General features: G+C 40.0%; 1 protein-coding gene and 1 pseudogene across 9 annotated transcripts; both read right to left on the bottom strand.

Annotated features, from left to right (window-relative positions):
* Nucleotides 1–34,296: 34,296 nt before the first annotated feature.
* Nucleotides 34,297–129,321, bottom strand: MELK (maternal embryonic leucine zipper kinase). 9 transcript variants are annotated; one of them, XM_049116269.1, is made up of 19 exons: nucleotides 129,168–129,321; nucleotides 122,855–122,950; nucleotides 120,190–120,275; nucleotides 119,492–119,608; nucleotides 119,329–119,373; nucleotides 110,682–110,825; nucleotides 108,957–109,025; nucleotides 106,898–106,990; nucleotides 100,331–100,429; nucleotides 78,599–78,667; nucleotides 76,849–76,947; nucleotides 66,974–67,060; nucleotides 59,758–59,889; nucleotides 55,186–55,308; nucleotides 50,671–50,902; nucleotides 46,291–46,387; nucleotides 45,101–45,269; nucleotides 37,167–37,270; nucleotides 34,297–34,796 (listed from the first exon to the last, which is right to left on the bottom strand). In XM_049116269.1, the coding sequence occupies exons 2-19, from the start codon at nucleotides 122,910–122,912 to the stop codon at nucleotides 34,619–34,621; spliced, it is 2,001 nt and encodes a 666-aa protein (XP_048972226.1). In that variant the 5' UTR covers nucleotides 122,913–122,950; nucleotides 129,168–129,321; the 3' UTR covers nucleotides 34,297–34,618. The 9 variants fall into 9 exon arrangements, with proteins under 9 accessions (XP_048972226.1, XP_048972225.1, XP_048972227.1 ...); XM_049116268.1 differs by having other exon boundaries at nucleotides 128,878–129,317; XM_049116270.1 differs by having other exon boundaries at nucleotides 129,024–129,317.
* LOC112650317 (interleukin-1 receptor-associated kinase 1-binding protein 1-like) lies at nucleotides 109,259–109,879 on the bottom strand (annotated as a pseudogene).
* Nucleotides 129,322–144,179: the final 14,858 nt, after the last annotated feature.

Raw genomic sequence — 144,179 nt, 5'->3', positions numbered from 1 at the left:
ATCCCAGGGTGGTGACACTGAACCCTGTGTTGGGCTGCGCACTCAGCAGGGAGTCTGCTTGAGATTCTCTCCCTCCCCCTCTACTCCTCCCCCTGCTCACACTCTCTCTCTCTCAAATAAATCTTTTTTTTAAAAAAGGAGTGTAGTTTTAATTTAATCAAATGTTTAAAATTAAAAACTTCAGCTTTATTGAAATGATTTTGATCTAAATTTTTAATATTTACTGGTTATAATTGGAATTTTGCCTTTTCATCCTAATAATTTTGCATAGTTTAGAATCACAATAACTCTTTTATTTCTTTTTTTTAAGATTTTATTTGTTTATTTGAGAGAGACAGCACAAGCAAGGAGCAGGGACAGAGGGAGAAGCAGGTTCCCTGCTGAGCAGGGAGCCAGACATGGGGCTCAATGCCAGGACCCTGGGACCATGACCTGAGCCGAAGGTAGATGCTTAACTGACTGAGCCACCCAGGTACCCTGAAAATAACTCTTAGGAAATGATCTTGAAATCAATATTTAAACATGTGGTATGTGGGATACCAATAGTATTCTTGCCCTGGGCTCCTCAAATGTATGGGTTAGGCCTGTGTTTAGAAAAAGATCCTGACAGAAAATACACCAGGATTTTGAATTAGATTATGGGGTTGCAGATTTTTATTTTATTCTTTTATTTTTTCCTTTGTATTTTTCCCAGATTTTCTATAGTAAACACAGAACACAACAAAACATCAGGAAAAAACCCACAGTTAAGTGTATATTTTGAAGCACTGCATGTTTATCTGGGCAGCTCTCCAACCCCACCCCAACTTGAAGGACTTTCCACCTGCAACCAGGATCCCAGGTTTCTAATTCTGTCTGTCTGCTCCCAGAACCATCCCAGACTTTCAGCAGGAGAGACCCAAGGGGGGCTCCACTCTCAGCCCACCCTGAGCACTTCCCCCCTTTGCCGGCAGTGGTGTTTGTTAACGAGACTATGTAAAGCTGCCCCTGAATGCCTCCGGAGCCCCACACTTCTAGAAAACAGCATTCTCAGCTTGGGGTTTCCCCCACCCCGCAAAGCATTTAACTCAGAGCTACTAGGTGGAAACCCAGTGCCCTCCCTGGCATCTCCCTCCGGACAGGGCCAAACGCCCCACCATCTGACCTTCCAGGAGCTTCCTCTGGAAGATGATCAAGCACATAACGGGGAGAGGGGGTGCCGTTACAGTTCTACAGATCAGTTCTTGAGACTGGGCAGGTGTCATTTCCCCCATAAAGAGAACAGACAATGAAGGAAAACATCTGCATTTCTCCAGAGACAATCACAGTGGGAACAGAGAGATGGAGAAGGCAGGAGGATCTCACTGGCTCCCATCCAATCCCAGGGGAGCTCTGACACCTGTTGCTGCCCACCCAGTCTGGCAGCTGGGAGTGAATGCGGGCTGCACACCCCAGCCAGGTGGTCTCCCAGGTAGAAAGCACTTCCTGGAATTGGGAAGGAGGCTGTTGTCACCCTGTACCCTATAGGATCCCCAAAGGGCAAAGCCAGGAGGGCCTCATGAGGCTTCTCTCCACCCCCCACCCCATACACCACATAGCCTGAAGCCTTGCCTCCCACTGTGATGTTTTAAATTGAGCATAGGACTGGCCACATTCTTCAGAGACATACTTCAGGGTGGCTTTTGTTGTGGTTGTTTAGAAAGTATCTCCACCTGAAAGCTGCCACTGGGAAGTGCTTCTATGGGGGGCCCCAACCTGGGGCTCTCATTACAATGCAGACTCCTGGGCCCTGGCCCAAACTTGATAAACCAACCTCTAGGGATGGAGCCCAGACGTCTGCATCTGAAATAAACTACCCCCGTGCTGTGCTCCTGATACTAAGTTTGCTAAAAGTTACCAACCACAGCTGAGGACAGGTACAGAAAATCTCATGGCCCTGCTTCATGACACCTCCCACCATGTGCTCCTGCAGCAGGGCCCCCATTCAGCTGGGTCCAGACTCCTAGTGCCCCAAGCAGTGGGACCCTTGACCCCAGCTCTTTCTTCCTGAGTCTAACACCGCTTTCTGTGATTGGACAGGAGCATTAAATAGCTCCATTCCCCCTGGGAAGCCTGCAGCCACAGTTAAAAGTACTCAGGGCCACAGCTACCCAGAGCTGAGCACTACTTTACTTATGACAGGTGGGCATCTTTGGTGCTCTCTCCCACCAGCATCACTGGGACCCGGGCTCCCCACCCACTCTGCCCCACAGCCACACCTGCCTCTGCCTACTGTGCTCTCCCCTCCCCTCTCCTGACTTGGTACATTCCCCGGGCTCCCCGAAGGGCATCGTGGACTCTGCAGTCCTGGTAAATTTGACATGAGTAATGAATATATTGATATATGTCACCCTATCCTGAGCCCAACTCCATAAACACAAGGATGGGGCCTTGTGGGGATGGGGTTCACCCTCTACTATCTCCTGAACATTCAGTACAGAGTCTGGCACATTGTGGGAACCTAATAAATAATCGAATACATGGATATATGAACAGATCCCCACATTAACCTATGAAGCAAGAACTATTATCCTCACTTTTCTGCTGAGGTCCTGAGACAAGGTCAAGGAATGTACTCATACTGTCTAGCTACTAATCAGCAGAACAGCCCTGGACCCCACTTTTCCAGCCCCAAACCTTCAAGCTCTACCTCGGCCTCAGGGAGGCTTCAGGAGCAGCCGGGCCTGGGGTGCCTTTGGGAACTGGTTTGCGGTCTGGACTGAGACCTGGGAGTGTCTTCACTTAAAAATTCTGTCTTGCTCTTGCTCCCAGAGGTCCATTTCTGCCTCTCCTTTTCTCTTCTCTCCCTTTTCTTCCTTCTCAGGCCTCCCTAGCACACCGTCTAGCACAGCCTCAGAGAGTTGCAAAGCCCCAGTGAGCCCTCAATGGGAAACTTCTCAAAATAAAAGCAGAGTAGTGCTGGAGACAGAAAAAAAGAAGCCCACCATCACATCCAGGTGATTTGCTAGCCCTGCTGAGTCAGGGCAATAGAGGCACAGAAATATTGAAAAGAATTAGTGCCTTTTTCGTTTAAAGTCTTTCTTCAGGATAAAAGAAAAATAAATTTAAAAAAAATTAAAAAACAGCTCCTGAAGATAAAGCAAAGTATATTTGGAAAACTTGGAGAAACAGATATAATAATGATAATTGGAAACTAGCTTCCACCCTTTATAGCAAATCCTGATGAGATGCATCCTAAAGTGTAAACAGATTTGAACAATAAACTTATTGAACCATATACAATTATTTCTGGAGAGAAATGGATGAGCGGTTGGTTAGACAAATGGAAGAGGTGTGAATGATTCTTAACACTCTGATCTGGCAAAATGGTCCTTGGAAATTAATGGAACAAAAAATTATACCGGGGAAGAGAAGCATCATCAGGAGAAAGCACTAAACATAGGAACCATGAAATGAAAACGCATTCTTATGAATAAGAGAATTAATGAAATGAATTTAAGAAAAGGTCAAGTTGGGGAGAATATCAGATGGGCTGCAGCTCCACAAAGCCCCTAAATTTACTATGGCATTTGAAGCACAGGGCTCTGGAAGTACAAAGTCCCTGAGAAATCATCCATTCCGTGCTCTTTTTCTATAGTTGAAGTATCTCAGGTCCAGAGAGGGTGAGTGACTTGCCCAGGGCCACACAGTAAAGTGGGTACCGGTCTTTAGGCTGAATTCATGCCACATGTGGATCTAGTTGTGGCTCCATCTACTTTGAGCTGTGTTTAGTGACAGATGCTCTATCTTAGAGGCAGGAGACAAGCTCAAAGGAGCTAGCTCAAGAGAGACTCCATATAGAAAACACACTCGCTGGAATTAGTCACTTTTTTAGAGTCAAATTCTCACCTACCACTTACGAGCTGTGATCTTGTAAGGCACTCCATCTTTCTGAGCTTCAGTCTCCTGGTTTGTAAAATGAGGCCAACGTTGCCTACTTTGCAAAATGAAATGAGATATCCCAGGAAGAGCACCTCATACTCAGTAGGATCTCAATAAATGGCATTATTGTCATAGGCAGGACCAGCATTCACTGCCCTAAAATTCTACAGTTATCCAGAAAGAAAAGAAAAATTTAATGGCAACAAAAGGAAAAACAAAACTAGAAGTTTGACAGGAAGAAATTAGGAATGAATGTGGTCCCACACTGTGTCTTTCCTCAGAGAAGTCAACCCCAGATTGCAGAAAAAACATCCTCACACAGTGGGTGCTGCCTGAGGAAGTGCCAGCAGCTCTTTCCCGGCCAGCTTCCTGGGATGATACTCCTGAGGACTATTACCTCCCTCCCTCAGGTGTTGGCCACCAGGGTCGGTCCACAGCATGTGGCCCCTGTTACTGGCCATGCCCACTTGGCAGGGGAGTGGGATTCACTTGTCTGGGTGCGGTTCGGGGGTCAAGAGCAAGAAGCACCCTGGGGAGGAGGCTCCACTTCCCAGCGGTCCTGGAGGGGCAGTCTGGCTAGGGCACAGGATTTTGTGGAGGTCAGGTGAGGTCATACACGTGGGGCTCCTGAGGTCTCCAGGGAAATGAGGAGAGAAGCCTAGTTAGCAACTAATTCTTGTCCTATTCCTGGGAGAAGTCAAAGTGTATTTAGCCGGAATTATTCTCACAAGATAATACCATGAAGAGCTTACTGGTGTACTGAGCTATGATGCTCAGCGCTCTGCACAGACACGAGCTAAGACAGTCTGCACACCAGGTAGGCTCAGGCTCTCCGTGTGGCCACAACCCCCTCAACTCTTCAGGATCTAGATTCTTCAGACCGAGTCGCCTATTTTGAGTGAATCAACTAGACAGCAGCAATACGTTCCAGCTCAAGTTCCGCCACGTTCATACAACCTTCCCGACGCCCTCATCACAGTCAACTCCCTCCTCCACCGCCTGCAACCCCATGATGATCACTGTCTTCACGGAATTTAAGATGAGCGGGTGTCAAGTGGCAACAAGTGAGGTCAGAGAGCCCCTTTCCCTTCGTGCCCGGTGCCTTTAGCAGCATCTAGCTGGGTACCTGGCATGTGGCCAGGGTTCAGAAGCGTTCTCAGAATTAAATTAAATTAAATAATCGTGGGAAATGTGGGGCTGGGCCAGATGGACTCAGAGGTCAAATATTTTTTCTTTTAGATTTTATTTATTCATTATTTAGATTTTATTCATTTATTCATTATTTATTTATTTATTCAAATTTTTAAAGATTTTATTTATTTATTATTTCATTTGTTTATTCACAGAGAGAGGCAGAGACACAGGCAGAGGGAGAAGCAGGCTCCATGCAGGGATCCCGATGTGGGACTCGATCCCGGGACCCCGGGATCACACCCTGAGCCAAGGCAGATGCTCAACCGCTGAGCCACCCAGGAGTCCCCAGAGGTCAAATTTTCTAAGAGTGATTTTTATTATTTTTCTCTCTCTTCTCCTTTGTAGGGAAATCCAAGGTAGTTCGCCCCAAGGAGCTTACCGTAAAGGTAATGGACTCTGTCCAGTCATGGGCTTGGCAGTGGCTGGAGAGCTGGATCCCAGCCCAGGAAGCTGCCTCCGGGAAGGGACAGAGGCTATCCTTTTGGCGATGGATAGACCCAGGGTCAAACTCCAGCTTTCCTGCTTATTACCTTGGGTTCTCATCTTCCTCATCTGCGACAAAAAGATAATACTATTTCCCTCGCAGGATGGTAGAGAGATTTAAACATGATAACGTGCAAAGCACCCGGCTCATAGTAGGCTCCTAAGTACAGCAGTTCCATTCTCCTTTCGTGTTTTGAAGGGACATGGTGGGATAGAAAAAGGCTCAGGCTTCAGAACTCCGGTGACCTGGACTAGATCTGAAAGCTCCCTCCTCGGCATGTATGTGTGTGACTTTGAGCAAGTTATTTCATATAAATCAAGCCTCTGTTCTCTTGTCTGTAGAGTAAAAATAATTGAATTTACTTTATTGGGTTTGAGGGGAGATTAAATGAGATTGGTAAAATGCAGAGAACACTGCCTGGAATTTATTCAATTCTAAAGAAGTGGGTACTATTAGGAATGTGTGAGGCATCTACGAGGCCCACAGACAGGGCTGGGCTCAGTGGATTTGGGGATCCTGGCTGAGAGGGCCTGCCAAGAGCTAGGAGCAGAGGATGCGCTAGGCAGAAAGCCTCCAGTCTGGTCGGCACCACAAAGAGCTCTGAGGTACCAGGGGCTGGACCATGGCGATCCTCCAGAGGTTCACAGCCCCTGGGATATAAAAACTTTCCAGGGCATACCCAGCACAGGTAACTTTCCTGGCTCCCAACTTCCATGTGAATTCTTTCCTAAAACTGACCTGCCTTTGGTGGAAGCATCATCCCAGTTTTCCATCCCCATCCTCCCTTCTATAATCCTTTTACTGTACAAACAGACTCATGTTATCATTTCACCTGAATCTTACTATGGCTGCATTGTCCAGTTGAGTCAGAAATTCTGGTGCATCAAATAAAGGGACAATTCTACAAATCGTGTTCTCAAGTTACCTTTAATCAAGGCACTTTAACCATCACTGTCCAAATCCAGGCGCCCCACATACAGTTGTCCGGGTTGTTCACTGCATTATTTCAGGGATTGCCATCTAAATCATAGTCTAGTGAATCATAGTGAATGGCTCTCCTTGGAGTTTTGTAGTGCACAGACAACATGGCTATATGCCCCCATCTATCTCATGAAGAGAAGTTTTTCCAATAATTTTTAACTATTTAATAATTATCAAAGTTTGCAGTACATTCCTGTTATTTTTATCGGGTTTGTATTACTGATAGTTGAAATGATAACTCAATCCAGAAGAATTTTCTTTAATTCTTAAAGGCTTATGGTCACAGGAAATAAAAAAATTCAATTTATATACATTTTTTTGTTGCAGAGAAGTATGATAGGAAAATCAATAAAAGACTTTCAAGCATAAAAATACATTACATTCGAATAAAATTCTGTGGGGGAAGTGGATTGGAAATACAATTTCCTACTGTTAAGTAAGAGCTCATTCGTGTATTTTTTAAAAGGATGGTAGTGGGTATCAAATTGCTATATGTGTATTTTATTGGACATATTTAAATAGCAATGTGAGAGTTTTATGTCACAATTTATATATTTATACCAGACATTATATCCTTTGTAATTATTTAAAACTGTTTATTTAAAATTATTTAAAATTGTTTATGATATTCTAGATGTCAACATTAAACTGTTCAAGAAGGGACATAGATTTTCAAAATTATTTTAGGGAGCAGAGCACTGAGCAAATTTAACCCCACTAATGCCGACCCCATTTTAGTTTATTTTCTTTTTTTTTAAAGATTTTATTTATTTATTTGAGAGAGAGAGCACAAGTAGTGGGAGGGGAAGAGGGAGGAGAAGCAGTCTCCTTGCTGAGCACAGAGCCCCACGCAGGGCTTGATCCCAGGACCCCAAGATCATGACCTGAGCAAAAGTCAGATGCTCAACCAACAGAGCCACCCAGATGTCCATTTTAGATGCCAGCCTGCTCCAGCAAATGGATGCATCCTCTCCACAGCAGAATATATATCACCTTTTGGGAGGGTGAAGATGAAGGAATTCAATCAGGCCTCATCCCACACAGACCCTCAGAACTCAGGTGGTAGCTTAGAACTCTGGTTTCTCCTCCACCAAGGGCCCCTCACTGTGTGCCTGACACCATGCCTGGCACACCGTAGGCCTAAAATAAGTATGCCTACCCATGTGACAACCCCAAGTATAGGGAGATCTGCCTTTTTGCCAACAGAAAGTTCCAAAATAAAGCTTTGACCAACTTGCATGTATCAACTGTAAGGCATATAGATGGAATAGTCAAAGGTTTACGTATTTAACAAATTTAAAAATTTAGTTTCACATACAGTAATTTATATAAAATAAATTAATATACCAATGTAGTAATTATAAGTCCATATGTTAATTGAAACTTAACTTACTAATGTAAAGTCTTATATTAATTGGAAGGATATTTAGGGGCACTGCTTTTGTTCATGCTCACATTTAACACATGAAACAATTATATTCATTCTCTTCACATACCTCTTTGACATTAGTATCTTCATCACCACTAGAGCCACTTCTCGAGTCACCTAACACCACTTTCCAGAGCACATCATCGTCACTTCCATCCCTATCATTTAAGATACAAGATGTTTTGCATCCATGAATGATGCTGTCACTGGAAATTACACTCCTAGCCCCTAGTACCCATTCTCTATTCATGAGCTCTGCAAAGTAAACATTAGTGTATTGTTTTTTAAAGCAATCTTTAAAAGGCTTGTTTATAACATCCAACACTTGCAATTATAAGGAAAAATGACTAAATCTGTGGCTTAGTGTTTCTGTCTCCACTTTTGCTCTAGGAAGTGACCTCTATAAGCACTGGAAGCATAGCACTGATTGAAGTTATTGGGGATGAATATGTCATCCCCAAATGGTGCTTTTGGGTCAAATTAAATGAGAGCAAGTCCCATAACATGAGAAACTTAGTAAGGACTTGGACACTAGGTAAATCTCACTTTTCTGAGAGATGATAATGGGTGAGTGGCTGGGTGGATGGATAGTTCGGTACTGGAGTCTTTAGAATTCAAGACACCACCACTCCAAGTTTGGGGCTTAATACAGGCTACCCTCCAGGTCCCTAGTTTTCTTCATCGGAATCTCCTCCAACTAACCCACCAGCATGATGGGTTCCAGTTTGTTCCAGAGGGACACTGGTGCCAGGGCTTTAGTAATTCAAACCAGAGAAAGGAAGTCATGTTAACCACGTCCTTCCTCTGCACACACAGAGCACCGGAGCCTTCTCCAACATCCTACTGTCTCCCAGCAAGGTTGTGAGGTGAGTGCTTACCAACATTTAGCCAATAGAACACAGGAGCTCTAGGCTTGTTTCAACTGCATTTACAGAGACACCGAAACTTGGCCAATAATTAATCTCCCAAGTAGTTACAAATGTATGCCCAGTGGCCCAGAGCTAGAAATCCCAGGTTGAAACCTTTGTTCCTCCACTTAAAAGACATATGACAAGTAGTGATTCGTTTAATCTTCCGGGCTTACTTTTCTCACCTCTAAAATGGGGGCAATAATATCTACCTCATAGAGTTATCATGAAGATTAAAATAATGGTACCTAGCCCAGAATCTGGGACACCATAAGCTCTGCCCATAAGAACCTGGAGTTATACTCAGGCTCTGAGGGTAGAAAATGTAATACAAAAAGAGAACCAGTTGCTCCTGGGAAGGACATAGCTTTCCCTGGACAGCAAGCGGCCACAATGTTTATCTCCATGCATGTGAAATGCAAGAAAGATAGTACCCTGGGCCCTCACCCAGACACAGCACCAGAGATTCTAGCATGGATCTTGGAGTGTGACAAGCATCTTAAAAAAAACACGTTTGTGGCTTGTTTCTCTTATTACAAAAATGATACAGTTCATTATACAGTGGAGCAAAAAGAAAATTACAATCAACTCTAATTCCCAGAAATAACATCAGTTAGTATTTCAGTATACATCCTCTCAATTCTTTTTTGTTTGTTGGTTGGTTGTTTGTTTGCTCTTCCTCTTCTAATTGCAAACAAAGGAGCATACTCTCCATGTCATTTTGTCACTTGCTTTTCTCACCCTGTGGACATCTTTCTACACATTAACTATTATTTTACAACATTTTAATGATTACATAATGCTCTTCTAAGTGATTTTGCCATGCCTTTCTTTCCAATCCCCTTTCTTTGGGGGTTTTTGAGTTGTTTCTAAAGTTTTTCATTGCAAACTGAAGCCTGTTTGAATTCTATGGTGTATAAAGCACTTGCTTCATCACTTTGGATCTTCTCACTCACTTGGAAAGAGGGGAATGGGGATCATCCCTCTCTCCATTTGACAGGTGAGAAAACTGAGGCTGGGGAACAAAAAAATGGCTTGCTCAAGGTCACTCAGTAACTAGCAGAGCAGCTCCCAATCTGGGTCTTCTGAGCCTCTAGCTAGGCCAACTTCCTGACCTTCCTTTCCCCACTGCTGGCCTCAGGGAGTTACGAATCCTCCAAAGGATGCTCGTGTCTTGTCTGCCTCTTCTTTCCCAGGAGTATCTGGCTTAGAGGGACCATTTAACCCAAACCAGAAACTCAGAGCTCCCAATCCGAGTAGGTCCTCAAACACTCTTTAACCTATCATCCAGTTTTATTTTGATCATTGTAGTTATCATGATTTGTTACCTTCTTATTTATTTACTTGTCTTTTATATAGTCCAGTGATTCTCAGTGGGGCAGAACCAACCCCTAGTGATCAGGAGGCAAGGCATGGGCTTGTCTCACGAACTTACAATGCCCAATTTTTAACCAGACATCTGTGTGGGTCAAAAAACATGTATTTTTCTCTAAATCTAGACTCAAACTCCATATTACACATGAGCACAAAGGATAGTATGCTTGGTTTAATTTACACTGACTTTCCCAGGAATGCAACCACCATGGAAATGAACATTATTTTACTTTCTTCAATTTGGAGTTTCCTCCTTTCAGAAAATGACATCACCCATGGGGGCACCCTTCATGGGATCTGAGTCTTGTATCAATCTGTACTTGTAGTTTTCACACTCAAAGCAATTCTAAGGATATTGACCAATATCTTTTTTTTTTAACCCTTATTTCAAATTGTCAATGAGAAAAAGTCATCAACATTCAGTGGGATATTATCTCTTTTTTTCTTAAATTCAAACATTCATTATAAGTATAAGCATCCGAACATCTCATGATGTTTTCTAGTGTACTTATGATCAAACATTTGAATAATGGAATAACATTATTTTATTACGATTACTTTCATTTTTCCATTAAACTACAGTGAAAATGCTATACTGTTTTTTTATTATGCAAATAAGTGTAATGTATTGTCTGTGAATTTAATTTCAGGATGATAAAGGAGCCATTCAAAAGATCTGAGTGACAAAGGGACCTTTGGGTCTGATTGTATTGAGAGCCACTGGTGTGGTCTGTCTCCTCCACTGACAGATCAGCTCCATGAAGGCAGGGCCTGGTCTGACTGAGTCCCCACTGTCCCCCAGCATCCAGACCAGTTGAGTAAAGGAATGATAGAGGCATTATAGGCATTGTAAAAAAATTTGGGTGGGGGAGATATTTATGGGCAGAGTTCAGTCTTCAACAAGTTGATTAGGTAATATTTCTGAGATTCCATTTCTCTAAGTACCAATTGGGGTAGGAACCTTGACCTGCCCGGATACTAAGAAGTTTCAAAGAGATCAACGATTCAGACTCCTGACACAGTGCCTGGCATAGGGGAGGGCTGAGTAGTTGATTGCTGTTGTTGTTTTTGTTGTCCTTAGATTTCTCAGGCAGTAAACCATAACTCTCTATTGTCAGCTACCTGGCTCTCTTCTCTCTTCAAAATCTGGCAGTTGTTATTAATACATTTTCCTAAAAATCTCCTATTCCCATTGATTTCCTCTCACCTCCCCCACCCCAGACCTGAGCTACCTTCAATAATCTCACTCTAATTGGAATTGGGACTGTCAGGGTGACTTTCCTGTCCCCTCCCCAATTCTCACCTTGGTCTTGTCTGCCAGATGCAACCATCCCCACAGCTCCAAGCAGAAGCCACAGACCAGGAGGGTGCCGTGCTGGCCAGACTCCCCACGGGCGCTGTGGCGGGGCAGGTCCAATGCTCCAGACTTCATCTGCCACGCGGGCAGTGGACCTGGCACCCCTGCCAATTCTCCATGATGAAATGCTGCCGCCCCGGGGGAGCCATCGCCAGCCTTCCACGGTGGCTCGGCGGCAGGTTTATCACACTCGCTGAGAGAAGACATAATCAATTCCCCAGCTGGCACTTTGCGCTGAATACCCACTTTTTCAGCTTGATAGCAGGACTAAATTAGTTATTTAGCAACTAGGCCCTAATTTAGAGCGAGCGAGAGCCTTGACAAGGATCATTGTTCAAGGCCATCCCCCCTTTGCCTTCAGATAGGAGGCCCACAAATCCCCAGAAGGTGATAAATAGACAATTAGAAAATAGATATATTTGGTTAGATCTACAAGGCTCCCCGGCGCTGTCAGGCTCACAATGAAGGGGGCCGGGGTAAATTGGTGGCCAATGAACGCCAGCTGCACGGCCATCCGTCCTGCAGACACTCAGCCATATGTGGCCATTTACAGGCCGTCCTGAAGAATAGATCGGACCAATAAGACCAGAGGGAACTAAAAATACTTGACAAAGTTGGCTGCTCTTCATTTAACAAGAATAAAATATCTAATGGGGTGTAATGGAGGCCATCAATCACCTACTGCCAGACCCAGCGTAATACCACACTTTTAACTATTAATGCAACTTTCTTTTCTCTAATAAGTGGGACAGGCACATCCGCTTTGTACACAGGGTGGATGTTTGGGGAGTGGAGATGAATGGGAGATGGTCCAGGCAGAGGATAAATTTCAGTTTAAAAATAGAAAAGGATGATGGGAATGTAAAATGGGGCAGCCATGAGGGAAACAGTATGGCAGGTCCTCAGAAAGTTAAAGAGAATTACCACACAATCCAGCAATTCCACTCCTATGTATATACCCAAAAGAATTGAAAGCAGGGACTCATATAGTATGTACACATATTCACAGTAGCATTATTCACAATAGCCAAAAGATGGAAGCAACCCAAGAGTCCATCAATAGCTGAATGGATACACGAAATGTGGCGTACACCTACAATGGAATATTATTCAGCCTTAAAAAGGAAGGATATCTTGATATATGCTACAACATGGATGAACCTTGAGAAGAACATTATGCTAAGTGAAATAAGCCAGACACAAAAAGACAAATATTGTATAATTCCTCTTATGTGAGGTACCTAGAATAAGCAAATTCATAGAAAAAGAAAGTAGAATGATGGTTGTCAGGAGCTGAGGGGAGGGGAGGTTGGAGAGTTAATGTTTATTGTACAGAGTTTCTGTGTAGGATGACAAAAAAAAGTTCTAGAATTAGATAAAGTGATGGTTGTACAACATTGTGAGTGTACTTAATGCTACTGAATCATAAACTTAAAAATGGTTAAGATGATAAATTTTATTGTTTTTATTTTAAATGGGAATGAGAGAATAGGCAAAACATTCCAGTTTGCCTTAGGAACAGAAAAATATTGTGAATTTGGTTAATCTGAGAACATTAAAAAATAAGTCACCCCAGGAGATCTTCTCTTGGGCAAGTCATGCTTTCTTGGGGTCCCAGTTTCCCTGTCAATAGATGATAGATGACAACCCTTGACCCCTCTACCTCCCAGAATATTTGTGAGACCCCAATGAAATGAATGGGAGGGACATGGGCATCCTTTGTAAACCATTAAGCACTGTTTTCTCATTTGTCAGTCTATACCTATTTCCAGCACAGCTAATAAACATTTCAGGAAACCTACTAAAGGAGACTCATCCATATGGACGGAGCCATCAATCTGAAAGACCCCATGGATAGGAAAGTCGAGTCTCCACAGATGGAGACCAGACTCTGTCCTCAACCCACCACCCACTTGGGGAGGCTCCCCCTTGGCCACTGCTGGTTTCATGCATTATTCAGTCACCAGAGTCACCCTACAGTGGCCCTGATGGTGTCCTTCACACAGTCTGAGAGTGTCTCCAGGTAGAGCAGGCAAGGAACAAGAAGCAGAATGACTTTGAACACACCTGCAGAGTGCAGATGAGCCAGGTGCTGTGGCAGCGTGGGGCTGAGCGCTCTTTGTGGAGAAGGCAGGAGAGGTCTGGGCATTCGAAGGGATGATGACGGCTGCAGAATGATGACCATCAGGTTTCATGGTAATGCCTGTGGTTTGAGTTCTTTGTAGGCTTTCACCTTTCCCCATGCCCAACTGCATATTTTGGGCTTATTAAAAAGATTCCTTCTACTTCAGTTTTTAAAGCACATATATGCCTCCTGACTCATTTGATCCTCAAAACCACCTTGAAGATAAATAGATGGAATATTTCCTTCTCCTGAATTTGGCATGCTTTCCTTGCCCTACTTCACCAAGTTTGAATTCGATTCAGTTCCCTCTGCTCACTGTTTTATATAAACCCATGAACCCAAATGCCCTTTATCTCCTTTCTTTTTCCATGCTCAATTATTAATTCACTTAGCAAATTATACTAGTTAGGATTCACGAGAAGCAAAAAACTAACTCAAATAAGCTTAAGCAAAAATGGGGAAGGATTAAAGGAGGCTCTCATGAATCCCAAGAATGAGAATGTGGCAGGGTTCTAGGTGCAAATCCTAGAACCCCAGCCCTGTTCAGCATAGTCTTCATCTCCCAAATTTGGCTGGGCATCTATGACTTTTCTCTTTGTCTCTCTTTATCTATCTATCTATCTATCTATCTATCTATCTATCTATCTACCTACCTACCTGTTTTCCCTGATCAGCCTTCTCTAGTTCAAAGAGAGGATATATGGTGGTCAAAAGTTCCTGAGTTTTAACCACTTATGTTTTTAACCACTGGAAAGAAATAAATCTGGCCCTTCCTCTGTTCTAAATTTTAGAAGCACCAAGAGGGGATTTACTGGCCCAGGTACATACCTCCTGGGCCAGTCACCAGTGGGAACAACCATACAGATGGAATGGAGTGGGAGGCAGCAATCCTAAAAGAAAATGGTTGGGGCATCAGTGCTGGGAAACAAAACATAAGGTGTCCATTACACAAATACATCCATACCCACCGTCTGTGAGGCATTTGTTCAAAAATATGTATTGAGCACCTACTATGTTGAGCCACTAAGGCACTGGAGACAAGGCAATAAACAAGACACTACACCTGCCCTCAGGGAGCTTACAGTAAGCTTACAGCTTACAGGGAGCTACCAGCAAGAGAGATCATACATACTCATAATAACAAATCACAAGTTTTTGTAATTGAGGTGTCCATAAAGAAGGAAGATAGGACATATGTCAAAATAGGCCAGGAAATATACATGTGTATCTTCTGACCTAGTTTCGATGGATGAGATGTCTTCCCTGAAGAAGTGAGGTTAAAGCTTTGATTAAAGGATGAGGAGTGGGTATCTGGAAACTGCTGAGTACTCTGAGAAATTTAAAGTTGAAGACCCCATCTTTAAGAAACTTCAATCTAACAGGGCAGTGTTTCCTGGAGAGTTCCACAGAATACTGGATGCACAAGTGACTGGTTTATATAAAAGGTTCGGTGGTCAAATACATTTTGGGAACACTGTGTTGGATAAACTATTCTCTTTGCTGCAGAACTTGTTAGCAATTTTTATATGCCAAGGTGCCCTGGCAATCTCCAAAGACATTCTCTTTTCCGATCAAGACAGACCTTCATAAATAACACCTTAAAATGCAAGCAGAAGTGCTTTGTCAGAAAACCCTATCAATTTATGGAGGGTAAGAGACCTGTCCAAGGACACACAGCTCATTAATGATAAAATCTGGACTTTATTGACCTTCCCACTGGCCCTTCCTCTCCCCCATCTTCTCTGCATGATGGAGGTTGTGGATGCAAGATAACCATTCTCCCAGCCTCCTTTATAGCTATGGATGGCCATATAACCCATTTCTGTTAATGAGATGTTAGAATTCCTCTTAAAAGCTTGTGAGAAGGACTTTGTTCTTAATATAAAGAGAGACTGAATATGATGAGTTCTCCCAGTGTGCTCCCTTCCTACTTCTGGACTCTGTTGACAGAAGGCATGGTATCTGGGCTGCTGCAGTCATCTTGTGACTATGAGGAAAGACATCACCAACACCATGAGTTGAATAAAGCATCAAGTAGGTGGGAATAGCCATGGCCCTTGATTACAACATTAAATTGCTGGACCAAGTCTGTGACCATCCACCTATGGACTTCTTGCCACAAATACCCACTTTAATGAGGGAGGGTATTATGTTACTTGCAGCCAAAAAAGATCCTTACTAATTCAATTCTCAACCCTGGTTATCCACCTTTAAAAACCCTGGTTTTTAAATGCATTTTTATTTTTATTTTTTTAAAAGGTTTTATTTATTTGAGAGAGAGAAAGTGGGTTGGGGCAGAAGGAGAAGAAGAAAGAATCTGAAGCAGACCCCACACTGAATCAGAGCCTGAAGCAGGGTTCAGTCACACAACTGTAAGATCATGACCTGAGCCAAAACCAAAAGTTGGACATTAAACCAACTAAGCCACCCAGATGCCCCTAAATGCATTTTTAAATAGAATGTCTCCCTGTTATTCCTGCTAGAACACCCCTCAGGATAGGAATGAGCACATATCAAAAATATGTATCTTTCAAAATAATATTTAAGCCAATATTCATAAAGGAAAAAAACTTTTTTAATTCATTAAAAAATTTATCCCCAAAACTCATTGTGACATTATGTTTGAGAAAAGCCTCAAGTTTCTTCTAACTATAACTGGTAGACCATCAGAAACACAAAAAATTATGAACAGTGAATCAGGAAACAATAAAAAGGAAGTGTGTCTCAGCTGGGGCTGGTCCTAAAAGAAGCTTTGTCACACTGCACAAATGACCGTTAAAAACCTATGTATCATTTAATGACAGGAAGGAATGTTGTAAGCCTTTTTACATCCTAATGTGATCATTTCTAACTTAAATTTATAAAGAAATTTGACTGTTTCAGTAAAATTTAGTTGAAGGATTTGGGTGGCATATAACACATTGAAATATCTTCCTATTTAAAATAAAAATTGGCTCCCAGCTAGCATGTGTATGCAAAGTGACTTTTCAGGAATGAATTACTCAAAGTACAGATGTCTGTAATTTTATGTGGCAGGAAAACTGGATTTGAATTGTTTTAGAAATGCCTTCACTGAACTACAAATCAATACTCCTCTTGTATTAAGAATCAATATGATAATTGGTTGTATAAAGAGTTTCTGCATCTTCTGCTGAACAGCGATTAGTCATTTATTCTCCGTAAGGTTCTACACCACTAACCCACAAGTCTGGCTGTGCATCAAACCCACCTGAGGAGCTTTTTAAAAAAATATTGATGCACATGTCCCATCGTAGACAAATTAAACAGAATCTCTAGAGGCCAGATGATTCTTAAGTGTCCTCAAGTTTGAGAACTACTGCTCTAAACAACAAATTCCTCCAAGAACTTAGGAACAGGAAAATATTGATATGACAACAAGATTTATGAAACCTATCAATTTCCTTTTTACCCTGGCTATCCAGAAGCTCAACCAAACTTAGTTATAGTAACTCTCTTGCACCTGGTTCTTACTTTGGTTAACTCTCTCCATTATCCAGATGTCCAGATGCCACTTCTTTTATCTATAATTCACTTGTATCACAATAAAATCCCAAATCTTCTGTGTTCTATCATCAGACCTTCCACCAACTGACCAACCATTCTAGCATATATGACCACACACATGACCACACACACACACACCAGGATTTAGCTACTCCAGGAAGCTGTATCTCCTAATTTTGACTTGAATCTTTTTTCCCCCCTCCAGAAGTTTTTGATTGCCTTTAACATGTTCTACAGTGGTTAAAACCTTGACTAATCCAATTTCATATGAATCAAGGCTATCAAATATTAATATCAACCTACTTTCTGTGGCTAAATTTTTTTTTTTAACTTTGGGAACAAAATATGTGGCTTCATTTATGCCTGAGTTCATCAACCAGTTAAAATTTTTTGTGTTGTTCTTTTCATCAGCTCTGACAAAGTGATATGGAATTAGACACCCTGTGAACTGTTTCTTTGGTCTAATGTGTGAGCTGCGCTTCACTAGAGGGAATAAAATAATCCACTGTCATTTCTGTTTTTATCATATTCATTTTTGGCAGTGAATTTATTCACTCTTCACTATATAGTTATTTATGTGCTACAATCTCGCATTTTTGCATTCCCCAGAGAACGCACCATTAAAACTCTTAATGTGACACCTCATATTTTTAGTAGACTAGAAAATAGTTACAATTTTAATTTAAATTGAAATGACTATGTAATAGCTGGACAAATCAGTTTGAGATCCCCAGAGCTCTTAATTGTAATTCTCCATTGTTTTCCATGCATAAATTTCTTTTCCAAAGTGCTCATTCTGAAATACTCACTCATTTTTTTTCAGCTGTTCCATGCTCATTCCAAACTCACTTATTTAATAATTTTCAATGGTTAACAACTTCATGATTAAACTTTAATGTTAAATATAAATGGTTGAAATAATAAGCATATTAGAGTGTTTTAAAAAGAAAGAGGATTGGACATTTAAGGAATGATGAATAAGTATCATGTAAAAGAGGAGGAGAGAGATTTGGTCTGGCCAAGAATAAAGCAGAGACCCAGATTTTGATAGTTTCAATAGACATATATTTGAAATACCTGTGGTAGACATGAACGTCCAATTCTGCTCCAAGCAATGGCAGAGGAGACTCAACATGATGGAACTCAGGGCTAGACACAGCTATGAAGATATCTAATCTAGCCTTCTCACTCTACAAATAAGAACACAAAGTTCGGAAAAGGGGAAATTTTCTCAAAATAAAATGATTTATTTGCCAAGAGCAAGCTAAGAGAAGAACTGGAGGTGAACCAAAAGAAGGGGGAAAGACTCTAGAGAAGGCAGGCAGACAGCCTCTTTTTCAGAATCCCCATGTCCACCAACAAAGTGTCAGATCAAGCAGTAAATGATTTGATAGCTTCCCATTACCCGCCTACTGTGGCTATGTTTCACAGCATTTGATTCTGAGTTTAAAAACAAAAACAAAAGACACCACCTGAGCTACTGTCAGATCAGATTTTATTTTAACCTGGTCTGGCAATGTTAAGAAGGTGAAAATGTCTCCAATAGAAAAGTGGTATAATGTCTCTCAAATAAGCCTTGACGGGTCTCCCCAGCTCCTTTGAACACTTTTGGAAGCAAGAATATTCTATTCTTCCCCTCCGTGCCACACACACACACACACACACACACACAGAGGGTCTAATGAAGGCAGACTGTTGAGCTGTCCCTCTACTTAATGAAGAAGATTTAAAACATCTAGAAAAGAGCCTTTGATAGGTCCTGGTAGTCCTGGAGTCCAGTACTGACCCTGCCGCTAACTAATCATATGACTTTGGTCAAGTCCATTCACCACTCTGGGCCTTAATTTCCTTATCTATGAAATGAAAAGAAAGGGCCCAGCCTTTCCAGCTCTAATATTCTATGGACTCTAATTCCATCCCTTAACTCCATCTTCATGTCCTTTCCTTGACATTTATTGAGCAGGCCAGGTTCTGTGCTTGGCACTGGAATATCAAAGTGGATAAGGTGCTGTCCCCGCTATCCAGGGGCTCAATCTACTGGAATAAGACAAAAAATACAGAATTGGGAGTTCAGCAAGTAGGGGTTTAAGATAAATATGAAGTTTCTGGCACCAGCATTTAAGTGACTGGTCATGTCATTGTCCAAAATGGATAAAGTGACCTTATAATGTATCATTCAAACAGAAACATTTCTGAGGAGAAAAGAGGGATTATTAATAATTATGCTGGGACAATAGGCTTACACTGAGAATATTTCAGCAACCTGGGATGTATGGTCACCCTAAAGAAAGGGACAGTGGGGAAAAAATAGAGTGGGGGGATAAGTTTGGGCCTAGAAATGATGCCTTTTGGGTTCCTATGGAACATCCAAATGGAGCTGTACAGTGAAGGTGGACTGGGTAGGACTTGAAGCTGATAAGAGAGGTCTGGGCCAGAGATGCAGATTCTGGAGCCATCACAAGGCACAGGAAAGATGAGAATATCTAGAGAAATATGAAGAGCAGGAAGAGAAGTGGCCAGAGTCAGAAGCCTGGAATTAACATCTAAGAGGCAGATAGGCGACAAGGTTGAGGCATGGTTGGAAAACCAGAAAGGAATAAAATCAAAAGCAGAGAGAATTCCAAAAGAAGGAAATGGGTAATAGTGTCAGGAGCCAGGTAGAGCTAATGTGGTCACTGAGTTCAGCTACAAGCACAACAGTGGTACCCTCAGAGACCTGACCTCTGGGCGCTTCTCTCCACAGCCATGCTCCAATAGCCCCTGTAAACCAAAGGATTTCTCACCTTCTATTTAAACCTAGTCCCATCTGTATGGAGTCTATTTGTGGATCTGAGAAACAGATGCCTTTTCTCCCTTTCCCTCTCTCCCTCTCCCCTACCCAACATCCTTTCTGCTTCCAACATCAGCGATTTCTCATCTTGCATCCCCTTTCCCTTCTGCCTTCAACCTTCATCTTCATAGGTCTTACCTATCTAGCCTCCATCCCACCACTCTTGCAGCCAAGTCCATGAGCATGGGACCTGAACCTCTTGCCTCTACTTCTCAGCAATTCTCTTGCATTCCTGAGGTCAATTTTCTGCCCTAGCACATTCGTGAACCTATCCCTGATTCCTGCTTGACAGATCCAATGTCTCCTCATGCCTTGTCCTCCTGGTTCTCTCAGCAGCCTCCAGGACTGCTGTCTCTGCCTCCTTCAAAGGCCTCTCCTCTTAACTTTGATGACTTATTGTTTCCTCTCCTGTCTCTTCAACTCCTCCACCTATTCCTCAGATGTGCAGTTGACAGTGGCAGCAGTTTGCCTGGGGCTTAGACCCACTCATATAACCCTGAGGCCAGAGATGATGCTGGGCCATTGGAAAAGTCTCCCTTTCCTAGAGTCAGATCTTAGACTTGGGCTTTCAACCAAGAAACCCCTGGGATTCCCACTCTACAATGTAGAAATGGGATCAAGGATTCTCATATCAAGAACCTCATAGAATTATTGCCCTTTGAGGTGAGAAAAGAGCCTCAAGTGATTCATTTCAGACATCACCTAATCTTTACACCCCCTCCCCAACAGTGCCAGTTGGGGGACTACCCTGCTGCTGCTGGAGCACTCCAGGGACGGGACTGGCCACTTTCTGGACGAGCATGTTTTCTTCTTAGATAGCTAAGAAGAAAGACCTACCTCATACCAAACCAAATCCAGCTTATTATACCCATGCATTTGGTCTTCTTTATACTTGACAGGTCTACCCAGAAAAGTTCAAATCCCTCTTCCACGTATCTTCAGATTTGTGAAGATGCCTGTCACATCTCCTCCTCAGTCTGATCTCCATAAAGCCTCGACACCTCCATTCCTCCTGCCGTCCCTCATATCACACAGCTTCCAATCTCCTCATGACCCTGACTCACTTATTCAAGTGTAACCATATCCAACAGTGAAGTGTGTGTGTGTATGTGTGTGTGTGTGTGTGTGTGTGTGTATAAGTGAACAAAGGGAATTTCTTCTGGTTTTCCTTTAAGTAGTTCATTTTTGCAAACATCAGGGAACAATTTCCGAGAGGCAGCATGACATATGATGACATAGGAACAAGGTTACCCAGAGCCCAGCACATCAGACAGTCTGGAAAACCCTTAAGTGAAGAATGCTTGTCTCCATGAAACCTTGATAATTTAAAAGGGACAATGACTCTCTGAAGCAGTCAAGGTCTCCGTTAAATCCAGCAAAGCTAGGAGACTGGAAGGGGGGGCTTCTCATGCAAGGGGACCCTTTGGTCTTTAGCGACATCATTATCTGCAGGTTATTATCATTACTACAAATACTAATACACTTTTATTAAGCACTGGCAATGACCCAGGGCAAGTGAGTTTAAGTTCATATTATATCCATTTTCATTATCGAGAGAAAAGAGGAGAATGAACAAAGGACTATAATGTGAAATTCTAAAGTAGGAAAAATGAAAAAAGGTTAATTAAAAAAAAACCCACATAGTAAAGAGAAAGGCTCCAACTGTTCGTGGTCAGGAGCCATGATGGATGGTGGATCTTGTCACCCTAGACTTGTCCCCTATGATTTCTTTCTGTCTCTCTCTCTAAAAAAAGATCCTCCTCTCAGCTAAGGACATGGCAGGGACAGGGTAGGGTGGAGAGAAGGGCAGTAGACTTTTATTTCAAGGGCCGTTTCCAGCTCTGAAATTGTAAAAATCAATATTTCCTCATTCTAATATCCAGCCCAAAACAGAATCAAGTTTAACATTAAAAACATTAAAATATAAAAATAAAAATGTTAAATCCTGAGAGATACCCCTTTCCCCAGAGGTCATTTTTTGTACCTCTGACACTAAAATATCAAAGTGTATCACTCTCACCTCTGAGTATACCCTTCCCTTCTAGATGGTTTTGGTCTCTTAGGACAAATGCAAGAAATTTCCCATTAACCACCAAACTTCGTTGAAAGTCTCCCTTGAAATTAAATCTTTCTGCTCTATAACTCTGTGCTTGGTAATTCTAAATATTTTCCTGTGCAAGTTATTTCTCTCCATAAAGTGAATGCCTGAGGCTTCTCAAAGTGTATAAAGCAGACTGGGAATTCAGAACACCAAAAAGATCAACAGAATGAACACCTAAACCTAGAGGAAGTGTGCTGTCCAAGCCAGAGTGTCCTTTTTAAGGAGTGTTGTATTTTGAGTATATACTTAAGTCACATGGTAAGGTGTCTGTAGCTACTCTGTTGGAGCTACTTATCTTAGTCAAAACTTGAAACCATCACTCCTTTAAAAAAAAAAAAAAAAAGAGAGACACACACAGAGAGGCAGAGACATAGGCAGAGGGAGAAGCAGGCTCCTTGAAGGGAGCCTGATGTGGGACTCAATCCCTGGACCTGGGATCACACCCTGTGCTGAAGGCAGACGCTCAACTGCTGAACCACCCAGGTGTCCCTGAAACCATCACTCTTAATTACACATCAAACTTCAATGCCATTTGTGGTATTAGCTAGGAGAGACCCTTAAAAGAGGTTTGTACCTGTTTGCGTGTGTGTCATGTTTATAGGAACAAATCCAGAGATGGTCAGTAACTTACCCAAGGTCATAAGCAGAATCAGCTCTAGAGTCCAAAGGCCTGAGTCCCAGAATCCAGCATTCTTCCTGCTAAAGTGCAGTCTTGTAGATAGTGATACAAAAAGACACAGCTAGTCTTAAAGAAGCTTTCATAATGCCTTAAGGTAGGAATAAGAGGTCATACCCTGGATCTTTCTTCTCATATGCTATGAGAAACAGGTGCCTCTTGGAAAGTTGGCATAGAGGATCATGTGGAAAGGTTACCCCAAAACCCCAGGTGGGAACTTCAATGCATCTTGTTGCTGCTCAATTGGTTTCTCATTGAGACTCTAAGCAACCCGATGGCAGGATAATACATGTATTCTTTCCCATATCTCACCTAGCACCAATATGAAGTTTAAATTCAACAAATGGTGACTGAGCAACTGAACTAAATGAAATTAAAAGTGAGTCAAGAGGGACGCCTGGGTGGCTCAGTGGTTGAGCGACTGCCTTCAGCTGAGGGTGTGATCCTGGAGTTCTGGGATCGAGTTCCACCCTGGGCTCCCTGCATGGAGCCTGCTTCTCCCTCTGTCTAAGTCTCTGCCTCTCTCCTTCTGTGTCTCTCGTGAATAAATAAATAAAATCTTTAAAAAAAATGAGTAAAGAACGAATACATATTCAACAAATGGCATCAACTGGCTAATCATTTGGGGGCATTAGATTTAGTACTGGAGGGCACATGGGTAGCTCAGTGGTTGAGTGTCTGCCTTTGGCTCAGGTTGTGGTCCTGGGGTCCTGGGATTGAGTCCCACATTGGGCTTCTTGCAGGGAGCCTGCTTTTCCCTCCCTCTGCCTCTCTCATGAATAAATAAATAATATCTTTTAAAAAATAATAAAAAAGATTTAGTACTGGAAGGCCTGGGAGCAAGCATAAAATACCAGATTTTTGTTTTGACAACACCACTCCACATAGAGTCCAGTTAGAAGGATACTATAAAGCTCATCCTCTGGGCTTACTTAGGACAGACCCTGTATCATGAGCACACACATATTCTGACAGTTCTTACAACTGCCCTCCCCAGAAGAGGGTACTATTTTTTCTGTTTAATAGCTGAGAACCTGAAGCTTTCAGAGGCCAAGCAAGTGCCCAAAGTCCTTCTGCTCAGACATAACAGAGCTTTCACAATAACTGCCATTTCAAACACCTTAAATTTTTAAAAATCTGCCAACAATCTCCACTTAATAACATATTCCTATCAATGTGAGTGTTGCTGCTATTAGCACTACCTTACTTTCGGGCATTGTGTTTCAGACTCATCTTGCATATTTCCTACCCCAGTCCTAGATAGAATCAGCCATTTCTCCAAGGAGTCCTGGTTCCTTTTGTTGGAGAATGGTATTAGAAACAAGATCTGGGTACGAGGCCTACTTGTTGCTACCAGAGTATCTTTCAGAACTTCTCAGCTGACAAAGAAATATAAGTGCTAACACTAAGCTGTGTGTGTGTATGTATGTATGTGTATATATATATATAATCTTTATTTTTTTTTAATATTTTATTTATTTATTCATGAGAGACACACAGAGAGAGAGAGAGGCAGAGGGAGAAGCAGGTCCCATGCAGGGAGCCCAATGCAGGACTCGATATCAGGACTCCAGGATCACGGCCTGGGCTGAAGGCAGCTGCTAAACCGCTGAGCCACCCAGGTGTCCCAAATAAAATCTTTAAAAACGAAACAAAAAAAACAGAATTGTTAACTTGTACTCTCATGGGAAACAATTTTATTATCTAGAATACAATGCTTATGTGTGATTCCTTTTGTCTTGAGTCTTACATACTCTGCCCACTTCCAGAGTTACTCAGGTCAGTAGCCTCCCCTCACCCCCTTCAGTGAAGTAATTGCATACATTTTTTTAATAACTAGATTTCTCTTGTCACAGTATACATTCTTCCCCAAGATATCCCAACTTCTTAAATGATTTAATTTACATACAATGATACTGCTGATGGAAAGTCTGTCTGCCCTCTACCCCCAATTCATATGTTGAAATCTAATCTCCGGTGTCATGGTATTTGGCAGTGGGGTTTTGGGAGGTGATTGGGTGGAGGGATAGAACCCTCATGCATGGGATTTGTGCCCTTATAAAAGAAACCCGAGAGCTCCCTCACTTTTTCTACCATGTTAAGTCACAGAAAGAAGACCACTTCCTGAACCACGAAGCAGGCACCTGCCAGTACCCTGATCCTGGGGAGTTCCCAGACTCCAGAACTGTGAAATCTAAATGCTATGTAAGACACCCAGTCTGTGGTACTTTGTGGTACTATAGCAGCCTGAAGAGAATCAGACTACCAGAGTTTACTCTTTGTGCTGTAGAGTTTTATAGGTTTTCACAAATGCAGAATATTATGTACCCACCATTACCGTATCGTACAGAATAGATTCACTACCCTAAAAATTCCAGTGCTTCATTCATTCAACACTCCTTCCTATCCTACAGGCAACCACTGATTTTTTCAATGTCTCTTTAGTTTTGCCCTTTACAGAATGCCATATAATTATAATCGTACAGGGGGTTGTCTCTTCAGACTGGCTTCTCTCACTTAGTAATATGCATTTAATGTTCCTCCAGGTCTTTTCATGGCTGGATAGCTCATTTCTTTCTTTTTTTAAAAAAATTCTATTTATTTATTCATGAGACACACAGAAAGAGAGAGGCAAAAACATAGATAGAGGGAGAAGCAGGCTCCATGCAGGGAGCCCAATGTGGGACTTGATCCCGGGACCCCCCAGGATCATGCCCTGAACCAAAGGCAGATGCTCAACCGCTGAGCCACCTAAGCGTCCTTAGCTCATTTCTTTTTATTGTTGAAAAATATTCAATTGTATGGATGTACCACAGTTTATCCATTCACATATTGAAGAATATTTTTGTTGCTTCCAATTTTTTTTTAATTTTTATTTATTTATGATAGTCACAGAGAGAGAGAGAGAGAGAGGCAGAGACACAGGCAGAGGGAGAAGCAGGCTCCATGCACCGGGAGCCCGATGTGGGACTCGATCCCGGGTCTCCAGGATCACACCCTGGGCCAAAGGCAGGCGCCAAACCGCTGCGCCACCCAGGGATCCCTTGATAATTATGAATAAACATTAACCTATGCGTTTGTGTTGACCTAAGTTTTCAAATCCATTGGGCAAAGACCTAGGAACACAATTACTGAATTATATAGTGACATTATGTTTAGCTTTGTAAGAAACTATCAAACTGTCATCCAAAGTGGATGTGCTGGGGTGACTGGGTGGCTCAGTTAGTTAAGTGTCTGCCTTTGGCTCAGATCACGATCCTGGGGTCCTGGGATCAAGCCTCACATTGGACTCCCTGCTCAGTGGGGAGTTTGCTTGTCCCTCTGCCCCTCCCGCTGCTTGTGCTCGCTCTCCCTCTCTCAAATAAATACAAATTTTAACACCTCCCCCCAAAAAACCAAGAAATCCAAAGCAGATGTGCTATTTTGCATTTTTACCAGCAATGAATGAGTTCCTGTTGCACTACATCCTTGTCAGCATTTGATATTATCAGTTTCTTGGATTTTAGCCATCCTAATAGGTGTATAGTGGTATCTTGTTTTGATTTGAAATTCTCTAATGAGAAGTGATGTTGAGCATCTTGTCATACATTTATTTGCCATCTGTGTATCATCTTTGGTGAAGTAATGTGTTCAGATCTTTTGCCCATTTTTTAAAATTGTGCTGTTATCTTGTGGTTGAGTTTTAAGAATTCTTTTATATTTTGGATACAAGTCTTTTTTTTTACCAGATGTATTTAGCAAATATTTTCTCCCATTCTGTAGGCTCTTTCCTTTCTTTCTTTCTTTCTTCCTTTCTTTCTTTCTTTCTTTCTTTCTTTCTTTCTTTCTTTCTTTCTTTCTTTCTTTCTTTTTTTTTGATGGTGTCCTCTGAAGCACAAAAGTTTTTTAACTTTGGTAAAGTCCAATGTATCTATTTTCCCACTTGTTGCTTATGCTTTTCATGCCATGTGTAAGTAACCATTGCCTAATCCAAGATCATATTTACTCCACACTTTTTTCTATGAATTTTTATCATTTTATCCTTTATATTTAGGTTCTGATCCATTTTAAGTTAATTTTTTAGATGTTGTGTGGGACAGGTCCAACTTCATTTTTTGCATGTGGACATCCAATTATCTAACATCATTTGATTTTTATTTTGTTTTGTTTTAAATTTTTTATTGGAATTCAATTTGCCAACATATAGCAATAACACCCAGTGCTCATCCTGCCAAGTGCCCCCCTCAGTGCCCATCACCCAGTCACCCCAACCCCAACCCACTACCCCTTCCACTACCCCTTGTTCATTTCCCAGAGTTAGGTGTCTCATGTTTTGTCACCCTCACTGATATTCTCACTCATTTTCTCTCCTTTCCTTTTATTCCCTTTCACTAATTTTTATATTCCCCAAATGAATGAGACCATATAATGTTTGTCCTTTTACGATTGACTTATTTCATTCAGCATAATACCCTCCAGGTCCCTCCATGTCGAAGCAAATGGTGGGTATTTGTCGTTTCTAAGCAGGCTCCATACACATACATACATATTATGCTCCATACATAATATTCCATTGTATACATAAACCACATCTTCTTTATCCATTCATCTTTCGATGGACACTGAGGCTCCTTCCACAGTTTGGCTATTGTGGACATTGCTGCTATAAACATTGGGATGCAGGTGTCCCGGCATTTCACCACATCTGTATCTTTGGGGTAAATCCCCAGCAGTGCAATTGCTGGGTCATAGGGCAGGTCTATTTTTAACTCTTTGAGGAACCTCCACACAGTTTTCCACAGTGGCTGCACCAGTTCACATTCCCACCAACAGTGCAAGAGGGTTCCCTTTTCTCCACATCCTCTCCAACATTTGTTGCTTCCTGCTTGTTAATTTTTCCCATTCTCACTGGTGTGAGGTGGTATCTCATTGTGGTTTTGATTTGTATTTCCCTGATGGCCAGTGATGCAGAGCATTTTCTCATGTGCATGTTGGCCATGTCTATGTCTTCCTCTGTGAGATTTCTGTTCATGTCTTTTGCCCATTTCATGATTGGATTGTTTGTTTCTTTGCTGTTGAGTTTAAGAAGTTCTTTATAGATCTTGGATACTAGCCCTTTATCTGATAGGTCATTTGCAAATATCTTCTCCCATTCTGTAGGTTGTTTTTTAGTTTTATTGACCGTTTCTTTTGCTGTGCAGAAGCTTTTTATCTTGATGAAGTCCCAATAATTCATTTTTGCTTTTGCTTCTCTTGCCTTTGTGAATGTATCTTGCAAGAAGTTGCTGTGGCTAAGTTCAAAAAGGGTGTTGCCTGTGTTCTCCTCTAGGATTTTTTTTTTAATTTTTTTTTTATTTATTTATGATAGTCACACAGAGAGAGAGAGAGGCAGAGACACAGGCAGAGGGAGAAGCAGGCTCCATACACCGGGAGTCTGACGTGGGATTCGATCCCGGGTCTCCAGGATCGCACCCTGGGCCAAAGGCAGGCACCAAACCACTGCGCCACCAAGGGATCCCCTCCTCTAGGATTTTGATGGAATCTTGTCTCACATTTAGATCTTTCATCCATTTTGAGTTTATCTTTGTGTGTGGTGTAAGAGAGTGGTCTAGTTTCATTCTTCTGCACGTGGATGTCCAATTTTCCAAGCACCATTTATTGAAGAGACTGTCTTTTTTCCAGTGGATAGTCTTTCCTGCTTTGTCGAATATTAGTTGACCATAAAGTTGAGGGTCCACTTCTGGATTTTGTTTTTGTTCTTTTAAGATTTTATTTTTAAGAGACACCTGGGTGGCTCAGCAGTTGAGTGTCTGCCTTCGGCCCAGGGCATGATCCCAGGATCTGGAATTGTGTCCCATGTTGAGCTCCTTGCGGGAAGCCTGCTTCTCCATATGCCTATGTCTCTGCACCCCCCCCCCCTGTGTCTCTCATGAATAAATAAAATATTTTTTAAATTTATTTTTAAGTAATCTCCACACCCAAGGTGGGGCTCAAATTTACAACTCTGAGATCAAGAGTTGCATGCTTGGGATGCCTGGGTGGCTCAGCGGTTGGGTGTCCACCTTTGGCTCAGGGTGTGATCCCAGGGTTAGGGATTGAGTCCCACATTGGGCTCCTTGCAGGGAGCCTGCTTCTCCCTCTCCTCATGTCTCTGTCTCTCTCTCCATGTCTCTCATGAATAAATAAATAAAATCTTAAAAAAATAAAAAAATAAAATAAAAAGAGTTGCATTCTCTGTCAACTGAGCCGGCCAGGGACACCATTTGAACACCATTTGTTGAAAAGCCTATTCTTTACCCCACTGCACTTGTCCTGGTATCTTTGTCAAAAATCAGTTGACCACTGTGACGAGAAGAATGCCCCCACACTGGAGACATTACATCCTAATTCCTGGATCTATGAAAATGATATGTTACATGTGAAAGGAGAAGTAAGCTTATAGATGGAATTAAGGTTGCCAAACAGCTAACTCTAAGACAAAGAAATACTCCTGCATGACATGGGCCCAATGTAATCATTACAGTCTATAGAAGCAGAAGAGGGAAGAAGAATAGTTCAGAGTCAGAGGGAAATGCAACTGTGGAAAGAGTAATACAATGTGAAAAAAGTAATACGATACTCAACTTGCCTTTGTGTGAAGATGGAGGAAGAGAGCCATAAACTGAGAAATGTGGGCAGTCTCCAGAAATTAGAAAAGGCAAGGGAATGGATCCTAACCCAGAGCCTACAGAAAGGCTTTTAAATATATAATCCTATAGGCCTATATTCCATAATAATCATAATCATAAAAATAAGCTCTTTAAAATGCATAAAATCACTGTGGAATCAAGCTGAAAGTCTTTCAATTCTTATTTCCTTAGTAGACTATATTCTTAGCAAAGAAAGACACTTTGAATTTCTTACTTTCACTAAGAATCACATAACAAACTCAATTGTAGTAAATTACACCGTAATAAGGTCTGAATTAGTGAAGTTTTCCTACATCTTAACCAGTTTGTGTAAGATTGCTGCTTTCAAAAAAGCAATCTTTTGATAAGTATAATATATAATCATGCTTTCCTATATGGTACAATTTCAGGAGAGAGGTATTACACCTATTTCTAGTATAGGAAAGAACATAGACTTTGGAGTCTGTCATGCCTGATTCAAATCCAATATGCTTACAAGTTTTATGACCTTGAGAGAGTTATTACTTTGCCTCTCTGATACCCAGCTTTCTCCTATGTAAAAAGGGATACCACCAACCTTGCAGAGTTAAAGACTAAATGAGTTAACATGCATGATTTGAAAACATTTATTTAAATCCGGGGTCAGCAAACTTTTTCTGTAAATACTTTATGATGGTAAATACTTGATAATAGTAAATACTTTATGCTTTTCAGATCATATAGTCTCTGTCAAATTTCCTCCATTCTGCCACTAACACAAAAGCAGTCATAGATAATATGTGTACAGCTGTGTTTCAATAAAACTACCAAGAAAGAGTACAGGGCTTCAGCGGTGGCCCCCAGGCCATAGTCTGCTGATGCTTGATATAAATCATCCAGTGTAGTGTGTGGCACATAGTGGGTGTTTAATACTGGGCAGTTACTATGATTATTACTTTATTTCTCCCTATCTCAGTCAACAAACACAATCTACTATTGCTCCCACAACTCATTCACCATTCTATCATTCCCAATTTGCAAAATATTTAAAATTACCTGAAATGCTGCTGCCAGAACTTCCACGGTCACCTACTCCCAATAACCAAACAATTGATTCATTTTCTTCCACACTGTTACTGGACCATAGATACTACAGCAGAGAGGAGCTTTAGGGCTACTGGTTTCAGTTCAATACTTAAATCCCTTCTGTGACCTTTCCTATGAAAGGCTGTCCAACATGTCTGCCTCCAATGACAGGGAAACCACTATATTCCTAGGCGCCCTCTCGTCACATAGCTTGGGAGTTCTTCTGAAAGCTCTTTACCGTGAGCTTAACTTCAATGTGGTTCAACTTTGTAAGTATACACTAAGTCCCTGCTGTATTCCAGGCATTACTAAATGCTGGAAACACAAAGAGGAATAAGATAGGACCTTTACCTCCAACTTCTCACTGGACTTTCCTTGCCTGTTACTATCACCAAAACAAGTTTCCTATTCTCCCCTCATGATAGACTTCAGGTATTCAAGGGTTAATGCCCTAAGTGTTCTCGAGGTTTCAAACTCCCAATTCCTTCAACCATTCTTCACAAGTTCCTTCATCTCTTCACACTGCCTTTCTCCAGACATAAAAATCACACACACCCTCCAAAGAAGTCCAGGTGTGGTTGGACAAGGGAAAGTGAAGCCAACTTAAAGATATGTAGATTTAGTTTAGTGTCAACAATCTAAACCATTAGCAGGACACCTGGGTGGCTCAGCAGTTGAGCATCTGCCTTCAGCTCAAGGCATGATTCCTTGTCTGGGGATCGGGTCCCACATTGGGCTCCCTGCCAGGAGCCTGCTTCTCCCTCTGTGTCTCTGCCTCTCTGTGTCTTTCATGAATAAATAAATAAAAATCTTAAAAAAAAAAAAAAAAAGCAAAACATATTTGCCTCTTGGGAACTAACCCAGTCTCATTTACTCAACTCACAACTATACCCCTTTAATTTTTCAAATGGTTCTATAAAATTAGAGCTAAGTGATAGATTTTAGATGATATGACAATCATTAACATTTATTCTCCTTAAAGAAAGCAAGATTTAGCCTAAACAGCAGTCAGGGTACCTAGTTTTATTTGATCCAGTCTGATGGGTAGTAGAGCCAATAACAGCATTTCTAAGCTGAATTAATGCCAAAAAAATATATTTAAAATTTTTCATTTGGGGGGAGCCACCTGAGTGGCTCAGTGGTTGAGCATCTGCCTTCTGCTCAGGTCGTGATCCCAGGGTCCTGGGATCGAGTCCTGTATCAGGCTTCCTGCAGGGAGCCTGCTTCTGCCTCTGCCTATGTCTCTGCCTCTCTCTCTCTCTCTGTGTCTCTCATGAATGAATGAATAAATAAATAAATCTTAAAATTTTTTTTTTAATTTTTAAAGTAAATATACTAAAAACTCTAAAGTAAAGACTGCAATGACCAGACTAGATGTTTACAAAAGAAAATAGAACAGAAAATAGTATCACATTTAGAGTAAGGCTAAGTAGAACTTTATATTTATGTGTGATGCATCCCAAAGTAAAAACGGACTTCTTACTGTGTTCACAGTCAAAAGTTTTTGTTCCAGAACATGCCATCTTCCACAGGAATATAAGAATGATTCTTCTCTTATGCTTTATAAAAATAGACGGATTGGACTTCAGAAAATTTAAAACATTTGTTTTTCAAAAGACACCATCAAGAAAGTAAAAAGACTACCTACAGAATGAGAAGAAATATTTGCGAATCATGTATTTGATAAAGAACTTAGAGCTAGGGCAGCCCGGGTAGCTCAGCAGTTTAGCGCTGCCTTCTGCCCAGGGCCTGATCCTGGAGACCCGGGATCGAGTCCCACATCGGGCTCCTTGCATGGAGTCTGCTTCTCCCTCTGCCTGTGTCTCTGCCTCTCTCTGTATCTCTCATGAATAAATAGATAAAATCTTTAAAAAAAAAAAAAAAAAGAACTTAGAGCTAGAACTACAGAATTCTTGCAACTCAATGATGAAAAGACAAACAACCCAATTAAATATGGGCGAAGGGCCTGAATAGATATTCCTCCCAAAAGCTGTACAACCAATAAGCACATGAAAAGATGTTCAACATCATTAGTCATTAGGGAAAAGCAAATCAAAATCATGAGATACCACTTCACAGAGCCAAAATAAAAAAGACAGACAACAACAAATGTTATAGACAATGTGGAAAAATTAGCACCCTCATAAATCACTGGTGGGAACATAAAGTAATAAGCAGTTTGTCAGTTCCTCAAAATGTTAAATGACTCAGCAATTCCACTCCTAAGTATGTATATATAAGAGAACTGAAAACATATGTCCAAAACATATTTGTATACAAATGTTCATAGCAATGTTATTCATAATAACCAAGTGTAAACAACCCAAATGTCTATCAATTGATAAATGGATAAATAAAATGTGGTGTATACATACGATGGAATATCATTCAGCTGTAATATGGAATGAAGTACTGACACATGCTACAACATAATGAATCTTGAAAACATTAGGCTAAAAGGTGAAAGAAGCCAGACCCAACAGGCCACATATTGTATGAGCCCATTTATATGAAATGTCCAGAATACTCAGACCCAGAGACAGAAAGTAGATTAGCGGGAGCCAGGGGCTGTGAGGTGGGCGAATTGAGAGTGACCACTAATGGACACAGGGTTTCTCTTTGAGGTGATGAAAATGTTCTAAAATTAGATTGCAGTGATAGTTGCATAAATGTGAATATAATAAAATCCAATGAATTAAACACTTTAAAGAGGTGAATTTTATGGTATGTGAATTTTATTTCAGTAAGCTGTTATAAAAAATTTAAAACCCTTTGACAGCTTCCCTTTGCCAAAATAGTTTAGTGGAGCATTTGAGTTCTTTCAAGTTCTTTTGTCACACTTATTTCCAGCTAAGTGTTCAGCTCTCATTTCCGCCTATTTCCCCCTAGCACCACCTTCTGCTTCCACCCTAAACAAGGCATGCCATTTTATAATTCCATGCCTTTGCACATTCTCTTCTGGCTGCCAAGAATGTCATGTTTCTTCTTCTCTTTCTGATGAACACCCATCTATCCTTTAAAAACAAATATTGGTTCCTCCAAGAAATCATCCCTTACTCCTCCAAAGTTGGTCACCCTGTATGCTATAAATACACCTGCCCCTAAGAGATTCTGAACTCCCTGAGTTTACTAGACAGTATCATCTTCAGCCTCAGAACCTAATGTCTGTAAGCATTTAGTAAATGTTTACTGAATAAATGAGTGACAAAACACTCCCTCACTACTAACTACAAGTAGCGCTATTTTTCTCCAACTGGTTTAATTGGTAAAATCCATACAAATAAAACTTGAGTGCTAGCCTTTAGAGACCAATAAAATGAAATAAAAATACAAATTTGGGACCAACATTGAGACTTAAGGAAAATTACCATAAAGTAACATTTCATGGGGGTTCATAGTTCAGATACTTATCATTGTTGACTGAACATACTTACTGAAGTCAATACTCTTTTATTCAACATATTAAATGTGTTGTTTAACTCTGGTAACCACAGCTGTGACTTAGTTAACGATCTCAATAAATCCTACTTAAATCAGAGACAGGAAAAAATTATGCAAATGAATTCTTATCTGTTTTTCTGCCCAAGGCATATTTGATAACAGATAAAATATCTCCAAATAGTCTCTACTTAATAGTCAGGAAGCCCATTTGAGGTTTTATTTGGATCAAAATCAAATACAAAGAAGAGGAGAAGCCTGCTAGATTCACAAATGATTTTATTTCAGAAAGAAATAACACATTAAAAGGAGACATAGTTAAGAGCTTACTTTCACATATGGGAGTGAATCTAGGAAAGTCAACAGTTATTAATATACAAAACCACATGATTATAAAAGACAGTAATAGATAATGACAGATGGGCACGCCTTAGATTACTTTGCAAAATACCTTTGTCTAAAAACAGAAAGATATTGGTCTTTAAGACGGCTCTTTAGAAACAAGTCTGTAGTTCCAATGGACTTTAAAAATCAAACCGATCACACTCATATTCATCCAGGATGGGGAGGAAACCATCCAACAATTATACCTTGCAGCTAGACAGGATGTCTTCCACTAATCTCTTGTAAACCCAGGCATCACCCTTAATCCGCTGCCGCCTGATACCCACCACATCGGGTTTTTGAAGCTGGCACACTTCTAGTTCAAATTGCATTGTCACTTTACCAAAATCTGACTGTGTTTGACACTTCAGTGTATAGCTACGAAAAACAAGACAAGAAACCAGTTAATAGGAGAACCATGAATATTCTGTATAAGAGATTTCTAAGCCTCTAGGAGGCCAGTGGAGAAAATGAACCCTTATTTCATATTAAGCGATCTATTACTACTTACAGTTTCCAAATGACTTAGCTATACCCTAGTCATGGAGCATGACTGGTCTTTCCCCAGAAGCTGAACTAGGATCTTATGAAAGAATAAAAATGGAAGGCTTAAAAAAAAAAAAAAAAAAAAAAGGAAGGCTTTATCCGAATTTTTCTCTTGTCCAAAGAAAAGCCCTTCTTTTACAGCTACCCATGCCATTCATGCTCAAGAAATCTTCTGGCCTTCTTTATGCATCTCTTTCAACAGTGTAATCCATAAACATTAGGCCATTTCCACAATGTTCACAACAAAGGAAAATGTGGGGAAGATTAAGAATATTTTTTTATGTGCACCTTATCAGGAAATTCTTTCATGTAAATAAGATTGAAGCTACCACCTTGTCAGAAGGGTGTAGGTTTTAGAGATTTTTCTAATAGTAGTAAGAGGTTATAATCATTACACTTTATGGCAGAGTTTTAACAGAAGGTCCATAGAGATGGTATATTCCCAAGGCTGAAACACATGGTATATGTAATTAGAACTGCAACACAACAACTCTGATGATGGAAAGGCCCCCTCCAAATGAAGCCTTAAACATATCTTAAGAAACAGGTACACTCCTGCAAAGTTAGATAAATCGAATTCATTTAAATCAATTTTTTAATTAGTTTGCCTGATATTTTAATTTGTCTTACTAATCTCCAATAAATAATAAACAATAGGATTGATTTTAAATATTAGTTCCCTAAATATTTAGGGGCAGATAATTCTCCACAGAAATGTGAAGAAATTACTTGTATCTGTTGTGTGTTATGAGGATTCACAAAATATCATCCTTTGGCTTGCTAATTTAGTTCTGTGTTTGGGGTCTTGATCGCTTAAAAATGGGCAGTCATTTGGATAAATGCCAAAAGAAGTACCCTATAGTTAAGGTTCCCAATGGGAATATGAAGCATAGAGCAATTCAGTCATAGGGAAGAGAAAAACCAATTCTTCTGCCTTGGAAAAAGATAATAATGGAATATACCCAAGATTAGTAACATCACACCACCAAAAAACTTAGCTTTTGTTCTGCCTTGTCACAAAGAAGTTAAAAACAAACAGAAAAGTAAAAAAGGAAAAAAAGGGTCAAAGCAGAGACTTTGCAGTTGATCAGGAAGCTAGAAGAGTAAGTTATTGGTTAACAGCTAGTTGGTGATCTGGAAGAGAGATCATATGCTGAAGGAAAGATTATTGAAAGCTTTCTGATACAGATTTGGCTAGAGATTCTGGAACCATCACTCAAACCCAATCACGAAAAACAGGCCAGAGTTCTTATGTGTTATGAGTTACTATGTGTTCTGATGACGCCTAAAGAAGAAAGCCAGGGTTCAGGTAAGGAATGCTTGCCAACATTTACAGATGAAAAATAAAATTACTTTTCCAAAAGATTATTTCTTAAACCCTTACTCTACATTGAATATTCTAGTTAAATATTTTGTTATATCCATTAGTGGCTCTATTTATCTGCCTCAATAGTGAAATTTTAAAGAGACATGACTGTAAATACTTATAAATAAGAACCTCTTAGGTATAAGTGGTTTGCCATTCAGACCATAAGATCATAGCCATGGAGGTTTTGCTGGCAGCTCACTCAACAGTGGGAAAGAGTTCAGGTGAAATAATTTCCTAAAGTGCTGAAAACCCAGTCCAACAACAAGTCATAAAGGAAAGGTTTCTACTTAAATCCCTAATTGGTTTGAGGTATCTCACAAATCTAGATTACAATTTATAAATATTATTGATGGGCAGCCCTGGTGGCTCAGCGGTTTAGCGCCGCCTTCAGCCTAGGGCGTGATCCTGGAGACCCGGGATCGAGTCCCATGTCGGGCTCCCTGCATGGAGCCTGCTTCTCCCTCTGCCTGTCTCTCTCATTCTCTCTCTCTCTCTGTGTGTGTGTCTCTCTCATGAATAAATAAAATATTTAAAAATAAAAAATATTGAAAAGCAGAACATCAAAGGAAAATAGAGTACTGAAAAAGAAAACTCGAAGAAGTTCAGATTTTTCTATTTTGAAAAGTCGAACTTTGAAAGCGGTGCCAATATGGCACTAGCTCATATAACACCAAAGAAACAAAATTATGAACAATGACACTACCATAAAAGCTTTTTTGATGAAAATGAGGTGGGAGAAATATTTTTTAAAAAGAAAAGAATCAGTACATGTCATCTCGAAGTTCAAAAGACATCAATCAATAAATGCAAAAGCCTCTAAGTGTGCTTCTTACCCCTTTTGTACAAAGTCAACGTGCTTCTTTGGAAGAATAGACATTATTTCATTCAAGAGTTGATCTGGATTCACTAATCTGGTTGTAGTCACATTATAGTGAAGCTTAAAAAAAGAAAAAGAAGGGGTAAGAAGTAAATCTTTACATTAACACAAAGACCATTCTAATTTAAAGATCTCAAATTCATTACAGTACCGGTTCAAAGGGAAACATTTCCAGAAAAAATTTACAACCAACTCTTAATAAGCTGAAGTAAGATGGCACTGGAAAGCTTGAAGAAATCGTGTCCACTAATGACTACATTCATATCATCGTTTTTAACATTTCATCTTCCTCTCCTACCAATCTTTTTAAAGAAATACGTAAATATTAATTAACATCCATCTGTTTGAGCTGGTTTCTCCCTTCCCATGCTATGCTAGAGATATTAATAGTCCTAAAAAGTAAATTATAGGAAATGAAACAAATATCCTAGAAAATGTGGTTTGTATATATAGTTGACCTGTAAACAATGCAGGGGTTAGAGGCACTGACCTATAAAGACAAAAATCCACATATAACTTTGGAATCCCCCCAAACTTAATAGCCTACTGCTAACTGAAAACGTTATAATCAATTAACACATATTCTGTATGTTAATGTATTTTTTTTGTTATTTTACTTTTGTTTTTTAGAGAGAGACAGAGCATGTGAGCAGGAGCTGGGGGCAGAAGGGGCAAAGGGAGAGAATCCCAAGCAGGCTCCATACTGAGCAGGCCTCCACCTCACAGCCCCTGAGATCATGATCTGAGCCGAAATTAAGAGTTGGATGCTTAACTGAGCTGCCCAGGCGCCTCTATATGTATTATATACTATACCTTTATGATAAAGCAAGCTAAAGAAAAAAAATGTTATTTTTAGAGAATAAGGAAGAGGGTATCTGGGTGGCTCAGTGGTTGAATGTCTGCCTTTGGTTCAGGTTGTGATCCTGGGGTCCTGGGATTGAGTCCTGCATTGGGCTCCCTGCAGGGAGCCTCTTCTCCCTCTGCTTACGTCTCTGCCTCTCTCCCTGTGCCTCTCATGAATAAATAAATAAAATCTTTAAAAAAATAGAGAATGAAAATACATTTACAGTACTGTACTATGTTTATCAATACCATAAATTTATATTGTTTACAAGATGAATCCTCTATTATCTATTAGTACTGACATCAATATTGTCTTATGACATAAAACACTATAGATATTATATGTATTACTAACACTAGATATCAAAAATGAAAAAGATATGAAAAAGAAAGTCGTATTTATTTACAGATTTATAATGATTCATACATTGATAACAAAAAAGCAGCAATATTATTGCTTCATGGTAGCCTAGTGTAATCAATACGATTGCTTCACAGTAGCTTAGCCTATACACTAATGAATAAATGGTTATATAATTTTTATGGGATATAGTAACACAGTCATATTCATAATATGGTATTAGAAACACGGTTTTATTTTTTTAAAAACCATCTGCTGGTGATAAGCTGATAATCACAAGAGAAGCATATTCCACAGTAACATAATTCTTTGAAAGTAAAGTTATACAACAGTAAGAAAACTAACACATTATTAATTTTATATTAAATCACTCACCTTATGTCTAAGTAAAGATAGGCTATCACATCTATGAGTCTGGCGCACAATGTTCTACACGATGAATACTTAGGTAATGATGACACAAACATGTCTCATATGATTGTCGTACAGCTATTAGATGTTCACACAAAGACACACACACACACAATAGATAAATTTATTAACTGTATGGCATGATTATTTACTGCTCATTAAGTGAAAGTGGATCATCACAAAGGCCTTCATCCCCATCTTCATGTTGAGTGGGCTGAGAAGAAGGAAGAGTAGAGGTTGGTCTTGCTGTCTCAGGGGTGGAAGAGGTAGAAGTGCAGGTGGGAGGGACAGGCACATTTGGTGGAACTTTATGGAAATATATCGTAATTTCTATCTGACTTTATGCTTTTCCATTTCTCTAAAAATGGTTCCCATATGGTACCAATCCTCCTTTAATGGTTTGCTTTCGTTTCAGTGCTCATATCATAAAGAGGTCCATGTCATAAAAGAAATCAGAAGTAGTCTCGAATCATCGAAACCCTTCTGCCAGATTGCCTAATGTCAATTTGTTTTCTGGCAGTGATTCTTCTACATCTTCTTCCTCATTATCTGTCACTGGTTCAGAAGCACTTATCTCTACTGACACATCTTCTGTTAGTTCTTCTGGTGTGGTGTCCATCAGCTCTTGAATTTCCCCAAATCCATATCTTGAAACCTTCCCCATACACACCTTTTTTTGCCATAACCACAAACCCTTTCATGACTTCCTTGCTCGGCTCTGTCGTAAATCCTGTGAAATCACGCACAACATAGGGACAGTTTTCTCCAGCAGAAATTTATTGTTTCAGGCTTGATGGCTTTCATGACTTTTTCTGTTACAACAATGGCACCTTCAATGATGTAATCCTTCTAGACTTTCATGACGTTCTCTTCCATAACACTGACAATCCTTTCCAGAGAGTACTGGGTGTAATGAGCCTTAAAGGTCCTTATGACCCCCTTTTCTTGATGCTGAATTGAAGATATTGTGTTTGGGGACAAGCAGACCACTTTGATACCTTCAGTGTGAACTCATGGGGTTCTGGGAGGCCCAGCAGCATTGTCCAATATTAAAAGAACTTTAAAAGGCAGGACCTTACTGGCAAGGTACTTCTTGACCTAGGAACAAAGCACTGATGGAATCAATTCAGAGAAAGGGTTTGGAGTGCCTAGTGGCTCAGCTGGTTAAGTGTCTTCCTGCTGCTCAGGTCATGATCCCAGGGTCCTAGGATCAGGCCCTATATCAGGCTCCCTGCTCAGCGAGGAGTCTGCTTCTCCCTCTCCGTCCCTTCCCCAGATTGTGCTCACTAGCTCTCTCTCAAATAAATAAATAAAATCTTTTTTTAAAAACAGGAAAAGAAAAAGGGTTCTCATTGTCCAGACCTTCTTGTACAACCAAAAGATAAGCAGCTAGTGGTCACCTTTTCCCATCAAGACTCGGAAGTTAGCAGCTATATAAACAAGGGCAGTGTTGATCATAAACCCGACTACGCTGCATAAAACAGAGCTAGCCTATCCCTCCCTACCTTAAATGCTGGTGCTCATTTTTCTTTCTTACTAATTTATGTCTTTTGTGGCATTTTCCCCCAAGAATAGAGTATTTTTGTCTGCATTAAAAATCTGTTCAGGAAGATATCCTCTTTCCTCAATGATTTTCTTAATGGCATCTGGGAACTGGTATCTACTGCCTCTTGGTCCCTATAGAAGTTGCTTCTCCTGTCATCTTGACATTTTTTAAGCCAAACCTCTTTCTAAAATTATCAAACCATCCTTTACTGGCATTAAATTCTCCAGCTTTAGATACCTCACCTTCCTTTTGCTTTAAGTTGTCATAATATGACCTCATCTTTTCTCAAATTATATTAAAGTTTATAGATATGCCTTTCTGTCTTTTAATCCTGTATCTACATAAAAGCTGCATTTTCAATGAGATTTTTTTTTTTAAGTATTTTTGCAAAAAGTAAAGGTTTTTGTGCCTGTTGGTACAGCCGCAGCAAGGGCTTCATGAAGTTCCCTTTTTTAAAAAAACAATGGTCCTTATACTGGATTCATTTATCTTGAAATGGTGGGTGACTGAAGCTGCAGACCTCAATCTATGATATATATCAAGCAATGCAAATTTTTCTTGTAATGTCATGACTTTTCTGTGCTTCCTCGGAGCACTTCCAGCATCACTAGGAGCACTTCATATGGGTCCCCTAGTGTTATTCAAGGTTTATGTCATTGCACTAAACATGATGAAAAATACGCAAGAACCACAAGAGATCATTTTTTACTGTGATAACAATTTACTGAAGAGATGAACACACACATGGAAGTGATTAGCACCACACAGCAGTTTTAGTAGGATATTATTTAACTTTATTTTTTTTATTTATATTTAAGATTTTATTTATTTATCTGAGAGAGAGAGCACCAGCAAGGGGAGGACCAGAGGGAGAATGACAAGCAGACTCCCTGCTGAACAGGGAGCTTGATGTGAGACTCAATCTCAGGACCCGAGATCATGACCTGAGTTGAAATCAAGAGCTGGACACTTAACCCACTGAGCCACCCAGGCACCCCCACAGTGTTTTTAAGCAAATATTTGCAACACGAACTCACCACAAGAGCAACATAAGGTAGCTACGAAATTATTACAGTAGTACAGCATGTATTACAGTTGATTTTATGCAGTTATTTAATACTGCATCTTTTTTTAAATTTTTTATTTATTTATGATAGTCAGAGAGAGAGAGAGAGAGAGAGAGGCAGAGACATAGGCAGAGGGAGAAGCAGGTTCCATGCACCGGGAGCCCGACGTGGGATTCGATCCCGGGTTTCCAGGATCGCATCCTGGGCCAAAGGCAGGCACTAAACCGCTGCGCCACCCAGGGATCCCCTAATACTGCATCTTTAAGCTTCTTCACATTTCTTTCAACTGTGAATGGCTCCATGTACAGTATATTTTGTGCATAGGTTTTGATAAATTTTAACTTTTTATAATATATTTGTTTATATCTTATGGTAGTAAATGATAAAATAGACTAATATCTACATTTATCTTATGCATTTATGACATACCTTTTTAATTTTTTTTAATATTTCTAGGCTATGCAGTTTTTGAGTTTTTCCAAAGTGTCATAAATCCCCCCAAATTTTCCTAACCTATTTGGTTTTTTTTTTTTTTTTTTTACCTATTTGTTGAAAAAATACACCACACTCAAAGTGACCCACACGGTTCAAAACCATGTTGTTCGACGGTCAACTACATTTTTATTTTAGTATTTGCATATTTGTTCCAATCTCATTTAAAAAAATATAACTAGGGCAGCCCAGGTGGCTCAGTGGTTTAGCACCACCTTCAGCCCAGGGCCTGATCCTGGAGACCCTGGGATCGAGTCCCACATCAGGCCCCCTGCATGGAGCCTGTTTCTCCCTCTACCTGTGTCTCTGCCTCTCTGTGTCTCTCATGAATAAATAAATAAAATCTTTAAAAAAAAAAGTAAAGAAAAGAAAAGAAAAGAAAAAGAAAAAAAAGAAAAAGAAAAAAAAATACAACTAGCAAAAACTAATAAATTATAGTTTCTTTAAAAATAATTCAAGGGGCTCCTGGTTGGCTCAGTCAGTCAAGCATCTAACTCTTGATTTTGGCTCAGGTCATGACCTCAGAATTGTGAGACCACACCCAGTGTCAGGCTCCACACTCAGCAGAGTCTGCTTGAAAATTCTCTCCCTCTCTCCCTCTCTCTTCCTTTCTTTTTCCCTCTCTCTCTTCTCTCCCCCTCTCCCCCCACTTGCATATACATGTTTTTATCTCCCTCTCTAAAATAAATAAATAAAACTTTAAAAAAATCTTAAAAAATAAACCCAAGTTTTTAAAACCTTAGTCACCTTGATTGTGGTGATAGCTTCACAGGTGTCTATATAATGCCAAAGTATATTAATCATCCATTTCTAATATGTATAGTTTAGTTATGTCAATTATACCTCTATAAATCTTTTTTTTTTTTTTTTAAAGAGTCACTATAAAGAAAATGCCAGTACAGATGATATGCCAACATGAAGGTGAGTTAAATGACTACAGTTTAGGGACACAGCTTCATGTTATAAAAGCAATGACAGGGCTGTCTGTCTCCTGGGTCCCCATCTAGGGCTGTTTCACCAAACTAAATTGGCTTTGTCAAGATAATAATAAGAACACTTCCAAATCACAATTTTAGTGATTCTTTTTGTAAAATAATTAATCCTAGTTTATCTATTTAAATTTGATTTTTACAGAGCGCTTCCTACAAGAGGGCTTAGCTACATATGGTTTGCTAGCTTAACAAACAAGGTATTCTTTGTACCATCCTTTTATGCTTTCTGTGAGTTTAAAATTTTTTAATATAAGAAGTAGGGAGGAAAAAATGAAACTAATTCCCTAAAGCAAGCCATGCAGTTCTCAAAAACTTAAAGCTTTATAAAGGGTTAAAGATCCAAAGTTAGGTCAAGTTTCCAGTATTAGGTGTATGCTAATTAGGACTGCGGTTCTGCTCCATTGGGGTTAAAATGCTCAACACATGGATAGAAACAATGCTACTCAAACACTGGAACACCTTCTATAATATATAATAGAGTGTTTCACGTGCATCTCACAGAGACAGCTTTCTTCATATCCCAGGCCTGCGAAGTTGTTGGGGTAGAAATTATCTCCAGTTTTTACAAACAAGGAAATTGAGGCCATCACAAATAAAATGACTTATCCAAGCTACATAGGATGAAGCTGAGGCTAGAACCATCTTCTCATTCCCAACCTATATCCTGGAAGTATTAGGGAATACCTGGAAAGCCAACTAACACAGCAGTTCCTACTGGAAAATGCATTCAGATTCCAAACAATTTATACAGGTAAACGTTTTTAGGATATTATCCATCAGTATTTGGTAACTGCTTAGCTTCTCAATAATGTACATGATTGGACATGTTTCCTTAATTTTATCTAATGTTTTTCAGGGAAATGACACTATGGTTTTCTTAATCCCAATGTCAGGTTTGAAATATTTCATAACTGTCTCCATCTAGAGAAATCTTAGAACAATAAGACAAAATATACCTAATAAATAGCCATGTGCAAACTTCTCAGTTCAAGTTATTCAAGTTCAACAAGGCAACAAATATTAATGTACAAATAACTCCTATCTTCTTTTTTTTCTAAAGATTTTATTTATTTATTCATGACAGACACAGAGAGAGAGAGAGAGAGGCAGAGACACAGGCAGAGGGAGAAGCAGCCTCCATTCAGGGAGCCTGATATGGGACTCGATTCTGGGTCTCCAGGATCACGCCCTGGGCCAAAAGCAGCACTAAACTGCTGAGCCACCCGGGATACCCTTCTTCTACTTTAAAACAGGACATAAATGAACATCCCCCCCGAACCACACTCCTGCCCAACAGTTCACCAATTTCCTTCCCCAAACCTGCCCAGGTTTGCTCCAAATGAGAGTCTCAGTGCAAAAACTAACCAGACTCATTCCCCAAACCACAGGGAACAGTGCCATCTGCTCTGCCTTCCTTCGTGCCCCACACCTCTTGGAACATGTTTTTATACAGCACAGAGCAACAACTCTGCCGTCTTCATGGCCACTCCACCAGATCCTCGGTGACACAAGCTGTATCTTATTCATACCTTTATCTTTTACTTCCCCCGAACAAAAATGTCATTCATTAGATGTTTGAAGAAATGCAGAGAGAATTTCAGAGAGTAAGAAGGACTTGAGACCCACTAATAACCTCTTTTTCCTTTCCTTTAAAACCTCTTTTTCCTTTCCTTGAAAATACTGTCCATACCACTGACATATTAAGGCTTTTAAAGCATAATAGGACTATCAAACGAGGTCCAAACCTGTTAGGCCTGTGAAGACCTGCCAGCCTACTTTCCTAGTCTATTGCTCACTATTTTCTTCACATACATCACACTCAAAGTTCCAATTCACTTCCCATGCATTCAAATATTTGTGAGGGCCTACAAAGGTACCCACATGTCAGGGACTCTTCTATAGGCCAGAGATATAAGAATTAAGCTAATATCTGCCCCATGTTTCCCCAACTCCATGTTGCCTTTGTGATTAATCGCTATACCTAAGTATTTGCATTATAGTTATTTGCTCCTTGAAAGGAATTTACCTCTGCATCCTCAAAGCCCACTGCATTAAAACGCATGAAATAAAAAATTATCAATTCATTCAATTTAGTACTTCTTTTATAAAAAAAAAAAAAAAAAGTCCAGTTAGCAGTCAGCTTCAGAAATCCATATTGCAGAATTCAAGTTCACTTACCTTTAGTCTTCTTGGCCCATCTTTGGCAGAGCCCTTCTTTTTGCTCCTGGTAAGCACAGTGATAACCTTATCCAACCCCCTTTCAAGGCTCCCAAACACTTTGGTTCCTTTTCTTTTTGGAGTGTCCTCTACATGTGCTTGGTTGAGATCTAGTTCCACTGAGCGACATCTTAAAAAAAAAAAAAATTTTTTTAAAACCCATGAGTAAAGAAGGACCTCCTGCCAGTTGGAACTTTCACAGGACACTCGAGTATACCAAGGCCAGACCACCTCATTCCTTAGGGAGCACTAAAGCCATTTCCCACTGGAATGAAGCCATCACTCCACCTCTGGGCCAACTGTCACTTGGCAAAACTATTTTGCCCCTAGCCTTTTATTAAAAGTCAATATACAGAAAAGTTGAGTGAGTAGCACACCAAACATCCACATATCCTCTTAGATTCAACAGCTGTTAATATTTTATCACATTTTATCACATTTTCTTTCTCTACTTATATAGATAAGTAAATATATTAAATATATATACATCTTTCCTGAACTATCTGAAAATACCTGCCTGAAGACATATGAAACTTCACCCTGAAACCAATGAATAAGGACACATAACCAGTGAATAAGGACATTTTCTACATAACCAAAATACCAACACAACATCAAGAAATTTAATAATGATGCCATAGTACTGTTTAATATCTAGTTCACAGTCTAATTTCCTCAATTGTCCTCAAAATGGATCCTGCTTTTAAAAATAGCTGTAAAAGACAAGGAAGGGTCACCAATGCTATAGAACTGTCCATATAAAAGGAATGAGTTTTCTTTGAAACTTTCATTGGTATCTTTACTATTTGGGCAACTGCTATCTGTGAGTGGATGTCTATATTCTACTGGCAGAAGCATGGGAAAAGATGAGCCTCAAAAATGGTATTATGTGTCTGGGCCCAGGGCCACTGTTTCCAAGCCTGCTGTATGTCAAGGTGCCTGCCAGTCCTACTCCTGATGAGTTTCAGAATTCTATCCCACAAGGAAGGCAGCAGCAACAGCTCCAGGAGTGGCCATAGACCATCGTCATTCTGCTAAACATTCCTACATTTATACAATGGTTTGTTACTTTAATCAGGTTTATCATACATGAAAAAAGGAAATCTGGTTACATATACTGAGGATCAAAGAATAAAAAACAGAATACTTACCTCCTCTCAGGGCTAATGACACCTGTCATTAACTTCTCTGTCCCTGCTGAATTTATTGGCATTTTAATTGGGGTTTCTTTCAGGCACTGGTTTCTAGCTATTAGAAAAACAAGAAACACAAACCATATGCAGGTGACATATTATGGTTTCAAAACTTCTATCAATAACACATACATCACTTATTCATTGATTCAGAAATATTGTAATCACTTGGCCAGTGCTGTTAAGGTTCTAATTATTTAAAGAAATGTTTCATGTGATTTATAATAAAAAACAAAATCATTTTGCTTTGCATGTGTGGCTCCTCTTTTCCTTCATTGCGAAATGAAGGCCATGCTTAAATTCCTATTTTAAATATTATATGACAAATTTAAATAGATCACATTAATACAGATTTTATGACTACTGATTCTCCTTTTTTTTTTTAATTTTTATTTATTTATTTATGATAGTCACAGAGAGAGAGAGAAAGAGGCAGAGACACAGGCAGAGGGAGAAGCAGGCTCCATGCACCGGGAGCCCAATGTGGGATTTGATCCCAGGTCTCCAGGATCGCGCCCTGGGCCAAAGGCAGGCGCTAAACCGCTGCGCCACCCAGGGATCCCTGATTCTCCTTTTTTTTAAAAAGAAAAGATTTTAGGGAGAAGAAATGTGTGGGAAATATCAGAAAGGGAGACAGAACGTAAAGACTGCTAACTCTGGGAAACGAACTAGGGGTGGTAGAAGGGGAGGAGGGCGGGGGGTGGGAGTGAATGGGTGACGGGCACTGGGGGTTATTCTGTATGTTAGTAAATTGAACACCAATAAAAAATAAATTAAAAAAAAAGATTTTATTTATTTATTCATGAGAGACACAGAGAAAGAGGCAGAGACATAGGCAGAGGGAGAAGCAGACTCCCTGCAGGGAGCCTAATGCAGGACTCAATCCTAGTACCCCAGGATCATAACCCGAGTCAAAGGCAGATGCTCAACCACTGAGCCACCCAGGTGCCCTGATACTTTCTATAAATAAAAATCAACCTGTACTTATACAAGAATCCAATTTATCCTTCTAAGTGAAATAGTATTGAGAAGTGTTAATTCAATTCCTAATCCTACTCAACTCCTGTTAGGCAAAGAAAACAGTCCCTGTGAAGGCTTGACAAAAGTTATTAAACAGCTTTGGCTATTTTTATATTCCCTATTCTAGAATTTTGTGCTTGATTCTAGTAGGGTATCTGTATCCAGTTTCTGACAAATTCACAATAACAAATCTGGTTACCAATGATTAGCTAACTTTCTGTTTATGATCTAAAAGTTACATACCCTTTAGAAATAATAATACTTTATAAGTATATGATATCAAGTTTTTTAAAAGCCTTTTGTTTTTCTTTATGACTATTCAGTACTATTTTCACTGGTTCCACAAGAACAAGAAAAGATCACTGAAAGGGTATCTCTGAAAATAGTTTTCATCTTGGTATACAAAGAGTATCTACTACTATACATAGTTAATCTTTGATAAACTGTCACTTACTGGATTGTACAAGGTTCAGAAAAGTGATTAATGCTAATGTCAAAAATGACTCAGAGTAAAAGTCAAATGCAAAGCGCTAATGAAAACTATCAGTCGGAGCTTCAGCTATTAGCTTCCGTGGATGGCTCTTGTGATTAAAGAAAAATAGCCAATAATCCCTTTTGACCAACACAATTTTTGTCACAGGGATAAGACATGCAAACTGATGACACTTTAAGACTAAATTCCAAACTATCCAAATGTCAAAACCTTCAGAACTACATAAAAAGTTAAAAAAACACAGGGGCACTTGGGCAGCTCAGTCGGCTGAGCAGCTGACTTGATTTCAGCAAGTCACAATCTCGGGGTTCTGGGACTGAGTCACATGTCGGGCTCCAGGCTCAGAGAACAGTCTGCTGGAGGATTATCTCTCCCTCTGCCCTTCTTCCCACTGCATAAACGCATGTACATGCACACACATACAAATACTCTCTCTAAAAAATAAATGAATAAATCTTAAAAAAAAATTTAAGTTAAAGCATACACACACACAGAGTAACAGAAGGGATTATAAACATTCAAAGGCTTAAAAAAAAGGCCTCAATAGCTAAAGTCCATCTTATCTTACTACCCAACTCCCTGACTCACAAAGGATGTTGTAGCTCTATTAACAAATAACAGAAGAGGAACACCCCTCATTAGAAAAAAAAACGCAATAGCAGCTACTACTAAGGTCCCACTATATCCAAGGTTATCTCACTGAAACCTCATAACAACACCAGGCAGCCACAAATGCTTATCACAGCAAACTAGCCTCACAATTCTGGGGAAAGCGTTGTCTGAGCTGATGAATGAGAAGGCCATTAACATAATAATAGAACTCCCAATAAATATTCTGGCAAAGTTTTTCATACTTTCTTTATAAGAAATAGAGCTCTGGGGGATCCCTGGGTGGCTCAGCGGTTTGGCGCCTGCCTTCAGCCCAGGGCGTGATCCTGGAGTCCCGGGATGGATTCCCACGTCAGGCTCCCTGCATGGAGCCCGCTTCTCCCTCTGCCTGTATCTCTGCCTCTCTCTCTCTCTCTCTCTCTGTGTGTCTCTCATGAATGAACAAATGAAATCTTAAAAAAAAAAAAAAAGAAAGAAAGAAATAGAGCTCTGGAACTGGCTATCAGCCACATTAGTAAACTGAAAGCACAAGGGAAGGATGTGATTTAACAGCAGTTCACATGGCAGTCTCAGAATTTGGGTTCATGAGGCTCTTTATATAAATTTTTTTTATTTTTTATTTTATTTTATTTATTTATGATAGGCACACAGTGAGAGAGAGAGAGGCAGAGACACAGGCAGAGGGAGAAGCAGGCTCCATGCACCGGGAGCCCGACGTGGGATTTGATCCCGGGTCTCCGGGATCACGCCCTGGGCCAAAGGCAGGCGCCAAACCTGCTGCGCCACCCAGGGATCCCGAGGCTCTTAATATAAAACAAGTAGGTTAGGGACTCCTGGGTGGCTCAGACAATTAAGTCTCTGACTCTAGATTTTGGCTCAGGTCATTGATCTCAGGGTCATGAGATCAAGCTTCATGTTGGGCTCTGTGCTGAGTATGGAGCCTGCTTGAGATTCTCTCTCTCCCTCTCTGTCTGCTCCTCCCACTTGCACTTTCTCTCTCTCTCAAAATCAAGAGAAGGTCACAATTGCTGGAAATACGGCCAAAAGTTTAGGGGTCATTTTAATGTGACAGACTATATTACAGTAAATAAAACCCCTCAGGGGGATCCCTGGTGGCTCAGTGGTTTAGCACCTGCCTTTAGCCCAGGGCACAATCCTGGAGTCCAGGGATCGAGTCCTGCGTTGGGCTCCCAGCATGGAGCCTGCTTCCCCCTCTGCCTGTGTCTCTGCCTCTCTCTCTCTCTCTCTCTCTCTCTCTCTATGTCTATCATGAATCAATAAATAAAATCTTTAAAAATAAATACATACATACATACATACCCCTCAGGCTCTCTCTAATTTTTTGTATTCCTTCATTCAACAGGTATAGTCCCACCACACACAAGGCAATGGGAATCTACTATGCACCAGACAATAAACACGGCTCCTCCTAGACTACACTATGCTGCCATAAACACAGCAGACAATCTCTACTCTTGTGACACTTACCGTCTCATCCTTGAGACTTGGTACTAGAGGAGACTTGGTACTAGAAAACTGGGTTCAGTTCTAAGCACTGTCTTAAGAGGCACAATGACAAAACAGAACATGCCCAAATAAGGCCAGGAAGAAAACAGTGAGGTGTCATAAAGGAAACAGCTTATATAACTGGTGATGACTGAGCTGACCAGGAAACCAAAGGTAATGAGAAAGTTGTAACATCCGGACACAGATCTAGATATCTAGAAGGACATCACAGGTCTCTCCTGTCCGCTGGAATATGGGCAGGAGCAGGATCAGATCCCAGAACTGGAGAGCTAGACGAGTAAGAAGGGCTCAGCAGAGACTTCAGCTTTAGCCATGATAAGTAGAGGCAAAGGAGAAAGCAAGTCTAACCCTGGATATATGACCTCGGGCAAATCATTCTTCTGAGGTTCAGGTTCTTCAGCTGTGAAAAAGGCAGGTGGATGAAATGAGCTCTAACTTGCCTCTTGGTTTTGATATTCTATGATGCTATGATTCAATTCTATATATGTGAAAAAAAGAAAAAATTCACTTAAGAAAAATTAGAAGTTGACTAATATGCTTTCATTTCAATCAATGCAATTAACATGATAAAGAAGCAGAAATTCCTTAGAGCAATGCTAGTCATTTCTGACCTGCTCTAAGTTTATTTAGATGGTAAGAAGAACGGAATTTGAAGTATGTTGCCACTGATTAGTCCATATAGCAAATACCTTTTGAGGGTGTAGTGTAATGATTTGGTGTACAGAGTATTTCTCTCTTATACTGGCTCTTATTAACTGGAGTCTTTGGCTCAGGAAATACAAAGCAGTCATCATCCTTTACAGCAGACTTAGGCATATATACATTCTCTTTGTTCTTTAATTTATCAGCAGATGCTCTGCATAATACTGGAGTTAATGATTTAGATTCCAGACCATTTGATTCTGTCCAATGCTTGGCAAACTGGGAAAAAAAAAAAAAGTTACTGGATAAAGCACACTGACAAAGAAAAAATGTCAATTTCTCTACAACGTGCCTTAATCATTTGCAAATTACCTTGCATCATTTTTATTAAAATGAAATACTCTCAAAAGGATATTATTGGCAATACCAGGGAGTTTGAAAATGTATATTCAGTTCTCTTTAGTACATGTAGATTACTTTAGTCTGTTCTATTGACATATCATTTCAACATGTTTCAGGCTAAATGTTAAATCAAATATAACCAGATCTCAGGCAATACTGAGAATGGCCACAAATAAATCCCTAAGAACTATTTCCCATGCCTAGATTGCCATGGTTTGTCTCTAGTATGTACCAAAAAATCAAAGTTTAGTCAATGATTAGAGCAGAAAAACCGTGTTAAAATACTCTAATGGAAAAGTTGGATACTAAATATTTAATCCTTTTGAATTTATGGTTGAGCTTGCAAAAAAATAAGGAAAATCCTCAGAGGCTAAACTAAAAAGAGGAGCATGAATCCAGAGACATAATGAAGGCCAAAACTGTCCTAGCTCCAAGGGCACCTATCTACTCTATCTTGGATAACTAACAGCATGGGCTATATATAACAGCCATGGAAACCTTAGAGTATGCAAGGTGGTAAGTTACAACCAAACCTCTCAAAAAAAGCCAGATTGGGCTACAGCTAAAATGAAAGGGTGAATTAAATATAAATCTGTCCTGGAAAGGAGTTGGCGTGAAATGTGTCTGGCCTGGCCTTGGCTCTAGAGAAGCAAAAATCTCCTTTAATAATTTGTAATTTCAAAAAATAATAATAATAATAATTTGTAATTTCACATAGGTTTGAGTACCAAATTCATACTACCTGCATGGCCCCCCCTGCATTCAAGGAAAATATAATCCCTAGCTCTTAAAAAAACATTCCAGGAGGAGACCACCTGGGTGGCTCAGTCAGGTAAGTGTTTGCCTTTGGCTCAGGTCATGATCCCTGGGGTCCTGGGATCGAGCCCTACTTTGGGCTCCCTGCTCAGTGGGAGTCTGCTTCTCCCTCTCCCTCTGACCCTCCACCTACTCATGCACTCTCTCACTTGCTCTCTCTCTCTCTCTCATAAATAAATAAAATCTTTTTTAAAAAAATTCCAAAGAATAAAAAAGGAACACATCCCAATTCATTTTAGAAGTCTAATATAATCACAATACCAAAATCAGATAAGATTAATACAAAATGGAATGGAATACAAGGAGAGGAAAGTCTTTCATTATTCGACATTGTTCTATATTGTTTGAATGTTTTATAAGATGAATATACCTATGTATTACTTCTGTAATAACAAAATTAAATTTTTCAAAAGAAAAAAAGGTATAAGAGAAAGAAAATTATAGGCCAATTTCATTTAAGAACATAGAAGCAAAAATTCTGAACAAAATGTTAGCAAACAAAACCAAACAATGTATTAAAAAAAAATAGTTAACTGGGCTTACGTAAAGAATACAAGACTGGTTTAACATCAAAATTGTTGATATACAACAAACTACCTTAACTAATGAAAGGAACAAAAATAGATGATTATTTCAATAGGTAAATCTTAATCAATCTGTTTTCTGCAACAGAGATTTGTGATTTTTAAACAAATCTTAGCAAACCAGGACTAAATGAAAAACATGTCTTAATCTGAAAAATAAGAGATGGGGAGGTGCAGTGGGGAGAGCAGAAGAATGACAAAGAGGGGGAGAGGGAGAAAAAGAGTGTGGAGGGGAAGAAGGTATAAGAGGGAGAGAGAGAAAACAAACATATTTAATGATAAAAGCAGCATTTTTTTTTTTTTTTTTTTTTTACAGTTGGGAAGAACACAGAGTGTCTGCTATATTGCTAGGTCTACTGAATATAGTAATAAAAGAGAGAATATTAAAGGCATGAGAATTAGAAAGGAAGAAAAAAAACTGTCATCCATAGATGATATACTTTTCTATATAGAACACTCAAAAAATATACAGACGGGAGTCTGGGTGGCTCAGCTGGTTAAACCTCTGACTGTTGTTGTTTTTGAAGATTTTATTTATTTATTTGAGAGAGAGAGAAAAAACAGGAGCGGGGGGGGGGGGCGGGGGAGCCGCAGAGAGAGAGAGAGAGAGAGAGAGAAAAGGGAAAAGCAGACTCCCTACTGAGCAGGGAGCCCAATGTGGGGCTTGATCCCAGGATCGTGGAATCATGACCTGATCCAAAGGCAGATGTTCAACCCACTGAGCCACCCAGGTGCCCTGACTCTTCGTTTTGGCTCAGGTTGTGATCTCAGGGTTGTGAAATCAAGCCCTGCATCAGGTTCCCTGCTCAGCATGGAGTCTGCTTAAGATTCTCTCCCTCTCCTTCTGCCCTTTCCCCAACCCCCACCCCAACCCCACCATCCTCCACCCCACACTAACACACTCACTCTCAAACAAACGAATAAGCAAACAACATAAGAACTTAAGAGTTTAGGAAAGTTGAATATAAGATCAATAAACAAAAATCAATTTTATATCTATACACCAGTAGCAGAAAATGTGATTTTAAAAAACCTACCATTTCCAATAGCAATAAAAAAATAAGAGTACTTAGGAATAAATCTAATAAAAAATACAAGCCTTTTTTTGGGAAAATGTATAAGACTTTATTGAAAGCAACTACCTAAAACCTAATAAATGAAGAGATTTACTGTTTAAGGGTAGTGGGATCTGAGGGTCCAGATTTCAATTTCTACCAAGTTGAATCTTTTTTTTTTTCCAGGTTGAATCTTAAATTCAATGTAATTTCAATTTTTCAGTGTCCATGAAATTTGTCAGAATGATTCTAACATGTGTATGAAAATGCAAAGGGGCAAGAATAATAGCCAAAACATTCCTAAAGAAGAATAAGATGGGAGGAAATTGGCCAACCAACAGAAGAACAATTATAAAATTTAAGTAATTAAGAAGTATAGTATTGGTGAAAATAAACCAATAAAACAAAATATAGCCCAGAAACAGACACAACTCCTACAACAACTTGATATATGATTGAAGAATCACTGAAGACATGGTGGTGAAAGAGTTGACTTTTCAACAGTGGAGATATAACTTTATACTCACTAGATTAGAAACTATTTAAATATTAAATAGCTAAAAATATCAATATTAATAAATATGTGGAACAATGGGAACACTCTTCTGCTGGTTGAAGTAAAATTAATACAACCACTTTGGGGGAAAAATTGGCTGGTAAAGTTGAAGATACTCATTCCACTCCTAAGTATACACACAATAGGACTCTTACACATATGTAACAGGCCTTGCTGTGCACCAGAGTTAGCATAGTAGGTCCCGGCTGGAAGCTGGGAACTCAGGTTTTAGAAAGTTCCAAACACTGTTGGGATAAGTCTGTTTGCACAGCTGGGGCACCAAACCTTGCTGTACTAGGCTGTATAGACTACAAGCAGTGTGATTAATGATGAACAGCAGCTTTCCTTCTAGCAATCTAGAATTTCTGTAATTATGACTGATTATACCGACAAAGAGAGCCTGTGTAACCAGCCCCCAGTAAAAACTCCGGATTCTAAGTCTCTAGTGTGATTCTCTGAGCAGAAACATGCATACCTGCTCCTGCATTTCACTACTGTAGGAAGGAGTACACTCCTTGTGGCCCCCTCAGAGAGAGCAGAGGAGTAACATTCACTGTACATCCACTAAGTTCAACAAACACCAAGTAAGATTTAAAAAAAAAAATCATCAGAAGGAGAAAAAAACAAATCAGTTGCTTCTCTGAGTTGGGAGGAATATGGAGTTGACTACAAAGACGCATGAGGGAATTTGAGGGTGCAACAGAACTGTTCTTAATTTTGATGAAGGTTACATGGTATGCATTTGTCAAAACACACAGAATCATACATTAAAATGGTGAATCATTAACTATATGTAAGCTATATCTTATTTTTGGAGAGGGTAGGGCAGGAGAGGGGAGAGGAGAAGAAGGAAGGGGAGGGCAGGAGAGGGGAGTAAAAAGACAAGAAAAGCAAAAAGAGGAGCAGGAAAATGCTCCAAAATGGAATCTTGGCTTTCTTCAACTTGGAAATAACTGGCTTCCCTTCCGTTTATATTCCAACAATTTCTCATTAATGTTTTCAATGATTTAGGAATTCATTAAATTCACAAGCACATACACAATACTGCATATTACACAGAACTACTACTATACATATCACATTAGAGTCTGGATGTTTTTATAATTAAGATAACATATACTGCTTTAAATAGTAATACAAATAACCAACCTGTGGTGTTTGTGGAGTGGCCACACCTGTTGATGAACTGTCTCCACACCAGTCATAGTCTATCAATCCAGCCACACAGTTTTCATCACTTGTTGTCATATCTTCTAGACTCAGATTCTTTGACTATTGAAAATCAGAAGAGTTTAGAGACAACACCATCATGATTCAATTTTTAAAAGAGTATGTTCAAGGCAAAGGGCAAGGCCCTGACGCAGAAACAAAGCAGAGATAATATACTGAAGGAGCTCACCATTAAAGGACTACTACTCAGCCATAAAAAAAAAAAAAAAGAAAAGAAATCTTGCCATTTTCAAGGACTGTGGATGGAACTAGAGGATATTACTTACGCTAAGTGAAATAAGTCAATCAGAGAGACAATTATTATATGATCTCACTCGTGTGCGGTATTTAAGAAACAAAACAGGATCATAGGGGAGAGAGGAAAAAATAAAACAAGATGAAATCAGAGAGGGAGACAGAGAGAAAAGACACTTAATCGTAGGAAACAAATTGAGGGTCACTGGAGGGGAGGTGGGAAGGAGATGGGATAACTGGGTGATGAATACTGGAGACAGCATATGATATAATGAGCACTGGGTATTACATAAGACTGATGAATCACTGACCTCTACCTCGGAAACAAATAATATATGCTAATTAATTGAATTTAAATTTAAAAAATTTAAATTATAGTCACGTCAGTGACTTATCCTATCTTGTTTAAAAATCAATGGTTCCCATTACCTATAGCATAACCCTAGTTATAACCCTAGCATACCTAGTCTAACCCTTCTGATATGACATTTCAAGGTTCTCTACAATCTAGATCCCCCGTACCCTCCCAGATCACTTCCTCCTCCTCTTCCTCTCACCTTTCCCCTACTTGACCTCTCCATCTTAACTAAAGTCTGGTGACTGCCAACAGACATATCAAGCACAGTTAGGTGCCTCAGATTTTGCTAATTTATTTACCCTGCCTTGAATACTGTGTTCCTTCTTTTCCATTTTTTTCTAGACTTGACCACAGATCCAGCTTGGATCACCTATGGTGATCACTCCCTTCCTAGAGCCACTAGAGCACACCTCTAGGCCCTTATTGGCACCCATCAGCTACTATTCCAGTATAGTGTTATCTTTATGTATGTTTTGCATCAACTTAACTGTTACAGAGCAAGCATAGGCCTGAAAATGCTAATGATATGTTGATGATACAGTCTTCTGTGCTTCTTGGATCAGACTGTATTATTGTTTCACTGAAAACACCATCTATTAATTAATAGTTCAGGATTACCTACTTTCTTATAAATAATACCCCAGAAAAAAAAGGGATTTTATCAAGGGGGAGAAGAGTACAAAGGAACCTTGTTTCACATTTCAATGATTTGCATAAAACCAGAAAACAACCTAAAATTTGATTTCTGCTCCATTTTTTGTCATTAAAATGTCTGCCTACCATAAAAATTGATTAAATAACATAAATGCCCAAATAATTACATGATCAGGGTCAATGCTCATTAGTTGAAAGAGAAGAGTAAGCATCTTCCCAGATTGTTTCCGTTTGAGTACTTCATAAATGTTATAAGCAGATGAATTGAGATCAGACCAATCAGATATAAGAAAATTCAGTGACTTAGGAAAATGTCTCATGCCTATTAACTAAGGTATCATAAATGTAAAAATTTAGCTGAAGTTTATTAATAAGGTTTATTATAAATTAATATATATCATTGTATATAATTTAATATAAAATTAATTATAAGTACAGACTTATCTAATTCCTTTCTGAAACTACCTTGATCAGAAACAGAGTTCATGGGACACCTGGGTGGCTCAGTGGTTGAGCATCTGCCCTTGGCTCAGGTCATCGTCCCAGGGTCCTGGGATCCAGTCCTGCAGCAGGATCCCCATAGGGGGCCTACTTCTCCCTCTGCCTATGTCTCTGCCTCTCTCTCTGTGTCTCTAATGAATAAAATAAATAAAATCTTAAAAAAGAAAAGAAAAGAACAGAGTTCATGATTTTGTATCCTCCTGGACCTAAAGGTATTCATTTCAGCCTGAGAGATTAAAGGGTCCAGCAATGTAGGCAGGATGAGTGACAGGACAACTCATGAAGTCCATGGGTAAAAGATCTGTCTGGGCATGGGGTATTCACCAATCCAATAAAACTCTTCAAGAACAGACAAGAGGGACAGACACCTGGGTGGCTCAGTGGTTGAGCATCAGCCTTTGGCTCAGGGTGTGATCCTGGAGTCCTGGGATCAAGTCCCGCATCAGGGTCCCTGCACAGGACCGGCTTCTCCTCCTTCTGCCCATGTCTCTACCTCTGTGTGTCTCTCGTTAATAAATAAAAATAAAATCTTAAAAAAAAAAAAGAACAGACAAGAAAACCCAACCCAGGAATAACATTATCTCACTTCAGAGATTCCTTTACATAACAGCTACTGACACTTTTAATGCTTAGTTTGGTCAAAAGATCAACTAGGGAAGGAAGAAGGGACTGGCAGGATCTGGGAAGAACAGAAGATCCCTTATATCTGCAGCAGATGATTGACAAGTACCAAAAAGAGAGTTCTAAATGAAGCAGTAGGGACGCCTGGGTGACTCAGTGGTTGAGCGTCTGCCTTTGGCTCAGGGCATGATCCTGGAGTCCCGGAATCGAGTCCCACATTAGGCTTCCTACATGGAGCCTGCTTCTCCCTCTGCCTGTGTCTCTGCCTCTCTCTCTCTCTGTGTCTCTCATGAATGAATGAATGAATGAATGAATGAATGAATGAATAAATAAATAAATAAATAATAAATAAATAAATAAATAATTTTAAGGAAAAATAAAATAAATGAAGCGGTAAAGCAAATCAGGGGGGTCAGAGGGAGATTAAACACAAGATCATTAAAAAGGTGGCCTTTTTTTTCTTTTTAACAGTTTTGAGTCCTAAAGGAATAAAATCGCCTCACCTACACAGTCATTTGGGCTATAATGGATTCTGTAAAAAGAACTAATTACCTCTCTCTGAGAATAGTAAAAGTACAATTTCCTAGTGCTGGAATAACTTAAATTGCAACCTAAATTAATCAAAGGGAAGATTTACTATATTACAAAGTTCCAAACCCAGCCAGCAAAGGATTTGGAAGGCAGGATTTTAGATAACAAAGAATCAGACAGAAGACAAAGACTAATCTTAGGAATGATACAGTGCTTCCAAAAATGTAAAGCTTTTGCACCATTCTAAATGTTCATGACAAAGAAAAATGAGACAAAGGAGACAAAAATAAAAAAAAAATAATATGGTCACCACAAATTCATACAAGAAATTTGAGTTACATAAGCTATAATTACTTCTCAAAACAAAACCTAAACAATCAACACAAATGAATATCAAAATATTCATTAAATTATTTTATGTGGTACAAAGTATAATATATCCCCCTTCAGAAATCTTAACAATTTTTTTTATTTATTTTTATTTTTTTTAATTTATTTTTTATTGGTGTTCAATTTACTAACATACAGAATAACCCCCAGTGCCCGTCACCCATTCACTCCCACCCCCCGCCCTCCTCCCCTTCTACCACCCCTAGTTCGTTTCCCAGAGTTAGCAGTCTTTACGTTCTGTCTCCCTTTCTGATATTTCCCACACATTTCTTCCCCCTTCCCTTATATTCCCTTTCACTATTATTTATATTCCCCAAATGAATGAGAACATATAATGTTTGTCCTTCTCCGACTGGCTTACTTCACTCAGCATAATACCCTCCAGTTCCATCCACGTTGAAACGCCGGGACACCTGCACCCCGATGTTTATAGCAGCAATGGCCACAATAGCCAAACTGTGGAAGGAGCCTCGGTGTCCAACGAAAGATGAATGGATAAAGAAGATGTGGTTTATGTATACAATGGAATATTACTCAGCTATTAGAAATGAGAAATCTTAACAATTTTTAAAATTTTTATCCATGATGCAGTAATATGGTATCTTTTAAAAGCACTTGTAGGAAAAAAAAAATAAATAAATAAATAAATAAATAAATAAATAAATAAAAGCACTTGTAGGGATCCCTGGGTGGCGCAGCGGTTTAGCGCCTGCCCTTTGGCCCAGAGCACGATCCTAGAGACCCGAGATCGAATCCCACGTCAGGCTCCCGGTGCATGGAGCCTGCTTCTCCCTCTGCCTATGTCTCTGCCTCTCTCTCTCTCTCTGTGTGTGACTATCATAAATAAATTTAAAAAAAAAATAAAAAATAAAAGCACTTGTATATACATAAATTACATAAATAAACATACTAAAAAGGACCGGAAAGATACAGTCAAATTAAACCTACAGGAGGTAGGTTCATGGATAAGTTCTATTTCCTTTAGCTTATCTGTGGCTTAAAATTTTTCTACAACAATCAGAAATTACTTTTGTGAAAAACAGAGGGGAGGAGAGGATTAGTTCAATGCCATGTAAAAACTCTTATTTTTAGAGTTGTATATAATAAATTTTTTAAAAGATTCTCCCTCTCCCTATTCCCCCCTTTAAAAAAAAAAAAAAAAAAAAAGCAGCGAGTGTTCACACAAAAGGTCTGACATTTACCTTGATGTTTGTGAATGGGGTAGCACTGGCTAGTCCACAGGAAAAAGAAGGAAGCCTTAAGCGAACTGGTTTTCCCCGAGCCTTCTTGGCTAGAAGCAGAAGATAGGTAGCAGTGAGGTGATCATACTGCCACTGGAAAAAAAAATAAAATCAATTTATTTAGAAGACTAAAGTTGTTTTTCGAAATAATGTTTTATTTTAATTTTTTTTTCCATTCAAAGAAATTGCAATCTCTTATACCATCTCTCTCTCTCTCTCTCTCTCACACACACACACACACACACACACAGAGTTTCTGTTCCTCAGAGGGAACCACCTTTAAATACTTTTAGTATTTCTACTGTTTCTATGTTGTTTATATAGCTTTAAATTTTTTTTCAGCTTCACATATTATCTGTGAATTTCCTAGTATCAAAAATAAGGATTTAGTTCTACTACAACTCCTTCCTGCCCTATACATTCTTCCTCCTTGCATCCTCCTACTATAATTTTATCGCAATTTTTAGTTAAATCAATATTTACACTATTATGATTATATAAATAGTATTCACTACTGAGTAGGGGGAATGTTCAAATACTTAATTGGTACCCTGAACAGAGGGGGAGTAGGGTACCCTGAACTGAGAGGTGAGGCACCTTTGCCATGACAATTATTAACCTTTTAATCACTGGGTCCTAAGGAGGTGCCCAGGAGACCTAAGGGAGGTAAGAGATAACAGGGAGGGCACTCAGAGTAGGAGTTCTTTATCAATGAGTAGATAAATATTCTAATATCTTACCAGTACAGAACTGCAGCTAAACTATGCAGGGTGCTACTCTTGCATTTCTTTCCTTTGTATCTTGGTTTTTCCCAAAATTAAACATAAAAAAGAGGCAGTTACTTATCTTACTAATTCAACTCCACACTCTCCAGCACTCTTTACCTTCTCAGCATGTCCATACACACCAGCTAATCTGTTCCCTCTTCCATTGCCCTTTTGAAGATATTCCATGTCTGCATTCCTTGCTCCACTCTGGACTGGCTTCTTTTTCAACCTGCAACTCAACTATCAGTCTAGGGATGCCCTTCATCTCTAATCTACAAAGTGTCCCTAGTTTCCCTGATTCCAAATATTCCTCTTTCTTCTTTTGGTGGAATAGCTCCTCCAGTAACTTTCTGAGGTGGATGAATGGGAGGTAAATTTGCGTGATCCTGCACATCTGATAAATGACTGCATTCCATCCTCACACTTGATTCTAGTTTGGCTGAGTACAGAATTCTAGGATGATAATAATTTTCATAGTTCTGAAAATATTATTCCATGGTCTTCTCATTTCTTTTCTTTTTTTTTTTTTAAAGATTTTATTTATTTATTCATGAGAGACAGAGAGAGAAGCAGAGACATAGGCAGAGGGAGGAAGTAGGCTCCCCACAGAGGATTGAGCCCTACTCAATCCTGGTACTCCAGGATCACACCCTGAGTCAAAGGGAACCGCTCAACTGCTGAGCCACCCAGGTGTCCCAGGTCTTCTCACTTCTAGTACAGCTACTGAAAAATCCAGTCTTTCTGACTCCAAGCCTTTCTTTATGATCTTTTGGGTGCTTTTTTAGTCTCTGGAAACTTTTTGGATATTCTCTTTCCCCTGGTTTTCTGAAATTTTCTGTGGATCTATTTTCATTCATATCTCCAAACCCTGGCTAAGCCCCTTCATTCTTAAAAACTCAGTTCTACTAACTTAGAAACCATCCGTTCTGGAATATTTTTTCTTCTTGTATTATTTCTTTGATGCTTTCTTCCCTTCCCTCCTTTCTTCTGTTGTATCTTCCTGCAACTTCTATTATTTGTATGTTGGACCTTTCTTACCCATTCTGTTCTATTTGTGCATCTCTTTGTCTTTAGATTCTACTTTTGAAAGATTTCCCTTTAATTTTATTCTCAATCATTTCTACTAAGCTTTTCATTTCTGTGGTCATATCTTAAATTTTCAAGTGCTATCTCTTGAAATGTTCCTGTTTAGTCATTTTATTCTTATTTCAAAAAAGAAATAGCTTCTCTTACCTCTGAGAATATTATCATTTCTAGGCATTTTCTTCCACTCCCTGCATTATCTTTTATTTCTGAGTATATTTGCTTTTCTTCCTTCTCCCCGCCTCACCACCCCTGCCATTTGTTTTGATCTCTGATTTTCATTTTAGAGGCTTTCCTCAAATGTCTGGTAATCTTTGGCTGCCTGTCTCTATTTAAAGGTAAAGAATTACAAAGCACAGCTAACTAAAGGCTCTATGCATAGTTTGAGGCTGCTTATCACCTTCAGGGCTTCTCTCTATGGTAAACAGACAGAAATCTTAACTCCCAATCACTGGTATAGTAGGTCCTCTCTCTTGGCTCTTCCCCAGAACTGAATCTTCCAATATTTTCCCCACCCCCACTGCAAACAGGATAAAATCCTGGGTCTAGCATTCTAAGAGTTGAATAGGGAAGGTGGTTAAGTGGTTCACTACTGAGTATGAAGACCACATGTGTCCACGTATCCATTTCAGAATGGCTCATCACCCCTACCCCTGAGCTGTATATGGTGCACAAGTGCTTCTTGTTCAATGTTTCCCATCTTCTGCTAGGGTAAGGAAGAGATGGCAGTCATGCAGCATAAGGTAGAGAAAGGGACCTTGAGTCCAATTGCTTCTAATACAGACTTTCAACTGATCCTCCTGTTTTCTACCCTACTTACTTCCCTAACTTCAGAGGTTCCTAGTATTTCTGGTTCCTAAGCCTAGGGATCTAATCACTTATTTTCTTTTCCCCCTTGCAGGCACTTAGCTCTCAGCTTTCTCTAAAACGCTATGTCAGATGCCATTTATCTATTTTATAACTCCCCCAATGTTATTGACGTTACTTTTTGTCTCCTCTTTTATTCTCATCATCTTTGTGAATTTTTTATCTTTTTAGCTCTTTATTATTATTTTAGTGAGGTTTTAGGAAGCAGTGGATATAAATATATCTGTTCAATCCACCACGTATAACTCAAAGTTTCTAAGTATGTACTCATAAGACTAAGTAACTCTTTACCCTACTAGAGTGTTAAAGTTTAATAATATTGAATAATATTTAATACATGTATGTATCTCCTCACAAGGCACATGATCCAAAGGGGACTACTACCAAAAAGGTGTAAATAAAAACTGTTTGTTTGTTTGAAGATTTTTTTATTCATGAGAGACACAGAAAGAGACAGAGAAATATGTAGATGGAGAAGCAGGCTCCCCATGAGGAGCCTGATGTGAGATTTGATCCCAGGACCCTGGAATCATGACCCAAGTCAAAGGCAGGCGCTCAACCACTGAGCCACTCAGGTGTCCCAAAAACTGTTTTTATTAATACATTTCATCAGTTAATATTTTAGATGGCCACAATCATCGGGTATGCTTTGAAATTTATATAATGGACCTATCAATCTAGTGGAAGAAGTATATAATACTGTGATAAATTATCACAGAATGTGGCTTTTAATCCAAACAGGATGAGTTGGAAAGAAGGACAGAAAGTTTCTTAGAGAAAGTACTTGGGAGTGGGTAAACACCATGAGTCACAATCTCTCTCCAGTACGACAGTCCTACCCTTTTGAAAGAGATGCCATAAACTGATTACAGACAATGGCTCAGAAACATGTTGCCTCTTGTTTATCAACAACGGTATGGCACAATCCAGGCATTGTAAACAATACCTGGACAGTTTTAGATGGAGTCCTCTAAAACTGCCTAAGAGTTTTATAACTCTAACCCTTCTTTATCCCTAAGCAAAAAGGCATCCTTTTTATGACTTTTGCCATAGCTACTGCACACTACTCATTACAAGTAGATACACGGGGGAGTTATGTTCAATAACAGATTAATCGGCATATTAGTTACGCTTTCAGTGCTGCCAACTACAAGTCTAACACAACCAATGCCTCCCTTATCTTTTAAGCAGCTCCCTGTTTTGAAAGTCAAATGTCGGGATCCCTGGGTGGCGCAGCGGTTTAGCGCCTGCCTTTGGCCCAGGGCGCGATCCTGGAGACCCGGGATCGAATCCCACGTCAGGCTCCCGGTGCATGGAGCCTGCTTCTCCCTCTGCCTATGTCTCTGCCTCTCTCTCTCTCTCTCTCTGTGTGACTATCATAAATAAATGAAAAAAAAAAAAATTGAAAGTCAAATGTCTGAAAGTGAAGCAATAGGTTTACCTATCATAAAGAAGGTTCCATTTCTTTTTTCTTTTTTTAATTTTTATTTATGGTAGTCAGAGAGAGAGAGAGAGAGAGAGGCAGAGATACAGGCGGAGGGAGAAGCAGGCTCCAAGCACCGGGAGCCCGACGTGAGACTCGATCCCGGGTCCCCAGGATCGTGCCCTGGGCCAAAGGCAGGCGCTAAACTGCTGCGCCACCCAGGGGTCCCAGAAGGTTCCATTTCTAAAAAACAAAACATTTAAAAATCCCCAGTTATTGTTCACACAGGCTACATGTTAAAGAACTACCCAGGCACCTGGGCTGAGGACAGATAGTTACTGGTACAGAGTGTTTGAGAAATTGAGGAATGGCTCACTATCCTTCTCCTGACTTTGGTCGTGAGGCCCTCAATCTTTAAACTTCTGCCACCAGAATACATGGGGATTTGCACTGCAGGGGTGGGGGAAGGGGCTGGTGGGAATAGGTTCTCATATGCACATGTAATCCTCAATGAAGACCCTCGACCAGATGATGGGCTGCTCCCACAATCCACAGCCACTCACAGTTGGAAGAATTGGGGGAAAATAAGGAAAGCAATCAGGTGGAAGGAAGCTCTAGTACCACTACTAGGAGTCTCAAGAGGGCTACAGTGAGATAGGTCAAAATCAAAACACATACGAAACTCTAACTTCTGCATATCAAAAGCAGTTTAAGAGTGCTCATGTATAGGGGTGCCTAGGTGGCTCAGTCAGTTAAGTGTCTAACTTTGGCCCAGGTCATGATCACAAGGTCCTGGGATCCAGCCCTGCATCAGGCTCCGGGCTCAGTGGGCATCTGATTCTCCCTCTTTCTCTGCCCCTACTCCCATTCACGTTCTCTCTTTCTCAAATAAATAAGATCTTAAAAACAAAGGATTCTCATGTATATGATATAGAGGAGTTCTAGGACTCAAATATTTGAGAATAATATTGTTTCTGTCTCTGCACAAAGATCAACAGTACCACTATGAATCACACTAAACTCAACTCTCTGTCCTAACTAGCCCCCAAAATAAAGGCAAAGCTCCCAAAGTGCCAGAAAAAGTTTAACAGACCACAGCTGACCTAAAATCTTTTTCTGTATCAGAATTAGACAATTCCTATTTCCATTCCACTCATAAGTTTGTAATTTGTATGTAAAGATCACATAAAGGATACCAATTTAAGAACTTTTTTTCAATAGTTCTTGAAATTCCCATGTGGGGCTCAAACTCATGACCCCAAGATCAAGACCTGAGCTGAGATCAAGAGCCAGACACCCAACCAAGCCACTCAGGTGCCCCACTAAGTATATTACTTTTAAGATTCAGATTTTAAAAGTCTGTGGATCTCACATCAAATTTTTTCTCATAAAAAACAAAAAACAGGATGTCAGGACTAGCTTTGAAATACCGTAGTTAAAAAGGACAGATGGGAGAGGGAGCTGGAATACAGATAAAACAGCAAAACATCATTAACTGTTGAAACCTGATCTCAGCATGGAAGATCTCTGTTAAGCAATTCTACTTTTGTAGGTGTTTGAAAATTTCTAGAATCAAGTTTTTTAATTATTTTAAGATTTTTATTTATTTGAGAGAACGAGAGAGATCACAAGCAGGGGGAAGCACAGAAGGGGAAGCAGACTCCCCACTGAGCAGGGAACCCAACATGGGACTTAATCCCAGGACCCTGGGATCATAACCTAAGCTAAAGGCAGACATCAACTGAGCCACCCAGGTGCCCTAAAATAAAAATTTTAAAAGAGGGGCAGGTGGGGGGGAGCTACGGAGCGGAAAAAGAGATTTATTTAAAAAAAAATAATAAACCCGCGGAAGACATGAAAAAAAAATTTTTTAAAGAAATCTTAGTATCTGAAGATTATATTTCAGATACATATTCAGAAATATAGAAGACTATATTTCAGATACATAAGATTTCTAGTCTTTCATCCTAAAAAAAGTCTTATTTTTTTAAAGTTACTTAAATGGAAACTTCAGACTTTCATTATAAAAGACCTTGCAGCAATTCCCAATTCTTGCTATTCCTTTAAAGGCATTATCTGGGGCCTCTTGGTAGCTCAGTTAATTATGCCTCTCCCTTTTACTCAGGTAAAAGGTAAGGGTGATCTTAAGGTCCTAGGATCGCCCCATTCACGTGGGACTCCCTGCTCAGTGGGGAGTCTGCTTCTCCCTCTCTCTCAAATAAATAAATAAAATCTTTAAAAAAATAAAATAAAGGCATTATCCATGAAAAACTAAATTATCATTCTGTTTTCCAAACACATTCCCTGAACCTTTATTACATCATTCAAAATAAATCCTTTATATCTCCTCACTGAAAAGAACTGTGGCTTAGCAAAGCTTTGTTTAGTAAAAAAATATTTACTTATGGCCTTTACCTTGCCAATTAGAAAAGAGAAAAAACACAAATCATAGTTGATGAACAGTACTGAACCAGCAGCAAAGTTAGGCACAATCTCTGCCTATCAGGTTAGATTATACTCAAAGTCAGCTGTGAGTGCCTCTATCTCTAGGAAAAAAAATCTCGAGATTAAGCATCTGAAAGAGCTAAAACAATCTAACACAGAAATCATGATAATGATTTCATGGTATTTGGTTCATAGCTTAAGGGTGATGTGATGCTATGGGGTTGCTTTTAGGTAAGACGAAAAGTGCTTTGCCTTTACCTATTCCTACAGCAAAATCATAGTTCCATGTTAGAGAATTTCAAGGAGTAAAATAAGAACTCCGTCAATTCTCCATGGACTAGTTTCTTCTGTTGCTTCATTTTTCTCCCACTATAATATTCTGTAATCAATGTCATTTTTAAGAGGATATCCAGCATATATGAGTAAAGAACGGAGTGAAAATCACACATAAATATAATATTTACACCCATGAAAAAAATCACAGGTTTGAAAAACAGTATATTATTTTTAATGTACTTTATCAATACATTTATTGTATCAATAAAGAATAAAACAAAAAATACTATTCTCAAATTCATGTTGTATTTCTTACCAGTGAAATTAAATCCTCCATTGTTTGCCTGTTATTTCTGTGATGTACAGAAAGTTCTGTTATGCAATCCTCATCGAGGTGAATAATCTACAAAAAAAATTACAAACTTTATTAACAAAAAATTACAAATATATTTATTGCTTTCAAATCTTAAAATTAGCATAATTGCTTTGTAAAATCAATACCAATATGTAAAAATAACAAGAGTTCATCAAATTCTTTTTTTTTTTTGAGTTCATCAAATTCTTAAGTAAGAATAAACATTCTTCATAATTTTTAAAGATATTAGCAGGTGAAAATAAGCAGTTCAAGAAGAGGAAGTTTTGGGCAGCCCAGGTGGCTCAGCGGTTTAGTGCCGCCTTCAGTCCAGGGTGTGATCCTGGAGACCTGGGATCGAGTCCCACCTCAGGCTCCCTGCATGGAGTCTGCTTCTCCTTCTGCCTGTGTCTGTGCCTCTCTCTCTCCTCTCTCTCTCTCTCTCTCTCTCTCTCCCCTCTGTGTGTGTCTCATGAATAAATAAATAAATCTTTAAAAAAAAAAAAAAAGAAGAGGAAGTTTTGCTTAGCCCTTTACATTCCATCATCATATGATTGTTAAAATTATGTGATAAGCCAAGGCACTATGTCCTCCTTCCCTGCTGTAAGACCTGTAGGCATTTTCATCAAGGAACAGTCATCTAGGCACTAACATCAGTGGCTATACAACAGACTGGTAAAAGAATGGCTCAGACTTGTAGCGCAATGCACCTCAAGCTACATTTGGGTTTAGCACCAATCCAAGGAGCCCTCATGATGCTGAGGGTACTAGCAAAGCACAATTTTAAAAAGTAAAATAGTCTCTAGACTAACTTTATTTTGCTTAAGGAAAGAAATTATCCAAGTATCCTGATCCATTCATGAAGGATCAGAAATAGGTTCTGAGAACCGAACACAAATCACTGAGAACCAAAAGGTCAAAGGGCTTAGACTGAACCCAGAACAGGAGTTCAGAAGATCACAGTGTTCAGAAGATCACAGTGGAAGAGATTCATACAGAATGTAATTTAAAAGTTATCTTTACCATGTATGAATCCTTTTCACAACAGCCCCAATAAGCAATCTTTCACTTCTGCCCTAAGTCCTCCTCACCAGGAGCAGATCAGCTGGGAGGGCTTGCTTCTCCAATCTGTCTCCTAAGATCTGTCTGCCTACAATCTCCATTCAGGGAGTCAGTACAATCTGACGGCTAACAGGCTTTGGAATTAGAAAGACCTTGGTTTGGGGATCCCTGGGTGGCGCAGCGGTTTGGCGCCTGCCTTTGGCCCAGGGCGCGATCCTGGAGACCCGGGATTGAGTCCCACGTCGGGCTCCTGGTGCATGGAGCCTGCTTCTCCCTCTGCCTGCGTCTCTGCCTCTCTCTCTCTCTCTCTGTGTGTGACTATCATAAATAAATTTAAAAAAAAAAAAAAAAAGAAAGACCTTGGTTTGAATTGTGAAGTCACTAAATAACTGTATGACCTTGCATAGATACTTCTCGGAGCCTCAGTTCCATCATCTGTAAAATAAAAATAGAACCCACCTTGCAATCCATGTTATGTTGATAGGCTCGTACAACATCTAAATAGAATAGACCCTCAAAAAATTATTAGTAACAGTTGTTTTACTTCCTCTTTGATGAAGAGCTTTTCAAAAATTTGAATATTCCTATTACAACCAACCTGTCCTTGCCAAGTTTTCTCTTTTCCAGTTTCTTTAACCACCATTCCAATGATTACCGCCCCTTACCATTCTGGCCCTTTCTTTAGTTCACACACTCGAGGTCGTCACCAATCTTCAGCATAAAGCGTTCAGAACCAAACATAATATGCCAGGAGAGGTCTGCCTAACACAAAGTAGAGCAATATCATGAACCCTCCCTTGTTCTGGAAACCACACTTGTAATAATGGATTCAAGAGAAAGTCACACTGCCATCATTAAAATAGAGGAAAACTAGACATAACAACCTGCATGACTGGCCAGTATAAACACAACCTCATGGGTTACAGAGAATATGGAGACCACAGAGGCTTATACTAATGGCACTATAAGAGTCCAAAACGTTAAGATAAGTTTTCACTGTGTTGCTTTGACCTTAGCAGTTCCCCCAACTGTAGATTCCTCCTTCAGAAAGGTCTCAACCTCAGAAGCCCAGACACTTTACCACCAGTTGGCATCTTCTTTGACACCGTTGATGTGACCACCGCTCAAGTAAGCAGTTCTCCCAACTGTAGATTCCCCCTTCAGAAAGGTCTCAACCTCAGAAGCCCAGACACTTTACCACCAGTTGGCATCTTCTTTGACACCAGTTGATTTGACCACTGCTCAAGTAAGAAGATTCTGGGGTTCCTTCCATAATCTTAATGTTACTCTCCTAAAAACAGGTGTGCTTAAGTGGCTCAGTTGGTTAAGCATCCAACTCTTGATTTCAGTTCAGATCATGATCTCAAGGTCAAGAGATTGAGTCCCCTGTCAGGCTCCCTGCTTACAGAGCCTACTTAAGATTCTCCCTCTCCAAAAAAAAAAAAAAAAAAAAAGATTCTCCCTCTCCCTCCCCCTTTGTCCTTCCCCCTGACCTGCTCTCTTGAGAGTTTTCTCTTTAAAAAAAAAAAAAAAGTTACTCTCCTTAAAAAAAAAAAAAAAAAAAGAAAAAGAAAAAATCCCTTTCTTTCTCTCCCTGGCCTTCTGCTTTGTACCTTTACCACAAGGTGTGTGTGGGAAAGGAGGAGAGGGTAGAAAGAAGGTGCTAGCTTCTTTGCAGGACTCCTAAACTGGAAAGGATAAAGAGCGGTGGACAAGACTCCAAAGTTTGAAAAATATGGTTTATCTCAAGCTGGGTTTTCCAAAGAAACTCAATACTTTTAAGTATAGATGGTCCCAGACTTATAATAGTTCAACTTACAATTTTTCAACCTTATCCTGGTGCAAAAGCGATATACATTCAGTAAAAATTGTACTTCAAATTTTGAATTTTTAATCTTTTCCCAGGCTAAGGATATACAGTATGATACTCTTTTGTGATCCTGGGCAGGGCAGCAAGCTGCAGCTCCCAGTCAGCTACAAGATCATGAGGATAAAGAGCCAACACATTTATAATCAATCTGTACCCAATCATTCTGTTCTTCACTTTCTGTACAGTAATCAATAAATTACATGAGATATTTAACACTTTATTATAAAATAGACTTTGTGATAAATGACTCTGCCCAACTGTGAGCTAATGTAAGTGTTCTGACCATGTTTAAGGTAGGCTAGGCTAAGCCATACTGTTCAGCAGGTTAGAGGTATAAAATGCATTTTCAACTTACGATACTTTCAACTTACGATGGGTTTATTGGGACACAACCCCGTAAGTTAAGGAATATCTGTATCTGTACTCTGAATTCTCAGCCACACATACTCAAGTTAAATTAAGTACAAAAATGAATATCAAAAGCCAGCCAATTATTTTGGATTATCCGTACCTACTATATTTCCTGTTCAGTAGGGCAGAAAATAGAACTGAATATAACTTCTGTTTGATACAATACTTGGGTACTAGAGCTATGTGTGAAAATGACAGAAGGAGATCATGCATAGAGTTATAGAATAGCACCTATACATTAAATATCCAAGTAAATCTGAATTATTTTTTATAATACACTCTTGAAGAAACATAATACTGAGAGGAGAAAAGCAAATACTTTGAAAAGCAACAATAATTGCTAATAGTTCTGCTGTATACTACTCATTTGATCCCTGAAGTAGTGCTACAAGGCAGGCAAGACAGATGAATGACACAACACATGAAGGCACTCTATAAATGGCAAAACATAACCCAAACATACATAAGAGGCTGACATTAGAATACCCATTTTGGAGGTGAGAAAATGAAGATGCAGAAAAATTTCTGCATTATGTGGAAAACTGGCATGTTTCATTCCTAGCCCAGAGTTTGTTCTATCACACCACAATGCCACCTCTCCACAACTCTGCTCCAGTGGCTATTTTAACAGTGACCAGACAAGCAATCCTCATCACAAAGGCCACAGCTCACAGGATGCAGGCCCTAAATCTGAATTATTTGACCCATTAGATCCATCACATTCTGGAGCCCATCTAGGTTCAAATCCTGGTTCTATACTTACTAGTTGTTTGATCTTGGGGAAGTTACTTTATGATTCTCTGTCTTAGTGTCTTCATCTGCAAAATGGAGACAATAATAGTATCTACCTCAGAGGGCTGGTATGAGGATTAGAAGAGAAGAGTTAAAAACACAAAGCCCATGGAATAGCACCTGACTCTTAAAGGGAATATCCTAAGAGCTCTATATTATACTAGAGTATAATATACTAGTATACTCTAGTATAATATAGGATATATTAGTATAGTATAATATATTATACTATATATTAGTATACTATATATATCCTAAGAGCTCTATGTTATACTGGAGTATATTATACTATAATAGCATACTATTTAATTATATTAACTATTCAGTAAATATTAGCAATTATTATACTAAAATATAAGGAAAACAACACTTTTTTTGAACATTCAAAACTATATATTTTACTTCATACTGCACCTAAATTTAAAATAATTTTTATATTGATGAAATCAGAGACTTTCTTCATTTTGCTATCTGTTCTATTGCAAGCAGTAGCGTATTCTATCCTATTAGGATCATGGCTGGGAAGACCTGCAAAGCCCTCCCACACATGGAGAAATGATGACCCCCAATGGCTGAACACAGGCATTTGTACCACCCACTCCCTCTACCTCACAAGGGACACATCCTAGCTTCCTTGGTCCTGCTATTACACTCATCACATATCTGCACACTGCTGTTCTTAGACTCTCAGTACTGATATTTGCTAGAATGAAGTTGTTGTTCAACCACCTAACCTTACAGCTAAAGGAGCTAGAAAAAGAATAATGAATGAAGCCTAAAGCCATAGAAGGAAGGAAATAATAAAGATTAGAGCAGAAATAAATATAGAAACTAAAAAAACAATAGAAATAAGGAGCTGGTTCTTTGAAAAAAATTAATAAAATTGACAAACCTCTTGCCAGAATTGTCAAAAAGAAAAGAGAAAGGACCCAAATAAATCAAATGAATAAAATCACAAATGAGAAGCGAGAAATAACCAACACAGAAATACAATTATAAGAGAATATTATGAAAAACTATATGCCAACAAATTGGACAACCTAGAAGAAATGGATAAATTAAAGAATCAATCCCATTTACAATTGTACCAAAAACAAAATAAATTCAAAAATGGATTAAAGACGTAAATGTGAGAAACCATAAAAATCCTAGAAGAGAACACAAGCAGTAACTTCTTTGACATTAGCCATAGAACTTCTTTCTAGATATGTCTCCTAAGGTAAGGGAAACAAAATAAAAAATAAACCACTGGGATTACATCAAAATAAAAAGCTTCTGCACAGTAAACTAAACAACAAAACTAAAAGGCAAACTCTGGAATAGGCGAAGATATTTGCAAATGATATATCTGATAGTTATCCAAAATATATAAAGAACTTATACTACTCAACACCCAAAAGATGAACAATCCAGTTAAAAATGGACAGAAGACATGAATAGACATCTTTCAAAGAAGATATACAGATGGCCAACAGACACATGAAAAGATGCTCAACATCCTCATCATCAGGGAAATGCAAATCAAAACTACAACAATGACCTATCACTTCACAACTTTCAGAATGGCTAAAATCAGCAACATAAGAAACAACAGTATTGGTGAGAATGTAGAGAAAGGCGAATGAATGCTCTTGCACTGTTGGTAGGAATGCAAATATAGCCACTCTGGAAAATATTAAGGAGGTTCCCCAAAAAGTTGGAAAAGGGGGTAGGGGCACCTGGGTAGCTCAGTTGGTTAAGTGTCCAATGCTTGCTTTCAGCTCAGGTCATGATCTCAGGGTCCTGAGATCCAGCCCTGCACCAGGCTACACACTCAGTGAGGTCTGCCTGAGATTCTTTCCCTCTCCCCCTCCCCCTGTTCACATGCTCTCTCAGATAAATAAATCTTTTCTTAAAAAGGTTAAAAACAGGGATCCCTGAGTGGCGCAGCGGTTTGGCGCGTGCCTTTGGCCCAGGGCGCGTTCCTGGAGACCCGGGATCGAATCCCACGTTGGGCTCCCGGTGCATGGAGCCTGCTTCTCCCTCTGCCTGTGTCTCTGCCTCTCTCTGTGTGTGACTATCATAAATAATAAATAAAAATTAAAAAAAAAAAGAAAATTACTTTAAAAAAAAAGGTTAAAAACAGAACTACTCTATGCTTCAGCAATCATAATACTAGATATTGAGCCAAAGAATACAAAAATACTAATTCAAAGAGGGATGCTTACCTGGCTCAGTCAATGGAGCATGCAACTTTTGATCTTGGGTTGTGAGTTCAAGCCCCATGTTGTATGTGGAGATTACTTAAAAATAAAATCTTTTTTTAAATGGGGGGATTGAATGAATGAATGAATGAATGAATTTATTTATTTATTTATTTATTTATTTATTTATTTATTTATTTATTTTTAAAATGGGGGTATTGAAACACCTGAGTGGCTCACCAGTTGGGCATCTGCTTTCAGCTCGGGACATGATCCCAGTCTAGGATCATGTCCCGAGCTGAAGGCAAACGCTCAATCACTGAGCCACCCAGGCGTCCTGAGAAGGTATTTCATAACAGTGGTCAGACTACTGAGAAGGAGCTAAAAACAAGAACACTCTGTTTTTCCAAGACCAGTTGGCCATTGGGAAGAGTATTTCTATTTATTAGTGTGATTATCCCAGAAAGCAAATACCTGATGGTTATACCAAGTCCACACTGTGGCATGTCTGAAAAACCACAGAGCTATTCTGTTGACCCGTGCACATACCCGACTCCACTGCAGAAATTTTAGTGGATTATCAAACAACGTGCCCAATTATCTGAAAAGGCCATTAAAATACTTCTCCTTTAAAGTACTAAATTAGTGCTTGCTTCAGCAGCACATATACTAAAGTATTAAATTACTTTTCTAACCACATATCTATGTGAGGCTACATTTTCTTCACATGCTTCAGTCAAAACAACATATCAAAACGGACTGAATGCAAAAGAAGGTAAATATCTGAATGTCTTCTATTCAGCCAGATTCAAAAGTAATCTGCAAAGATGTAAAGCAATGCCAGTCTTCAAAATTAATTTTTTAAATCATTGTTTTTCATTTCTTGATTCCCTTATCCATATATTAGGGATAAGAATTGTATTGATTTAGAAGTACACACCTTTCATGTGGCTTGCTTTGATGAATGGGATATTAGCAAACATGATGCAAGCAGAGCTTGAAAAAGTAAAGATTGTTTGCCCACTTTCTTGCCTCTTTTGGAATCCAGGCAGCATTCCAAGAAGCCCAGACTAGCTGGCTGCACACAGTGTGGCCCAACAAACAGCCAGTACAAATAGCTGCTCTTTTGAGTGAGGTATAGACCATCCAGCTATAATCAAGTCACCAGATGACTAGAGTCACATGAGCGACTCCAGGTAAGACCTGCACAAGAACTGCCCAGGTAAGCCAGCCCAAACTGCTGGTCCACAGAATTATGAGTTATATTATTGTTTGAAGACACTAAATTTTGAGATTTCATTTTATACAATAATAGTTAACCAATATCAAAGCATACATATCCTTTAGTAATATTTACATTTTGCCATTTGGTAAGGAAAAAAAGATTTAAATATTAATGGAAGAATATTTATTTAAATAACTGTTTAAACTCACATGGGATTCTGTGTTAAAGTTCTTTCACATAAATATATTAGACCAGTTCTCAGTGGGTAGCCCACAGAGCCCTGAGGATCTCCAAGGTCAAAAATATTTTTATAATAATACTGTTTTTCATTTTTCACAATATTAACATTTATAGTGATGATGCAAAAGTACTGATTGAGTAGTAACACTGCTGGTGCCTTAGTACAAATCAATGCAGTGACACCAAACTATATCTGTCATGCACTTATAGTTCAAAAAACAATTTTTTAAGCCAGTTTCAATTAGGAATATCATTGATGAAGTAGTAAAAAGTATTAATTTTATTAACTCTTGGCCACTCAGTACATGTTTTTTATATTCTGTGTGACAAAATGAGAAGTATGCATAAAGCACTTCTGCATGCTAAAATATGATGGCCGTTTGGAGGAAAAGCACTTGTGTGACAAGTTAGGAATTGAATTACCTGTTTTCTTCATAGAACACCATTTTTACTTGAAAGACAAGTTATAATTATTTACACTTGGGTATTGGGCATTTTCTCAAAAATGAACAAAATGGACTTATCACTTAAAGGAAAACAAACAACAGATAGTATTTGTTGCTAATGATATGATTTGGGCTTTTGAGCAAAAATTAGGATTTTGGGGTATGCCTGGGTGGTACAGTCAGTTAGTATCCAACTCTTGGTTTCAGCTCAGGTCATGTTCTCAGAGTTGTGAGATTGACCATGTTGGATTCTGTGCTCAGCGTGGAGTTTGCTTAAGACGTTCTCTCTCTCTCTGCCCCTCCCCCCTCTAAAAGAAATAAATCTTTAAAAAAAAATTAGGATTTTGGAAAATTTATACCTGCCACCATTAGTTTAACAGCTTTCCAATTCTTAAATACTTTTCTGATGAGATCAATATGACTTTAAGGAATGTGAGGGGGTTTTTTCTATTGTATAATGAAAGGCGTTAACATCTGGAAGATCTGTATAACTCAGTGAACCAATATTTTCCAAATGACCAATGCATAATGTTACATGGGGAAGAGATTCAATGGGCAGATCAATGGATTTTAATGTAATAGAATACAACAACTTCATTGATTCCACAAGCAACTAACCCTTAAGAAACCATTATTTGCCAAGTTTTAATGGACTATCACAGAATATCCCTAATTATCTGAAAAAGCTTTTAAAGTGTTTACCCATTTTCCTAGTACATATCTGTGTGGGGCTGTTTTTTCTTCCCATGTTTCAATCAAAACAACAGATCAAAACAATATAGAAGTAGATGAGATCCTAGCATCTTCTATCAAGCTAGATTTTAAAGAAATTTGCAAAGATGCTACTTCTCTTATTGAATTTATTTTTTAAAGTTATTTTTCACAAAAATATTAATGAGATAAAATGTAATAGGTTTACTATTATTACTTTTAAATGAATCAATCAATAAATATTAAGAATGTAAAGGCGTCGGGGATCCCTGGGTGGCTCAGCGGTTTAGCACCTGCCTTCAGGGCAGGGTGTGATCCTGGAGTCCCAGGATCGAGTCCCGCATCAGGCTCCCTGCATGGAGCCTGCTTCTCTCTCTGCCTCTCTCTCTCTCATGAATAAATAAATAAAATCTTTAAAAAAAAAAAAAAAAAAAAAAGAATGTAAAGGAGTCTTCAGACTTAAAATTTTGAGAACTGCTATAACTTCATACTACTCTGGGAAGTAGATAGAAGTGGTTTAATCTACTTTTTACAAACAAATAAATAGATTTGGTAAAGTTAAGTGACTTGCCTGTGATTTCCAGAACACGATTCACAATCCTGACTACATGTGAGAAATATTTGGAAGCTTTTAAAAATATCCACTAACTCTTCTGAGATAGGCACAGGCATATTTTTTAAGGTCCCAATGATTTGCAGCCCAAATTAAGAGCTACTGTCCTAGAGATTAACAGGCAAATTTATAATTAGGTTACAAACCTCACAAACACCAATCTGATAAACAAGTCTATAAAATACATTTTCTTTTATATTTAAACCATATTGCTGTAGGTCTTGAATCCACACAAAGATCAAACAAAGTTTTTTTGAAAAATTCTACCAGACTTCATTTTACTTACAGAATTCTTGCTCTGCCACTCAACAGGACAGTTGTAATCGTGCATGATCCAGGGATGGCTCAAAAGATTTTTCATAGAAATCCGTTTCTTTGGGTCCACCTAGTGGCCATTGAGAAGTAGCTAGAGATTAACATTTCAAATAGGGAACACAGAACTCCTTTCCTCCTGAGAACTCAAAATTCATCAGAACAGATGTAAACTTTATCATCATAAAAATGCTGCCAAAGACCTTAAAATGGCCTTGGAATAAATTCTTTAAAAAAGGCAATAGAGGCAAGAAAACTATAGCAACCAACACACGCTTAGAAGATAAATGTTTAACAAACATGAACTTCATTGGTATGGACATTATTCATGAAGTTCAGTCAATCTATTGTATGATGTAATAGTCTTTGCTGGAAAACCTATTCACAGGAAATATTCACCAATTTAATATTCAAGCAGCCACAATGCAGGGCATTCATAGTGAATATGCAATCTCTACCTCCGATGAGTTTACAATCACATAGAACAAGTTGAAAAGCACACCTTTCTTTTCCATTTGTAATTTTCAAATGTGAGGAGAGGAAAATTAATCAACAAAGATTAAGTTTTCTGGAGTTTAGAAGAAAGGATGAGGTGTTTTCAATCTCATTATGGAGATTTGGTGGTCTGGCCCTACTTAATCAAGGTGGGTGAGCCTGAGGTAAATTTTGAATAAAAACGAAGATGGCTTAATAGATGGAAAAACTGGAAGAGGGCAGCTAGGGTGGCTCAGTGGTTTAGCGCCGCCTTCAGCCCAGGGTGTGATCCTGGAGATCCAGGATGGAGTCCTACATCAGGCTCCCTGCATGGAGCCTGCTTCTTGCTCTGCCTGTGTCTCTGCCTCTCTCTCTCTCTGTGTGTCTCTCATGAATAAATAAATAAAATCTTAAAAAAAAAAAAAAAAACTGGAAGATATTCTGAATACATAACAATTAAAAAAAACTGCACTAATAAGGTACTCATATTTTCAAAGTGTTTCCTATTTAACTCATTTTATCCTCATAACACTACAGAGCAGTGAGGCCAGGCTCAGAATCCCCATTTGACAGATTAGAACCAATTTAGGCGGCATGCCAATTGATTGTCAGGGCAGATACCTAGACTTTAGCACTCCCACCTTCAGTCCTCAGAGGCCATTCCCGTAAATCAGTGGTTCTCAAAGGGTGGTTCCATGACAAGCAGCATCAACAGCATCTAGAAGCTTGTTAGAAAGGCAAATTCCTAGTCCTGCTCCAGATCTATTGAATCAGAGACTCTCGAGGTGGCACCCAGCAATCTGTGTTTTAACAAGGCCATCTGGTAATCCTGACATGTGCTAAAGTTTGAGAACCATTGCACTAGGTCATGGGGTCCACCTGATTGTACACCAGCTCATTCAAGCATATATTCCCTATCTATTACACTATACACTTAATGTACAAGAGTGGGAGCAAGAAAGTGGAAGACAGTAAAGCAAGAGCAGGTCAGAGAAAATAGACAATGCTCAAGAAAAAGGAAGGAAAACCACATCAGCAAAGATACACAGTAGAGGTCTAAAAGAAAATGCATTTGCAACACAAGTAAGAAAGCATCTAGTGGAGAGCGGTAGACATAATGAATGAAATTTTTTTAAGCTAACAGAAAAACAGCAGTGTCCTCCAAAAATAGCAGTATCACAGACATGCTAAAGTTGGATCAAACAATTGCAGTAGACTTCTCTTATTTAAAAATAAATAACAAAGTTTACCTGTAGCATTTGTTGAAGAAGCAGAATGCTACTAGAAGAGAGCCACTTAGGAACCTCATATTTCCCTCTCTATAAAAAACAAAGAAATATTTAAGAGATTTAGGTTCAATCAGCCTTGACATAAATTTCTATGATAACAAAATGCTGTAGGTTTACTTCCAAGCTTGAAGATTTAACCCAACTATAAGATTTAGTAAATATCATTAACAACATTAGAAACATATTTCTTGCACTAAAGAAGAAAATCCAGGGATCCCTGGGTGGCGCAGCGGTTTGGCGCCTGCCTTTGGCCCAGGGCGCGATCCTGAAGACCCGGGATCGAATCCCACATCAGGCTCCCGGTGCATGGAGCCTGCTTCTCCCTCTGCCTGTGTCTCTGCCTCTCTCTCTCTCTCTCTCTGTGACTATCATAAATAAATAAAATAAAAAAAAAAAAAGAAAGAAAATCCAATAAATTAACTATTGTCACCTTTACAGTAGCCACATAACAGAGAAGGACTAAAACACAAAGAATATAACTGGAATACATAAATGTGGGGGCTTTGGAATCTGTAATGTGATTAAACGGACAGCCAGCACACATCATTGTCAATTTTCTTACCGCTAAGGCAAATTTTAGTTTATAATCTCAGAACAATTATCAGTTGACAAAATGAGGTAGGAGAAAAGCATATTTGGTGGTAGGACATAGGCTGAGGTAAAAAACAAGTCACATATCATCCACAGGACATAACTCACAATCATTGAGGGAAACTGATGAAAGCTATTTTCTAAGTGCATATTTCGGGACTGGAAGAGGCTCAGGAGACAAACGTTTACAATCTAGGATACTTAGAAATTGGAGTTACCATGTCATCAACCAAACACAAGACCAGGGGCTAGCTAAACACTAATATGTTATAGAACATCTCTTTACACAACCTGCCACTCACTTCTTTCCCAATTCAGAGGAAATAATATAATCATTTCTCTCAGCAATGAACAAATTGTTTAATGATGCCAGGATAAAAGGTAAATTATTTGAAAAAATTAAGATTGAGCTTTAATTCAGAGTTTACACCCAATTAATTTCATCCAGATTAAAGAGGGAATGCAAATACAAAGCCACAGAGTACTTAAGTAAAAAATAGGTGATTATTTTTCGAATCTTTCTAAACATGACAGCAAAGCCAAAAACTATAAAGACTAACAGTTGACATTTCTGTATAATAAAACAGCACTAAGAAAGTTAACTAAAAAAAAAAAAAAAAGTTAACTAAAGGGATGCCTGGGTGACTCAACGGTTGAGCATCTGCCTTTGGCACTGGGCGTGATCCCAGAGTCCTAGGACAGAGTTCCACATCAAACTCCCTGCATGGAGCCTGCTTCTCCCTCTGCCTGTGTCTCTGCCTCTCTCTCTGTGTCTCTCATGAATAAATAAATAGAGTCTTTAAAAAGAAAAAAAAAGAAATGTTTTTTTTTTTAAAAAGAAAAGAAAGTTAACTAAAAGCAAATTGAGGAAAGAAAATTTTTTTCACCTAAATAACTAAATATTAATAAACTTCATCACATAAAAAGCTCTTACAAATTACTAAGATTTCACCACCAGCCAACCTGTTCTACCCACATTTTCCCCCATCTCTGCAAATGGCCAAAATACAGTCATCTTTAATTCCTTTTTCTCACAGTTCACATCTGATCCACTTGTCACTACTTCCACCATGCCACTAGCAACTCCCATCTAGCATACTGCAAGATGCTCCTAACTGATGTTCCAAATTCCACTATTGCCCCTCCCACCCGCCAGTCTAGTCTCCAATGACCACCATCAATGTTCTCTTAAAATATCGGGTCATGTCATGCCACTTTACCACTCAAAACTCTCGAATGCTTCCCCAGATCACTCAGAATAAAATCCAAATACCTTATTCTGGTTCCAAGGCCCTGCATGCGTGTTCTATATCCCCCATATTCACCCAACTCCTTGTCCCTTTCAGATTCACCTCCTAATTCTCCTTCTCATTCACCAAACTACAGTCACATGTCAAACACAGTCCAACCTCAGGGCCTTTGCACTGTTTGTTTCTTCTGCCTTATAGTGCTTTCCCCAAACATCAGCAGAACTTTTGCCTCAATCTTCAGGTCTCCACTCACACACTAGTCATATCAGTCAGGCCTTCCATGACCCCTTTTATAACACAGCATTCTCCACAATCATTCTCTACCTCCCTTTAATGCCTACTTTTTCTTCAGTCCTTATCCCCATTCATCATATTACATATTTACTGGTTTATTTTCTGCCTCACTACAACAGAATGTAAGCTCCTTAATCACAGGGATTTTGTCAGTACTATTCCCAAAGAACAGTGTCTGGCCCTAGCATATGAAAGTATTCAATTAATATCTGTTTAATAAATAAAGGAATGGGATGAAAAGCAAACACTCCAAAAGAAAATGAGCAAAGTATATTCATGGATAATTTCCAAAACAAGAACTTTTAAACAGCCAATAAACATGAAAATATGTCCAGCTAATCTAGTAATAAAAAAGTAATTAATTTAAACAAAAATACAATGCCATCTGTTGTCTATCAAATTGATGAACTTAAGATGAACATTATCCAGTGTTAATAAGAGTTCAGGGACAACGGGCAGCCCGGGTGGCTCAGCAGTTTAGCGCTGCCTTCAGTCCAGGTCGTGATCCTGGAGACCCGGGATTGAGTCCCATGTCAGGCTTCCTGCGTGAAACCTGCTTCTCCCTCTGCCTGTGTCTCTGCCTCTCTCTCTCTCTCTCTGTGTGTCTCGAATGAATGAATAAATAAAATCTTAAAAAAAAAAAAAAAAAAGAGTTCAGGGACAAGAATGCTTATATATATATAACTAGAGAATATAAGCTTTCCTGGAGAATAATTTAGAACTACACATAAAAAAACATTCTAAATCGTATATCCTTGATCCAGCAATTTCATTTCTAGTAATTTAGCCTAAGCAAATAACCTGGCATATAAAAATATACAAATAATAACATTCATAACAGAATTGTTTGTGGTAACTTTGGGAACTAAGGAACATAGTCTGCTGGCAAATTCCAAAGGGTCCCCAAAACTACTGACTGAAGACAAAAGGTACAGAATAAGGATCCTGAGTTAGAAATATATATAGGTTCAGGGAGACCAGGAAGAGCACACATGGACATGTATGCACATCCATAAAACCTACAGCAATTAAATAAGACTAGAAGGGTGGAAGCAGGTAGATGCAGAAGCCATTGATTAGCCCCAGCATTGGGATTCTCTGCTCTTAGAACCCATCTAGGACATAATCCTCACAGAAATCAGCCCAGTTCCAAGGCAAGGGGAGAAGCAGACATATATGGGTCGCTCAGAGTCCTACAACTACATAGCAGATTGGATTCTGATTATGTTAAAGAAACAATCAAAGTTCCAAAGAAGCATTATGAAGCAATAAACTTAAAAAGAAAAGGTGTCAATGCCAAAACAACTCAATCTCTGACTCAGCCTCTCTGATGAGAGCAGCAAAGCTGGCCTGCAAAGTATTTCCCAGAAAGGGCATGAGCTTTCTTTCATTTACAAATGACATTTAATATTATTAAATTTTTCAATATCCTTTATCCAGAGCACTCAAGATCATCCAGGGAGCCCACTCTTATTTACACTTTGCCAGGGGACCTTAACACTAGCCAGTGTTGGAAACTGAATTATAGTGATAAAGCCTTCAATTCACTTCTCCTCACTCCCTGCAGGCCTATCCCTAGGGAGAGGGCATTTTTAGATGCTTCAGCCAACTCTCTAGGACTGAGCAGTAAGTCACAGTTGCCGTTTGGCCCTGATCTAGTCAGCCTCACCCTCATATCTAAGCTTTTCCTTACTCCTGGGACCAAGGCCTCTTATGATTCAAACCCTGAGTGTCTTTTTTTTTTTTTTTTTTTTTTTTAAACCCTGAGTGTCTTAACTTGTTCTCTTTTTTAGCAACCTGACCATTTGCCTGCTCTCTCAAACAATTTGGCTTGCTCTTGCCAGAGTCCTAGAGAAAGTAGAGACCTGCCTAGGACTCTCCTACCTGCTGACACTGATCAAATGGTTAAGGCCTACCTGAATCTCCAATCATAATCTGTTCCTACAGTGTCCTCTGTCATGTTTCATTCACTGGTCAGAACCCCCATGTACTCTGTTGGGTCTCCCCTCAGGCCAACTGTGGAGCCTTTTGCCGCTTACTCTCTGGATAACTATCTGCACTGGGTGTAGTCCCCAAATGCATGTCCACCCAGAATGTGTGAATGTATTCTTATTTGGAAATGGAGTTTTTTGCAGATGTAATCAAGTTAAGATGAGGTCCTACTGAGTAGGAGTGGGTCCTAAATTCAATATGACCAGTGTCCTTATAAAAGGAGCAAAATTTGGACACAGAAATACAAACACATAGGGAAAAAGGCCATGTGAAGACAGAGGCAGAGGCTGCAGTGATGCATCTACAATTCAAGGCTCTCCAAGCATGGCCAGCAAACACCAGAAGCTAGAAAGAGGCAAAGAAGGGTTCTCCCCTAGAGCCTTCAAAGAGAACATGGCCCTACTGATATCCTGATTTGGACTTGTAGCCTCTAGAACTGAGAGAATGAATTTTTGTTGTTTTAAGGCACCCCCTTGTAGTACTCTGTTACAACTACCCTAGCTAACTAATACACCATCCATAAGAGTTTAACTGCACCCATACCTCTCTCCCACCAGCATCTGCCCACTCCAAGGATAAGTCTGGTTCTAGGTTCTAGCCCCTTCTAGTCTACTCTAACACAGATAATAGACCCATCACCAGATCTATCAAAATAAAATAAATGTTATGCCTTTAAATTCAGAAAGTACCACTCAGGGCAGCCCGGGTGGCTCAGTGGTTTAGCGCTGCCTTCAGCACGTGACCCCGGAGACCCTTGATCGAGTCCCACACGTCGGGCTCCCTGTATGGAGCCTGCTTCTCCCTCTGCCTGTGTCTCTGCCTCCCTCTCTCTCTCTCTCTCTCTATCTCTCATGAATAAATAAAGAAAATCTTTAAAAAAAAAAAAAAAGTACCACTCAACATAAAAACACTCTTAACAAAAGCAGTATTCTACAGAAACTAGATGTAAAAAGAAATATTCAGAACAAAGTACTGAATAAGAAAAGCCCCACTAGGCTGATTCCAAACTTCTCTTTGTCTCTTTTTATCACCTCTTGTATCATCCCATCTTGAATTCATGACATATATTCTAATGGATCCCCCTACTATGCTGTAAGTTAGCACCACCTGAGCTATACTAGCCAGAAAGAGGCAAGAACAGGCCAATGAGAAGTATGATGTTCACCACACTGGAAACAGTGATAGACGAGAATCAACATTATGTGTGCCTACATTATCCGAGCCTACTACTTAGTAGCTCTGTGAACTTGTACAAGTTATTTAACCTCTCTGAACGTGTTTCCTAAGAGAGTATTCTCTGGAGACAGATTTCCTAGATTCAAATCCAGAATCTACCATTTACTAATCGTGTAAATGAGCTACTGAATCACAGTAGCCTCAGTTTCCTCATCTACACAAAGAAGCAAAATAATAGTACCTACTCAAAAAATGTTGCTAGGATTCAGTGAATTAATACATAATTCAAGCTACATGATACATTAATGTATCAATGTATTAATACATTAATCCAAGCACTGAGCACAGTGCTAGGCACACAGTAAGAACTCCATAAATGTTCGTTTTGACTACTGCTGCCTCTACTATCAATGCTATTACTACTACTACTATTGTTACTAAAATGTAAAACAAGTAATTCCACCTATAGGATTCCAAAAGGAATAAAAGAGAATATGTGAAAGCACTCAACACAATGTCTTGCACATAGGAGATAATAAATGTTTGTTGAGTTTGCAATAAACAAGAGGGAAATAGGGATGCCCAAAATAGTAACAGACCAGAGATGGGTACGTTAGCCAAAACCATACATGCCAGAGTGCTACATACTTAGTATTGAAAAAAAGGCTAGAGTCATTCTGAGGAATGCCACATGTCTTCCCAGCGGAGCTATGCCCCATTGCAGCTGCTTCAGGACTGCCTGGTAAGGAACACATCATCTAGTTAAGCCTTGCTCCCATTTCATCCTGAAGTTACCTACCCACTTTCCCTGTTTAGACAGAAGAGCCCTGTAGAGTACGACTTATAGTAAGTCATGAGGCCTGTGACCCCATCACCAAGACTCAACATTCTAAGCTTCATTCTCTGCCCCGAGATACTGACAGAAATAGAATTTAGAGCTGAGTTCTGCTACCAGGTTTAGCCCAACCTCTTGTTTGTACATAATACTTTAAAATACACAAAACAGGGGGATCCCTGGGTGGCTCAGCGGCTTAGTGCCTGCCTTTGGCCCAGGGCACAATCCTGGAGCCCCGGGATCGAGTCCCACGTCGGGCTCCAGGCATGAAGCCTGCTTCTCCCTCTGCCTGTTATCTCTGCCTCTATCTCTCTCTCTGTGTGTCTATCATGAATAAATAAACTCTTTTAAAAGTAAAAATAAAAAAAATAAAATACACAAAACACTTGTACATATATTTTATCCTGTGCAGTAAGCAAGGATTATTAACCACATTACACAAACGAGGAAACTAAGTCTCACAGGGAAATCAAACACTTGTTTAATATTATAAGGCACTGGTTCTCAGCTGGGGGTGATTTTGTTCCCCAGATGACATACAGCAATGTCTGGAGACCTTTTTATGTATGCAACATAATGATTTAATATATGTATATTAAATATTATTATATATCTATTATATTATTTATCTAATTAATTATTTAATTATTTAAATATTATTTATTATATATTATTTCATAATATATTATGAAATTATTATCATAAAAAGTTTAATTCATATCCATCACTGCACATATTTACAAGTTTTGTTCATTTAGTGTTTTTCTTGTGATGATAACTTCTAAGATCTACTCTCTTAGCAACTGGAGACATGTTTTATTATCATGATTTGGGAGCTGCTAGTGGCATCTAGCAGGTCAAGGCCAGGGATGCTGCTACAACACCCTACAATGCATAGGACAGCCCCCATAACAAAGAATTATCTAGTGTAAAATGTCAATAGTGCCAAAGTTAAAAAAACACTGTTATAGAGCAAAAATGGTGTGGGGATAAGACTACAACATACTGTACTTTTTCTATTATACTGTATTGGAAAGTCTAAGGAAGCCTAGAAATAAATAAGGAGAAAGACACCTTATTTAAATACTAGAAGTATACTGAAGATCAAATGAAAAAGACCTTGAGATAGCAATTCTGTTGGGGAAGAGTATCTTCATAAAAGGTCCTCTGTCAACCAGGGCTGGGCAACTTAACCCTGGTTTCTGTTCAGTCTTTAGAGAATTCTTGTTTATTTAAGGGACGATTACCTTGCAAATGAGAGCAAGAATTGGGTAATAGAGAGAGAAACCAAGCGGGGGGGGGGGGGGGGGGGGGGACCCTGTGGGCAAGCAAGATAATCCTGGGAATTCTAGAGAGCTTGAAATTGTTCATTTTTCACATGGTTTTAAGAAAGGCAGGCGATCTCTCCAACACATAATTACAGTATATAGTCAACTCAATAATTGTAAAATATAATCTCATAAAAAGATAATGTGCCCATTTTCTTTAAAATTATAAATTATACTTGTTAGAAAGCAATTTTACTTGCAAGCTATTCAACTTTCATTTACTAAATTATTTATATTTCCCTAATATTTGTGTACCCAGCACTGGAGTACAGTCATGCTTGTCTTTGAATGCAGTGATAGTAAATGAGTATAGGTGACATTAATAAGATTAATACCCAATCTGTTGGTAATCATGCTAGAAACTGCGGTTGAGCATTTTGGTTAAAATAGTCAACAAATGCAAAAGATAAACACAGTCTGCCTCTTAAACAAGAGTTACATACAGTGTGTCAAATATTGCTGGGTTTTTCAATCAGACCAAGAAGAACTGAAGGAAGTGCTATTCCCAAGTGAGGAATTTTAGAACATTCTAGGCAAAGATACATACTGCATGCAAGTGATACGACACCTTAATTAGATTCAACCAGCAGACTGTATTACACTGCGCCTCGGAACAATAGTTCTGAGCCAAGATTACAATAAATTTCAAAATCTATAATGTGTGAAATTAAATTCCACAATAATGCATAAAAGTCCTAATTTGAATCAATTTTCAACTTGCAGATACATGAAAAACTAAAAAATGAAATTCAGAGTAGGAGAAACAAAGAATATACAGTATTAGTAAATAATATTAATTAGGAAGGTTAAATCTCTACTGAACAAGAATTAGATATTTTCTACCATATTCATTCCACTGCATAAATATCTGATTTACCAAAAATATCATAATACCTCCCCCAAAGGATTCAAACAAACAAACAAATAAAGGTAGAGAACACTGAGGATTGCATGTTGGTACATCCACCTTGTATTGGAGAAATAATATATTAATAATCAGGGCAATGATTCCATGGCTGCCATATGAATGTGAACTTGAAGCAGCAGCAAATGAAGGTAAATAAACAGTATGGAAACTTAGGTCCAGCCAGGCAAAAAAAAAAAAAAAAAACAGACAGATAGAAAGAAAGAAAGAAAGAAAGAAAGAAGAAAGAAAGAAAGAAAGAAAGGAAAGAAAGAAAGAAAGAAAGAAAGAAAGAAAGAAAGAAAGAAAGAAAGAAAGAAAAAAGCTTAGAGTTAAGTCAGTAAATGAGGAACACTGTGGATCTAATGTAGTTTTCAATTTCCATAAGGCATTAACAGTCACTGGGTTCATCTTTGTGGATAAGACCACAAAACCCTGGGGAAGTGTACCCAATACAGACCAAAACCCACTTCTCAAAACACCCACTATTCTATTCAGTTTTTTAAGTGACAACTTGGATTGAAGATATTTGTTTATTTTTGAAGATTTTATTTATTTATTCATGAGAGACACAGAGAGGCAAAGACGCAGGCAGAGGGAGAAGCAGGCTCCATGCAGGGAGCCCGACGTGGGACTGGATCCTGTGATCCAGACGCTTAACCACTAAGCCACCTAGGTGTCCCTATTTTTTTTTAATATTTTATTTATTTACCTATTTATGAGAGACATAGAGAGAGAGAGGCAAAGACAGAGGCAGAGGGAGAAGCAGCTCCATGCAGGGAGCTTGATGTGCAACTCGATCTGAGACCCCAAGATTACGCCCTGAGCCGAAGGCAGATGCTTAACCGCGGAGCTACCCAGGCATCCCAGATTGAAAATATTTAAAGAAACGTACGAAATGGTACAATGCTGGGCAAGATAGCTGATATTTCATGACAACACAATCAAGATTCAAAATTTCAGGGCAGCCCCAGTGGCCCAGTGGTTTAGCGCCGCCTTCAGCCCGGGTGTGATCCTGGAGACCGGGGATTGAGTCCCGCCATCAGGCTCCCTTCATGGAGCCTGCTTCTCCCTCTGCCTCTGTTTCTCGAATAAATTAATAATATCTAAAAAAGAAAGAAAGGAAAAGAAAGAAAAGAAAAGAAAAGGAAAGGAAAGGGAAGGGAAGGGAAGGGAAGGGAAGGGAAGGGAAGGAAAGGAAAGGAAAGAAAAGGAAGGGAAGAAAAGAAACGAAACGAAACAAGGGAAACCAAATGAGAACAGAGAGAAGTGAGACAACTTATAGCTACTCTGGGCTGGAGTGGACCTTGAAATAACTGATCACTGCAATACTCTAACACTACTAATGAGGAAAACCCAGACCTACGTGAACTGCTCTACCAGGAGTGATGCCTAAACTGAGTAAAAGAGGTGATACATAATAATATGAATTAAGAGAATTAACTTGTAGTCTTGGTAAATCTGACAAGTTGGGGTGTCTGATAATATTCCCAAGTGAATAGACAAAAAAAAGAAGTTTGGGGGCTCCAGGGTACTTCAGTGATTGAGGTTTGCCTGAGGCTCAGGTTATAATCCCTGGGTCCTGGGATCAAGTTCCACTTCAGGCTCCCTCTAGAGGGCTTGGTTCTCCCTCTGCCTATGTCTCTGCCTCTCTCTGTATCTCTCATAAATAAATAAATAAAATCTTAAAAAAAAAATCAACAACAAGGGGTGACCAGCTGGCTCAGTCAGTAAGGCATCTAACTCTTGATCTCAGGGTTATGAGTTTGAGCTCCACACGGGGGTGTAAAGATGACCTAAAAACACAAAATCTTTATACACATACACACACATACACATATGTGCATGTGTGTGTGTGTGTATATATACATACATATAGAGATACTTATTTATTTATTTTATTGAAGTTCAATTTGCCAATATATAGTATAACAGTGCTCATAAAAACACAAAATCTTAAAAAAAAAATCAACAACAAAAAGACTGATGCAGATGCTCTAGGCAGAGGAGACTTCAGCACAACTCAAGTAAATATATAATTCTCCTGCTACAAACTCAGACTTCATTGGAGAAGGCATCTCCCCCACTTTCCCTATCAGTTTTGGGGGTTCGAAACTCAGACAGAACTTCATCGCTCTACTTTTTAAAAACTCATTACTAACAAACTGAATTCAACAGCATATTAAAAGAATTATACATCATTACCAAGTCAGATTTATTCCTGGAATGTAAGGAAAGTTCAACATACACAAATGAATATATGTGATACACCACATTAACAGAATGAAGGATAAAACAACACATGATTGTTTCAACTGATGCAGAAAAGGTATCTGACAGAAATCAAAACCCTTTCGTAATAAAAACACTCAATAAAATAGAAATAAGAGGAAACTACCTTAACATAATAAAAGCCATAAATGAAAAACCCATAGCTAACACCACACTCGATGGGGAAAGACTGAAAGCTTTCCCTCCAAGATCAGAAACAAGACAAGGATGCCTGCTCTCACCACTTTCATTCAACATAGTACTGGAAGTCCTAGCCAGAACAATTAGGCAAGAAGTAAAAACTTTACATGATTCAAAATTTAAAAGAGCATACAATGAAGTCTCCCTTCCATTCTTCTCTCCCAATTTTTCTCCCCAAAAGGAAGAGCAACTACTAACTTCTTATATCCTCTTTCAGGAGAGTAAATAATACAACTATGCTTCCCTTTCCTTCATTTTTACAAAAATGACAGTACACTATACATACTGTTCTAACCTTGTTTTTTCCCCCAACAACCTATCTTGGATATCGTTCATATCAGTATTTAAAGAGCTTCCTCATGTATTCATGTCTGTAGAACATTCGGTTATAAAGATGTACTTTAATTTAGTAACAGTTTTTCAAAAAAAAAAAAGAAAGCACTAATAACACAAACACACAAAGAATTAAGAAATAAAAATGTGGACAAGCAGTAAACAAAAGTGTGTTTCTACACTATGAAAATACAAACCCTCTGAAGAGACTGGAATTTCATAAAACTGAAAGAACATCCAAGGGGATCCCTGGGTGGCTCAGCGGTTTGGCGCCCGCCTTCGGCCCAGGGCTTGATCCTGGAGTCCCGGGATCGAGTTCCACGTCAGGCTCCCAGCATGGAGCCTGCTTCTCCCTCTGCCTGTGTCTCTGCCTCTCTCTCTCTCTCTCTCTGGCTCTCATAAATAAATAAATAAAAATAAAATCTTTAAAAAAAATAAGAAAGAAAGAAAGAACATCCAAGGCCAGGTCTCCAATCCTGACTCATTCATTTCCCATTATTAATACCACAGATATGTTACCAAATCATTCCTCTTTAAAATGGAATAGACTTTATTCCATCAAATTATGGACCCATTAGCTTTCCAAACATTCCATTTAAACAGCACATCAGGGGAAAAAAACATAGCACAATAGCCAGAAAAATTCTAGAGGAAAAATAGAGTAAGAAAAGGCTAATTCTACCAGACATATAATAAATGGTATCATAAAAAATGCAGCAACTAAAACAATTATGTATCAGATAAGAATACATAAAAAGATAAGTACAATAAAATAAAAAGCCCAGAAAAAGAGATATGTAAATGTAAAAATTTAACATATAATAAAACCATCCTTTCAAATCAATGGGAAAATGATGGATTATTGAATAAGCAGTCCTGGGACAAATAATTATTTATTTCAGAATAAATAAGTAACTACTTATTTAAAAGTGAAAGATCCCGGGCAGCCCCTGGTACTAAACCAGAACACGGTTTAGCACTGCCTTCTGCCCAGGGTGTGATCCTGGAGACCAGGGGTCGGGCTCCCTACATGGAGCCTGCTTCTCCCTCTGCCTGTGTCTCTCATGAATAAATAAGTAAAATCTTAAAAAAAAAAAAAAAAAAGATCCCTAGATACTATCACAGATCAGAGAGGGCTAAGAAGATATGACAACTAAATATAATATGGTATCCTGATAGAATCCTAAAATTAAAAAAGGACATTAGGTAAAAACTAGTGAAACAGGAACAAGGTACAGAATTTAGTTAAAAGTACTGTACCAATGCCGGTTCTTTAGTTGTAACAAACTACCATAGTAACGTGAGACGTTAATAATGGGAAAAATTAGGTGAGGGGTATATGGGAACGCTGTACTTATTATCTTTGCAACTTTCCTATAAATCTAAAACTATTTTAAAATAAAAATTATAAAAATAAATAAATAAAATAAAAATTGTATTAAAAAAAGCTGGGTCTCTAGTACATCTTATACCAATATTAATTTCTAGTAGATCAAAAAATGAGTATTTAAAGTATTGGGGTACCTGGCTCAGTTGGTGGAGCATGCCACTCTTGATCTCAGGGTTGTGAGTTCAAGCCCCATGTTGGGTGCAGATTACATAAAAATAAAATCTTAAAAAAAAAAAGTTAAAAATACTAGAAAAAAAGCATGAAGAAAAAACTGAAATATATAGATTTTAAAACACAGGACAAAATGTTAATTTCCTTGGGATGCTCTATAGCATGGTAGTTAGGAATACAGCCTCTGGATGCAGACCACCTGAGTTCAAATCCCAATTCTGCCAATAATTAGTTGAATAACTTCAGGCAAATTATTTTTGCACTGTTTCACTTTCCTCATCTTTAAGAAGGGTATGATCAGGGCATCTGGGTGGTTCAGTGGTTGAGCGTCTGCCTTTGGTTCAGGTCGTGATCCTGTGGTCCTGGGACCACCCACAACAACCACAACCCACCCGGTCCCACAACAGGCTCTTTGCAGGGAGCCTACTTCTTTCTCTGCCTATTTCTACGCTTCTCTCCATGTCTCTCATGAATAAATAAATAAAATCTTTAAAACTAAATTTTAAAATAAATATATATATACATACATACATAAAATAAAAAGGGTATGATAACAGTACCTACCTCAGTAGACTATTGTGTGGATTAAAGGAGCTAATCCATGTACAATGCATAAAGCAACAGGTGGCACATAGTAAATATTCAATGAATGATAGTAATTATTATTATTCTTTATTGTAGAAGCATTCTTATAATTTAATAAGAAAAAGATTCTTTTAAATGAGCAAATGCCATGAACAGTTTGCAGAAGAAAAGCTTTAAAAAAATATATACACACACACATACACACATACACATTTAAAATAAGTTCAAACGGTAATTATTAAAGACACATGAAGAACACATTAGATGCCATAAATTTTTTAAAAATCAGATCCCGGATCCCTGGGTGGCGCAGTGGTTTGGCGCCTGCCTTTGGCCCAGGGCGCGATCCTGGAGACCCGGGATCGAATCCCACGTCAGGCTCCCGGTGCATGGAGCCTGCTTCTCCCTCTGCCTGTGTCTCTGCCTCTCTCTCTCTCTCTCTCTCTTTCTCTCTCTCTCTGTGTGTGTGACTATCATAAATAAAAAATAAAAAATAAAAAAATAAAAAATAAAAAATAAAAATCAGATCCCATTTGCAGATGTCATTTTCATCCATTCAATTGACCAAGATCCAAAAATTTTTTTTAAAAAATTAAACAAACAAAAAACACACCCAAAAAAAAAGATCCAAAATTTTTTATAAGTAACAATGTTAAAAGAGAGTATGGGGAGTATGGGAAGTTAAAGGAGTAAGTTAACACAACATGGATTCCTAACTACTCACACATCTGTAACCCCTGAGTTGCTCAGTGGTTAAGCGTCTGCCTTCAGCCCAGGGCATGACCCGGGATCCAGGATGGAATCCCACATCAGGCTCCTTGCAGGAAACCTGCTTCTCCCTCTGCCTGTGTCTCTGCCTGCCTCTCTCTCTCTCTCTCTCTCTCTCTTTCTCTCTCTCTCTCCCTCTCTCTCCCTCCCGTCTCTCATGAATAAATAAAATCTTAAAAAAAAAAAAAAAAGGTGTGGGGAAACAGCCACTCTCACAGTGCTGCTGGAAGTATAATGTGGAAAAAAATGCTGGAGCATAATTTGACAATATCTGTTAATTTTTCAAATAACATACCCTAGGATCTAGAAATTCTACTACTTGGTACATATGTCCAAGAAGATATACACAGGGAAAGAATTATGCAGAAGATATGCATTGGTGAAAAAATTAAAAAATACAAAATGTTCAACAAGAAAATGACTAGATAAACTATTTGTAAAAATGAGTTAGCATTATATGCACAATGGCACATAGTGTTGACTAAAGAAAGATACAGAGTTATATTAGTATGATACCATTATGTTAAGAAAAAAAATACAAAATACTACAAATATAAAGTTCCAGAACCAAAGTGATAATAGTAATTACCTATGTGAGAGATCGAGAGGACTTCAGTTATCTGTAATGTTTTAAGTCTTTATACAAAGAATGTTTTTATGCACTACTTGTATAATTGTGTGACTACAAATTAATTTTTTAATGTACACAAACTTCAAATAAAAGAAATTTCACAATCAATATTATGCAGCCATTAAAGAATAAAACAATGAAAACCTATACATGCTGCTATGTACAAGATGAAACTATCTTCAAAGTAAAGCATTAAATTTTAAAAAGGGGAGGGGTGCACCTGGGTGGCTCAGTCAGTTAGGCATCAGACTCTTGGCTTCTGCTCAGGTTATGATCTCAGGATTGTGAGAGCCCACATAAAGGCTCCATGCTCACTGCACAGTCTGCTTGAGATTCTCCCTCTCCCTCTGTCCGCCCCTCTTGCATGCACGCGCGCGCTCTCCCTCTCTCAAATACATAAATAAATAGGAATTTTATTTTTTTTCAGAAGTTTATTTATTTATTTTTTAAAGATTTTTTTTTTTTTAATTTATTTACTCATGAGAGACACACAGAGAGAGAGGCAAGAGACACAGGCAGAGGGAGAAGCAGGCTCCATGCCGGGAGCCCGATGCGGGACTCGATCCCGGGTCTCCAGGATCAGGCCCTGGGCTGAATGCAGGCGCTAAACCACTGAGCCACCGGGGCTGCCCAGGAATTTTATTTTTTAAAAGATTTATTTTTATTTATTTATGATAGACATAGAGAGAGAGAGAGAGGCAGAGATACAGGCAGAGGGAGAAGCAGGCTCCACGCCAGAACCCGACGCGGAACTCAATCCTGGGACTCCAGGATCACTCCCCGGGCCAAAGGCAGGCGAAACCGCTGAGCCACCCAGGGATCCCCAAATAGGAATTTTAAAATAGGAATTTTAAAATATAAAATAAAGTAAAACAAAATAAAACAAAATGAAGGAAAGGAGAAGGGGGCGAAGGTCATTCACTGTATGGATTATATAACCCCAAAGGATATATACAGACATATAAAGGTTTGTGTAAGTATAGATAATTTCTACAAATGTACATAACAAATTTCTAAATAAATAGTTTTCTCTGTGGAAGAAAACAGACGGCTAGGTGAGCAGGAACGGTTTTTTTCTTTTAATTACATACCCCTTAGTAATGTTTTTTTATCATACATTCTTCGTTTTTCATTATAAAAACAATGAACTGAATGTCAGTTTCTTGATAAGCTACAAGCCTGGGCATTTCAGGCCAATACTCTAGGAAAGGAGCAGGCAAGATCATTCTACTACAGATCATGAACACTAAGCCAGAAGGCAGCAAACTTTTTCTGAAAAGGAACAGAGAATAAATATTTTTGGTTCTGTGGGCCATGCAATCTGTCACAACTACTCAACTCCACCAACTGTCGTGGAAAAGCAGCCACAGACAATACATAAACAAATAGGTATACCTATGTTCCAATAAAATTTCATTTAACCAAACAGGTGATGGTCCAGATTTGGCTGGTAGGCCACCATTTGCCAACCTATCACCTAGTCAAGAAGTCTGACTGAAGTTTAACGAACCTTTCTTTGCCTTTAGCATCCTAGAAAGGAGTAAATTAACACAACATGGATTCCTAGCTACTCACACATCTGTAAGAACTATATATCATTGGGACGCCTGGGTGGCTCAGTGGTTATGTGTTTGCCTTTGGCTCAGGGCATGATCCCAGACTCACAGGATCATCCCACATCGGGCTCCCTCCATGGAGCCTGCTTCTCCCTCTGCCTATGTCTCTGCCTCTCTCTCTCTCTCTCTCTGTGTGTGTCTCTCATGAATAAATAAATAAAATCCTTAAAAAAAAAAACTATATATCATGCTACTAATTCAGGAGTCAGAGTTGGTAGCAACAATTTCCTGACAAATCAACTACTACTTTCCAATAGGGTAGGATAATAATATATCCTACCCTCAACCCCTGATCCACCTACCCCTCTGTTTAACTTGTCCCTACTGCCTCAATATTACTTGAAGAAAACCTGAATGCATGACCTCCTGCCAAGTAGTCTTCTTACAATGTGGATTACAACATTTTAACATTGCAAATCAAAGATTACAGCCTATATAATCATCACTATAAAAAAGAGATATAATTATTCTAAAATCAAACTTTATAGTTGGTAAATCCATACAGTACCTTATTTTGTTTTACTAGGTGGATATCCATGGGATATGTGGAAGTTTGTTCAAAGTCAGATTTTTTTTTTTTTTTAGATTTTATTTACTCATTTAATTTGAGAGAGAAAGAGCATGAGCAGGGTGAGGGGCAAAGGGAGAAGCAGACTCCCCACTGAGCAGAAAGCCTGATGCAGGGCTCAATTCCAGGACCCTGGGATCATGACCTAAGTCAAAAGCAGACACTTAACCAACTGAGCCATCCAGGGCCCTCAAAGTCAGATATCTTTATTGAGCCTTTGCATTGCCAAGGTGAATATTCAAAACTTTTCCTAGATAAAATTATTATAGTGATCCTTTATGTCATAATGTCTGACTAAAATTCCCATATACTCATCAAGAAATCAAGTATCCTTAGAAGTCTCTGTTTACAAAAGAATGTCAATTCTACCTCCAGTTATACCGACAGTCACTTTTGTCCCTAGCATAGCCATAACCTCAGGAAATTTCCATTCATATGTGTGAAAAAACTATAAATGGGAACGCCTGGGTGGCTCAGTGGTTGAGTATCTGCCTTCCACCCAGGGCATGATTCTAGGGTCCTGGGATCGAGTCCTGCATCGGGCTCCCTGCATGGAGCCTGCTTCTCTCTCTGCCTGTGTCTCTGCCTCTCTCTCTCTCTCTGTGTCTCTCATGAATGAATAAATGAAATCTTAAAAAGAAAAGAAAAGAAAAAAATGTAAAGGGAATAGCAAAAAGAGATACAATATATAATTCCTTATAAATGTATAATCTGAAAAAAATACATAAAAATCTGATACATACTTAGTCCCTCGTCAACAATCTTATACCAATAACTGAGAAATTAAACAAAATGGGCACATTCTTTGTGTCCAAAACTGAACTCCTGATCATCCTTGCTCTACCAAGAGTCTTCCTCATCCCAGTTCATGGCAGCTCCAATTTTCCAATTGCTCAGATTATTCCCCTATCCATCAGCAAATCATATTAGTTATACCTTCAAAAGACTATAGATTTAGGTCACCTGGGTGGCTCAGCAGTTAAGCATCTGTCTTCAGCTCAGGGACTGATTATGGAGTCCCAGGATGGAGTCCCACATCAGGCTCCCTGCATGGAGCCTGCTTCTCCCTCTGCCTATGTCTCTGAGCTGAGCCACCCAGGCATCCCTAAAATCTAATCTTAAACTCTCCCCCAAGAAACAAAAACAAATAGTAAAACAAAGAATATCCTTTATGTGGCTAGTAAAATCTTGAAACCAAAAACAAAATAGTTTAAGAAAAGAAAGTCCACATTAATCTATGAGCAAATTTTAAGTTCTGGACAAAATACTGGCAAACCAAATTTAGACATATGTGTGTATAATAATAGCAAATGTTTATTGAGCACTACTCTAATGCTGTGCGTGGCTTAACTCATTTAATTCTAACAACCCTATATTGTAAAAACTATCATTCTATCCATTTTACAGAGAAAGAAACTAAGACTCAGAAAGGCCCAGTAATTTGCCATATTCTTCTGTCCACTAACAGAAAGCAGAGATCCCGGATTTTAAAAATACCAAACACACACACACACACACACACACACACACACACCCAGTAAGACTCTGATTTAATTGCTCTGGGGTCTGAACCTAATGTATTTTAAAGCATCCCAAGTGATGGTAATACGCAGAAAAATTACATGGACATAGCCAAGGCAAGAGATGTTTGTCATGATTTTAATATGAAATAAGAAACAGAGGTGAGAAAACATGATTTGTAAGATCCTTTCCAAGAGTGAATTTCCACGATTATGTATCCCCATACTGTCTTTCTAGAATTCTAAACGATACAAGATTTCATGCTGTACCACCTAACAGATCCACTTCTAGTTCATCTTAGGAGAAATCTGTCAGTTTATTTCTCTTGTATGAAATTCTTAAAAAAAAAAAAAAAAAAGAGGGGGGTAAAATATAATAGTAGCTTACAATACTAAAATTATTTTCAGAACAAGAAACATTGCTCTACAGAAAAAAAGTAGCAAAAAGAGTGAATAATTGAAGAGGCCAACCCAACTTTTTTTTAAAAAGCATAACTGCAAAATTATTGCTGAGCTGCCCAAAGACCAGCCTTCACCCCACTTCACTTGTTTTAGGTAAAGCTGAAGCTATGAAGTGATCCTAACTACTCTCTCCCATATTCTGTTGTTGACAGAGTAGGGTGTGGCTCTTTGGAATCAGGAACTGCTTGCTATCACAGTGAGCTTAGCGCAGAGCCAAAGCAACAACTGCTACCCTGCAAAGCTTAGGGAAAGGAAGAAATACAGGCTGTTGGTTACCTCCAGCCAGCCTCAGGGAGCCAGCCACCAGCCTACTGCCCCATCCAGCTTCCCTTCCCAAGGAGAAGCACATACACATATGTTTCCCCAAAGCAGTGGTAACAGTTACTGCTAACCTACTTTCATTCGATTGCAGAATCAGAGCTCCTTAGCCTTCAGAGTTGGAACTACTACAACTTCATCTCTTCCCAAAACTACTCTTTGTAATTTTGGCATGGATTTTAAAAGTTTTTCTAGGGTGGGATTTAGGAAATAAATAGTAAGCCAAATAAATTTAAAAACTGAAGTCTGAACGCAGTGCCCTTAAACCTGTTCCTGTAGGGTAAGAAATGAGCCACCTGGGATTACCACTTTCAACTCATGTACCACGTCCCAAAAATAAAAGTTGATTTAGATAATCTCCCTATCTAAAGGGCATTAGAGACCCAGTGGTCCAGCATATAAAACATCAGACCATTTTCCCCCATGCTTCTCCTATCTTCTATCTTTACTCATATTATCTACTCTATCAGCGTGCTCTCTCCCCCATCCCTTTCTGAAGCACTTCTACCCTTTTTTTGAAAGCCCTGCTCAAACCTCACTTCTTCTAATATGTGTTCTCCCAAACCCTTCACCCACTCCTATATTAACTTCATTTATATCTCTGTTATAACATGGCATCCCAGACCCTTTGCCCTCTTTAGATAGCCTTGTATCTGTCTCCAACAAAAAATCAGGCCCAGTGGACAATGATCAAGTTTCACAGATCCTTGTTCATGCCTTCCAGTATCTCATACAAAGACGACCTTCAGGAAATACTTCTTCAACAGAACTGAATTCAAAACACATAGAGAGAAGCTGCTCTGCAGGTCTGACCCTGGTTTGCTAGGGACACAAAATGGTGCTTTCTTCCTTTTTACACATCTTCTTGTGTTATCCTGCTTTGAATATTAAATCTTTTTTTTTTTAAGATTTTATTTATTCATGAGAGACACAGAGAGAGAGAGGCAGAGACAGAGGCAGAGAGAAGCAGGCTCCATGCAGGGAGCCCGACGTGAGACTCGATCCCAGGTCTCCAAGATCACGCCCTAGGCCAAAGGCAGGCACCAACCCCTGAGCCACCCAGGAATCCCTGAATATTAAATCTTTAAAAAGAATTTTACTATTTTCCTTGCTATATACGATTTTGAGGATTCAACTGAAAATAATTCAGGGCAGCCCGGGTGGCTCAGTGGTTTAGCACCACCTTCAGCCCAGGGCGTGATCCTGGAGACCCGGGATCGAGTACCACGTCAGGCTCCCTGCGTAGAGCCTGCTTCTCCCTCTGCCTGTGTCTCTGTCTCTCTCTCATGAATAAATAAAATCTTTAAAAAATAATAATAATAATAATTGAAAATAATTCACATAACCTAAAATTCACTTTTAAATGTATAGTTCAGTAGTTTTTAGTATATTCACAAAGTTGAGTGATCATTACCGTTATATAATTCCAGAACGCTCTCAGCACCCCAAAAATAAACTCTGTATCTCTTAGCCACTCCTCCACTGCCATTCCATCCCCAACCTCCACAACCACAAATCTACTTTCTGTCTCTGATAGATATGATTTTTAACAAAGCTAACAGTGCTCTTAACTGTAGTTTTAGTATACCTTAAAGCCAAATGTTACCTTAAAAAAAAAAAAAACTTTCTCTTATTTTACCAGAATTCAATAGGAGAATATGATTTAACCCAATAAATTATCACGGTGTCATTTCAGGATACAAAATAAAAACTCTTGGGATCCCTGGGTGGCGCAGCGGTTTAGCGCCTGCCTTTAGCCCAGGGCGCGATCCTGGAGACCCGGGATCGAATCCCACGTCAGGCTCCCGGTGCCTGGGGCCTGCTTCTCCCTCTGCCTATGTCTCTGCCTCTCTCTCTCTCTCTCTGTGACTATCATAAATAAATAAAAATTTTAAAAAACATTAAAAAAAAAACAAAATAAAAACTCTTAGCAGAAAAATCACCTTACCTGTTTAGTTCCTCTTTTGTCTTTATCTTATTGAGATATTTACCCAAGCAGCATAATATACACAAGGACAGTATTCATATTATGAGGACACACTTGGACGAGTTTTCAAAAACTGAATACACAAGTATAACCAGCACCCAAATCAAGAAACTGAACAGGACCTCCCTCATATTCCATTCACTCCTTCCTCCAAAGCATAAGCACTATCTTGACCTCTAACAGTACACATTACTTTTGCCTATTATTGTACTTTTATAGACAGAAGCAAATAGTATGCAATATAAAATCTTTACACTGAAATTCTATGTCTTGGGATCCCTGGGTGGCGCAGCGGTTTGGCGCCTGCCTTTGGCCCAGGGCGCGATCCTGGAGACCCAGGATCGAATCCCACATCAGGCTCCCAGTGCATGGAGCCTGCTTCTCCCTCTGCCTGTGTCTCTGCCTCTCTCTCTCTCTCTCTCTGTGACTATCATAAATAAATTAAAAAAAATTTTTAATAAAAAAAAAAAAAAAAAGAAATTCTATGTCTTGTGATACTCACCATAATCTTCTTGTACAAAGCCATAACATTATCATCATCAAATGGTAGAAAGCCACACATAAGTACATATAAGAGTATGCCCATACTCCAAACATCTGCCTGAGAGGGAGGGAGAGAGAAATAAATACATACATACATACATACATACATATTACAGAATCAACAGAATCATAGAATCTTCACAGAGCTGAAAAGAGTGCAGAGACCATCCAATTCAGCATGGTTATTATAAAGACAGGGAACCTAAACCCCAGAAAGGAAGACTTGCTGAAAGTCATCCAATCAATGACAGGTCACCCAGCTCAGTCTCCTAACTTTCGGTGCAGGGCACTCTCTTCCAGTGTTGGATTCTAACACTTAATAGAAAAGAATTCCCAGTTGGCTGGACTTCACTGGACGTGATAAGGAAGGAGATGAGCCCAGGTCTCTTGATTCTGAAAAACAATTCTGTAGTGTTATTGAGGGCTTATGACATGTGAGGATTAGATAAACACACATGAGGATGTCAAAACAAGTCTTAAAATTTACTTCTGATAATCTGCAAATGTGACTGAGCTGTGCTGTAAAGTCCTCTCTATGTAAAGAAACCTTAATAAAGTTCAACGATTGACTTCTCAAATATAGAGGCTAGAAATTAGCCTTCCAGCACAAACACCCCTACAAATCTCAAAATCCCAGAAAGGAGCTTAACCTTTATGTAAGATATCCATGTGTCCCATGAGTCCTAAGTACTAACTACTTATTCAAGCGGTATTTGGCCTTAGTCAATAATGATACCACTGTTGGCTGAGGACAAGTCACAGCTCCCACCCCTGCTTGAGCCTTAGGAAAATTTTAAGAGGTGAAAAGGGCAGCATTTTTTTTTTAAAGGCAGGAGGGGTTGGGCAGAGGAGAAAAACAGATTTACTGTTTTTCTCAAATTACTCAAGCAGCATCACATCTAGGTAGTACCTATACTAACTCTTAGTCCTGTCTACCAAATCACATCAAATTATTAAGAGGCCCCAAGTGAACAATCCACTTTCAGGCAAACACCTGATTTTTTTCTTCCAAATTGCAGAAGGTCGAAAAGTAACCATTTATGCCTCAGAGATGTCAAATAATTAATCTATAAATGAAGCCCAAATAGCATGGCACTCCTGGCCAGGGTGTTAAATTCAAAGCAAAGAGGAAAGAGTGGGCTAGCATGGCCTCGTCAAATGTCATAAGAAGAGGTCAACAGAAAGATTATGTCTGAGGTTAAATAAAAAGATAAGAAAAAAAAAGTAATATCCCCACAGAAATCTACCAAAGACTACTAGAGAGAAAAAAGCAGAAAAAGTACTCCTCAGTTAACTCATCCAAGCACCTTCCCTTCACTATTTTGAATTGGATATGAGAATAAATTAATCAATTAAAATCATAAGCCGGGATCCCTGGGTGGCGCAGCGGTTTTGTGCCTGCCTTTGGCCCAGGGCGCGATCCTGGAGACCCAGGATCGAATCCCACATCGGGCTCCCGGTGCATGGAGCCTGCTTCTCCCTCTGCCTGTGTCTCTGCCTCTCTCTCTCTCTCTCTGTGACTATCATAAATAAAAAAAATAAAATAAAATCATAAGCCAAAGTAAATGCAAGTAAATCTATAAGCAACCAATTGCCAAGCAAGAAAAAAAAAATAATCAGAGGGAGGAGGGGCTTGAACTATTTCCTGTGAGAAATCACTGAAGGAACTAGAGATATTTACCAGGGACATTCCTTAAAGCCTGCTCTGGATCATGAACAAAAGAATTACCTAAAGTACTTATTTTAGGATGATTTTCTTTTCCTCTCTTTTTTTTTTTTTAAAGCCCCACCTTAGAAAACAAAACCAAAATCTCTTAAGCACCCAGGATTGAACTCTAGCTCTTTTAACAAGTGCCTCAGACAATTCCTGGGACACCATCCTAGAAGGATGGAAAGTCAAACTAAAATGGACAAGAGGGACACCTATGTGGCTCAGTCAGTTAAGTGTCCAACTCTTGATTTTCAGCTCAGAATGATCTTAGGGTTGAGAGACTGAGCCCCACGTCAGTCTCTGCACTGGGCATGGAGGAACCTGCTTGAAATTTTCTCTCTCTCTCTGCCCCTCCCCTCACTCACTTTCTCTCTCTCTCTCTCTAAAACAAAATTAAAGAGACAAGAAAACACCTTAAGATCCTACAGGAAAATCTCATATCCATTCAAACCAGGAGAGCCTCATAACCAGTCTCCTAGGAATCTTGTGAGCATTAGGCATAGGATTACCACTCCTCCTGGGAGACTGGATGGAACAGTGGAAAAAATACAGGTAATGGTGAGTGGAGAGATGGGTAAAATAGGTGAAGAGGCTTAAAGAGTACACTTATCATGATGAGGAGTAAGTAATGTACAGAACTGCTGTATCGCTATATTGCACACTGGAAACTAATATGACACCATATGTTAACTATACTGTATTTAAAATTAAAAACTTTTTCAAAATGTAAAAAAAAAAAAAAAAAGGGACACCTGAGTGGCTCAGTGGTTGAGCGTCCACCTTCAGCTCAGGGTGTGATCCCAGCATCCTGGGATTGAGTCCCACATCGGGCTCACATAGGGAGTCTGCTTCTCCCTTAAAAAAAAAAAAAAAAAAAAAAAAAAAAATTTATTTATTTATTCATGAGAGACACAGAGAGAGAGGCAGAGACACAGGCAGAAGAAGAAGCAGGCTCACGCAGGGAGCCTAACACTGGACTCGATCCCGGGTCTCCAGGATCACACCCTGGGCTGAAGGCGGCGCGAAACCGCTGAGCCACCCGGGCTGCCCAAATAAAATCTTTTTTAAAAAATATCTAATAAAATGAGAGAGAGAGAGAGAGAGTAGGGGTACACAGTAAAACCTTAGTTCAAATTTTGACCTGTAGTTACCAGCTTTGTGACTCTGAGAAGACACTTAATTTCTGAACCTCAATTCAACATCTTTACCTTAATGAAATTAGTAATTCATTCCAAAGGATTTTTGTGTATTTAAAGATAGATTGTTTTTGAGAGAGAGAGAGAGAGAAGTGACCTCACAGAATCAGGAAGGAGCAGAGTGGGAGGGAGAAGTAGAGGGAGAAACACTCTAAAGCAGACTCCACACTGTGTGGAGCCCAGACGCAGGGCTGGATCCCACTACCGAGAGATCACTACCTAAGTGAAAACCAAGAGTCGGAAGATGAACTGACTGTCCCAACACTCAGGTGCCCCAGGATTTTTGTGGACTTAAATGAAAATTATAAAATTATCTAGCTTAAGTGATGGGGGCACAGAGGGCTAGCTGAGGACAAAATGCAAGCTGATATCCCACAAATGACCCCCCCACTCAGGGTGGGATATGTATGACATTCCTCAGGAAGCTTCCAGTTTTCTTAATGTTAATACCCTGCTAAAGGGAAAAACAATCTTTAACTTGACCATGGCAAGGCCTCCAGTATCTTGTAGGTCCTCCTTAGCATATGAAAATCCTTTTGAAACCTCCCTTTTTCCTTAACTCCCCCACTCCCAAGTATATAATCAGTCAGTCCCGCACAAGCCCAGGGCAGCAGCTCTACCTGCCAAGGGTCCTGTCTCCGTGCTTTAATAAAACCACCATTTTGCACCAAAGACGTCTCAATTCTTTCTTGGTTGTCGGCTCTGGACCTCACCTATATTCCAAAACTTCATCATTAAGAAATCCTATACACTGTTGTAGGAATATAAAATGTTGCCACTGTGGAAAACAGTATGACAGGCCCTCAAAAAATTAGATCTAGAATTACCAGGGTGCCTGGGGGCTCAGTTTCTTAAGCATCTGATTTCAGTTCAGATCATGATCTCAGAGTCCTGGATGGAGCCCTGTGACCAGCTCCCTGCTCAGAGGGAGTCTGCTTCTCCCTCCCCCTCTCCCTCTGCCCCTCCCCTCGCTTGTACTCTCTTTCTCAAATAAATAAATAAAATCTTAAAAAAATAAATAAGAATTTAAAAAATAAAAATACAATTACCATATGACCCAGCAATTCGACTTTGGGGTATAATATCTAAAACTACTGAAAGCAAGGACTCAAAGAAATCTCTGTTCCTATGAACAACATTCACAATAACGAAGGGGGGGGGCATTTATTCATTCATTCGTTCATTCATTTTAGAGAGAGGGAAAGAGCGACTGAAAGAGCAGGAATGGTGGGGATGGGGGCAGAGAGGCAGAGGAAGAGGCAAGGAGCCTCTGAGCAAGGAGCCTACCACAGGCTCGATCTGAGACTCTAGGATTACAACCCAAGCCAAAGGCAGACATTTAACCAAGCCACCCAGGCACCCCTAAAAATGAAAAAATTCTGACACATGCCACAATAGAGATAAGCCTTGAAGACATTATGCTAAGTGAAATTAGTCCCAAAAAGACAAATACTGTATGACTCCAACATATAAGGTACCTAGAGTAGTCAAGTTCATAAAAACTGTAAGTGGAAGGGTAGTTGCCAGCAGTGGGAGGAGGGAGGAATAGAGAGTAATTATTTAATGGATAGAGAGTTTCATTTTGCAAAATGAAAAGAGCTCTGGGGATTGTTTGCACAACAATATGAATGTGCCTAACATTACTGAACTGTACACTTAAAAAAAAAAAAAAACTGTACACTTAAAAATGGTTAAGATAGGGGTGCCTGGGTGGCTCAGTCAGTTATGTGTCTGCCTTCAGGTCAGGTCATGATCTTGGGATCCTGGGATAGAGCCCTGCATCGAGCTCCCTGCTCAGTGGGGAGCCTGCTTCTCCTTCCCCTTCTGCTGCTCCCCCTGCTTATGCTCTTGCTCTCTGTCAAATAAATAAATAAAATCTTTTTTTAAAAATGGTTTGGTTTAAAAAAAAAATGGTAAATCTTACATTATATGTATTTTTACCACAATTGAAAAGGACCTAGTATGACTCCAGAACTACGTTAAATGCTCAGTAGAAGTTTGTTCCTTTTCCTACAACTAACTGAGAAGGCCTCAACATTACCTTTGTGCTATATCTGCCAAAAATGCATAACCTAAATCTAATCATAGGCATCATACAAATTCAAATTGAGGGACTTTCTACAAAATAAGAGGTTACCTCAAAAATGTCAAGGTCAGGGCACCTGAGTGGCTCAGTGGCCAAGCATCTGCCTTTGGCTCAGGTCTGCCTTTGGCTCAGGTCAAGATCCCAGGGTCCTCGGGTCCTGGGATCAAGTCCCACATTGGGCTCCCCACAAGGGGGCCTGCTTTTCCCTCTGCCTATGTCTCTGCCTCTCTGTGTCCCTCGTAAATAAACAAATAAAATCTTTACCAATAAAAAAATGTCAAGGTCAAAGAAGATAAAGGAAGGTTAAGGAATTCTTCTAGATTAAAGAAGACCATTTAGACGACAACTAAATGCAATACATGATCCTGAACTGAATGCTGGACTGGAGGGAAAATACAACTAAGAACATTAGTAATATGATTATCAGCATGGGAATATGAATTATGGATTAAATAAGTTGTATCGATGTTAAACTCCCTGATTTTGAAAACTAAAGTATGGGCATAAAAAAGGAGGTCCTTGTTTTACAAAATATACATAGTATTTAATGATAAAGGGATATGATGTCTAAAACTTACTCTTGATTGGTTCAAAAAAAGAATATGCACATATACAGAGAATGAGCAAGCAATTATAAGAAAAAATGTAAACAATTATGAATATGACTAAATGTATACAGAAGTTCCTCATTCCATATTTTCAACTATTCTATAAGTTCTATATCTAAATAGACACCAGAAAGAAGTCAGTTCCCATCTTCTCTTGTTATAAATTAAGTAAATGGGCGTATCTCAAAGTTTCTCTAACATAACACTAGCTCCAAAAGATGCTCCACATAAAAGGTGGACTCTGTAGGCAAGGCAAATCAAGACCAGCTGCTCTCTGTGATGCTCCTCTCTCAAAGGACAACACTGTACAAGAATATATTAAAGATGTGGAGATGTCCTGAACTAAAGAAAACTGTTTAATCCAGCATTTCCTGACCTTTTGATAACTAAACCTTGTTTGCCTTAGGATAGTAGTATCAGCAAAATTAGTACTCCGGAGAATGGAAAGCACTGACTAGCTTGTAGTAGCTAACAGTAAGTAAAACAAGCAATTCCAGGCCTTCTGAGCCTGGGCCTCTGACACAGGACTGCTAGCCTCACATAGTTAGTTGGCTATGAACAAAGTACAAGTTTTCTCAGAGCTAACCAGTATCTCTAAAAACTGAGCCTACAACTCTGACTTTGCACTCTACCTGGCAGGACTAACCACCTTAAGCTATGGTACTGTTTAACACAAAAGCAACCAACACAAGGACACCAGAAGAGTATCCTTGCTTTATAAGTATTCTATGTATTATTACATTTATTGTAAGTTATTCATCTCATGCATTACTTTATATCTTACTCCCCTAATAGACTGAACTCTTTGATAAACAAGATCATTTCTTGCCTTATTGTAATATCCCCAATGCACAATGCCTGACTCACTACAGGTCACCAATAAATATATATTGATTATATACTGAATTAATCAATGAATGATTACCTCTGATCCCAGATAGGATTTGCCTTGTATTAATTCAGGTGCTGCATAAGCAAGACTCCCACAGCACGTCTGCAGATGGTAGTCCTTGTTACCCTGCCAATAAGAAAGAACAAAAGACTTATTAATTACAGCCCTTAAGAAATTAAAACCTTGGGATGCCTGGGTGGCTCAGTGGTTGAGCATCTGCCTTCAGCTCAGGCCATGATCCTGGAGTCCCAGGATTAAGTCTCACATCAGGCTCCCTGCATGGAGGCTGCTTCTCCTGCCTCTGCCTATGTCTCTGCCTCTGTGTGTGTGTGTCTCTTGTGACTAAATAAATAAAATCTTTTTTTTAATAAATAAAATCTTTTAAAAAAATTAAAACTTTGATAAACATTCTTTCAGCACAAGCAAAAAGAAGCTAGACAAAGAATTAGCCCAAATAATAAAAGACTCTGCAGCCAACCCAATACCCTGGCTATATGCATGCATGCACATGCAGTTCCCTCTTCTCTGGATTTCCAATACCACTACAACCTGGCATGAACAAAATCCTTTGCTCCTTAGCTTAGTCAAGTCAGGCTCATACTTTCCTAGACATCCATTCACACAATAATCAGCTTAGCAGGCATCCAAGCACCCATGTCTTCCCACCCCCAAGTACTCAAAGAAAAAGCAGTATTTCTTTCCTAGACCCTATCTCTAATACCAAATCTTTACAAATTCAGAAGCTTCTCTTTCCTTAGAAAGGAGTCTGCTGCATAGAACAGAGCCTCAGGAGTCAGTTTTCTAGACCCTGCTATAACACAAATCACAGCCTGAACTTCCAGACCTGTGAAAATGAGGAATCTGTTCAACATCCTCTGCTCTCCCACAGACATATTGAGACATAATGAAAATGATACAACTTCCCAGCACTTGTATAGTCTTACAACTTGCAAACGACTTGGGAAATTGTGAAAATTCATTTACAACTGCAACCACATGCCCAGAAGTGAACTCCTCAGCAGAAAGCGGAGGCAATCTTCTCCCAGCCAACCCTGCTTTTTTTAGATGGTGTCTGTGTGGGTCGAATCTGTGGCAGTCATAAATAAAAGCTAATGGAGTCTGTCACAAACCTTCTCCACTGCCTCCTGTGGAGAACATGACTTAAACCAGTTTATCTGCTTAAAGTATGTTTTATCTTTATATGGCTGCCGATCAAAAAAAATGCCTTATAGCATTTGGCTCCCAGACACAAGGATCCATTGACAATCTCTGAAGAGCCAAGGGAAGGGGAGGAAAATCAGATAGAATCAAACATTCCGCTAAAGGGGCAAAATCTGCTTCCCTTTGCATTTAGCTAATTTTGATTGGGGCAGGAAATAATCCTGGGACTACAAAGGGTTGAGACAGGTCTGCAATTTCAACATTCTTAATGAGTGTAGACAGCTCATTTTAGAGACTGTGAGTGCCATCATTAGAGAACTCAGGAGGAAGCCTCCAACAGGCAGCCACACAGGAGCTCTGCAGACAGCGCAGCTGGAAAGTTCAAAGTCACCTCAAGGTATGCTGGAGAACACCAGTACTTAAAACTATGGAGTACAAATTAAGGAAATATGTAACAGTATAAATTTAAAAGTGTATATGGACTTCTTCCTTCTTCTTTTATAAGGAAAGGGGATTGTCTCTCAAAATGTAACTGCTAGTTATATAACCATTTGGATAAACAAAGAAAGATTTGTACTAAATTCCCAAAACTCTATTTAAATGAACAAAAGCATCATCTAGTGGCAACATACTCAAACTGCAAACACATGATCAATTCAGCATTCATGTTGTTAATGACCTCACGTCACCTCAGCACTGCAAATTCTCTCACAGCACACCCATGGGGTCATCAGCAGGACCAACCCTGGACCTAGAGCAGTGGTTCTCAATCTTGGCTACATATTAGAACCATCCAGAGAACTTCTAGAAGGGATGAAATTTAACGCTCTTAATGGATGCACCCAGGCTCAGTAAAGGCTGTCATTACAAGATAACATACTAAGAGGTGCATTTACAAAGGAAATAAATGCATTTTGATTTCTCCACTTACCTTGGGTTTTGCACAGAGACCAAAGTCAATCAGCTTTAATTTATGATATTCATCAAACAACAAATTTTCCTGGGAAACAAAGATATTTTCATTAACTGTGTATTGATTTCCTTATATCACATCCTACCTCTAGCCATTTCCAAAAACAATTTCTAAATAAGTAAGATTTTTTTTCACATATAAGACATTTATTTCCAGAGTATTTCCCATAGTAAGCTTTTAAATATAGAAAGTAAATGTAGGTATTCAGTAGGAACTTATTCAAAGATTGACAGATTTTGGAGGAAGAAACACTTTATATACTATACAGTATATATATTCGGGACAAAAGCAAACATTATACAAAGTATAAAAAAACAAAAGGATGCAAACACAATATATTTTGGTTGGAATTTCAGAGATTTTTTTTCCTTCTCTTTTCTTTTTATTTCAAGAGTTATAAATACTTTTGAAGCAGCATATATTTTTGCACTGTGATTTTTTTGTTGTACAGTTAATGAACTTGAGAATCTGGATGACTGGGATCATCTATTCAGCCTTCCCATTCTTTTGTTTCTTTTTTTGATGAATAAAGACTTTCCCAGAATTTGGTCAATAAGGTTATAGACTTGAGCTTTGCATCACACGTTCACAACAAAACAAGCTTGCCATCTTAGATTCTCAACAGAACCTGGAGTATAACAGAACTGGGGTTGGCTGATGACAACAGAGCTATCTAGCTTTTCAACAAGAAAGTTACAAATATTTTGCATTTTTCTAAATTCAGTAAATGTACTGCAGAGCTCTGCTTCCACATGATAAGCATTTTCCACTCTCCTAAAACCCTTTGTCACAGGTACATTTTCTGTCTGCAGACACTGCTGCTGGAGGTTCTGTGTGATGTAGTCCAGGTAGCAGCAAAACCAATAAAGATTTAAGATTGTTTATATTAAACAGCCTGGGAACAATAGAATGAAAATAATTTAAAAAGAATGAAATGACAAGAAGTATAGAAGGGGAAAGAGGAGGAATGTTGATAAATATCCTGCTTCCCCTCAAGACACTTTAGCATAAACCATTTTCTCCTTGGTGCTCTGAAGTTCAACTACAAGCAAACACAATGTGTGCCAAATCAAAAGAATGAACTGAAATAAAAGGGCTGGGCATAAACAGGGGGAAGAGGATAGTAACATTGCCATATTTTGTCAATCAATTCTAGCTCCCTGACTCTAATATCAAGTAACATAAAATCTATGTTCACCATCATACATAGTAGTCAGAGCCTACAAATGTAGGAGTATTCACATTTTTATTCTGTTCTTGAAAATTAGAGTCTGTTTATTCCATTGAATTGTTCCCTTCTGAAGCATAATGGAAATAAAATTAAAGGAAAATGAGGTCAGGAAGAGTACTGAAGGGAAAGTATTTAATGACAATACTCTCAAAGAAAATACTCGAAACTCTTCTTTCCAAGAGATAAAATCCTGAGGTTTATATTCCCCAGCTGATTACAAAGATATTCATAATGCTGTGCATAACTGACAAATACACAGAATGCCAATAATCAAGTACATCCAAAAAAGCCTACTTCAGTCAAAAGAAAAAAGGGGGAAAAAAGTGATCCATTATGAGTGAAACAAAAAAAGAAGGCAAGCTAGATCATAAACAAAAAGAACACTTGGAAAACCAGTAATTACTGGTAAATGGTGTTGAACTCTCAGGAGAGTATCTGTAACAGTCACTTACTGGTTTGAGGTCCCTATGAGCATAGCCCTGGCTGTGTACGTAAGCAACAGCAGAAAGTATCTGACGAAAGACAACTCGAGTCTCCTCCTCGGACAGGCGATCCTGGGAAATTATGTAGTCAAAGAGCTCTCCTCCAGGGCAGTACTTCAGTATCAACAAAGACACAGATATTGTTACTACCTAGGAAAATCACTTCAGAGGAATTAAAACAGAAAATTATACTTAACTCAGCAATAATATTAATTCAACTAAAAGCCAAAGGGAAACCAGGGAAATATACTCTAAGGATCAAACAAATCAACAATTACTGCAGGAAAGAGAATAGCTCTTTTTTTTTTTTTTTTTTTTTTTTTTGAGAACAATAGCTCTTGGTCTCAAGCAGTTTTATGACCAGTAAGTAGTAGTAAAACCAACTAACACTGTGATTTTTTTTTAAAAAGATTTATTTATTCCAGAAAGAGTGAGAGCACGAGAGGAGGGGTGGGGGGGCAGAGAGAGAGGGAGAGAGAATCTCTAGCAGACTCCCCACTGAGTGCAGATCATGACTTGAACTAAAATCAAGAGTCAGATATCCAATCAACTGAGCCACCCAGAAACCCCAAAACCCATTCTTTTCTTAATGCATTCATATTTAATGTAATTCCCTAAAATGACAAACAAAAAAACCTAGTAGTATTTTCTTAAAAATTTTTTTAAGGATTTGGGGATCCCTGGGTGGCTCAGCGGTTTAGCGCCTGCCTTCAGCCCAGGGCATGATCCTGGAGTCCCGGGATCGAGTCCCACATCGGGCTCCCTGCATGGAGCCTGCTTCTCCCTCTGCCTGTGTCTCTGCCTCTCTCTCTCCCTCTGTCTCTCATGAATAAATAAAATCTTAAAAAAAAAAAAAAATGTTTAAATAAATAAATAAATAAATAATTTTTTAAGGAATTTATTTTTAAGTGATCTCTACACCTGATTGGGACTCGAACTCACAACCCTGAGATAAGAGTCATACACTACCAATAGAGGCAGCCAGGCAGCCCCCAGCAGCAATTATTGCTTTTCTACCCTGGAGACCACAAATTCTTCAGTCTGTACCTTAAGGAGCCCAGTTCTACAGAGGTTCCTAAGAAGCTGCAGGAGAATAGGACCAGAATATATAAGGCTTTCCATTCCTTTTTCTCAAGAGTGCCTGCGCTTTTCTGTAGACTGGGGTTTTCATTCAATATTCCATTTCACCTTAGCAATATCAGTTATTTTTTAAAGATCTTATTTATTTATTCATGAGACACACAGAGAGAGGCAGAGACATAGGTAGAGGGAAAAGCAGGCTCCCTGCGGGGAGCCCAATGTGGGACTCGATCCTGGGATCCCAGGATCACAACCTGAGCTGAAGGCAGATGCTCAACCACTGAGCCACCCAGGTTTCCCAGCAACATCAATTCAAATCACAGATAACTATAGCCTTTGACCTCATAGTTCCACACTTAGAAAACATTCCTATAGATATACCCTAACGTCAAAAAAAATACACTTTCAAGATCATTCACTGTAACAGTATTGTTTGTAACAACAAAGCCTGGAAACAACCCAAATATGCTCACACTATTTAAATTTCATTATAAAATAGAATTCTAGGGGCTCCTGGGTGGCTCAGTCAGTTAAATATCTGCCTTTGGTTCAAGTCATGATCCCGGGGTCCTAGGATGCAGCCCCGCATGCGGCGCCTTTCTCAATGGGGAGTCTGTTTCTCCCTCTCCCTCTGACCCTCCCACCTGCTTGTATTCTTACTCCCACACTCTCTCTCAAATGAATAAATTAAAGAATCTTCAAAAAAATGTTTTTAAGGGCAGCCTGGGTGGCTCAGCAGTTTAGCACCGCCTTCAGCCCAGGGTGTGATCCTGGAGACCCGTGATCGAGTCCCATGTCGGGCTCCCTGCATGGAGCCTGCCTCTCCCTCTGCCTGTATCTGTGCCTCTCTCTCTCTGTGTGTCTCTCATGAATAAATAAATAAAATCTTTAAAAAATGTTTTTTTAAATACAATAAAATAAAATAGAATAAAATTCTACACAGCCACTTAAAAAAAAAAAAAAAAAAAAAAAAGGAAGAGCTCTTCACAAACTGATATAAAACAAACTCCAGTGGTGCTTGGGTGGTTCAGTCAGTTAAGCCTCGGGCTCTTGGGGCACCTGGGTGGCTCAGTGGTTGAGCGTCTGCCTTTGGCTCAGGTCGTGATCCCAGAGTCCTGAGATTGAGTCCCGCATCAGGCTCCCCTCAGGGACCCTGCTTCTGCCTCTGCCTATGTCTCTGCCTCTGTTTCTCATGAATAAATAAATAAAATCTTCAAAAAAAAAAAAAAAGGCATCGGACTCTTGATTTCAGCTCAGGTCATGATCTCAGGGTCCTGGCTCTGAGCCCCAAATCAGGCTCCTTGCTCAGCGGAGGTCTGCTTCTCCCTCTATGCTCACGCTCTCTCTTGCTCACTCTCTCTCAAGTAAATAAATAAAATCTTTAAGAAAAAATAAAGTGTCATTCACCTAAAAAAAATTTTTTTTTAATGTCATATGCTTAAAATGTGTGGGAGGGCATGGCAGAGTGGCTGGGTGGCTCAGTCAGTTAAGCGTCTGCCTTCAGCTCAGAACATGATCCCAGGGTCCTGGGATTGAGCCCCACATCAGGCTCCCTATTCGGTGGAGAGTCCGTTTCTCCCTTTTTCTCTCCCTCTGCTTCTCCCCCTGCTTGCTCTCTTTCAAATAAATAAATTTTTTAAAATGTTAAAAAATAAATAAATAAAACAATCTCCAGTATTAAGTGAAAATAGCAAGGGATAAAACAGTATACACTGATGTACTGACTTGTATGCTGAACAAAAGACACCAAACACAAAAATCTTCATAGGTAACATTAATCTAGTGACAAAAAATGAAACCATTAATCACTGAAAAGAGTAGTGGGCAGGTGGGATTATAGGGATTAACTTCAAAGGGTCAGGAAGGGGCGCCTGGGTGGCTCAGTGGTTGAGCATCTGCCTTTGGCTCAGGGCGTGATCCTAGAGTCCCAGGATTGAGTCCCACGTCAGGCTCCCTGCATGGAGCCTGCTTCTTTCTCTGCCTATGTCTCTGCCTCTCTCTGTGTCTCTGATGAATAACTAAATAAAATCTTTTTTTTTTAATAAATAAAGTTCTACTTATTTAAATAATCTCTACACCCCGTGGAGGGCTTGAACTCACAACCTTAAGATCGAGAGTCACGTGGTATAATGAGTAAGCCAGCCAGATGCCTCAATAGTTAATTTTTAAAAATGCTATCCAGTAAGATTTACACAAAGAAAAGAGCCTATTTTATATTCTCAAATAAAGAAATGCAAAACAAAGTGAAATAAAAACATTAAAAACCTCTATGAATGTACATAAATGGTCTCCAAGCTAAAATATTAAGTGCCAGGGGAAAAAAGGTACAGAACATTATAGTAGGTGACCATTTGTGTGACAGAAACTAATATGTCACATGCATATTTATATATATTTATACATAAATATATGCAAACATATGTATACACACACAAGCATATAAGATATATGCAGGGGGATCTCTGGGTGGTGCAGTGGTTTGGCGCCTGCCTTTGGCCCAGGGCGCGATCCTGGAGATCCGGGATCGAATCCCACGTCAGGCTCCCGGTGCATGGAGCCTGCTTCTCCCTCTGCCTGTGTCTCTGCCTCTCTCTCTCTCTCACTGTGTGCCTATCATGAATAAATAAAAATTAAAAAAAAAAAAAAGATATATGCAGGGATTTAAGTACAATTGACCCTTGAACACATGGGTTAAGAGTGCCAACCACCCTGACAGTTGAAAATCTGCATATAATGTTTTTTTTATCTTAATTCCAATATAGTTAGCATAGTGTTTTATTAGTTTCAGGTGTACAATATAACGATTCAATAATTCAATACATTACTCGGTGCCCATCAGGACAAGTATACTTTTTTTTTTTTTTTAAGATTTTATTTGGGGATCCCTGGATTTCTCAGTGGTTTAGAGCCTGCCTTTGGCCCAGGGCATGATCCTGGAGTCCTGGGATCAAGTCCCGCATCAGGCTCCCTGCATGGAACCTGTTTCTCCCTCTATCTGTGTCTACCTCTCTCTCGGTGTCTCTGATGAATAAATAAATTAAATATTTTCAAAAAATTGGTCTTGGATAAAAATCATCTTATTTATTCATGAGAAACTGAGAGAGAGAGAGAGAGAGAGAGAGAGAGAGAGAGAGAGAGACAAGGCAGAGGGAGAAGTAGGCTCCATGCAAGGATCCTGATGTGGGACTTGATCGGAGGACTCCGGGATCACCCTGAGCCAAAGGCAGATGCTCAACCCCTGAGCCACCCAGGCATCCCAGGAAAAGTATACTCTTAAACTCCTTTGCCTATTCCACCCATCCCCTCACCTACCTCCCTTCTGGTAACCATCAGTTTGTTCTCCATAGTTAAGAGTGTTTTTGGTTTGTCTCATTTTCTGTTCATTTGTCTCTTAAATTCCACATATGAGTGAAATCATATGGTATTTGTCTTTCTCTGACTTACTTCACTTAGCATACTACTCTCTAACTCCATCTATGTTGTAGCAAATGACAAGATTTCATTATATTTTATGGCTGAGTAATATTCCTCTGTGTGTGTGTATGTGTGTGTGTCTTCTTTATCCAATCATTTATCATCTTTAAAAAAAAAAAAAAAAAGGGGGGGGATCCCTGGGTGGCACAGCGGTTTGGTGCCTGCCTTTGGCCCAGGGCGCGATCCTGGAGATCCCGGATCGAATCCCACATCGGGCTCCCTGCATGGAGCCTGCTTCTCCCTCTGCCTGTGTCTCTGCCTCTCTCTCTCTCTCTCTCTCTCTCTCTGTGACTATCATGAATAAATAAATAAAATCTTTAAAAAAAAAATCATTTATCAATGCTGCTACCATAATTTGGCTATTATAATTAATGTTGCAATAAACATTGGAGTACATATATCTTTTCAAATTAGTGTTTTCATATTCTTTGGGTAATCAGTAGTGGAATTACTGATCATATGGTAATTCTATTTTTAATTTTTTGAAATCTGCATATAACTTTTGACCCTCCCCGAAGTTTAACTATAAACAGCCTACTGTTGACCAAAAGCCTTACCAATAACATAAACTGTCAATTAACACATCTTTTGTGTGTTTTGTGTATTATATACTGTATTCGTACAATAAAGTAAGCTAGAAAAAAAGAAAATCATAAGAAAAAGAAAATATAGGGATCCCTGGGTGGCGCAGCGGTTTGGCACCTGCCTTTGGCCCAGGGCGCGATCCTGGAGACCCGGGATCGAATCCCACGTCGGGCTCCCGGTGCATGGAGCCTGCTTCTCCCTCTGCCTGTGTCTCTGCCTCTCTCTCTCTCTCTCTCTCTCTGTGATTATCATAAATAAATAAAAATTTAAAAAAAAAATTAAAAAAAAAAAAAGAAAATATAGGGGCGCCTGAGTGGCTCAGTTGGCTGGGCATCTACCTTCTACTCGGGTCATGATCCCAGAATCCCAGGATCAGGCCCTCACATTAGACTCCCTTCTCAGCAGAGAGCCTGCTTCTCCCTCTCCCCCTGCTCCTGCTTGCTCTCACTCACTCTTTCATCACTCTCAAATAAATAAAATCTTTCAAGAAAATACATTTACAGTACTGCACTGCAAAAAAATCTGTGGGAGGGCGCCTGGGTGGCTCAGTGGTTGAGTGTCTGCCTTTGGCTCAGATCATGATCCCAGGACCAAGTCCAGCATCAGGTTCCCTGTAGGAAGCCTGCTTCTCTCCCTCTGCCTATGTCTCTGTTTCTCTGTGTCTCGAATGAATGAATGAATGAATGAATATAGATAGATGAATGAATGAATAAATAAATAAATAAATTGGTTGATTAATTAATTTTTTTTTTTTTTTTAGCAATCTGTGGAGGCTCCTGGGTGGCTCAGTCAGTGAAGCATCCCACTCTGCATTTCAGCTCAGGTCATGCTGGGTGTGGAGCCTGCTTAAGAATCTTCCTCTCCCTCTGCCTCTCCATGCCCCACCCCACCCTTTGAAGGAAGGAAGCAAGGAAGCAAGGAAGGAAGGAAGGAAGGGAAAGAAGGAATTTGTGTATAAATGGGCCCATGCAGTTCAAACCCATGTTGTTCAGGATTAACCGTACATGGAAAATCTATAAGAAACACAAGAAAAGTGACTGAGTCAGAGGAAAGGGAACTGGAGGACTGGGATATGGAAGAGAGAGTTTTCCTTTTATTATATATTCCTGGGGTGCCTAGGTGGCTCAGTTGGTTAAGCATCTGACTTTGACTCAGGTCAAGATCTCAGGGTCCTGGGATTATTCAACTAAGCCATGCAGGCACCCCAACATTACAAATTTTTAAATGTGCTTTCGAAACAGAGCTAATCTTTTTTTTTTTAATTTTTATTTATTTATGATAGTCAGAGAGAGAGAGAGGCAGAGACATAGGCAGAGGGAGAAGCAGGCTCCATGCACCGGGAGCCCGACGTGGGATTCGATCCCGGGTCTCCAGGATCACGCCCTGGGCCAAAGGCAGGCGCTAAACCGCTGTGCCACCCAGGGATCCCTCGAAACAGAGCTAATCTATAAAAATGATATACAGTTACAAATTAACTGGCTGAGACTAAAGAAAATGAAACAAGAGATGAATGATGGAAGTTCTAAAGACTTTACATTTTGGGCCAAAAAGGACAGCTAAAATTTGAAAGGTCTGATTCATTTAACACATGTATTGAAGAAGACTACCTATGGACTGTGAGTTGAACTGTGTCCCCCAAAAAGATATGTGTAAGACCTAACATCTGGTACCAATGAACATAACCTTATTTAGATCTTCGTATATGTGGGATGCCTGGGTGGCTGAGCGGTTGAGTGTCTGCCTTTGGCTCAGGGCGTGATACTGAAGAACCAGGATCGAGTCTCCCATTGGTCTCCCTGCATGGAGCCTACTTCTGTCTGTGTCTCTGCCTGTGTGTGTGTGTGTATCTCATGAATAAGAGAAATAAAAGAAAATCTTTTAAAAAATGATCTTTGTAGATGTAATCAAGTCCAGATGAAGTTGTACTGGATCAGAGTGGACCCTAATTCAAGACTATGATATTACATGAAGATGGAAATTTGGACAAAGACACAGACACACAGATAAGAATATGTCATTTAGGGCAGCCCAGGTGGCTTAGCGGTTTAGTGCCACCGTCAGCCCGGGCTGTGATCCTGGAGACCTGGGATTGAGTCCCACATCAGGTTCCCTACGTGGAGCCTGTTTCTCCCTCTGCCTCTGTCTCTACCTCTCTCTCTCTCTCTCTCTCTCTCTCTCTCAGGTTCCCTACGTGGAGCCTGTTTCTCCCTCTGCCTCTGTCTCTACCTCTCTCTCTCTCTCTCTCTCTCTCTCTATCTCAAATAAATAAATAAATAAATAAATAAATAAATAAATAAATAAATCAGTCAGTCAGTCAGTCATTGAGAGACAGAGATAGAGACGGGAGTGCTACAAGCTAAGGAATGAGAGACTATCAATAACTGTCAGAAACTAGGTAGGAAGCACGGAACAGAGTCTCCAGAAGAAACCAACTTTACCCACACCTTGATTTCAGACTTCTAGCTTCCAGAAGTGAGATAATAAATTTTTCTGTTGTTTAAAAAAAAAAAAAAAATTTTCTGTTGTTTTAAACCACCAAGTTTAAAAAAATAAATAAATAAACCACCAAGTTTGTGGTAGTTTGTTCTGGCAGCTCTAGACTAATATGCCATATAAAACTGGAGTGGATCCTTCCCTCTAGGAACAAATTCTAACATTCTGTTCATTAATCCTAATCCCATTAGGAGTGTCTTAAAGGGATGCCTGAGTGGCTCAGTGGTTGAACATCTGCCTTTGGCTCAGGGTGTGATCCCAGGGGTCTCGGGATCAAGTCCCACATCGAGCTTCCTGTGGGGAGCTGCTTCTCCCTCTGCCTATGTCTTAGCTTCTCTCTATGTCTCTCATGAATAAATAGATGAAATCTTAAAAAAAAAAAAAAGTGTCTTAGAAAGTGTGCGTTTACAATGAATTTCCAACTTATATATGTCTACTCAATCTAAATTATTATAGACAGAACTCAAACACATAAGCCACTTAATATTTATTATAATCTTTCAAGTGAAACACACTTTTCACTTAACTATTGATAGAGTATACAGAAATGGTCTGAATATTTGATTTCCCCCAAAATTGATATGGCGAAATCCTAACCCCCAAAAGATAATGGTACTAGGAGGTGGAGCCTTTGGGAAGTGTCTGGGATATGAGGGTGAAGCTCTCCTTAATGGAATTAATGCTCTTATAAATGAGATTCCAGGGATCCCTGGGTGGCGCAGCGGTTTGGCGCCTGCCTTTGACCTAGGGCGCGATCCTGGAGACCCAGGATCGAATCCCACGTCAGGCTCCCGGTGCATGGAACCTGCTTCTCCCTCTGTCTGTGTCTCTGCCTCTCTCTCTCTCTCTCACTGTGTGCCTATCATAAAAAAAAAAAAAAAAGAAAAGAAAAGAAAAGAAATGAGATTCCAGAGAGATCCCTCGGCCCCTCTACCATGAAGGACACAGCAAGAAGGCACCAGCCATCAACCAGAAGGGTCCTCACTTGACCATGCCAGCGCCTTGATCTTGGAATCCCCAGCCTCCAGAACTGTAAAAAATAAACTTCTATTGCTCCTAGGCTCCGCAGCCTGTGATATTTGTTATAGCAGCCCAGTGGACTAAGACGGAGACCAAATACGTTTAGGTCTCTAGACCATACTACTAACCTCAAGAACCATGAATATTTTGTTGGCTGTCTCTAGCACGTGGTAGAGTTGACATATATGCTGATGTCGCAGGTTCTTCAAAGCCTCAATCTCCGTTTTGATCCGAGGCAAATCACTCTGTGACAAAACACATTACATGAACAATAAACCTATTTGGGAAGTGCACCAAGCATTGAGAGCAACAACTTTATTGCTGAGTAGCAAAAGCAACCAATGGCCTCAAAACAAACTGTTCAAAAGTACACAAGGATATAACAAAAATTATCTGTATGGATATTTAAAAAAAGCCTTGAAGGTTTTATGAAACCCTCTTTTATGAACTCTTTTATGAAAGAGTAATTTGATGTGGGTCAGTAGTACAAGGTCCAGAAAAATCAAAACAATCTCAGACTCCCTTAGAGGGTTAGCATTCCAAGCAAGGAAAATAACAGAGACACACCTGTGCTGCCATTTAAGCCATATCAGTGTCCCTTAGAAGCATGTGGAGCTAAAAACTGGTGATGTGAGTGAAAAACACACAGGTCTTCACTGTCTCCATCTTTCAACTTTTCCATGGGACAATTTTAAAAACAAGCCAAAAAAGAGAAAACTATAGAAAAAGTATTCTCATAAAAGTAGTAACCAGAACATTTGAGCAAATTCAGGTTTGAATTTACAAAACTAATCTATACATATTTTGAAAATAATTTTAAACTTACCCCTAGTGCATTTTTATCCATGATTTTTATAGCTACCATTTCTCCAGTAAGGATGTGGCAGGCAAGTTTGACCTTTGCAAAGCCACCTGAATATAAGAAAACGTATTATGAAGAGATAAGTAAGAGTAACCTAAAATCATCATCAGAGCAACCCAAGGACTCAGGCACAAATACCTTTCCACATGCTTTTACTTTTTTTAAGATTTTAAGTAATCTCTATACCCAACGAGAGACTAAAACTTACAATCCTGAGATCAAGAGTTTCACACTCCAGCTGAGTCAGACAGGCACCCCTGCCATTTGCCTTTTTTTTTTTTTCCGCCATATGCTTTTAAGAAGCTCTATCAATCCATATCCTCCTGGAAATTTGTGGTTCTTTCTTCCTATTGCTTCTAAAGTGCTAGCCATGACCCTAACCTCTCCTCATTCAATATCTAGATGAAGATTTTTTTTACCATGATAGTATCTTTAACTTTATTTATTTATTTTTAATTTATTTATTCATGAGAGACACAGAAACAGAGAGGCAGAGACATAGGCAGAGAGGGAGAAGCAGACTCCATGCAGGGAGTCCGATGGGGGGTCTTGATCCCAGAACTCCAGGATCACGTCCTGAGCCGAAAGCCACCCAGGCATCCCATATCTTTAACTTCAGATTGAAGAAACAGGAAACCAATTCACTACTTAGAAATCTGCTTCATAATTAACATTGCAATTAAATTTGCTTTATAATTGGGGATCACCGGGTGGCTCCATGGTTTGGCAGCTGCCTTCGGCCTGGGGTGTGATCCTGGCGTCCCAGGATCGAGTCCCGCATCCCGCCATCAGGAACCCTGCATGGAGCCTGCTTCTCCCTCTGCCTGTGTCTCTCTCTCTGTCTCTCTCTCTCTGTCTCTCATGAATGAATAAATAAAAATCTTTAAAAAAATTTTTTTGCTTTATAATTTACACCACTAGAATATAAAGTTGCTGAGAAAAAGACAGTAGGAAACATCCACTCAGTTTTCGTTTTTGTTTTCCACTCAGTTCTAAAACTGGATCAGAAGCAGGATATTGTTTCAAAACTGTATCAAAAGGTAGATAAATGTCCACACATCAGTATCTAAAAGAAATTGCCAACTTAACATTTCTAAAAAGAAGCTATGGTCTTCCCCATCTCAGTAAATGGCAACTCAACATTTCCCAAAAATCTTGAGCCCTTCTCCTTTATCTCACACTCCATATCCAACCCATCAACAAATCCCATTGATTCTGGGGCACCTGGGTGGCTCAGTAGTTAAGCGTCTGCCCTGGGCTTAGGTTGTGATCCCGGGGTCCTGGGATGGAGTTCTGCATGGGCTCCCCGCAGGGAGCCTGCTTCTCCCTCTGCCCATGTCTCTGCCTCTCTCTGTCTTTCATGAATAAATAAAATCTTTAAAAACAAAAACAGGGCAGCCCCAGTGACACAGCGGTTTAGTGCCTCCTGCAGCCCAGGGTGTGATCCTGGAGACCGGGGATCGAGTCCCATGTCGGGCTCCCTGCATGGAGCCTGCTTCTCCCACTGCCTGTGTCTCTGCCTCTCTCTCTCTCTCTCTCTCTCTCTCTCTCTGTCTCTCTGCGTGTGTGTCTCTCATGAATAAATAAATAAATAAAATCTTAAAATAAATAAATAAATAAAAATTAAAAAACAAAACGAAAACAAAGGGATGCCTGGGTGGCTCAGCTGTTGAACGTCCTCCCTGGGCTCAAGTCGTGTTCCCAGGGTCCCAGGATCAAGTCCCACATCGGGCTCTCCACAGAGAGCCTGCTTCTCCCTCTGCCTGTGTCTCTGTCTCTCTGTGTGTGTCTCTCATGAATAAATAAATAAAATTTGAAAAAATAAAAACAAAAACAAATCCCATTGGTTCTGTCTTCAAAACATATCAGTTGTTACCTTGGGGGAAAAGAAGCAGGTACTGACTGGAAAAGTTCTGTCTTGATCTGAACAGGGAACATATACATAAAACTCCATGGAGATGAGTGTACTTTGCATATTGTATTGTGTTGTACCTCAATAAGTTAAAATACACAGACACGTACAGAATCCCATTCACTATATTCACTGCTATCACCCTCATTCAAGTCACCATTATCTCCCGTATCACTCACCTGAATCATTGCAATAACCACCTAACACCTCTCTGCTTCTGCTCCTGCCTTTCCCAGCCCAAGTTTTTCACAACTAAGCAGCCAGAGTGATCCTTAAAAACAAAGGTCAGATAGATCACTCCTTGGCTCAAAACTCTCTAGTGACTTTCATTCTAAATGAAATGACCTATAAGGCCTCTCCTACTACTCCCCTCTTTCTTTTTTTTTCTTTTCTTTTTTTAAATATCTTATTTATTTATTCATGAGAGACACAGAGAGAGGCAGAGACACAGGCAGAGGGAGAAGCAGGCTCCCTGTGGGGAGCCCATGCGGGGATTCAATCCCAGGACCCCAGGATCACAACCTAAGCCAAAGACAGACTCTCTCAATCACTAAGCCAGCCAGGTGCCCCTACTCTCCTCTCTCTTGTTCCACTTTTTCTTTCTAAAGTAGGTTGAAGAATTTTAAAATTAAACTGAAAAGCTCATGACTTCCCAAATACACTATATTCTCAAACAGTTGATCTGTCCTCTGCTTCCAAGAAAAAAAAAAAAATTACCTGTCCCAATAGTTTCATATAATTCATAGTATTTGAGAAGTTCATCATAATCTTTCATAGTCCTCCTGGAGGTTTATACAAAATTACAAAAAGAACCTATAAGACAGAAATAGTACATGATCAAAAAATGAACTACTATGAGATTATCTCCTCCACTCTCATAAGTGCACATATAAATATGTCACAGACATATAAATGATACCAAAAAAACTGATTAGCTATATGGTTAAAAAAAAAAAAAAAAAAAAAAACTGGATCCCTATCTCCTACCATATGTAAAAGTCAACTTCAGATCCAGGAAAGACTTATATTTGAAAGATAAACCTTTAAAAAAATTTAAAGAATAAAAAAATACATTAAACATTAAAATTAAGAACTTTTACATGTCTAAAGATATCCTTAAAAAAAAGAAAACCATAAATGTGAGAAATATTTGTAACATTTATAAACCATGGATTTTTATCCAGAATATACTATATAAAATATAGAGACAACCCAAAAGAAAAAAGCAAATGAAATTAAAAGGCATTTCATAAAGAAACACAAGTTACCAATAAAAAAATGTTCAATTTTATTAGTCATCAGGGAAATGCAAATTAAGATTTCAATGATATACAATTTTAAGAAACATACAATGAGTTACATATTTTATTACTATGCTCCACAACTTATATGTGTTACATACACAGTTGATTCTTGAACAATGCAGGAGTTAAGGGCATTGGACTCCCTTGCACAGTCAAAAATCCACATAGAACTTTTGACTCCCCCAAAACTTAACAGCCTACTGTTGACAGGAAGCCTCATCAATAACATAGTCAATTAACACTTATTTTATATCCTATATGTATTATATACTTAATTCTTACAATAAAGTAAGCTAGAGAAGAAATGTTATTAAGAAAATTATAGGGAATCCCTGGGTGGCGCAGCGGTTTGGCGCCTGCCTTTGGCCCAGGGCGCGATCCTGGAGACCCGGGATCGAATCCCACGTCGGGCTCCCGGTGCATGGAGCCTGCTTCTCCCTCTGCCTATGTCTCTGCCTCTCTCTCTCTCTCTGACTATCATAAATAAATAAAAAATTTTTAAAAAAAAGATAAAATATAAAAAAAGATAAAATATATATATGCATATACATATAAGTTAGTTGTAAAAAGATCTTAGGAAAAAAATTTAAAAATAAAAAGGTCTTAGGTAGATCTGGTTTGATTTTTGTCAGTTTTAAAATTAAGTAGAATTACAAAAAATCATGGGGATGGAGACACCTGGGTGGCTCAGTGTTTGGGTGTTGCCTTCGGCTCAGGGCACAGTCCTGGGGTCCCAGGATCGAGTCCCGTGTCAGGCTCCCTGCACGGAGCCTGCTTCCCCCTCTGCCTATGTTTCTGCCTCTCTCTCTCTCTCTCTGTGTCTCTCATGAATAAATAAATAAAATCTTAAAAAAAAAAAAATCATGGGGATGAGTAGGGCCCTGTTGTGTACATGATACATAAGATCACACAGCTTATGTATCAGCTTTATCTTATTTGTGGAGGATATGCTGTTTAACTAGAGATTAGCAGTATATAGGGCAGAAGTGCTAGTGCAATCACTGTCAACCCTGATTTTCTTTTATTCACTTATCATACAGATGTGTTTACTGAACACCTACAATGTATCAGACCTGCATTTTACACTAACTCTAAAACAGAGAAGAAATGCAGTCCCTACCCTCATGAATCTTACATTCTAGCAGAGAAGACAAAAAGCAAATAAACAGATAATACATAATTAAAAGCTATCATAAATACTGGGAAAGAAATAGGCAATAGTGGTCAGAATGGGTTGCTGAGAAAATACTGTTTAAGCCAAGATCCAATTTAAAGGTTGAAAAGTGAGAAAAAGAAAATCAACCTCAGGTAATGAAATTGGAGGAACTGTTAAAATGATAATGATCCTGGGGCACCTGGGTGGCTCAGCAGTTGGGCATCTGCCTTTGGCTCAGGTCGTGATCCCGGGGTCCTGGGATCGAGTCCCATGTGGCTCTCCACGGGGAGCCTGCTTCTCCCCCTGCCTATGTCTCTGCCTCTCTCTCTGTGTCTCTTATAAACAAATAAAATATTTTTTGAAAAATGATAATGATCCTTACTTAGACTCACCACTATTTTCTCACCAATATCCTCCCACCTCCTGCTTCCTTAAGACACCCACCTGCTGAACGGCCACAGCTTTTTGACAGTATTCATTCTAAAACTGGTCCTTGCTTCCCTAATCCTTTCTTAAAATCACCAGCACAAGCTCAAATCCTATAAGCCCCTTTTCGGTTCCTAGGGAGTATTATTTCTTAATGGTCTTTGTTCAGTAGGCCTCAACAGAAGTTGTGAACCCATAAAGGAGAGGAAGGATATTCTAAAAAGAGGGAATTTAGGTGCAAAGATCCCAAGGGAAAAAAGTCAACATGTACTGAACTAAAACTGCTTTTAGAGGTACCATCAACTGGAAATGCAGATTTGAAGCTGAGACAACAGATGAGCCACATGGAAAAAAGAATATTGGTGTTCTCTCTCTCTCTCATATTACACACAAAATCAATTATAGTTTGTATAAAGACTTAAAAGTGAAAGACAAATCTTTAAAATGTAGACAGCTAAAGTCTTGCCCATACCAGGCCTATAGCCAGGAGTGGAAAAAGGCAGAAAGGAAAAAGAAAAGAAAGAATTAGAAGAATATAGTTTCATGGAAGCCAAGAAAGAAGAAAAAAGTAAAACGAGTAAAAGAAAGTTTCTAGGGAGTAGATTTCTAAAGTTTTCTAAAAGTGTTCATACATAGGTCAAGTCCTACAGCTTGAGTCTCAGTACTGCAAAGTGGAGCTTTCTTTATGGATAGACATGAGGTGAAAGATCTGTGAACCCACACAGGAATGGCTCCTCTAAGACGCTCTCCTTCCCAGAGGCTAGTGTGGAAGGACAGGACTGGGGGATTTCAACCTTGGGAAGAGAGGCCCCAACACCCCTTAGAAAGCCAAGCAGGAAGCAGGAAGCCCAGGCAAGTGAAGGTCACTGAGTCAGGCACAAATAATCTCCCATATAATCCAGCACAGCATATCAGGACCCTAGAGTTCACAAAGGAGTTTGAGGCCAATACCTGGGTAGTAACGAAATTCTCCTTTGCCCAACCTGACCCCTGTGCACAGATCTCCCCTGGTGACCTAGCAGCGGACTAGCTATGGCAAAACAGGCCAGGATCCTCAGACCCCATTCTCTCTAACATTTTGAAAAATTAAGTGAGTACATGCATATCCAATTGGGGCTTCGGAAGCGAAGTTCCAGGTGGAAAGGGCAAAGCTCATACATCTTGATCACTGACTCTCAGTAGTAGAAGTCTGGTATTAGTGCTCATTTCTAGAAACCTGACAGTCTCCCTTCACCCACAGGCAGAGTTCTAGCAAAGCCGCCACAAAATGATGAGTGGCCAGCACCATGTTCACTCTGTTCCTCATCCGGTCTCATCCAGAATTGAGTAGCCAGCACATTACAAAGCCTTAAAAACGGTCATGACTTTGGAAGATCTAAAATGCAAGTTCCACTTCAGGAGTGCAGGGAGTTGGGACGCCTGGGTGGCCCAGTGGTTGAGCATCTGCGTTTGGCTCAGGTCGTGATCCCGGGGTCCTGGGATGGAGTCCCACATCGGGCTCTACACAGAGATCCTGCTTCTTCCTCTGCGTCCTCTGCCTGTGTCTCTGCCTCTGTGTGTGTGTGTCTCTCATGAATGAATAAATAAAACTTTTTTAAAAAGGAGTGCAGTGAGTTTATTTAAAGAAAAAAAAAAGACAAAGTAAAAGGAGAGATCCTGAGTACAGTGAGGATGAGGTATCATCTTAAATTGAGGTAGAGAAAAAAACTGAATCTGAATGAAATAATCAAAAGCGCAAGAGCTACAAACAATATTTTTTCAAATATTCTCTTAAATCTCCTTTTAAAATGCTTAAAGCTGGGCAGCCCGGGTGGTTCAGTGGTTTAGCGCCGCCTTCAGCCCAGGGCCTGATCCTGGAGACCCGGGATTGAGTCCCACATTGGGCTCCCTGCATGGAGCCTGCTTCTCCCTCTGCCTGTGTCTGTCTGTCTCTCTCTCTCTCATGAATAAATAAATAAAATCTTTTTAAAAAGTAGGCTATCCAAAAAAAAAAGTAGGCTATCAGGTTCATTAGAGAGCAAAGCCCCAGCTTAGGCAGTATTGGGGTATTGGGGTATTCAGAACACAGAGGCTAAAGAGGAAACACAAAAAGACATTTCAAAGCTTAAAAACCATGAGATGGAAATTGACAGAGGCCTCGCAAAATATAAGAATCCTAATTGCCAAGTGCACATGTTTAAATTCCATGCAAAAGATTGAACTCTGTTGACACATTCAAAAGGAGACAACCTTTTGTATGACCTTGGAATTCACTTCCCCAGATGAGAGATATAAGAATTCACAATTAACACAAATGAGTTTTGAACTTCCAGGTCACAGCCCCAAGTCAACTAGCAAAGATCAACTTACGCCAATATAAGACAAGCACCTTTTCTTTCTCTTGCTTCTCTTTATCTACATCCCCCCCCCCCATCCTCAAATTACACCATATTTTTGGACGAGTAATACAAATGTGGGCCTCAATCAAATCTACTGAATCCAGTAACCATCGTTTTTGCTACTGTAGAAAGTTTGCATTGCAAACTGGTACAAATGACAGCAGATTTTACTTGGCTTTTGTGGAGCTAGTTCTAAATATTCTTAAGTGCTCTGTTTATCCTCTAGACTTTGGAAGTATAGAACATAGGAAGGATGGGGCTGGAGTAACCTAACTGTGTAGCTGCTTAAAAAAGATATTGAGGGCAGCCCGGGGGGCCTAGCAGTTTAGTGCTGCCTTCCACCCAGGGCTTGATCCTGGAGACCTGGGATTGACTCCCACATCAGGCTCCCTCTGCCTGTGTCTCTGCCTCTCTCTCTCTCTCTCTCTCGAATAAATAAATAAAATCTTAAAAAAAAAAAAAAAGATATATGATCATTGTGGAAGGCAGCCTCTCCACTGTGGATAATGTTGAAGAAAACTAGGCCCCACTTAGATACCTGAATGTCGTTCTCAGTGTGACCATATAGAAGAATTGGAGGCATATACATTTAGTATCTTGAACTTCTCTGGGGCAACTGCTTAGGTAACAAAAGGTTTATCACCAAATTTTATAGAAGGGCAACAAATTGGAGGCAATTTCTTACTAATGATATTATCCGGGCTATGCTATTACCTGCGGGGTAATACATTTACCTCATCGATGAGCTTGGTTAAGATACTATGCTGAGGATATTTCAAATAAGAAGTAGAATACCGAATGGTATATAATGTGGCCTTGTAATTGATACATTTAATTAACATCCTGTCCTTCTGCCTCACAGAGGATTCTAGGAGCACCAACGAAGAGGCATTCATTCCTAAAGGCGTTAAGAGATTCATCTGCTCATCTGGCTGGTCCACAGTAGATAAGAAAGGCAGATCCGCTGGTGAAACAAGCCCAGTGATGATGCAGTAAGGGACTTTCTGATTTCTCCCCAAACATGGGAAGCAGAAACCAAAACATGAACAAGAAAGTTGGGGCACACTGACTTCCAAGCAAAACTCCAGGGACCTCTCAAACCCGCCGCCACTCCCCCCCCCTCCCCCCCCCCCCCCGGCCCCATCCCACTACCAAACAGAAACATCAGAGGTGAGGTTCAGGAACAATTACTCATCCTAGGTGCTATAGGACTGATCGCTTTCTTGGGATGCTCTCCTTTGGGAGTGTCCCTTTTTCCCGCTGGTTTCTTGGGGGTACTGCTCCTTTTACTGCTTTGGCAGTCAGGGCATGTCCCTTTTAGCGTGAGCCTTCTTAAGCCACTACTTCGGGACAGTGAAGGGGGAAGAAGGATCCGGACTCTGAAAAGGGGGCGGTAACAACATAACACGTTTCCTCTTGAACTGCACTGCCCCAGTGCACTGCGCTGTAAGAACAGAAATAACTTGGAACCCTTACCCTTCCTTCACCTTCTTCCGCGGAGACAGGGTCACGGACACGTGTAATGTGGGAACTCACGACTCTCCAAGTCCCCTTAGTGGCAAACGCTTTGCCTGCGCCTCATCAATAACTCCGAGTTAGAGACGATCATTATCCCCACTTACAGAGGAGAAAACCGGGGGTCGGGAAGCCCGACTAGATCATCCGGGAAGTGGGCTCGCAAGGTGGGGCTCCGGAGAAATCCTCCAGGTCCCCCGCGCCGCGTTACAGCCGGGACCCCGGCCCTCACCCACGGCGGAGACACTGACCTGAGAGGGGCGGAGGACCGGGAGGGGCGGGGCCGGGCAGAAGCACACCGGAGCGGGCCAGCGGTCCCGAGCCGAGAAGCAAGCGCCCAGAGCCCCTGGGAAGCTTTGGAATTGCCGGGTTCCGGCCGCTTCCGCCCGCCAAGGAAATCAAACCTTCCCGGACCGGAAGGGGCGGGGCGCGCGGGGGCGCGCGGGGGGCGGGGCCGGGCGCGGCGGGAGCGCGCAGTGGCGCTCCGACAGGCCCCGCGCCCCCCGGAAGGGCTGGGCCTGGGAGGGCACCGCAGAGCGGGTCTGGGCCTCCCGAGGCCCCACGACGTAAGGGCCTCGGTTTTCCGTCTGGGTGCGCCTTCACCGGAGGGCATGGAAGGTTCTCCAGGGCGGTGGACGTACAAAGTCTCCACGTTAATCAGCCTGCTCACGCCCTGCTTCCTAGAATCCGTCTACAGGGCAGCGGTTTAGCGCCGCCTTCCGCCCGGGGCGTGATCCTGGAGACCCGGGATCGAGTCCCGCATCCCGCGTCGGGCTCCCCGCAGGGAGCCTGCTTCTCCCTCTGCCTGTGTCTCTGCCGCTCTCTCTGTGTCTCTCATGAATAAATTAGTAAAAATCTTAAAAATGAAATAAAATTGACCTACAGAGAGGTTGCTCGGCTTTGCGGTTCCCCTTTCGTCCTCCCCTTGCCCAGTGGCTCTTCTCCCACCCCGTCAAATGCAAGTCTACCCCTCCTCTCGCCAAATCTAATTTTTTTTTCATTTATTTATGATAGTCACACACAGAGAGAGAGAGACAGAGACAGAGACACAGGCAGAGGGAGAAGCAGGCTCCATGCACCGGAAGCCCGATGTGGGATTCGATCCCGGGTCTCCAGGATCGCGCCCTGGGCCAAAGGCAGGCGCCAAACCGCTGCGCCACCCAGGGATCCCTCCTCCCGCCAAATCTTACGAAAATGTGCTGCCACCTGGAAAAACACCCCCGGAGACCACGTTCATGGTCTGTTAGGTAACTCAAAGGTACGAGAAACGCCAACCAGTTCTCAACGATGGAAGTCTTTTTTTTTTTTTTTAAGATTTTATTTATTTATTCATGAGAGACAATGAGAGAGAGGCAGAGACACAGGCAGAGGGAGAAGCAGGCCTCAGGCAGGGAACCTGATGTGGGACTCGATCCCGGGACCCCAGGATCACACCCTGGGCGGAAAGCAGGCGCTAAACCGCTGAGCCCCCCGGGGAGCCCCGATGGAAGTCTTTCTAATACAGTTCGCTGTCTGATCATGATGTGATGTTCATCGCTGTATGAATTACAGTTGTAATGGTAACTGTCTGGAAGAAAAAAGAATTATAGCCACGGGAAGAAAACGTTCAGTATAAATTTGCATATGTATTTTTTAAATAGACGTTACAATTTGGGGGCACCTGGGTATCTCAGTTAAGCCACTGACTCCTTTTTTTTTTTTTTTTAACGATTTTATTTATTTGAGAGACACAGAGAGAGGCAGTGACATAGGCAGAGGGAGAAACAGGCTCCCTGCGGGCAGCCGGATGTGGGATTCGATCCTAGGACTCGATCCCAGGACCCTAGGACAACGACCTAAGCCGAAAGTAGAGGCTCAACCACTGAGCCACCTGGTGTCCCAAGCCGCTGACTCTTGATTTCTGCTTAGCTCATGATCTCAGGATTATAAAATGGAGGCCCCAGTTGGACTCCACCGTCAGCTTCTCTCTCTCTCCTTCTGCCCCTTCCCCACCAGCTCACACTCTCTCGGCCTCAAAAAACAATAGAGGGGCACCTGGGTGGCTCAGTTGGCTGGGCATCTGTGTTCCCCTAGGGTTGTAACCCCGAGGTCCTGGGATGCAGTCCCCACATTGGGCTTCCTACTCAGCAGGGAGTTTGCTCCGCCCTCCGCCCTTCCCCTCTGCTCCTGATATCTTTCTCTCTCAAATAAATAAATAAAATACTTTTAAAATAAAATAAAATAGACATTACTTTTTTAGAGCAGTTTTAGATTCACAAAGCAAATTTTTTTAAAAGATTTTGTTTATTCATGAGATACACAGAGAGAGTGAGAGAGTGGGACTCCATCCCAGATTCCAGGATCAGGTCGTGAGCTGAAGGCAGACGCTCAACCGCTGAGCCATCCAGGTGCCCCAGACTCACAGCAAATTTAGGGGTAAAGTATAGACATAGCTCCTAAACACTCTGCCCCCACTCATGTATAGCCACCCCTATTATCAATATCCCTCACCAAACCACGAAAGTCGTACATGTGTTACAACTGGTGAACCTACATTGATATATTATCACTCAAAGACCATAGTTCAGGGCTGCCCCAGTGGCTCAGTGGTTTAGCACCGCCTTCTGCCCAGGGCCTGATCTGGGAGACCGGGAACAAGTCCCATGTCCTGCTAAATAAAACTTTTATTTTTTTTTTAATTTTTATTTATTTATGATAGTCACAGAGAGAGAGAGAGAGAGAGGCAGAGAGAGAAGCAGGCTCCATGCACCGGGAGCCCAATGTGGGATTTGATCCCGGGTCTCCAGGATCGCGCCCTGGGCCAAAGGCAGGCGCAAAACCACTGCACCACCCAGGGATCCCTAAATAAAACTTTTATTTTTTTTTTTTTTTTAAATTTTTATTTATTTATGATAGTCACAGAGAGAGAGAGAGAGAGGCAGAGACACAGGCAGAGGGAGAAGCAGGCTCCATGCACCGGGAGCCCGATGTGGGATTCGATCCCGGGTCTCCAGGATCCCGCCCTGGGCCAAAGACAGGCGCTAAACCGCTGCGCCACCCAGGGATCCCTAAATAAAACTTTTAAAAAGGCCTTAGTTCACATCACGATTCCCTCTTGGTGTGTACATGTTACAGTTTTAGACAAATGTATACTGACATGTATCTACCATCATAGTTCATATAGAGTAATTTTACTGTCCTAAAAATTCTCTGCTCTACTTGCCCATGAAGCAGTATAGTCCTTTTTTTTTAAGATTTTATTTATTTATTCATGAGAGACACAGAGAGAGGCAGAGAGAGACACAGGCAGAGGGAGAGGCAGCCTCCACACAAGAAGCCTGATGTGGGACTCGATCCCAGGTCTCCAGGATCACGCCCTGGGCTGAAGGCAGGGCTAAACCTCTGAGCCCCCCGGGCTGTCCCAAGCAGTATAGTCATATACTATATAATATAATAATAATATAATATAATATAATATAATATAATATAATATAATATATAATATAATATAATATAATATAATATAATATAATATAATATAATATAAAAAATTTTTTTACTGCAATGAAGTACAATAGGGCCATGGATAAAAGATTTTCTTTTAAGATTTTGTTTATTCATGAGAGACACACACAGAGAGAGACAGAGAGAGAGGAAGAGACACAGGCAGAGGGAGAAGCAGGCTCCCTGGGATCACAACCTGAGCCAAAGGCAGGTTGTACTCAACCGCTGAGCCACCCAGGTACCCCTGAAGGAGAGTAATTATGCCACAAGGCAAAACAGTCCATGCCAGGAGGCAGGGCTCTGACTTGTGAGGTCTGAAAGAAGTGCCTGATCCTCTGCAGGCCTATTTCCTCATATGGATAATAAAGAGGTTGGATTATGATTGTGCTGCTCCCTATTTCATGAGTCACTAACTGGGTGGGTCTGGCTATTTGGAATATAACATGTCTACCAATAATTACACCATTAGCAGCAATAATAAAACCTACTATGATTTTTTGGGCAGTTAATGTACACTTACATGCATCATCTCTATAACCAAATGCCTGCCCCTCTCATGCAGGGTAATGAGTGCTAGTCATTCTTTCATCAGTCACCAGTGCCTCCTCAAGGCAAAGCCAGAGAAAGGAAAAAAAGAGATGTGGCTTCCGCCCAAGGTAGCTCACAGACAGAAAAGCCAGATTCGGATTCCTAGACAACCAACTCTAATAAAGGGCCAAACAAAAGTACTAAATACAAGGGTACACAGCCATGCTGATCAGAGCTCAAAGAGGATAGCAATCATTTCTGATCAGGGAATTGAGGTATTTTGTACTAGAGTTAGGCCTTGGGGTGGCGGAGGGGGGGGAACACAAGAAAAATTTGACAAGGAAAGAGCATTCCCCAGACAGGGCAAGGTATGTGTACAGAAGCAGAGGCAAGAAAATACAAGTCTCTTCAGAGAAAGGCATGTTGGGTAGAACACAAGGAGACAGGATGTGGCAAGAAAGGAAGAGCAAGGAAGTGGAGACCCACCTCTAAGGGCCTATGTGCCAGGCTACAGTTGGGTGAGGTGCTGACCAGGAGAGGGACATGAGCAGATATACTTTTCAAAGAAAGACCAAGCAGCCCTGCCAGCAGAGGAGTATCTGGGCTTGACAAAGCAGGGTAAGAATTGTGCTTCTCTAGAGGCAGAATGGATGCCGGGATGTCAGCACTACATGTGGCTAAGTCATCAGTGGGGATGGGAAGCAAAGACTTCATTCATAGCAATGCTGCTTCCCTTACTAAGCCCAGATTAGATGACCTTGGGCTACAAACCATGTCTTGATTCCTAAATACAATCCATGATAAATTGGAAAGCCACACAAAATTAAGTTTTTGGTCATAGTCCTGCTAGAAAAGGGGATAGCTCTAAAAAAACAAAACAGGGATCCCTGGGTGATGCAGCGGTTTGGCGCCTGCCTTTGGCCCAGGGCATGATCCTGGAGACCTGGAATCAAATCCCACGTCGGGCTTCCGGTGCATGGGGCCTGCTTCTCCCTCTGCCTATGTCTCTGCCTCTGTGTGTGTGTGTGTGTGACTATCATAAATAAAAATTTTAAAAAATTTTTTTAAAAAATAAAAAATAAAAAGACAAAACAAAACAAAAAATTATTAAAAATAATTCAGGGGAGGGATCCTGGGTGGCGCAGCGGATTCGCGCCTGCCTTTGGCCCAGGGCGCGATCCTGGAGACCCGGGATCGAATCCCACATTGGGCTCCCGGTGCATGGAGCCTGCTTCTCCCTCTGCCTGTGTCTCTGCCTCTCTCTCTCTCTCTCTGTGTGACTATCATAAATAAATAAAAATTAAAAATAATAATAATAATAATAATAATAATAATAATAATAATTCAGGGGAAAAAATAAAATAATTCAGGGGTGCCTGGGTGGCTCAGTCAGTTAAGTGTCTGACTCTTGGTTTCAGCTCAAGTCATGATCTCAGAGTCATGAGATTGAGTCATGAGATGAGCCCCACATTGGGCTCTGCACTCAGCAGGGAGTCTGCTTGGGATTCTCTCTCTCCCTCTGCCCCTCCTCTCTCACTCTCAAAATAAATAAATAAATATTTTTAAAAATACTTAAGAAATTTGAATTTGAAAACTATTTTTGTTGGGACTCCTGGGCAGCTCAGTGGTTGAGCATCTGCCTTTGGCTCCGTGCATGATCCTAAGGGTCTGGGATCAAGTCCCACATTGGGCTCCCTGCAAGGAGCCTGCTTCTCCCTCTGTCTATGTCTCTCCCTCTCTCTCTCTCTCTCTCTCTCTCTCTCTCGCTCTGTCTCTCATGAATAAATAAGTAAAATCTAAAAAAAAGAAAGAAAGAAAGAAAGAAAGAGAAAGAGAGAAAGAAAGAAAGAAAGAAAGAAAGAAAGAAAGAAAGAAAGAAAGAAAGAAAGAAAGAAAGAAAGAAAGAAAGGAAGAAAGAAAGAAAGAAAGAAAACTATTTTGGGGAATTTGTTAAATTTCCTACTTTTGATTATTGAATGTAGATATGTAAGAGATTGTCCTTGTTCTTTGGAAAACAGAAAAGGGGAGAGTGAGAGAATGATAATGATGATGACAGTAATGATGATGATAGGGTAAAATGTGGAATTAGTAAGTCTGGATAAAAGGTATGTGGGAGTTCCTTGTTCTGGTCTATTTTTGCAACTCTCCAATAAGTTTGAAATTGTATCAAAGTAAAAAGTAAACAGGGGCACCTGGGTAGCTCAGTTGGTTAAGAGTGAGCCTTGAATTCAAGTCATGATCCCAGGGTCCTGGGATCCAGCACCACATTGGGCTTCCTGCTCTATGGGGAGCCTGATTCTCCCTCTCCCTCTGCCCTTCCCCCTTGCTTATGCTTTCTGGCTCTAACTCTCTGTCAAATAAATAAAATATTTAATAGACTAAAAAGTAAAAAATGTCAGGAATAAGTTTCTTTTTTTAGGTTTATTTATTTATTTGGGGGAGAGGAGGGAGGGAGAATCTCAATCAGACTTACACTAAGCAGAAAGCCTGTCATGAGGCTCAATCTCATGATCCTGAGACCAGGGTCCGAGCAGAAATCAAGAGTCAGACGCCTAACCAACTGTGTCACACAGGTGCCCCAGCAATAGATTCTCTACTAATCCTGCTCCTTGGGGCACCTGTGTGGCTCAGTCAGTTAAATGTCTTCCTTTGGCTTAGGTCATGATCCAGGATCCTGGGATAAAACCCCATATCAGGCTCCTTGCTCAGAGGGGAGTCTGCTTCTCCCTCTCCTTCTGCTTCTCCCCTTGCTTGCCCTCTCTCTCTTTCTCTCTCTCACTCACTCCTTTTCTCTCAAATAAATAAATAAAATCTTTTTTTAAAAAGTACATACAAGGGCAGCCCAGGTGGCTCAGTGGATTAGCGCCGCCTTCAGCCCAGGGTGTGATCCTGTGGACCCAGGATCGAGTCCCATGTCAGGCTCCCTACATGGAGCCTGCTTCTCCCGCTGCCTGTGTCTCTGCCTCTCTCTGTCTCTCTCTGTGTCTCTCATGAATAAATAAATAAAATCTTTTTTAAAAAGTACATACAAATTTAAGAGACTTTATGAATTAATAAGAATGATTGATGATGAACACTGTGATTGAAAGAGCACATCAATAGGCAAACGCTAAATATTACACATTGGGATACTATACAACCAATTTTTTAAAAGAATTACACAAATATACTGCTTAGTGTTGCCAAGTAAAAAAGCAACATATAGAGACATATTTATACTAAAAATTTATCCAGTATGTATCCAAAATTCAAATTTCACTGGGCGTCTTATATTTTTAATTGCTCAATCTGGCGACACTAAATGCCATGGGATGTCTGCTTTTAAGGTGAAAAAAATAAGCTACTTATAAAGATAAATAGTATGGCCTCATTTTTGTATAGAAAAATGTTTAAGGGATCCCTGGGTGGCGCAGCGGTTTAGTGCCTGCCTTTGGCCCAGGGCGTGATCCTGGAGACCCGGGATCGAATCCCATGTCGGGCTCCCGGTACATGGAGCCTGCTTCTCCCTCTGCCTATGTCTCTGCCTCGCTCTCTCTCTCTCTCTCTCTGTGTGTGTGTGTGACTATCATAAATAAATAAAAATAAAAAAAAAAGATTTAGAAAAATGTTTAAATATGGGAAAATTTTGAGAAGGATATACACTGTAGTGTTAACATTCCCTCTAGTAAATGGAATTATGGACGGAGAGGAAACTCTTAGTTTTTACTTTCTATGCTACTATATTGCATGTATTTTTAATTGAAATCTTTGTTGAGGGATCCCTGGGTGGCGCAGCGGTTTGGCGCCTGCCTTTGGCCCAGGGCGTGATTCTGGAGACCCGGGATCGAATCCCACATCGGGCTCCTGGTGCATGGAGCCTGCTTCTCCCTGTGTCTCTGGCTCTCTCTCTTTCTCTCTGTATGACTATCATAAATAAATAAAAAATTTAAAAAAAAGAAATCTTTGTTGAAATATAGATTCACATGCAGTAGTAGCAAGAGATAATGCAAAAAATCCCTTATATGCTTTGCTCAGTTTCCCTCTAAATAAGGAAAAAAACTCTTGTTCTGTATTACTACTCACACTAAACACTCTGACGTCAGCTGAATGTTCACAATTCAATTCAATTCTGACACTATCTACCTGGAGTTAGCATCAGACCACACAGGTTCAGTCCCACAGAACTGCACCCACTTCAGATGCCAATCTGGAGTCCTGGCCTCCTGCAGTTCAGACCCACCAGCTATAAATCAGGAGTTCACATGACCCCTCCCCGCCTCATGTTTGATAATCTGCGGGAGCAGCTCACAGAACTCAGGAAAACAGTTTACTTACACATTACTGGTTTATTCTAAAAGGATACAACTTAAGAACAGCGAAATGGAAGAAATACATAGGGCAAGGTAGGTGGGAAGGGGCTCATAGCTTCCATGCCCTCTCAGCACATTGATGTGTTCAGTGACCTGGAAGCTCTTTGAATGCTTGGCTTAGGGCTTTCTATGGGGGCTTCACTATGTAGGTGTGGTTGACTAAATCACTGGCCACTGATGATTAACTTCCTGCCTCTCTGCCCTCCCTGGAGGTTGGGGGATGGTGTTAAAAGTTCCAGTTCTCTAATCACAATGTTGGTTCCTCTGGCCAAAACCAACCCCTCCTTCCTTAGGGGCTTTTCAGGAGACTCCAGCCAACAGTCATCTCTTTAACATATAGAAATATACTTACCCCTACAGAGATCTAAGGGTTTTAGGAGCTGTGTGCCAGGAAAGGGGGAGGGAAGAAGGCAGAGAGCAAATATGTATTTCTTATTATGCCATATCCCCAATGGTAATATTTTGCGGAACAAATTCATCCAAGGTTCATGTATCAATAGTGCATTCCTTTTTATTGCTGAGTAGCATTCCATGATGTGTGTGTGTGTATGTGTGTGTGTGTATACATATATATACATTCACATGTTGAAGGACATCTGGGATGATTCTGGTTTGGAGCTATTGCAAATAAAGCTGTTATGAACATTTGTTTGAGGGTTATTGCATGCATTTTAAAACTAATTTTTAGATCTAAAAATAATAGACTATATAAAAATGTTAAAACATCAACACGACAAAAAAAACCACACAAATATATTGAAAAGCAAGCCACAAGCTGGGAAATATTTACAACATATTCGTAGACAAAATAAACTGGTAGCTAAGATTGCCTCTGGGGGGAAGTGACTGGCTGGAAGGAAAGAGGGGAAAGAGGACTTGTTTTTCACCACTTTGGCTGTGTACTGATATATTTAATTACTGTGTCAGGACCTACAATGTGGAGGCTACCCCAGTGGTCAGGCCCACATCACAAATCTAAGCCTAAATCGGCCTGTACTTACAGGAAACACCTGTCATGGAAACCTACCACACCCGGGCCCAGGTCCTCCAGGTCAGCTTTAGTTAGTTCACCTCACCCGAGAAAACAGGACCTGTTAGCCCTATAAGGAAGTCCCCAGCTTCCTCACCAATCCTGCCCTGTTTCAAAATTGCTGCTTCTCACCCCTCTTCTGCTTTAGGGATATTTCTTGCCTTAAATTCCACTGGGTCATAACAGCCATTTATTTTTAAAAAGTCCAATTTATTGAGGTATAATTTCATACAATAAAAACTAACTCTTTATAAGTATATAGTTTAATGAGTTTTGACAAATGTATATAGCTAGGTAAGCCCTACTGTGCTCAAGATACAGGATATTTCCATCTCTCTGTACTGATCCTTCTTGCCTCTTTGAAGCCAACCCTTTCTTTCTAAATACTTTTTTCACCATATTTTTTTTCTCTTTTTATCAACTTAAAAAAATTCTAATCTTTCATTCTATTAGTATGTTATTCTAATTTACTTACTGCGATTTACATATTATAATTGTTATACACACCATAAATAGTCTTGCTAAAAAATGCAATAAACTACTGATGTATTCTTTTATTGGTCATTCTAAGCTCTATAATATGTTTTTATCACCTACAAAAAAAAAAAAAAATTGCTGCTTCTAATGCTCATGCTCTATAAAACTCATTCTTGCCTCAAATCCCATGGGAAGAGAGCTTGCCGCTGGTTCTCCCCCTGTCCATGGATTGTTTTCCTTTGCACAAAGAAAATCGAGCTTGTTAGTTGTCTTAGTTTTGCCATTTGACAGCACCTTTGAATTTTAAGCCAAACTTGTCTCTTGCCTTTTCAAAGCTGAATTGTTTTTTTTTTAAGTAATACATGCATTAAAAAAAAAATTTTTTTTTGCAATAGACATAATTACTTCAAAGGAAAACATTTACAAAATTATTTTCTGGATGAAACAAATAACTGTAAGCAGTGATTTCAGAACTATATAATCCTCTCCAGAAGGCCTGGGGACAGGGGCAGGCAGTGTTTCCCTTATGAAATTAGTGAGAATGCATAATAATTTCAGAATCTTGCCCACCCAAGGAGCTAATGTGCACGTTGCTGAGGAAATAAAGATGTTTTCCTCCTATCTTTACTGGGAGGGCAGAAACAATAATCCAAAAAACTAAAATGTGGGTGACAGAAATGGAGATGGAAAGGGTCCTTCATGGAGCATAGGGGGAAAAAGGGTCATCTTTTAAGAAATGGACCCTGTAGGGGAGGCTGGCTGCCTCAGTCTGCGGAGCATGTGACTTATGATCATGGGGTCATGAGTTTGAGTCCCCCATTGGGTATACAGATCAGAAAGAAAGAAAAAAAGAAAGAAGAAGAAAGAAGAAAGAAAGAAAGAAAGAAAGAAAGAAAGAAAGAAAGAAAGAAAGAAAGAAAGAACGAGCTGAGTGAAGTAAGTCAGTCGGAGAAGGACAAACATTATATGTTCTCATTCATGTGGGGAATATAAATAATAGTGAAAGGGAATATAAGGGAAGGGAGAAGAAATGTGTGGGAAATATCAGAAAGGGAGACAGAACGTAAAGACTGCTAACTCTGGGAAACGAACTAGGGGTGGTAGAAGGGGAGGAGGGCGGGGGTGGGAGTGAATGGGTGACGGGCACTGGGGGTTATTCTGTATGTAGGTAAATTGAACACCAATAAAAAATAAATTAAAAAAAAGGAAACGAAAGAAAGAAAAAAGAAAGAAAGAAAGAAAGAAAGAAAGAAAGAAAGAAAGAAAGAAGAAAAGAAAGAAAGAAAGAAAGAAAGAAGAAAGAAAGAAAGAAAGAAAGAAAGAAAGAAAGAAAGAAAGAAAGAAAGAAAGAAAGAAAGAGACACTGTATTCAGTCCCTATATACAGAGGACTTGTCACCAAGTAGGAGAGTGAGCAGGGCAGCAGGGAGAATCTCTAAGTCTGAGCCCTTAGAGCTAGCAGGAGGGGAGACCGTGCCAGGCACTTTGCCTCACCAGAAGCTTGCATTCACTAAGCAACCTCTGGGAGCTGAGAGAGGTCAGTTCCCCAAAGTTCATTATCCTCATATGATTTAATCCACAAGCTCTGGCTTTCCCTAGTAGTCTTCTGGGAGTTTAGTGACTGTTGTGAGCACCCCAAAACTAGAGTCTTCTGAGCATGCGAAGCCTGAGCTGTAGTTCCCAGGAGAATGCACACCTCTGTGGTCATGCAGCCTTATGCACAGACTTCCATAGTCCACTTAACACCAGGGCTCATGGCCAGCTGCTCAAATGTTGCTGGGAGGCTCTGTAATACTGGAGGGCAGAGACCATGTCTGTGAGCCTGCTCCCAGCCTGACACACAGTAGGAACTCAATAAACTTTCTTCCTGAAATGTCACATGCTTGTGTGTCTGTGTGTCTCTGAGTGTGTATCTGTGTGTGTCTCTGTGTGTGTGAAAGCTTAGCTTAATTTTGAGTTTGACTTCACATTCTGCCGAAGGAGCTGAAACTTAATCTCAGGCTTTTGGAGTCCACCCCACAATTTCTCTTCCACTTAATTAAGATGATGGAAGTGAGCACCTGACCATTGGTCATCAGCCCATCCCAGTGACCATCAGTATGTCTCTCATTCCTGACACCCAAGACCCTTCTCACCTAGAAGTTCTCTTCCCTTCTATGCCATCCAAGAGTGCAGGAATCAGGCTCCTCCTTCTCTGGAGCAAAAGCATCCCCAAGCTTCAACTTTGCAGCATGAGGCTCTGTCCAGAAGGCAGGGCTTATCCCTCCATACACCACCAAGGTCTCCATCCCTATTACTTTGCCTTTGTCTTTTCTTTCTTCCAACTGCAGGGAAACCTCTTCTTTGTTTGAAGGTAGGGTTTGGGAAGTCCTGCTCTCTCTCATAGAGATTTTGTCTATTCTCGGAGTCTTCTCTATTTACGGAAGGCCACATATTTTTGGACACCAAAGCAAGAAAGAATCCTTTGATTTTTCTTTCATCTCTATCACATCCCTTTCCTAGGGACATAGATGACAAAAAAAGGCGGCCCCTTGAATAGGGGAGTAAGTTGAGAGGAGGGTGATAAAACATATAGTGGAAGAAATATAAACATCAAAAAAATTGTTATTCCAGCACACACAACACCTCACCACATTTTTTTAAAATTTTTATTTATTTATGATAGTCACACAGGGAGAGAGAGAGAGAGAGGCAGAGACATAGGCAGAGGGAGAAGCAGGCTCCATGCACCGGGAGCCTGATGTGGGATTCCATCCCAGGTCTCCAGGATCGCGCCCTGGGCCAAAGGCAGGCGCCAAACCACTGCGCCACCCAGGGATCCCCCTCACCACATTTTTTTAAAGATTTTATTTATTAATTCATGAGAGACTGAGAGAGAGAAGCAGAGACACAGGCAGAGGGAGAAGCAAGGCTCCCCCAAGGAGCCCACTACAAGACTTGATCCTGGACCCCAGGATCACTCCCTGAGCCAAAGGCGGACACTCAACTGCTGAGCCACCCAGGCATCCCCACCTCACTACATTTTTAATCACACGTGAGTGAATGAGCATTCACATCTGCCAAGGAAAAAGTTATCTTGCATTGTGTCCCAGCTTCAATCCAGCTGCCATACTATGTGTGCCTGAGAACCATGACTATCAGGAGATGTGATCTGAAGGGTCATCTACAATAACCAGCCCACAGATCACCTCCTTGGGTACAAATAAATCTTGAAACAGCTTTCACTCTCAGTTCAAAAGCTATCCATGCCAGCCAGGATTCCTGGAATCCCTGAAGGTGGCTTGGGAGATGGAAAACCCAACCCGTTCACTCTGAGCAATATTTCCAAGTTAAGGAGAAGCAGCAGGTCCAAGATCAGAAAGTTTTAGGACAGAATCCTGGGAACAGATGGACCTCAGCTCAGGCACCTGTGCACCCAACTACTCCACTTCTATTGTGCATTCAATGCCTCCGGTGACAGCTGTTGTGACCCCTCCTTGCCATGAGTTCCTCATAGCACAAAGGAAGTTTGGCTCTGCATCTCCATAGCAGGGCCAGCAGAGGACTCTGTGTAGAACTGAACTGAAGGACCAACAGGAGGACTTAAGTTAAGAAATGGCCATGTCCACTGTAAGAAGGCTCACTTGCAGTTCTCTAAAACCCCCAACCCACAATCAAAATATCACCAGGTCCTTGAGAAGGACATGCAGAGCCCTCAGGGCCCTCCAGTGGGTTCATATAGCTTCAACCCCAAAGACTGGGTGGGGCCTGCACCAGCCCTGGAGCCTTCAGAATCAGGGCCTGGATTCCAAGGTTCTCCACTGAGCAAACATGTACCAAGCACTTGCTGTGTGTGGCGACAGAGATAAAAGCGATGCCACCCAATGAATATTAATGGTCTCCTGCAAGTTCCTGCTCTCACAAAGCTGACCTGCTAGGAAGAGAGACAGAACAAAGATGCAAGCAGGTAAGTGATTTCATTTCAGAATGTGACATTTGCTGGCTAAGAAAACTGAGCAGGGAAGTGAAGTGGAGAGAGAGTCGCTATTTTAGAGAAGTTGGTCTGAGAAGGGCCCTCTAAAGAGATGACAGGAGAGCAGAGGTCTGCAGGATGAAAAATAGCCACATGAAGGTAGGAAAAAAATATTCCACACCGAGGGAGCAGCAGAGACAGTTTCTGAGCAGGACCAAACTTGGCATGTACAGAAGAGGCTTGTATGGCAGGTGCAGAGGGAGCAAGAGCAGAAAGGCAGGTGGTTAGGTGGAGAGGTGGGAACCACCAGATGGTGTAGCCCCCTGCAGCCCATGGAAGCACTTCAGATTTCATTCCAGGTGTGAGATAAGGTCAACAGATGAACAGAGGAGTGACATGACCTGATTTACATTTTTAAAAGACCAGAAGGCAGCTGTGTGGAGAATTGACTGGAAGGTAAGAAGAGTTTAAGTAGTGAGACCTGTCAAGAAAGCTATTGCTGTCTTAATAGATGACAGTGGCTTGGGTGTGGGTGGCAGTGATGAACGGCAAAAAGTTGTCAGGATCCTAGGTATATTCCGAAGGCAGACCCCACAGGACTTGCTAATAGAGTGGATCTTGGGGATCTTGTGTGTGTGTGTGTGTGTGTGTGTGTGTGTGTGTAGACAATCTTTATTGGCAGGTGTGAAGAGTGCAGAGTGAGTAGTCAAGGATGACTCTAGAGTGTTGAACGGGGCACGTGGTGAATGGTGATGCCATCAACTAAGTGGTAGGTAGTATATCAAGAGGAGTGAGAGGTCTAGAATCAGGAATTAATTTTGCAGTGGCAGGCAGGCAATTAGATATGTGATTCTGGGGCAGCCCGGGTGGCTCAGCGGTTTAGCGCCGCCTTCAGCCCAGGGTGTGATCCTGGAGACCCGGGATCTGTTCAGCGTCAGGCTCCCTGCATGGAGCCTGCTTCTCCCTCTGCCTGTGTCTCTGTCTCTGTCTCTGTCTCTGTCTCTCTCTCTCTCTGTGTCTCTCATGAATAAATAAATAAAATCTTTTTTTTTTTTTAAAGATATGTGATTCTAGAGCTCTGGGGTAGGTCGAAACTAGAGTCATGGGGAGTCATCCATGTAGAGGTGGCATTTAAGCTCCAGGACTAGATGAGATGAAAAGGAAGAGAAGAGAGATGGAGAAGAGGACTGTGAATTGAACACCAGAACATGCCACCAAGATGTGGTCAGGTCAGGAAGAGAAGGAGCGCTGAGAAGGTGCAAAGGTCAACCGTGTCATGAAGGGAAACCTGGGAAGGAAGTGCTTCAAGGAGAGTGTCAGAAGCAGCTCTTGCACAATCAAATCTATAACTACAGAAAACAGCCTGATGGTTGCCAGAGGGGAGGGAGTGGAGGATGGGCAAAGAAGGTAAAGGGGAGTGGGAGGTGTGCACTGTCACTCATGGA

Source organism: Canis lupus, chromosome 11 (genome assembly GCF_003254725.2).
Source record: "Canis lupus dingo isolate Sandy chromosome 11, ASM325472v2, whole genome shotgun sequence".
Classification (NCBI taxonomy): Eukaryota; Metazoa; Chordata; class Mammalia; order Carnivora; family Canidae; genus Canis; species Canis lupus.
Note: the sequence above shows the minus strand (reverse complement) of the source record. Positions and strands in the feature narration are given on the sequence as shown.

Bases quoted from the DNA above. Each gene is read 5' to 3' on its own strand.
- MELK (XM_049116269.1), bottom strand. From the start codon at position 122,912: ATGAAAGATTATGATGAACTTCTCAAATACTATGAATTATATGAAACT. The intron at 67,061-76,848 runs GTAAGTAAAATG...TTTTTTTTGTAG, and splicing joins AGTGGCAGAGCAAGAATTCT to ATTATTCACCTCGATGAGGA. The intron at 37,271-45,100 runs GTAAGTGAACTT...TCTTTTTTTAAG, and splicing joins ATGGGCCAAGAAGACTAAAG to CTTCACTATAATGTGACTAC.